Source organism: Chaetodon auriga, chromosome 7 (assembly GCF_051107435.1).
Source record: "Chaetodon auriga isolate fChaAug3 chromosome 7, fChaAug3.hap1, whole genome shotgun sequence".
NCBI lineage: Eukaryota > Metazoa > Chordata > Actinopteri > Chaetodontiformes > Chaetodontidae > Chaetodon > Chaetodon auriga.
Window position 1 is genome coordinate 16516092 of NC_135080.1, and position 144179 is coordinate 16660270.

The following is a 144179-nucleotide window of genomic DNA, read 5'->3' on the forward strand; positions in this document are numbered from 1 at the left end:
TGCACGGCTGAAGGAGACATTGCTTTTCACGGCGGGGAAAGGCTGCTACCCCGACCCGTCCCAAAGCGATTACCTCGAGTTAAGGGCCAAACTTCAAACCAAGCCGGATTACCTCGAAGTCTTGGAAAAATCTTATCGGTTTTAACATCTCTAGCCCATGGAGAAAAAACAAAACAAAACACAAAATCAACACATTCACTTTGCCACCCTCAGAACAAAACCACCCAAAACCAATATCAAAAAAAAATAAACTTGAAAAAGCAGCATGATATAAAATAAAATATTATATTACAATTACAACAAAGTTTCCCCCCAAATCACTTTGGAGGAGAGGCCATTCTCAGATATTTCAATGAAGTGCCTTTTTTTCAGAGTAGCCAGCAATGTCAACAGCCGTTATTTTTATAATATATAAATATCTCTATATGCCCAAGACAGAGCAAAAGAGGAATGAGAGGCGCACCGGGGAATAAAACATACAAAACATCCTGAATACATCTGTCACTAAAACCCCTTTTTATGGAGTTACCATGATGTGCAAGACGCACGGGAGCTGGACGTCTCCCTGACTTGGGGGTTTTCTTTCTGTCTCTTTTACCCTTGACTAGGATGTACAAACACCCGGAGGCCGTGCACATAAAGTTTGTAGGAAATGATTGAAAGAGAGAAAAAATACATATATCAAAATGAACTGCAGTTTGCTGCATGCACTCGCTTCAGTGCAGGAAGCGAGGAGATTTACTCAGAACTATCACGTCACATTATGAACAGAGATACTGCAACGCATTTACAGTTCAGTGTTCTATTTAATTTTTATATCTTATTAATATGGTTATTACTATCACTGAGGACTTCTGTCTATATCAGGGTGCTTCTCGTAAAAAGGATGCGCCGACGTACGGATGGTAAAACATTTGTGAATATTATTATAAGACAACGCTCAAGGTTTTCTGGATATTTCCACGCACTTTGTTGAACCCCCACCCCCCACCCCACCCTCCCCCACCCCTTCCATTGCTTCTGGATTCCCCATTGTCACCCACTAACGGCTTTGTAGGAAGCACTTTTAATGTTTTCTCTCTCACAAAGATTTGAAGAAAAATGTGCATATATTTATTCTGTAATTTCAGTGAAGAATTTAATTGTAAAGGTAATGTTAAATCAATGTATAGTGATTATGCGTCTGGTATAGCCTTCTTAATAAAAACAAACTCTTCAATCAAATGATGAAAGGGTTGATGCCACGGGAACCTGTGTGTGGAGCACTATTGACAGGCCGTGTATGTGGTGTCTTGTTAAAATGGCATGTTGAAGCTGTGGCCAGCCATCATTAATGCTGCTGGAGATGGAGGAATAGCTACTGAACCAATAGAGTGCTAGACAGGAATGTAGTGGAGGGCAATAACATTTTAACTCAGTTCAGCTCCTTATTATTTTCAAATTAGTTCCAAATTCATTTAAGTAAAATATATATTTTTGCCTTTTCTCTCTATAGATACTTTGTCCTACGATCTTCACCTGCTGGACATGATAGTGCACAGTTTTCATTTGCCACTACATTACTGGTCCTAGTTGGATGTAATGTGAAGGTTAAAATACACAGAAAATGCAATGCCAGAACTGGTGAATGCTGCTGCTTTTGAAGTGGATGATGTGACATGATATACCAAATCACTGAGCCACACTGCAATTTCAATTATCTAAACGGGTATTGCTGATGTAGGCTAATAAACAGTAATTGAGAAGGAGTGAAAACATGATTGGAAGTCACTCTTTGAATTTGTGCATCTAATTTCTGACTCCCCCCAAAGTAGCAGTGTGGATTCAGTCCACTGGAGGGCGATAAAAAGGCGTTCAGATCCATTGGGCATTTAGCAAATTGGATGCAGTTGCACAAAATGCTTATCTAAGAGGTCGCACTCAGTATGTATTACTGTCAAAATACCTATATATAAAACCTACAAGTGGCATAAGACAATTTTATTCTTTTCAGCACAGTTTCATCTGTTCCATGTTTTTTTCTTCTCTTTTTTTCTTGCATTATTTCAACCAATTGTCTTGAAAATTGCAGAATAAAGCAGGTCACTCTAGATGTATCAACAAATTATTTTCAAAAAAGAAAATCTTGAAAGAGCTGATCAATGCTTTTACATGATGGTTTTTAATTTTTTTTTTAATGATGATTACTAGCACTAGCTATTTTTTTTTTTTTTTTTTGCTTTGGAAACGGTGGTGGTAAATTAATCCTCAAGAGCAAACATTAGTTAGTACTTTTTTAGCTGTGACATTTTTGAAATTTTGTATTTCCCTGTCCTAGCCTGATTCATTTTTGGGACCAAATAGAACAAGCAGACAAAAATCAAGGTTGATGCAGCCGTGGAGTCAATATGGTCAAGTACAGATCACCATCGCGCTATTTCTTTTCCTCTTTCCTAAAGTGAAATTTTAATTTGGGGAAAAATATAATGCAATCTTGATGTCTTTAAATTTGTGAATATCTATGGAAAGGAGGGTGCATCTCTTGTTTTGTTTTGAAATGGGCATGATATGCAATTTGCTTTGATTTCAATAGGTTTACTAGGAGTGGTGATCCTCAGTTGCAATTGGGTGTTATAGTTTCTCATACGTGTCAATTTACACTAAGTGGAAAATATGTAGCAAACCACATACTTCCTTGTTGAATGGGAAGGCCCTTAGCTAGTCTAGTCTAGTCATCTCCAGTGCTGATCATCAATGATCCAGTCTATAAGCGTACGTAATATGGAGCATTTTACCTTGTGTTGTATTCATTGTTTCATTTCTTTGACAATTACTGTTGCTCAAATGAGTGGAGGTCACCTTCATATAAAGCCTTTGTAAGCATGGTCGTATTACTTCAAGGCTTTTTTTTTTCTACTCGCAGAAAGTTTCACAATGCTGTATTATTCCCATGTTCCGCTGCTCCACCTCATTTGTCTGCTCCTTTTTTTACTTTATAACTTATACTCTTTCTCTCTCTCTTACACACAGACACAGACAAAGACACACACACACACACACACACCTACACACACACCTACACACACACACACACACACACACACACACACACACACACACACACACATCCTTGCTTTCCCTGACCAAGAGGTTAGACTATATGGTCAGCATTTTTGTGTGCACTCAGTTTGATTAAAAACATAATGCATTACTCTGTTAACCCTAACCCTCACCATCACCCCCAACCCCAAATGAATAAATAAAGTTTTGGGATCATTGATGATTTTGCTATCGTCCCATATCTTGGTAACCTTTTATCCTCCACCCCTGTCACCCACCCACCACAATATTTCACAAATGAGTGCTGGGCTTTGTCCCATTATACCATGCTGAGTGGTTTTATCCCAATAAATCCTCTTGTTATCCTGCACTATTATCTCCAAGTGATTTCATACTTTGGTGGAATGTCAGATAGGGGCACCCAGTGGGATTGAAGGTTGGCTAAATGTTTCTTTTTGTGCGTGTAAAATGTAAACATGCATTGCTTGTGTGAATCTTTCTCCATCATGTCGGTGATATTTGAATTCCGCAGGGGAGTTAACCTTTCCTGCAACATCTCTCTTGAGGTTTGTACGCTGGCAAGACTTCAGCATGGTAAATGCAGTGTGTGCCTTTCTTTTGGTCGTTGGCTTTCTCCGTGTCTCTGTCCTTACAACTTCTTCTGTCTACGTATCTCTTTCTTTCTCTGCCCGAGTGCTGAGTTTGCATTGTCATCTATTTTGTTTACCCATTCTTGAACTTGGACTTGGCTGGTGTTGCAGCTTCCCTGTGTGCTTATCTGGGGCCAGTTAAGTTTCTGAAGTCTTGGTTTCAATCATTTTAACCAAAGTTTTTTGGTAGATGTTGCCTGTCTTTGGACTAAGGAAGGTTTTGTTTATCTCCATTTTAAATGCCTCAGACTGTCCTTCTGTTCTGTTCTGTCCTACTTGCATTAATCGAATGAAATCTGCAGACTTTAAATAGCTGAGTCGTGTCTCTTCTGCACCTTGGATTTAAGCTTTACTTACTCCATTATGATATGTTTTGTGCTGGTTTGAAGGTAGTTGATTGTTTGCCAGCACAGTTGCACTGATCAAGTAAGGCAAAATTACAATAACACACATACATCTCAATGCTATAAAGGCTGGAAGGCTTGTCTCATGAGTTGCTTTTGCTCTCTTTGTAGTTAACTTAAATTGTAAGAATGCTTGGCATACTTTCCTTTAGGCATTTATCTACAAGACTTATTAGAACATAATGATGAATATAATGCATGCTTATTAACACACACACACACACACACACACATAATGACTGATTTAAACCTTAACCATGACGCAGTTGTTTCAAATGAGCTCATTTAAGAGATATGAGATACTGTAAGCCTATTAGAAAAGCTTCTGTAGGCTCTCACACCAGCTCTGAATTCACCCTAGCCATTTGCTGTCAGTAAATATAAGTGGGTATTTTTCCTGTTGAGTGGAGGCAGTCATCTGGATGTGAGTGTGTGGATTTACAGGTACACGTTTTAGGGGGTCCCCAGGGATGTGGTTTCATGTGTGCTGTGGTGTTATATTTTCCTCCTCTCCTCTCCTCTCCTCTGGCATTTTGGCTCAGGATATTTTTGGGCCTCTGGCTGGTTTCTGCCTGCACTGCACAGCTGAAGAAGGCTGCTGTCAGTTGTGGGTGCACCTATACGCGTCTGTGTGTGCGCGTTCATGTGTATGTGTGTGTTTGTGCAATGAGTGAGAGGGAAGGAATGCAAGATTCACAGACAGATACATGCGTAAGGCTCATCTGTCATTGTGTGTGGCTACACGTTCGCAGTGTGTTTCCGCTCTCTTGTTTTCCTCTGCTCTATTAGCATGTGTTTGTTGAGGGGTATTTGCGAGCCGTAATTAGCCCAGACATGATTTTGAATGGCAGCACAGAATGAATAGTGAGAGTAATAAAAAAAAAATGGCAGGGAGGGATCAGTTTGAGAGCAGTATTGATGGGAGCGAGAGCACAGACAAGCGGCTTAGGGAAGGGTGAAAGAACATGAAGTTGTCAGTAGAGGATTGTGAAGGATGTGCCACTTAGAGAAAGTAGGGATTCTTTTTGCTCTTTTGTCACTGAAAGAAGCTGTAATTGTCCAATTAACCAAACAGAGTCCTAAGCAGAGAGAGCATGTTATGAAGGGACTGAGAGAGGGTTGCGACCACTTACATTTTGCATCATGTGTGTGTGTGTGTGTGTGTGTGTGTGTGTGTGTGTGTGTGTGTGTGTGGTGTGTGATATGCTTTCTCCATTTGGGAAGCAGGGAATTATCTCCAGTTTGCTGAAAAAGCCAATCTGTCTCCAACCAACATGCTGAAGTTGCAGTATGCTGCAGGTGCGGCATACAGAAAGGCACGTTCCACTTTTTGTGCATGCGTGTTTGTTTGTGTGCAGTAGGAAATGTGGGAAAGGCTTTCTTGTCTGTGGGGGTGCATGTGTCTAGGAGCTTACTTGACTTTTGTGCGATTATGCTGATGGCTCAACTTACTTTTGGTTTTCTTTGTGATTGTGTGTTTGTTAATGCAAAAGACAGAGTCTGGCTATAGCTGCACTTATTTTAAAGCAGAGTGCTGTTTTTTCTGTATACACATGCACTACATTTACTATTGATGCAATACTGTATACAGGACCACGGGTGTCGACTAGGATAATCCTCAGAGGACTACCATTTGACAGCCTAGCTGTTACATTTAACATTTCTAACAGGAACAAATGGTACATTACACAACAACAGAGAAATTAAAGAAAGAAAATCCCCAAACAAGAAAAGAGAGCCACTCCATTTGGTACAGTTTCCTAAGGCCTGAGATCATGAAAAGCCTTTCACACATCACACGACTGTGCTGCAGTGCAGGAGCTTGACTGACCCAGTATGTTGAAAGAGAGAGAGGGGGAGGGAGGGAGAGGAGGAAGAGAGAGAAAAAAGTCAGTGCAGAGGCAGAGCTAGAGTGTGTGTGTGCAAGAGAGAGAAAGAGGGGGTGATCCTCAACCCTCAGCTACTTCTGCTGCTGTCTGTGCTGTAAAACTCTGCATACGTATTGTTTGCCTAGTGAGTTTTGGGTCCCTGGAGATCGTGGCCCTCTCTCCTGTCTGGAAAAAAAAAAAAAACGCTGCAAGTTTGGAAAAAGTTGCAGTCATTTGTGCTGCTCAGCAGTGTGCTACAGTCTTAGCTTCAGTGTATAAGAAAGATTAGCAATCTGTGTCGTTATCACTCATTTCAGGGAGGGGGAGGGGAGAAGGAGAGGCACGATTTCATAAAATAAAATATGGAGCATTGTGTCCCTGGCTGCTGTTCTGAATAGCCCATCCCGTCTTTGTTCCGCAGTGTGGGGCCTACTTTGTGCTTTAGGATGGCCTGTAGTGAATTTCCTAAAGACTCTTTCTTCTTCTTCTTCGTCTTGATTTCTGCATTCAACAGCACTGAGCTTGGTCACGTGGCCATTACAAACGAGGTGGCATTTGCACAAAGTCAATCATCAGCATCCTCCTAGTTTCTTGTGATTTCATAGATTTTTCCTCTATTGCACTTTTGTTTTTTTCTCCTTTTCTTTTTTAAGCCTCCCTCTCTTTACACTCCTCTTTCCAATATTCTGCGCTCCACATCCATGTATCTCTTATTTAGTACACGGACAAACAGCCAACTGTTGACCTGCTGGCCTTGCTGCCAGTCTGTATGTTGTGCTCTGCTGGGTAATATTCCACTGACACTAGTTTAGTTCAGTCATGTATCCTGTGCTTCCCTTAGCTGACACGGTGCAAATGCTTCTGCAGATAGTCTCAGGGATGTGTGTGTGTGTGTCCATCTGTCTGTGTGTGTTAACCAGGTGCATTGGTTTTTACAGAGCTTCATCACTTCTACAAGTGACCCGTGAGAATGGGCCAAACTGGTTGAAATAAGAGTCTGATGACAGGGGAACAGAATAAACCAACTTTCTGTGTTTCTTTTTTTTTTTTACATTCGAGGCATTCAGAGTCTCTGCTGTTAACAGGCTGCTATGTTTTGTGTTGCCAGCAAAGAAAATCACAAAAAAAATCTGAAGATCAGCAGATTGACTAGTTAGACTGATTGCTTCACAAGCCTCTAGAGACAGGCTTAAACATTGAAACTCCTTTTGCACATTTTGATTTCCTCCTTTTATTTCGAAACTGCTTTACAAAGACGCTTTCTTTAGGCTTCTGAAATTAGCCTGAATTCTTTGAGGTTTTATTTAAAGTAAAATTAAGTTGTAGATAATGGAGACTGGTGTCTCTTTTGTGCCTGTGTGTAGTGGTTTGACATTCAGCCACTTTACTCAGATCGTGAATGGTTTAGTTGGCCAAGGCCACCTGCTGGTGGCTGGTGTAGCTGATGTGCCTGGTTGTTTAAGTGTATAATGCCTCTTACATACTATAAAAGCAGCCTTCAGGGGGTTCCATGATGTTGCAGATTCAGGAATGCTTGGTATTCAGAGATTTAGTGAAAGCCAGATCTAGCTGCTGATGCAGAAATAAAAGAATCAAAGCGTGTGTTAAATTTACGCCAATAAAAACAGCCCTGAATAGTGTAATGCAGAGTGCTGTGCCAGCACACTCTACACATTTGAGTGACAGAGGAATTGTGAGGAGGAAAAGAAATCAGCGGGAAGCAGAAGTGATGACTGAAGAAGACACGATAAAGAGAGAAAGAGAGGGGAAGTGAGGATGAAGGGAGAGTGCTGGGTCTCTCTCATTCTGCTCGTTGTCAGTGCAGACTAGTCGATCTTTGTGGCGCACTCGTTGGGCCGTTTGTGCGTCTGTGGAAGGAACAACCCTCACTAATGCTTCAAAAACACAGCACAGACTACAGCAAAGTACATTTGCATGTGAAATAAATGATTCATGTTTTTAGTGGGGTCAACGTGATGCAAAGCTGAATTTATGAGGTCAAGTGAAGTGTAATGTCATATTGTACCTTCAGCTATAGAAATACTGTTTTTATACATGGCTAAGCAAACGAATTAAATACATGACTGTTTGCTCGCACACACACACGCACACAGACACATTTTTCCAGAGGAAAAACATGTTTTCCAGACTGAGTAAAGCTGACTTTTTTTTGTGGAATTGTAGTTGTATTGCTAACAGTGCGTTTCAGCTCTGTGTGTGTGTTGCTGGCCCTGGCTGTTTCCTGACTTCCAGGCTATGGTGGTAGCACGAAGGGAGGGCAAGTGGAGCAGGAGGAAGCAACGGAGAAGAAAAAAGCAGGGAGGATTGATTTAGGACATGTGGCAAAAAAAAAAAAAAAACTGAGAGGACAGTGGCACACTTAACAGGGCTGCGGTCGAGAGGATAAATGATGATGAAGATGATCAATCACAAAGTAATAACCCTGTCTACTGCTTGGAATTTCATTCTGTGTTTTTCAAGTTCCTTATTTATGTAATTTAGTTGAATATTTGTTTTGTTTTCGGGGCATTTTTAGTCGAACAGGTGGAAAGCTGTTTTAGAATTGAAGAACATTTTCATGTCATGACTGCAGCAGTGATTATGCAACAGATCCATCTTTAATGCTAAAAGGTCTTAATTTCTTTGTGGTATGTCATTACAGATAAATTCAGCATGAGATTTGCAAAATTTGCATTTTGTTTAGTTGTTCATAATTGAGATATGTGACTTTTCATTGTTGTATTTACAAATGAGTGTTAGTTTTAGGCTGAGTACCGAGTTTTAAATTGGGTTGGGTTGGTGTGTCAGACAACACTTTGGCCAACATATCTCACTGTACCTTTGAGAAATGCATTTTGTGTGCATGTGTGTCTATATGTGTGTGTGTGTATGTGTGTGTCTGAAGGCATTCATTGCCTTTCAGCCCACCAAGACAGACCACTGGTATGTCCTCGGCCACTGACCTGATGTTAGCCAAACATTTCTGCTCTGTTAGTGAGCTTAATGATGCGTAATGTGTCTCTATGTGTGTATGGCCGTGGCTTTGTGTCTGTGTGTTTGTAGAGTGTGTGTAATGATGTGGATCTGTTGTTGCGCTTGTGAAAGTGTTCTGTAACTACTACTACTACAGCAGAGATGGGGAGAGATTTGTGGAGATTTTTGCCTAATGAGCAGGGATCACTTGCATTGTTAGCGTTAGCTCAACAATACAGGAGTTAGCTCAATTAAGGCCTGACTGCTTTTAGAGGATCAGCACTCACCCACACAAAGACACATGCCTATACAATCCTATAGGTAATGAGTATTTTAATGGTCACAAATCCACAGCTACCAGAGGATTTTTATAGCTAAAACAGTTTAGCCAAGCATTTATGAGACGAGGAATTACTTTAAAATGTATTTGTAATAGCTGTTTGACTGTGTTGTATATACAGTATAGATACAGACATCTTTGAAGTAGTTTGATCTACATCACCACTGCCTTCCCTCTTTCTACCATCTATATCAAGCACCCTGCCCTGGATTTGAATATTCATAAATATCCTTCATTCCCTTCTACTATTCTCTACAGCCCGCCCCCCCAAAAAATGATAAGACCATGACGTAAGCTAGCACCACGCAAAGCACAGAACATGAAGCAGAGAGGAAACCAAAATTGCAGATGTGCTAATTTTTGCAAAGGAAAAGGTTATTATCACGTTTCATGTAGAATTTACAGAGCTCTGCCTGCAAGTGTGAACGTAGGAGGAGCATGTGTTTCTCCTTGTCACGGCTAAGACATTGTATAATTTCTGTGGTGGTGGAAAAAACAGTCTCACCAACAGGGTAAAATTGACGTTAAGCGCTTGTTTTTTGTTATTGAAAAAGGTTTCACTGATGTCTGTTGGTCTACTAGCTGTTGCTGTGTGTGCTTGTGTTTGTTTCTCTGAACAATGTCTAGAGAGTATGTGGGTTGTGGAGAGAATCCATAATGCAGCCCTATAATTCAGGCAGAATGCTGATTCACGGTCAAAGGCAGGACAAAAGCAGTATGTTTGCTCGACAGTAGCACACTGCATGGGTGTATGGTGCTGGTTGTGCAAATCAGCATGTGTGTCGTACATGTCTGCTTTGCTCGCAGGTGCACAGTGTATTTTTGAAGGTATTTTCTGTCAGAGGATATTCCTGTGTTTCCCTGCAGGTTTATCTGAGTAATAGTGTGTAGACAAGCGTGCATGCAATGTAGTCATCCATGCATGTGTGTGTGTGTTTGTGTGTATTTGTGTGTGTGTGTGCGTGCACGTATAGCCGTTGTCAGGCAGTGAGGGCAGCGCCAGGCAGATCTCAGCTGCGTATGAGCGAAGCTGAGAACCCTTAAGGAAACACAACTAGACAGAGAAGAACAGAGATACCTGCAGTGTGTGTGTGTGTGTGTGTGTGTGTGTGTGTGTGTGTGTGTGTGAGAGAGAGAGAGAGAGAGAGAGAGAGAGAGAGAGAGAGAGAGAGAAACTGCAAGGTAGAGACAGACAGACAGAGAGTTGGATAGTGAGATAGAAAGACTGAAAGGGAAAAAAAAAGCCCCCATCCACTTCCCCATAAGCTGCTGTCACTCTTCTCTCTGCTATCTCCTCTTCCACCCTGGTCTTTTTTTCCCTCTCTCTCTCTCCTTCTCTCCATCTTGCCTGGAGAGGAGAGGGCAGGGTGTGATAAGAAACCGGGGGGAGAAGAGGGGAGAAAGATGACATGGAGAGGTGAAGAGAAGAGAGGATGGGGAGATAAACAGTGTAGACACTGCAGACGTGAAGTGAAATTATGGACACCTAAAGAGATAACTAGAAAATGACGTGGGGAGAAGGGGAGACGGTGAGGTAAAGGGTAGGAACTATTTTTAAATGCCTGATGTATGAGCATGCTTAACTGCTGCGACTGAGTAATTTTCTGGGCTCCATGAATAATTTGGTTTTCGAGAATGACTGAGCGGTGAAGAGAAGTGCAGAGCAGGTGATGGACAGGCGGGTGAGGAGGATGAAATGTAAAATGTAAAGCTGTAATACTGTACCTTCTATCAGCGCGGACTCGGGCAGTAATTTAGACTGGCACTTAAGGCAGAAGCCAGGGTGAATTATCATATTTTTTTTGCTGGTCATTACACCAAATTATTTTGTACTTAAAAAAAAAAAGATGTCACAGAGGATTTGCACAGAAAGATTGCTGCTTCATGTAATTGGAGCATTTAGCATTTTTGCTAGCATCAGTTCTCTTTTCTGGGTGTGAAAAGAAATGGGGAGAGACAAGCCACCGGGGAAATGGGAGGAGAAGGATTGGTAATAGTGAGAATGACATGAGCAGAAAAGTACTTGGAGAATGAGAGAGATGCACATGTAGCAGGTGGAGCTCCAGGCCTCCAGAGGTAAAACTAACCCCTGCGTTCACTCAGCCCGGCCACCGTTTAGCTGAGTCTTAGAAGCAGCAGCAGAGGTGGTGTCCCTCTTTCTAACCAGTCTCTCTCCTCTTTTTCCCCTTTCGACTCACATTCGCATCCCTACCTGCATTTCTTGGAGCAGCAGCAGCAGTTGATGGATCATTCAGGTCGGCAGGGTTGACAGGCAGGTTGATGTAAGAGACAGAGACGGAAAGACATGGCATGCATGTGTGTGGGGGTAGAAAGAAAGAAAGAGGGACAGCTACTCTCCTTCGCCTTCTCTTGCTTTTTCCCCCCCCCTCTCTCTCTTTCCTCCGTGCTCCCATCCCTTGCACTTCAAAAACCATCTTCCAATACTTTGACCCCATCTATTTTTCTCATCCCTTTCCCTCTTTCCGTATCATGTCATGGTTTTAAAGGACGGTTTGGCAGTAGACTAGAAGCTCGAGAAGCAGGTCGGTCACCAGGAGATCGCTGACACAAATGTCTGGCCGGGTGGGACAAACATGGGTGGGGAATGTGAATGAGAAACACAGCATCCTCTCACTGATAGGTAACACATTTGTACAGACTGCATTAAATACAAAGCTACATCTAGGACATGGTTAGCCTAGCTTAGCACAAAGACTGGAGACAGAGTAAAAGTGCATGTGTGGCTCTATGGAAAGGTCAAAAATAAAAAATAAAAATCCTCTCCTAAAGCCCATAACTGAACATGTGACGGGCTAGCTGCTTCCCTTGCTTCCAGCCCTCATGCTCACCTAAGCTAACTGTCTGTGGCCTCATAATAAAGAAAAAGGTATGAGAGTGGTGCCAATCATCTCATCTACATTAGGCTAACTATTAGCAACAAAGCAAATAGGTATATTTTGCAGAATGTCAAACTATTTCCTGTAAATGATTGAGGGTGTACATGAAAGAAAACTGTAAAGATACTGTATTTATAGATATTTTTCTATGCTGCATAATCCCTATTCAAAAACATTGTCCCATTTTCTCATATAGTTTGAGTAGCTGGACACTATAGTGTCACCATTATACGTATATTGCCATTTACAACATGCAGTGCCCTTTTTCAACTGTAACCATCTGATACCTCTCTCATTAATTTAAATGCCAGATAGCTATCAGAATATAGGGCCTAACTTTCAATGAATGTTTTCCACCTTTAATTTAACTCTGAAGCTAAAACTTTACACAATTAACTCTTTGACACATCCAGCATAACCTGATCTATTAGATGTAAGTGTAGTGGTCTCAGCAGTGCACAATCTTACAGGCGATCTGAAGAGCTTTTGATAGTGCAAATTATGTTGCAGTGATCTTTGGCGTGTCAAAGCAGAAGTAGAAAATTATTGATTACCTCCAGGGATGCTTAATATAAACCTGAATTTTGTACCTGAGAGATAAAATAAATCCTTAACTTCACAGAACACCTTAACAGCTGTATCCAAGCTTTCATGATCAGTTTTGCCGCAGCATATCTGAGCCCATGTTATCACACAAGAGCAAAATCATCCGGAGTGTTTACACATTGATCATCTTTGTGGAGTGAGGGGCGGGGGGGGGGGGCAAACAAACTCCCTCCATATTTTCTGCATTTTGGACTGTTAACTGGATGAATAAACACTCAAGCGTGCATGAGTAAACAAAGCCCGGGTCTTTAAGAGGTTGGAAAGGACTGACATTGAGGCTGTGGCCAAAAGCTGTAGGCTATCTATCGCAGTCACAGGGAAGCAGTACAAACCATGTGTGTCACAGGATGGGACAGAGGCTCTTCAGAAAAACACACATTTATTTTGTATCTTTATTTTCTGTATCTAAAGGTCTTTCAATCAAATTCAGTTCATTGTCATTATTACGCAATATTTCCAAAGCTTGAGAGAGGACGCTGCATACATATTCCATATATGGAAACCTATACAGTGTGTTTAACATGGTGTCTTTTCTGTCTGCCTGCATGCCTGATGACTGGCATTACGTGTGTGTGAGTTGATTCCCAGTCCTGTTGTGTGGAGGTAATAAGTTCAAACTGTAAAGGGACTGCCTGAGTCTCTCAGTCATGAAAGACTCATATCCTCGCTGATTGGATATGGCTGTTGCTCAGGTTTCAGCAAAGAACTGATTCGGGATCTGCTTGTAGCTTCTGGTTTTACTTGTCAGTATGACAGCACACAAGTCAGCAAGCTTAATTCATCCCTGTGTTCTCAGAGGAAGTATGAAATTGAAGAAGCTCGGTTTTCATTTCTAATCTTTTACCTTTCCCATCATCGCCATTGAAAAAACATCAAATTTAGAGACAGCACCTTTCATATTCCGGTATTATTATCTTGCAAGTTTCAAGTTTATATTCAGTTCAAACACTGCTCCAATAGTCATTGCATTTTTTTTTTTTTTTTATTTGCTCTTGATTCTCAAGTTTCATCTCTGGCCTCATGTTTTGTCAAATAAATTGAAATTTAAGAGATCCTGCCCTGTCTTTTTCAGTAATCCAAAGGTGGCAGTGACAGCATTATTTGGATGATTTGATGGAGTAAATGTCATTTTTTTTTTTTTTTTTTTTTTTTTTGATAGCTGCCTCAACTAAAGAAACAACAAAGTCTCTGCGTGGAAGACAAAAATGATCTCTAATAGCTACATGTGTGAGTGTCCGTGTGTGTGTGTGACCTCTTCACTACGAGGCCTATTTTGTATATGACCTACCCAAAAATAGAGTATATCTTCACAACTACAAGGGCTGTATGAATAATCTTGGTCTCAAAAGAAAGCTAAAACCTGTGAGATTACTACAGAAGTGTCAGAATCAAGATATGTGTTACTGTGTCAAAGTAAATTCATCTTGAACACAGTAGAATTTTTTAATTTTCAGCTCCGCCTAAAAACAAAACATTATTTTGAGTGAAAAACACCTTTAAATCATGTGATAAAGGATAAAGTCTTCTACGAATTAGTAAAGTAATATCTGATGAGTAACTGTGCAAAAGCACACGCCAAAATAATGAACCTGAGCAGTTTTACGGATGTTTTCCCACAGGCGCTCGTCTGAGCGGAGTACCGTTATCTCTCTGAAGGCTCTCTAACAATCTTCTCTGTGTAGCCGTTTTCTGCTCTCTGTTGTTTTTAACCCTCATGAAGGACGAAATACAAACAAAACAGTAAAATAACACCTCGGACTGCTCAGCAGGGCCCTCTGTGAGCCCCTGTGAGCCTCTGTGAGCGCGCTGCCTGTTTACGTGCAAACAACACGGAGAAACGAAACTAACTGCGCACTTTCAGCAGTCTGTAGCCCCCCCAGCATTTGGTCATTCGAGGGGCAGGACCCAAGTTCACCATAGAAACACCAATGACGATACAGAAGGAAGTAAGCCCAAAGATAGTGTATTTCATGTGAGCACTCCCCCCACTCTAGAAACCCCCTCCTCTTTACGTAAACAACCAGGACCCTCGCGCTCCATCTCAAACTAACACAGAGTGATAGGAGCAGATAGTAGCAGCGTTTTTTCGAGCTGGAATATAACTTTTGACCACAAAACAGCAAAGATTATACATACTGTATGTTTTTGAGAATTATTTTTCTGCTACTTTTTGGCTGCTAACTCGCCGAGTTGTCGTCGCACAGTGAGGAGGCAGACATCGCTGTGATCGTCAGACTCTCTGCTTTCATATGGTATCAGGCTTTTGTGGCTTGTATGGAGTGGTGAATACAGCAGACGCTCTAAATTGGACATACACAGTTTTCGTGTTTTCCAAATATGCCCATATAATTTATTGCAGTATAAATTAGGTTTCGTTTTGGTGGCAATGCTTGGTAGAGGCTTTTAGCTGAATTTCTCCCCCTATTCTGGTATGGTAGAAGTTAGGATTGGTGCTTCCTAGTGTGACCATTGATCATCTGAGCGGCACGCATGTCAGGCTCGCCCCCTGTACAGGGGCCGCTCGTACTGAACAGGGAAAGCGTGTGTAGAGTAGACACATGTTGTGGGTCTCAGATGAGATTGGTCTGGTGGGACCTGATTGAACCACTCCCCTGAATTGAACTAGACATAAGTAAAGCCTGACGTGGCAAAGGGCTGCTGCTGAGCTCACACTGCTTTATTTATCACTCCGAAGTGAGTGCCTTTGTGTGTATGTATGTGTTCACATGTTTTGGCCTCTAAAAAGGGTGTCTGCGTTTGAGTGTGCACTTTGGTGTGTGTGTGTGTGTGTGTGTGTGTGTGTGTGTGTGTGTGTGTGTGTGTGTAAGAGAGAGAGAACATGCACACATGTGTTTGGGACTCTGGACTGGGTCCAAATTCTGTGTTTTCTCCTTCTCTTTTTATACATTATATTTATACCACAAGGACAGCGATGAAGTCAGGGACAGAATTTCGATGAAGTGTGTGTTTATTTGCCTCTGTGTGTGTGTGTGTGTGTGTGTGTGTGTGTGTGTGTGTAAGTATTTATAACACAAGGACAGTGATGCAGAGAGGAGCTGCATACTGATTAAGTGAATTCGAAGAGAGGGCCTCTGTGTTGGCAGGCAGAGCCACACAGCAACAACAAGTCATTCACCTAATTTAGGACACGCACACACAAGCACATGCGCGTGCACGCATGCAGGCGCGCACGCATGCACACACACACACACACGCAGATATATTTCACTTGAAAATCTTTCTGATAACTCTGGATGCAGAAGCAGTGCCACAACAACATTTTTGTCTTCAGCTACAGTGCTGTACACTGTTTAACTTTCACTGGGGACTAATAGGTTTTTCTAATTATCGTTACAGTCATACAGAAATAGCGATATGCCATAACTCTTCATGGCCTCTGAATCAGCAGAGAGGTCATTAGAGATGGAGGGAGGAAGATGGAGAAAAGAGCAAAATGAAGAGAGGATAATGGATAGAGGGAGCACAGAGACAGAGAGTGAGAAGGAGGATGGAAAAGATCAATACAGTCTGTACTTTGAGAGCTAAGAATCGGCACATCATGGAACAGGGCGAGGGAGGAAAGTAGGTGTAGAAAAACAGAAAAGTGCACACAGCAAGTTTTCACGTTTTCTTGCCTTGCGTTCAGGAGGGAAAGAGGGAAAGAGACACGTTTGGAGCAGGTGAGAGCAGAGGAGGGAGAGGTGGCACAGGTGAGGAGTGTCTCTTAAGTCATTTTCAGTGATAGGGGAAAGTATGCAACCATGGCGTTTTTCAATGAAAGATAATGGAAGATAAACAGAGAGGAGCTGAGAAGGAAACAGAAAGAGAGAGCAGCGAGAGTGACAGACCGAAGGGGGATTTGCAGTCTTTCTCTAAGATAAGCACACTGTTTTCTTTCTATCCTGCTAACCCTCACCCTCACAGTGGCACCACGTGCAAGAGTGCACACACACGCACACACACGCACACACTCACACACTAACACTCATGCACACATAACCAGCACTATTCTGTTGCAGCGAGCTCTTGGCACCTGACAAAAGTTCACCCGCTCAGAGTTGCCATGGCAACGAAGAGATTCGTTGTTGCTACCCGTACAGCCCGACTCCCAGCCTGATGAGCGAGCGAGTGAGAGAGAGAGCGGAGAGGAAAAAGGAGAGATAAAGCAGCTAATTGAACTTTAAACGAGGATGTTAATTTGATTAGAAAACTGAGAAAATTGGAATCTCATGCTACAGAAAATCCATATTTATTTGTTAAGTGGTTTTTAATTAACGGTTGACCAACATGTTATTTTACAGCATCAAGTATACACTGCAGTTGTTGATTTTTATTTATTTATTTGTTTGTTTGTTTTGGGATTTTTTTGGGGGAAACATTATTTATTGGACTATATTGTGGTTCACAGCAATCAGAGATCACACCACTGCAATTCAGTCACTGCCTTTAAGTCTTTAAACTTGAAATAATAGCACAGTTCATTTCCATCAATCTAATTCTGACAAAAAAGGGATGCAAAATGTTTAATTTGTCTCGGCAGTTTTGTTTGCATTGATGCATTTAGAATTGTTGTACTATATAATATCAATAAACTGGGTCTTTGTTTTATGAGATAATGTTACAACATATAACACATATCCTCTATATCAGCCAGAAATAGGATTCATTTCTAGGTTTAATGATCTGCACAATAATAGAAACAGAATTTTATTTGCTGACATAGCGCACATCAATTAATGTAAGATGATTCTTTTGACGTCAACATAACTTAAACTTAATAATAACATATACTGTTTTTGATGATGACCGTGACACATCCCTGTGTACCAAGAATGAAGTTGAAGTTGATGAATAACTTAAAACATTAATGTCATAGTCCCGATTTCCATGTGCAGATTGTAATCAGTGAGAAGGATTACAGACGCAACACCCAAAAATTGTGTCTCTGCAACTTGTCCAAAAAGGTTCACCTTGTTTTTCTTTTATCTTTACTTCTTTGAGTTTGCTTGACAGGCAGAGAGACGTGAAGGAGTACAGCTGCTGTGGACGTTCTGTAGGGCTGCAGCCGCAAAATATAACAACGCAACAGACCTGTCAAATCCTGGAAAAGATCACACATGTGTAACATTACATGCAGAAATATTCAAATAGAGGACAGCTACATGCAAGAAGACAAAAGGCTGGGTTACACGTAAAGGCCTGCAAAGTCATAACAGCTGCACAACAGCACCTCTGGAGGGAAAGAAGATGTTTGTAAGTGCAGGAAGTGAACCCAGGTTCACCTGGCAACTGCCAATCTGCCGCCCTGTACATCATTAAGTAATCATGTAATAATTATGCCTACTGCACCATCAATCATTGTTAATGATATTTTCCATATCTCTGCGAACCAAGGTCATGTAACCTTTACTAGAAATGTCAGTGCCTGCCATAACAGACCAAGAATATTGTTGCGCAGTTGATTCGTGCTTCTTGTGAAAATCTGTCTGACTGAGTGTTTCAGCGGGGATACAGGGGAAAATCATGTGAATATAATAATAATGAAATAATTATGTATGGATGACAGTGAGTTTTGTTTGTGCAGTGTTTATGCTTTAATGGAAGGCCTATTTTGCTATCATCAGCACATTCAATTTAAGATAATTAGCTGTCAGATTATATTAGCTTTTAAATCTGCTATGCAATCAGAAAGAGCAGCAGGGGTAAAGTAGGGGATCGTCCAAGAACTAAGAATCTTTTATGTGCACATGCACACAGAAAGGGTAAGAAGCACACGCACACACGCACACACACACACACACACACACACACACACACAGAGCACGCTTTCCTCTTTTGCTCAGCAAATAGATATGAAATTATAAAATATTGATACCCCACAGACTGTGAGTAGCTCAGCACCAGTAGTAAATTTGAGACCTCAACACATGAAAGGGGAGCGAGAAGTTTTCCCTTCAATGCTACTTTTCTGCTTCCTGCGTCACATTATACAACTGTACCGAACTCCAGGCCTTCTGGAGTTCACAAGGTCACTGTCGGGTTTCACAACATGGCTGATATAAGACGGCAGACAGATAGTAGCAACTGGTGAGCTTTGGATGGAACGTTAAACGAACACGCTAATACACACACCCTAACAAATAAATTGTGGTTAATGAATAAACTGGATGCAGCACACAGTGCATTTAAAGCAGCTATCAGGGCTTAACATTGACAGTTGTTAGCATACTCATTATTTTATGAGAGAGTGCGCATGCATGTGCCCATGTGAGTGTGTGAGAGTCTATTCCTGTTCAAACATGGAGAGGAACAGCAGGGATGGAAAACATTTCCCTCAGAAATGACGCAGCAGAAGCCTGTGTGTGTGTGTGTGTGTGTGTCGTGCAAATGCATTTTGCTCTTCATTCACTATGCTGTCTGTCCCCCATAGGGGTCTAACATCTGTGCCATGCTTATGGGGAAAACTGCATAATGGGAACACTTAGATAGGCCACCTGCATATTATGGCTTGTGTAGCCATTGGTGATCACACCCGCTCACACACACAGAACAACTGCAACACCACAGAATAATTGCTTCATGACTTTGTCTCCTAGGAGGTTGAGTGACTACATCAACATGGACAGTTCATTGTTATGTTGCCATTTCCATGATGGGCTTGATTTCTGCGAGGCAGAAAGCAAAGATAATCTTTCCAGCACTGAACTTTATCTCGTGGCAACAGTTTAACGCTGCCAGGGAGGGGTGATCCCTATGCCATTACAGGCCCTATTACAAAATAGTGTGGGTAAATGCTGATGCAGTGGGAGACCCAATACCCTTTAATGCAAATCAAATGCCAATAAAAGCACAAATTAGCACCCCTGTTCACCTCACTTATTCGAAAAATCCAGCTGTATGGATATATCGATTTCGACCACACACTCTTCTAGCAGCCTTATGCAACGCTAACAGGCTTTCATTTTCACATACAAAAGCCCAGGACACCAGGTTAATTCATGATGGTGCCTTCTGAGTGTTGCATAGCATGTTTTCATGGACCGTAATGACGATTATGCTACCAATGCAACATAGACGCTTGTTGAGGAGTCTCTTCATCACTGGGGTCAGGTCACAGAAGATGAGAATGTGCTGTATCACAAGGGAGCTTATTGAAAACAGAAAGTTGTGATTAATGTTCCACTGACATTTTGTCTAGGTCGTTAGAGAGACCACCGTGACCTCAGCTGTTTTGATACCTGCAATCAACAGAGCATCTGAGTAATGATGCTATTCACACGCTGTATGTAAGAAAAACTGTATGTACGGGAAACAATCATAGCTAAGAATGCTAATGAAAACGGTCTGGTGTGTAGAACAGCTTCGCATGCACCACACTCTCCAGATGGACTTGTTTGAAGTGGAACCCCCTCGAGATGAGGTGGATCAGCAAAACGGGCTGGTGTGGTGATGGAGCACATAAGGAGCGGCACCGAGATAACAGCTGAGCACTGCAGACCCCATCAGGTAACAGCAGGGTTAAAATTTGTGTGCACAGATCAGCATTGCAGCCTAGACCAAATAAATTGTGTGCATGAAATGAAACTTGCACTCCATCTGTTACATCATAAATAAAGGGTCATCAAAGGGTTAACAGCCAAAACTGCAGCATATCTCAACATCGTCCATGACTGGACAGTTTTCACTGTAAAGCAGCATACCTGTACACGGAACAGAAAAAGCTAGCCAGCAATGAGTGTAGATACAATGTCTAAAAATGTACAAGAAAGAAAGTGCAGAACGGACAAGGTCAAACTGATTGAATGCAATAGTGGAAATGTTATATTATGGATATGAAATCAGGAATTTTAGGGGACCTCTGCACTAAAACACAGCTGCTAGCAAGATGCTACCACTGTGGGTGTTAAAAGCAGCAAAGCAAACCTTTAACTTCACTTTCTGCTGAGACAGTTTGACAGCCTTCATTTGAGGAAAAGAATTAAGTGATTCCTGCAGCTTTATTTAGCAGTTCAGGGGTAAAAATTACAGATTTCTGCAAACAAATTACTACAGAATTTACATATACATGACAGACACATAGAGCGGTTTTGAATTCCAACAACAGCATGGTGATTATTTTGTCATAATATGTAGAGAGCTTAAATGTAAATGTACAGAGTGGGAATGACATGACCAATTTTGTGACAAGAAAAATGTAAATAAGTCACATGTCGCATGCAAATGTCCGATATCTCAGACGAGAAAATGAGTGTGAATTAGAACTCTTCCTGAGTGAACATTCACTGTACCTTCATATGTCAATTATTAATACACCTGACATTTATCACCGGCGAGAATAATTTATTGTGCGTGCATATCAGTCAAAGAGCTGAGCCGAGATATAAATCTGTATTAACGCATTTATTGCAGACCCTGAGTGTTTTATTGTGCTTATAGAGAAGAGTTACAAAATGAGAAAGTAGATGATGAAACACTGCAAAAGTCTTAAAATGAAGAAAAAAGATCCCAAGCAGCAAATGTGCTCCAACTGCAAATGCTACCTCTAAAGAAATAGTTGTGAAGATAATGGTAAGGCATCCCAAAGTAGCTGCAGTAACTTCCTGGAATATGCATATCTGGGATCAGGGAGACAATCAAGGTAGTGGCTCTCACGGGTACTGGGGTTCCTTGTCATACCCACATGCACACAAGCAGAAAACACTCACGCATGAACACACATACATAAACTTGGCTGTTTGGCAGCTCTCACTGTTGAGTGCCTAGTTTTAAAGTGACTGGATCGATACAGGGGAGTGAATTGCCAATTTCAGTTTGTTCTATTGAAATCGGCTGGCGCTACATTCCAGAGGGAGAGCACCTGAAATTGGCAGTGGCAGAGTGGAATTGGATTTGTAAGGAGAGAAAAGAGTGAGGAGAATGATCGGAGAAGGACTTGGCTGCCTAAATCTCCATGCACGTGCACACACACACATACACATGTCATCGCTGCACACGTGGTATCTCAGCCAAGTTATGGAGACGGTTATGAAAGAGCTTCTACAACCCAACTCCCCCACTCTTTCCCCCTTTTCACCTACATGGAGCCACTCGCACGCACTCACCCAGAGCTCATCTTGGCTTCTTCGATCGTATAGTCCATGGCAATCAAGCTCTGTGTTGGAAGAGCAGATGATTGTGTCTCTAGATAGGGGATAGCTCATTCAGTGGATCCTCTCCATTCTGTTTATTGGGATGACATGGACTTGAGCCATCACCAAACTACTGAGCGTATTGGCATGGAAGAATGTCTGGCCATAGAAACTATACACAATTCAAACCATAGCTTTGCAGGCTCTCCTGAGTCCCGCTGGGTCTCCAGTGGGAAACCAGTATTTGGATTCAAACCAAATCTTGTACTCAAGTGAGATTTGCCAAGCCTGATGGGATTTTTTTTTAATATATATCTGTGTTCTTTGTCCTGAGTTCCTTAGCAGACTTTTAGTTTTACATGCAGCCTTTCTTTGTTAAGAACACACATACTTAAGAATTTCTATCTGCTTTCATGCCTCCATCATAGACGAAATGAAGGAATACACATTTTCCTCTACTCCCCACGCCACCCAGACACCAACCCATGCTGGATTACTTGTTTGTTCAAAGAAATACTCCATATAAAATTATGACAGCCTTATTTCCAAAGCGGTACTGATCGTTTCTTCTTGGATATCTACAAACAAATGCCTGTGTCCTGTGTTGTTGGTAGTTGCTGGACTGAAAACTGAATCTTGTTGTATTTGTGATGGTGGTGCAAACAATAATACCGTTTGGAAATGCTAGAAAAACTTTAAAAAAGTGAGATGCAATATTCCCTAAAATATGAGGATAACAGTGCAGACTGGACAGTCACTGTTCAGGTAGGCATGTTTGTCAGACTGTTGGTTTTCAATAGCAACTTACTGTAGTAAGTAATAGTAATTCTTGTATATGGGGGGGTGGGGGGGGATAACAAATGATCTTGTTGCTGCCTGGTGGTGCTGAGTAGATCCTGATGGCTGAGCATTTCACACAGGAAATAGATGCTGAAGCACTAAAGTTCCAAGTCATCAGCATATCATCAAACATGTGATTTAACCATGCCTGATGGCCACATGTAACAGCACGGATTAAAATGATGGATATTTTACAATACAATATTTTACAATCAGAGTTCAAAGTTGTTTGTTTCTACCGCAACCACTCAACTAAATACTGGCAAGTGTGTGTACGCGTGGGTCACTGTCTGAGAGAAGTGGTGATGTGGTCACAGTTGGGTAAAGATTACTCGTGCTGAGTCACAGCTTACATAAAACAACACAAATACACAGTTATCTCTGGATGAATTATACACATACAAGCACGCGCCTACACACACACACACACACACTCAAACGTGATAGGGTTATTTACAAGCTGATATGGGGATTTTAGGCTGCAGTTGTTTCTCAGACTGTGGATGGTTATCTGACATTTATGGCTATGGGTTCTGCATGTTGAGACTGTAAAAGACACACACACCCACACTTAAACATATGCGCTCAAGGCAGAAAAGGTGTGGTGATCCCCTGTGACCACAACACATCCTGTGTATTATAAGGTGCTATCTCACCTGAACTCAGAAGCATTTTCTCCTGAACACTGAACTGAGCTGAGGTAAGATTGTAGCTGCAGGCTGTCTAGCTGGTCAACTTAAAAACTAATTTTATTTTATATTACAGCTGTCATACTCTACAGTAGCTAAACATTCTTAACAATACAGACTATAGAATTAGTTGATGATAAAGCACGCAATTACAATTTGATGTTGGATGATTATTACTGTGATGCAAGTGGGATCAATTTTTAATGACTACAACATCAATGTATGATAATGAATAAATACAATTGATTACATTCAAAAATCCTCCTTGTTATAGACACAGACCTGCATGAAACAGATTACTGTTCAACTCATTGCTCCTCTCCACATGACTGTGGACAGACTGTGATCAAGTTTGTTAATGATAATGTTGGTTATGTGTAGCTCTTTGCCAGTAGAGTAAATAATCCGTTGTAAATTGCAGAGCAGCCCTGATGAGCAGATGTCTGTGGAAGGCTTTGAATACTGATGTGCAGACAGATCGTTTTGTTCAGACGTACACAACACCGATCCAGATATTTTTAATGCCAGTGTTGAATATAATTACAGGTGACAAACCTCTACTTGGGCTGACATTATCTTTTAAGGATATGTCTCAAAGTACCCAGTGGTCTAAAGCTATTAAGTAAAAGTTCAAATGAAATATCAGATATTATCTTAAATTGCCTGTACTCATGGGGACCTCAACAGTGCAGCCATAAAATGCCCCTGTTTGTTTTTAAGTGTGTGTGCATCTGCACGTATCAGAGCATGTCTGTGTTGGGAGAGGTAAAATGAAATGCCGTTATGGGTGAAAGCTATTTTTAGGCACTTAGCTTAATGGGAGGTGGAAGAGGCTACAGGGTTTGTACTGTATGAATGTTTGTGTGTCTTTTTTGTGTGTTTGTCTGTCTGTCTCTGTGTTGCATTGTATGTTTTTAGGAGGTTTTCAGTGCTTCTGTATGATGTGAGGGGGGCATGCACACATTTGGCTCTCTGTCTCTCTCTGTGCCCTCGCCTGTTCTTCACAGCACATTAAACAGGATGGCTATAAGCCTCTCATTCAACCAAATAGACACATACCCACACACACACACACACACACACACACACACACACACACACAGACATTCACCTTGTTTTTGTCTCCAAGAGTACATTGGAGTGAAGCCTAATTGCTTGAGTGATGTCATGGCTTCCTTTGCAAAGACTAAACCCAGCCTGTCTGACAGTTTTGTCAACTCCTTGTTTCTCTTTTTCAAAGTTTTGTTCTCTTTCTCTTCATGCTAGATTTTTTTTTTTCACGCCGTTTCCCAACTTCAGAAAGCTTTCGCAGAATCCAAGGTTAATGCAAGGAAAATATGTGCTTGTCAGATCTGTATTTACTATATTTTAGTTGTTTTGTGTGTGTTTCTTAGTGTGTGTGTGTGTGTGTGTGTGTGTCCTGCCAATGGGCCTCATTAAGCAGGGAAGTTTTTTGAGACCTTCGAGACCTTGCCTTTAGTAAACTTGGTGTCATTATTGGGTGTTAATGATGTTGGCCTTTGTAATCACTCTCTGTGTACGTGTGTGTGTGTTAGATGGGGAAAAAGCGGTTCTCAGGGTTGGAGGTGACCCTGATCGTCCTGTTTACATTGATGTCTGCAGTGGCCATCGCATTCATAGTTCTGTATTTCACAGGTAGGTGAAACACTTAAACATACACATGTATGCATGCATAAACTTAACCACGCCTAAAAGAACATGAGCCTGAAACCTTCACCATGTACGTATTTGTAAAACTGTTAGGCTAGCTAGCCTCTGCAAAAAGGGGAGAAATGTGCCCTCTTGCAATTCCAGAGATATCTTATGTAGGCTAGCTAGCCACCAATATATCCTGGAAACACTTATGTTTAGAGTAAGAATTGTAATAATTATTGCCTGTTTCCGTCAGTTCAAAGTCAATTGATCACATTTTCCAGAAAACTTGGACTGATCATACCTTCTAGCATGGCTACCTAAACTTGTTTTTACTGGAACCCAGTCCGTGGTTTGAGATTATAGCAATCAATCATTAAAAAGACTGCAACAACACATATTGCTACACATTGTGATTAATCATCAACAGACAACTCATAGAATGGGTGACATGTTAGTGTTTAACTGTTACGTGTGCCACTGTGTTAAGAAATAGTAAAAGGTCAGTCAAGATAAAAAGGACAGTTTACTACAGTTGCTGAGATTTCCAAGTTGTCACACAACTTAAACACTGTGAACCGTGCCAGTCATTACAGCTGCCGACCGCAGTGATTGTACTTCAGAGAGCACACAATAAAGTTTTTGTCTTTTTGGTGTTGGCTGCAGCCCACAGTAGCCTGTGGAACTCTTTCAAAAAAAAAAAAAAAAAAAAATGCTAGCGACACCAGCTAATGTTTTGTAGCCTTCATACTGATGGATGTTACAATATTGTTGTAAGATCAGAGATAACAAAACAGGGGCACAACTTTGCATCACTTTGAATGTGTCGAAATATCCGAAGATAACTGCTCTAACAAGTCATCCAAATCAAACTACAGAATCTATTGTGTGTACCTGCCCTTTAAACTACACATAGATATTTTTTAGACGCCGCAGTCCATGGAATGACATCATTTGTCAGTGCCTTGAAATGAAATGAATAGCAGCCTCTTACATTAAGTTTGACATTAGGTTAGCGGACGTTCGCTATCGTGGTTGTGGCTTTGCTCCTGCCCTAACGACCACGGCCACTAGAGGGCTTTCCTGAAAGACTAATTCTATCAGGTTTCTCAGTTCGTCAGGGCTGCATACTAATTTATCATGAATCTTTAAGATTACTGGGATTTGGCTTTGAGGTTTTTTCATGTCATCTCTTACAAGGAGACTCCAGCCCAACTCCAGAAGTATCCAATCCTCAGTGTTCCGTCATTCCTCAGAATGAAAGAATAGACTGTTCCCCTGATGCTGGAGCCTCAAAGGTATGAGTCATATCACTTCCAAGGCCTTGAACAAAACGGGCATTAAGGAGTAAAAGATTCTATAACTACTGCTTTCTTTTTTTTTTCTTTCTTATAACTCATCCAGCTCCATTATTAGTCTTAGTAATGTCACAGTTGAAAAAGTTTTGCCACCCTTGTTGCAATGATTATCAAAACGATGGCGATGATAACAGCATCAACCCTCTTATTTGAACAGCAACGATGTGAGGAGCGTGGATGTTGCTGGGACCCAGTGCATACGACAAATGTTCCCTGGTGTTTCTTCACAACTAACCGCGGGTACACAGTGGAATCAGTGAAAGAGAGAACTTATGGTAAATCCCTTTTCCCCCCTCTCTCCAACTCTCTCTGCGCTCAGTGACTGATCAAAATATTTGGCTTTCTATTTAACTCATTTTCTAATTCTAACTGCACCACGTTCCTTCCATCTGTCTATCTGTTTTCCTCAGATGGTTTTTTTTTCCACTTATTTTGCCTGAGGCATGGTTTTCTGTGAAATATGACATGGATGGCATATCAGAAAACATGATTGACTTTGCAGCATGCAGGTTTTTCCATTTTCTGCTTGATTTCACTGCCTTATGTGAACTCAGTTATTCACAAAGAAGAAACATTGGACATTTGAAGTCTGAACTACAACATTTTCAGTTACATTGTTCAAATAACATAAAAAATGTATTTGTGGGCTTCTTTTGTGTGACAAAGGTGATTAAATTGAAAAATGGCAAATTCACTTACACTGAGAAAAACAATAATTTATCTTGTTATTCAGCAGCAACTTTAACCTACACATACAAATGTAAGCACTCCCTCTTTTATAAGTTTAACAGTCTTCAAATATTTTTACATGCATTCGGCCATGGCATCGCTCAAGGCTGCTATGCAAATTACCCACATGTACCTCAGAGGCAACTGAGGACTCTGTGTGCTCTGTAAGCATATTGCACCCTTTGATCACACTGGTAAATGAACAACCTGGGAATACATCTGTGTGTGAACAGATTCCTATCCTACTTCACCTGATGCATTTCATGTGGAGTACTCAAACTGAGGACTCTTGCAGTTTGTTTGTATTGTTGCAGTTCATTTATTCATCACTGAAGGATAGAGATATTCTTCGTGTTATGATTTAATGACTTGAAACACTTTTTTGTACAGTTTAAGTGGAGCAACTGGACTGTGTAGAAGAAAGAGCAGACAGAACATAATCACCATCTTTGCTGAATTGTTTTGTGTTTTGACTAAAACCATAGCCACAGTACAGTTTTCGTAGTGTAATAGTACTATTTTTGTGGCATTCCATCCTTACTTTGGGGTTAACTAGTTAAACTTCATATGTTCCTTGAAAAAAATAGTTTTTCAGTATTATAACTTCACCTTTCTATTGTCATGTGTTTAATTCTGCAGAAATCACAGCTCGTCTGAGGAGAGTGGATTCTCCTTCTTTATTTGGGGAGGATATACAGGAGCTGTCATTTCTCGCGGAAATGCAGTCAGAGAATCGACTGCACTTTAAGGTGCACAACCTTGTCTCTCTGTTCAACACATTTTCTTGCTTGCACACAAAATTCAGTGAGAGTGAAATAAATCTAGTCCAGTCAAATTCATCTCAAAAGCAGTATTTAATTAAAGCATGTTTAACACCAATGCTGTACGCAACAAAAGGGGATAAAAATAGCGATACACACAACACACGACTGTGAGATATGAGGCCTCACTCAGTCAGTCTGCATGGTTGTTTCCTCTCCTCAGATCTCTGATGTCCCCGCCAAGAGGTTTGAGGTCCCCCAAGAACATGTCAAAAACCTCCAAAGTAACCCCAGCCCCAACCATGACCGGATACTCTCAAGAATGGAGATTAAGCAGGAGCCCTTTGGCCTTGTTGTGCGCAGGCAGGGCAGCAACAGAACCCTGTGAGTACTCACTATGTGTATGTTCATTGTGTAGTTGTTTGTGTTGGACTGGAAGGGGACTGTTTATAAGAACTACAGTAACACGTTGTACTGCCATGTCGACAGTAAACGAAGTACAGTGCACAGCAGATGCACACCATGCGTATTCAACAAAGTAGCATTATGTGCATTCAGGATGAAAGACGCCTTTATACCTACAAGCCTATACCTATACATATAGGTATCAGTATACTTGTAAGCCTCATCTCACTTCTTTCTTACAGTCTTCTCACAGTCACCCTATAGAATTGACAGTTGTCAATAGATTAACATTGATTCTTTGTAGCTAATTTGATGCAATTATGTCAGAAATCCACTCTGGTGATCTGTGTGCTACATAATCTCATTACCATCTATTCATTCTATATGATGACATAAAACACCTACCATTTTATGTTCGTTTCCCGCAGCAACATGTAATTATGTTCTTGTCAATCCAGGCCACTTGGCGAGCCCTTGGTGACATCTCAGTGATCAATTACCTCTCAGAGCTGCATACACACAGCTCACACACTTCCGTCTAAACACCAAAAGGCATTAAACCATTATTATCAGCGATGCTATATAGAATATGGTACCTTGTGACAAATATTGTTCGCATGGATGCAAAACTCCTAACTTTTATCTCGCGCTGATTATAAGAAGGTAAATCAAGCTGTTATTTCATCTTGTCGGGACTACTGGAGCCTGCCTCAGTCAAAAATTAACCTCATGTCTCCAGCTTGTTCGAAATGCTGCAGCTAGACGTTTAACTGGCACTGGCACTAGAGACAGCATTACATCTGCAATGGCAACCAGTAATTAATGATTAATATTAAGAATGTATTAATTACGCTTAAAGTACAGAAAGGTCTAGCCACTGGCTATACTGCAGACCTTTTAACCCTTAATGAGCCGGAACGTAGCCTTAGATCCTCAGGATAGCCCCTTCAATCCAGGCTCAAGACTGTGTGACTGTGCTGTTTCCATTAGGACGCATGTACTTTAGAAGACTCTGCCTGGGGCTAGCAAAATCAGCTTCATCTTTTAAATCCTTTCAAAAAACAAACATTTATAAACAGGCGTTTATGTGAATCGGGGGCAGGGATCAGGGGCAACAAAAGACTAAGTTGTGGAATACTCCAACAATACTTGCTTGGACTCCCGAGCCCTTGTAGTAAATGATATTTCTTCATGGCCTCGGGAACACTTCATAAATCAAATCTCTATTTATGTACGTTTTACATTGAGTCCCAGCTTTTTGGAATCAGGGTTGTATGTAAAGCACTTTGTATGCAAGTGTTATATATATATAAAAAAAAAATAATCATTATTATTTATGTACATTCCACAGCTTTACACAAGTGGCCTTTTGCACATCACTGTGGTCTGTTGTTGTGAATCAGAGCTGACTGCCATTTGTTGCGCATGACAAACTTTCCTGCAAGGCAAATGTTTATCTTTAATCTAGATGACTCATATGTTCCTTTCATGGGAAGGCCAAGTCAAAGCTTCTCTTTGAAAATGTCTGAGATGTCCAGACATGACCAAACATTTAGCAGCGACAATACTTACTTTCTTTCAACACATTCTAATTCTATGAGTTCAGGGGTCGCCTTTACTGTAGAGACAAATATCTACACCATCTTGAGATTTCACACTGAAACACTTTAGCATTGTGAAATATTCTGAGATAACACAACAACCTCTGCCACCAACTGACCACACTTACTGGTACACAGAGTAGCATTGTTGTCTTTCTCAACACTCACCTGACCTTCAACCAGAACCAGTGAGATTGCTTTGAAGATTAGCAGCGAATTACCAATCAAAGTGCTGGAACTTATGATCTCTTAAATGTCTTTATGAGGACACTTAATGTAACGTGTGTATGGTGTATTTATGTAATAGGTCAGACTTTGGGTTTGCAAAGGTTATTGTTAAAAGCAATATTGCATTCACTGATGAATGTTTTTATAATCATTTAATATGAGCAGTATATGAGCACTAAAAAGTGCATACAGTGATAACAAGCTTTATCTACTGACTTTGCCTACCATAAAAATTGCACCAGGTCATCATCAAATGTTCATGGAGGTATCATTTCCCCAGATATCCAAAGTTTAATTGATAGATAAGGAGAGCCAGTGATTGCGTGCACATGGAGAATAATCACTCTGCTCTTTGGCCTGTGGGTGTTCTCTTTTCATAACAAAAGCTATTCAGTATCAATGCATATATACTGCATTTACTTGCACATGTTGTCTCTATACTGTAGCTTTGTTTTTGCAGGTGTGTACAGCTATAGCAGGCTTAGTATTTCAACTACCAGCATATGTCTTCTTTTGAAATGCTACCCAAAAGGCTTATTAGAGCTTGATGGGATGGTCTGTCTTCTCCCTTTTTTTTTTTTTCTTTCCAAAACTCAACTCCTCCACTCGTCCTTGTCTCGCTCCCACTCCCTCCTCTCGCTGCATCTCACTCACACTTTCTTTGTTACTTCTTCTCCCACATTTTCTCTCTCACCTGCACTCTCTTTTTTTCCCACATCAGTCTGTCTTCTCACATTCCAGTGGTGACCCATTGTTTTGTTTTTTTTGGTCTATTTTTTTTTTTTTTTTCTCCACATTCAGGTTTGACACCACAATTGGTCCACTGGTGTTTGAAAACCAGTTCCTACAGCTGTCTGCTAAGCTTCCATCCCATAATATTTATGGCCTGGGAGAGCATGTGCATAAACACTATCGCCATGACACAAACTGGAAAACCTGGCCCATCTTCGCCAGAGATGGCTTCCCTAACGGGGTGAGGTGCACAAACAAACACACACACACACACACACACACACACACACACACACACACACACACAAACAGATGCAGCATGGGACTGGAAAAAGTCATGAAGGACAAGACACACATACATACACATGCACACCTGTAACTCCTGAAATGAGGGCGTGTGCGTTTACGTATGTCTGCGTACATGTCCTGCAACTGCATGAGCATGATTGTGCACATGACTCTTAATAGTCAGGCTTCAGCTGTCCTAACATGAATGACCCCTACCCTAACCCTAACCCTAACCCTAACCCTACATCTAAAACAGAAAATGAGCAACAATACACTAACATTATTCACCTATAAATATCAATAAGCCTATTATTATACTAGTTTCATTGATTGATTGCCTGGAAAAATAGACATGACTAAAAACAAATGGGAGTTGAATCCTGTTTTTTTTTTTTTTGCGCATCAAGTCCTTTCATAATTTCAGAAGCATTTAATGGACAGATCATACAGTTCCATGATGATTTACAGTAGGCATTTATGGTTAGTTAATAGGGAGCCTGTGAACCCTTTGCTGGATTTGGTTGAACTTTAAATGCCATGCCGTTTATCAGAGGAGAAATCAGCCTGTAGACCAGAAAAACACATTAGTTTCTGAGGAAAATGAAAGTTTAGGTGTGAAACGCTCTAAAACGCCAGTGGTACACCTTCACAACAAAGCATGTTGAAATGCTGAGAAGAATTTTAGTTTACGGAAAACTTATCATAGACATAGAGCCCCCCCCCCCCCCCCCCCCCCCCTTTTTTTTGACAAAATCAGCAGACTTACGTTGAAGAGGGAATTATGTCCATATGCAGCATATTATCCACAACGTGAGTAATACATGTTCTCACACACACACACACACACACACATTTACACACAGCACACACACACACACACACACACAGTGGTATAAGATCTTAAACCAGCAACACATCATGGCAGTGACATTTGACTGTGCGCGTGGTTTAAGACATACTTGAGTCTATTCAAACACAGTATATTTGCTTCCATTCCATATGTCAGTCTCTATATGTAATGTATTTTGTTTTTTGTTTTTTTGTTTTTTTTTTTGGTTACTGTGGTACCAAACATATCGTATCGTAAGCCTCAAAGGCTTACACTTGACATGTCTACCTAGGGTGTGTGTGTGTGTGTGTGTGTGTGTGCGTGCACATGTGTTTAAGTGGCATGTTTACATGTGTTCCCAACATGTGTATTCTCTTCCCAAAGGGCTTATAATTGAATACCTTGTAAGCTGATTAAATGTTGAAGTCACCCCCTCAGCTCCAATAAGTCTCCCACATCCCTCCTGCTTCCTCACACCTCTTCCCTTTATGTCCTTTCATCCCTCTGTCTCTCTGTGTCTTCTCTCCCTGCAGGGCGACCATAACCTCTATGGACACTACCCCTTTTTCCTCTGTCTGGAAGACGGGAGTGGAAAGTCATTCGGAGTCTTTCTCATGAACAGCAATGCTATGGGTAAAGATAAAGAAAACATACACACGTGCAAAGACAAATGCTGGCACGTAGAAACGCATGAATACATGTACAGTACACATATGTGTACATATGCATTCAGAACAAAAAAAAAAAAAAAATATCAAGATGGTTCAAGGGCACATGAACCATCAAGTTTGCCTCATTCTCCTAACACAAATGCATATAATGCACTGTTGCCTCAATCAAAAAATGATACTGACAAATCAAAGAGAATACTGCATGCTCTTTTTATTCCATAAAGGAGATGACTGAAAGGAGTGGGAGTGCACGCTGACATGTTCCTCTTGCTCATCATGTCTATAGTCTCCTTATGTAAAAGCTTTTTTCCACCTCTCATGCATAAGCTTTACTGATACACGGATGTTTGTTTAAGTGTGAATCAAAACTCCTCACAATGATGAAAAAGGAGGAGGGAATAAAAATAGAGGTATTGCTGGTTCATAGTTGTTTCAGGGGGCATTTTAGGGTTATGACCTGTAGTACAGAATGGTGTTTTAAGTTTGCAGTGTTTTCATCGCTGGTGTCTCTTTTTCAGAGGTGGTTTTGCAGCCCGCTCCTGCTGTGACCTTCAGGACAATTGGAGGAGTCCTTGACTTCTACATTCTCTTTGGAGACACACCAGAACAAGTGGTGCATGAGTTCCAACTGGTGAGGCACAAATGCTGTATATAACAGCATACGGGGAAGGTTTTCTGGGCAAGTCTGTGGTGCAAAAGTGGTTCGTGAATTGCCTGCAGAGTAATTGCATTAACAGTATGTCCGATTGTGTTGTCCAGCTCGTTGGCATGCCCGTCATCCCTCCCTACTGGTCCCTGGGTTTCCAGCTTTCTCGGTGGGACTATGGCAGCCTGGATGTGGTCAAGGAAACGGTGGAGAGGAACCGTGCTGTGGACCTCCCCTATGTAAGATTCAGGATTACTGCAGTCTGTGAATTTTTATTCATATTCTTGTGACAAAAATGTGAAATGACTGTTTTCGCAGATTTCACAAATACATCACCATCCATGATATATCGTGGATCTCAGGTGCATAAATGTCCTCACATGTTTGGCACCTCCACACTCAATATATCAGGCTCTATGTTGTAAAGCTCAAGTACCAAAATCATGGTCACATTTTGTGTGCACGGGGTTATTATCACAATAAAAAATGACAATAAACTCATATCAGACGAGGTGTAAGGTGGGGCTGCACGTTCTCTGCTCCATTCATACGGCTCTGACGCTGTGACAAACAGGACTAGCAGCCACAAAATCCAGCCCAAGTATCAGAGGCTTGAGATCACTATCAATCGACTACAGTCTGGGAAATGAAAGCATGCAGCGTAGTTTTCTTGGTATTGGCCTGCTTTTTGTATCTCAGCCTTTGGTTTCTTTAAACAAGAAATACAAACTGGGGATAAAACAAAAGCAGGTGTTTGAATTTGACATCAGATGTCAAATTTTAAGGAGGTTGCAGGATTCTCCTCTTATGACAAAATATTTATTTCAAATATCAGTTGTCTGAAACAATGTCGTGACGATGCATAATATGTGCTGCTACTACTGTATAGCTTTTTTGGGGGGAGGTGGAAGAAATCCATACTCCACCTTGTGCACCCCTTGTTAAATCTGAACCACTCATGTACTGCTGTTTGGCTCCAGAGCAAAAGCCTTAACCACTATACTCTCTGTGTAGTGGATGCGTGTGTGTGCGCAAGACGTGGTGTGAGGGTTGAAGCAGGAGCTGGACGGACAGTCAGAGTGATAGTGATGGCCTTTAGCTTGGACGGGGTAATCCAGCTTTCTGTCAAATAATAGAGAGTCTGCTGGGCTCTATAGGTTCAATCCCAGGACAACTATTTTTCAAGCATCACTGAATGTTAACGCTGATCAAAGATCAATCGACCGAGTTCCTTGCATTATCTCATTCATCCTGACGTGAATGTTAAAACTACTCCAGCACCTCTTCCCTTCTGAGACACTTGATAAATACCAGTTCTGGTTGACATTTTCTGGGGAATGAGCCTCGCTGCTTATCTTGGTCTGGGCCCGCGACTAGTAACCATAAGAAATCCCTTTCACACAGAGCACTGATGTTTGACGTACTTTCTGTTCCTTAATTATGAAGGTAAACTCCGAATCCTAATCTTTACATGTCCCCCATAAAACACTTCAGATGAATTACAGCTCAGCAATGGCTGCACCAATCAAGGATGTGGTTTGAATTTGTCTTATTTAAAGATCAAACAAATAAATTTCTAACCCATCTCAATATTTCACTCTGATAATCTCCAATCTCTCTTTCCTATTCAAAGAATTAGGATGCAGCTGCTTCCTCTCCTGCTGTACTCAGGGACATATTTGATAACCATTAGATAGACCACAGAGGGCATTATCACATTCTCCCTAATATGTCTGGAGCTGATTACCATTAGAGCAAGGATCTGGCAGAGCCTTCCAAACCATCTGCTCTATCGATATGAAGTAGATTTTGGCAGACAACAGACAGACAGCGAACGAGCAGAAAGTCACACCCTGACAAAAAAAAAAAAAGAAAAAACAAAGAATGTGTTAACATTCCCATTGTCCTTCCAAGATTTAGCAGCACATTAGGCAAGTTGTTTGTTCTCGCATCAGGGGTCTCCAAAAGTCCAGCAAAGGCGGGTCAACAAGTTAGTTGTTTTTTTGGTGTGTGTGTGTGTGTGTGTGTGTGTGTGTGTGTGTGTGTGTGTGTTTGCTCACAGTGCAAATGATGAAGTTACTGAATATTGAGTAGCTGTGCACAGAGGAAGTATGAGTTCAGTCATTTTCAATGTATTGCATTCATTGTTAGATGCAAACACTGTATGATTGTCAAGCCAAGCCAGCGTCTTAGCCTTTCTAATTGAGCTTAGAACATCGAATAACATCTAGATCTAGTCTAGATCTAATCTATTTGAAGTGAACTCATCAAGTTATTCATATAACATACGATGTCATCCAAAAGATTACCTCAAAGCGAAACAAGGAAACAAAAAAAAAGATTTGATTTGAAGGATTTTTTTTTTTTTTTTTTTTTTTTTTTGGTTTTTTTGCATTGCAGGTATTGCATGTAAATAAAGTGCTCATACAGTAAGCATTTTTCCTCTTCCCATACAGGATGTTCAGTATACTGACATTGACTACATGCACATGAAGAGAGATTTCACTTATGACAAAGTCAATTTCAAGGACCTGCCTAACTTTGCCACCTACCTTCATGAGGGGGGACAGAAATACATCCTCATCCTGGTAAGATTGTACTTTATTGTGAATGAAGCGATGTGGGCATTTGACACATTAACAGAAAGTCTAACCATTAAACATCCCTGTGAGACCAAAAACAACAATTTACCTTGCATTTTTGGATCCTCTTTTATTCTGTGGTAGTATTCTTTTTCTTGAAGCAGCTACACCAACCAAACTGTGAAAATTTCAAATGCAGCAATTTCAAAACTTGTATTATATAAACAATCATGCTATGTATGTAGTTTGTAGTACATGGACCAACACTTCTTTCACAATCTAATGAGTATATTCCTTTCTCCACAGGATCCTGCAATAGCTACAGTTCAGGGGAATACATCATATGAACCCTATGACCATGGGACTGCGAAGGACGCCTGGGTAACTTTAGCAGATGGGAAAACTGCTCTGTTAGGAGAGGTGAGTGGCTTTTGGCCCCATAATTAGGTATCATTCAAGCAAGCATTTCCCTCCTCTCGACAGTAATGCCTCTTTGACACCAAGCCTCCGTCCAGTGTATGTCTGCATCCTGTGTAAATGGCTTATCACAGTGATAGTCAGGTCATCACGTTTTGAAGATGTCTGACGTCTGTAATAAGAAGTGCTAGTCATTATATATTGTTATGTGTTGATATGGTGGAAAGCAAAGGTATAACAACAGAAGTAAAAGCTATACACAAGTTTAAGAGGTTCACTTGCTGTTCCTCTTAGTGCTACCATTGGCAAGAGATATGACTTAAACAACCAAGAGATGGCATGGTCATTGACAGGCGCACCAGAAACTGCCAGGCTGTTGGCAATTTTATACTCTACAGCATTTGGATTTTACTTAGAATAACGTGCTCAACAAAACACGTGCCGTCAGTAACCCAGGCAGTACTCCCTACAACATTTGTGGCAGCTGGTTAATCTAAGATATGATGAAGGTTAGGGTGATTAAGGCCAGAGGAAAATTTATTATTACTGTCCTTGTATAAAAATGGTAGTGGAAGTACTATGCAGATGCTCTAGAGGAAGTGCTTTATGTCACATGTTTGGTCCTAAGCACATGTATTGTACAATGTTCAAAGTCCAGGTTGTGTCAAGTAGTTACTCCAGATGAATCGAGGAAGTTTGGAGCATGCAGGAACGGGGCTTGCGGACAGGCAAGCCAGGCAGTTGCTTGGAGCCGCCGGCCACTAGGGGGGTCCCAGAAATTGTGCAAAAACTAAATTTTTGTGGCGTGCACAGGTGGAGTGGGGGCCCCAGGGATTTCTTGCTTGGAGCCCCAAGAGACCCTAGCAACACCACTGGGAATATGGATAAGCCATCAAAGAATCAGCATGAACTGATGAACTGAGCAACATTGTAATGTTCAGATAGCTCTTGAATGTATTTAGGACCCTGACAATTCTATGACCCCCTGCAATCCACCTGAAGGTGTTTGAGCCTCTGCATTACACAATATCTCATGCAACATAAGCAGAAATATATGCATCTGGTGTGAGTATGCATGTGTATGTGTGAATTGCTTTCCACAGTCTCCATCAAACCATAATATTCCCTAATGGAAGTTCAAGCCTTCAGTGCGTCATTTTTTGATCCTTTTACCCACAGAGCATGTGTTTAAAAAGCTCTCCCCTGCAGAGAGGGCTGAAGGTGGGGGGTAAAAGTCTGTTGCTCCCATGCTTTTATAGTGTTGCTTTTGATTACGCACACGATTAGGCCCAGTCCCTCGGCTAATCGCTTTTTCATGCTGTTTATAACAGGTCAAACATATGCATTGATTCCACATTAGTGTTTAATCTTAAAATGTTCTGCATCACCGCATCACAGATTAGGTGTGCATGTGTGTGTGTTTATGTGGAAGAGACAGAGAAAGAGAAAAAGAGAGAGAGAGAAACAGACTATGTGTATCCATTTCTCTAAATGAGAGGCTATTCTTGGTTGTTTGTGCTTCATGTCTTTGCACGCATGTGTGTGATTATAATTGATTCCAGTTTATTTCCATATGAATGTGTGCGTCCTGGTTATGAAAACAGTGGGGTCCGTGCAAAACGACCTTTGCAGTAGCTGTTGAAGTGATAAAGGAGATACAGCGACAGGCTGGTATTTATTTTGCTTTTAAAACAGCTAATTGCTCACAAAGATAAGGATAAAAGCTTTTCCTGGTGGCCCATATGTTTCAGTGCGCGGGTAAAATCATAGCATGACCTCAGTCAAACAGATGAACATTGCTGTTCAGAGCGCATAGGCAAAAAAAAAGAGAAAAGGATGGGAGTAAACAAAGCAGCGGGGAGAGAAAGGAGTCTATGTGGGTTTAAAGGATGACAGACAGAAACATGGGCAGAGAAAAAGGCAGGTGCAGGCAGACAGACAGTCACAAATAATAGATTAGAGAGTAATGTACAGGGAGACAGACTGGTTGTCTTTCTGAGCAGTAGAGTGACAGGGATGTACACAGAAAGTCAGCCACAGTGAGAGACAAGAGACAAAAAGACAGATTATCAGGTAAACACAAAAAAAGGACAGACAAGAAGGAAGGTAGAAAGACACTTTGGAGCAGAGGCAAGCGAGTGACAAAGAGAGACGGGTGGAAGAAAAGATAGACGGGTAATGACAGATAGCTGACAAACCGGAGAGCATAAAAACAGACAAATAGACATAAAGATAGAGTGAGATGTACGGCTACAAATGCCAGCAGATTTGCTGAGAGTGTGTACTGGGGCGGCGGTATTAGCAAGCAGCTGGAGACGTCAGAAAGACAAAATCTAGAGTTAAAGGTTGGAAGAAATGACTAAAAGGAAAGATGGCGACTGCGGCGGACTATCAATAAGCTCTGACCTTGGAGTTCTGACCACCTGCCAAAAACATCTGCCTATAAATCCATATACGTGTGTGTGTGTGTGTGTGTGTGTGTGAGGGCACGTGAGCGGACATAAGAATGATTCATGTCTTTGCTGCAAACTGGGTTGTAAAGTTATTGGCAGTGGAAGTAAAAAAGTAAAAGATAGCGAGCGCAGAGTAACATTGAGATTTAATATCTACTGTGCTCTACAGAAGGATTCACACACAGAAATGCACACACACACACACACACACACACACACACACACACACACACACACACACAAAATCCCCTCTTTTCTCTGTGGATTAATCATTTTTCTCAATACATGTCATTAAGGACGACTTCTAACACAGTCACGTCTAGAGATTTCTATTGCATTATCGATTTCTCCTCTCCTCTGTTCCCTTCCTCAACTTGTCTGCCTCTCTATCCTTCTCTCCTTTGCCATCTCTCTCTCTCTCCCTCATCACCCCCCCCACACACACACTTCTTTTCTCTTGTTCTCTTTTGTCATTTCCACATCTCTAAGCTGTTCCTCTGACATTTCTATAGGCCTCGCTTTTTTGGCCTATGTGGAGCTCACTACGTCTACACCATCTCAGCTGATCATGCCCCATCATGTTGTTTGCACGTGTTATTGTGCAGGAGTTAAAGACATGTCCCCGATGCTTTGAAACTGAAATAAAACAAGGATTAACACAATAGAAGTCCTGTCAAAAAAGTATAACATGGCATGATGCGGATTCTGCCAGCAGGGTAGCTCATGGCGAATGAATGCTCTCCGAGTTTTATCCCAAAAAGTGCTTGTAAACACATATCAACTCACGTTCTCTCACTCTCAGGTGTGGCCAGGAGAGACTGTATTCCCAGACTACACCAAGGAAGCATGCATCGAGTGGTGGGCTGATGAGTACGAGCTCTTCTACAAGGAGATTAACCACGATGCCCTCTGGATTGTAAGTCAATTTTCAACACACATGATGAACTTGTTCATTCACTCATCAGCTGATGCTTCCTGAAAATTCTGAAAGTGTCATTATTCTGCAGCCAATTACAAGTGCACAGGGCCAGTGAGCTTAAATTTTTTGTAATTTTGCGTGGCAATTAAGTCACTGTGGTTCGAACACTGAAGCCAAGGAAGACCACCAAACACAGGCTGAAGAAAAAGATGAGATTACACATATATCATACTGTTCATGATTCCTCGGCTCTAAATTTGTATTCGGCTCACTCGTTACTCGAGCTGTTTGCTGCAGAACACACAGGTCCACATTTCACTTCAAACACCTTCAATGCAGTTCACTTTATGGATATCTATCAGGGAAAAAAAACGTTAGATGTGAATAAATCTATCATCACTTCAGTGGGATGATCCTGGATTAATAACACTGGCATGTTGTAATAATTGGAATTTTCACTTTAAATGATTAGTTTAAACATATGACAGTGCTTTATCTAACAATGTTCTCTGCCGTACTTGCAGGACATGAATGAGGTGTCTAATTTCAAGCAAGGCTCAGTAAATGGATGTACTAATAACTCACTCAACAACCCTCCCTACGTTCCAAGTAAGACATATTTTTTTCTCAGTCAAACTCATCGTGAATACTTTCTGTTCTTGTGCAGTTTTAATATCCACAATATCTGTGTCCCTTAAGAAACATGGTGGAGTCTCAAAAACACTGCCACGGCAGCGTTGTTGGTTGGCCCTTGCCTACAAAACAGAAATCCACAGTTTATGAGAACAGAGTACTCTGAGGTTGCCGTACTACAAAGAAATACAGGATGTCATGGGCTTGCAGCTTGTAGCCCAAATGCTGTGCACAAGTTGATAAATTTGCCACAATAGCTCATAAAGTAAGTTCAGGTCCAGAGGAAAAACTCATCTAGAATAGTGGGTCCCCGGTGAGGAATTTTGAAAATGACTCTCCTGCCATGTCTTTTATTCCAACTGTGTCCCAGACAGGATGATCATAACTGGAAAAGGCATGCTCCCCTGATGGCACCTTTTTATTGCAACCTCTCCTTAGTCATCCTCCTCCTCCATTGCTCTCTCTGTCATTTCCTCATTGTTCCCACTTCCTATTGCAGTATATATCAATGTCTTTTGTTCTTTCTGTCCCCCTCTTCCTTTCGCCCCCCCCTTGCTGCATCCTATATTTTGTATGAATTCCATGTTACCCACCCAGTCTCTTTACCTCCTTCATCTTTTCTCTCCCGCCAGACATTCTGGACAAGTTGATGTACAGTAAGACGCTGTGTATGGATGCACGGCAGTCCTGGGGGAACCACTATGATGTCCACAGTCTGTATGGCTACTCTATGGTGTTGGCGACTGAAAAGTGAGTGCATTCATCATCAGTAATATAAGCTATGCATTTGAGGAGGAGCAATATTGTCAAAATAGTGCAAAATAGAAAATTCTTTAAAGTCAAGTGTTATGGAATCAGATAGGAAATGGCGCTGGACTGTGTAAAAGTCCAACAGAGAAATCTGTCAGTTCAGTGCAGTGACTGACTCATGTCCTCCCCTAAATCATAGCCTGTGACTCTTGCAGACCATTTGTTTGCTGGATCCCATGTGATAAGTGAAGAAATGTTTTAATGAGCCCAGCTCCCAGGGTGATTGAATGAATTCCTCATCTGGGTCTGGCACTGAAACATTTTAAGGGTCCAAACATAAACATACAGAGAGGCATTGAGGTGAGCATGGGATATAATCATAGAGATATGGAAACTAATGAAGTATAAAGCAAAATAAAATTTATTTAACCTGCTCTCTGCTATGTTTATTGATAATTAGGTGAGATATTCTCACTAGCGGACTGCACACATACATGCCTCAGTACAAACATTTGACCTGTTATACCCATAAACCCTGTCAGTCTTGTTATAATGCCATGTGCATTGGCCATGCAGATGGCACACTGGTGTTTGTATATCCCATATTCAAGTTATGCTAATGGTTGTAAAAGCCCTTTAAGTTGACATAAAATATGCTACATAAAGTTTGCCTTCCCTCTGTGACTGTGTTGGGATACTGCACGAGTGATACAAACAATGATAATGTGATGGGTGCGGTGGGTCTAAAATCCATGCAGCTAATCTCTGTTTCCATCACGAAATTGCAAACAAGCACAGAGCAATTTGAAAAGAGGGTAGCAGAGGAGGCTCACCAGAGCACATCAGATTCATCCTTCGAAGACTATCAAACTAGCATAGTCAAGATGAGTAAATTCATGGAAGCCTGGCACATGAGCAGGTGCTGCACAAAAACACACACCACTTAAATGTGGCAGAGATATAACAGCCGCTGTCACATTTATCTTTGTGTAGGAATTTCTATAGTCTCAAAGCCCTCAGCGAGTCATTTCACACAAGGCTAAAGTTGGCATCAGTTGCAGAATTTTAATATGCACTAATGGTGATGGTATGGGAAACTGCATCAATTAGAAAGCGGCACACACCTGCACTAATGGATTTTTGGCTGATGGAAAGTAGCACTCCATAAAACTAAAGACATGCAATGCACACCCCTCGATGTAGAGATATATTATATGTCAGAAAGTGGCAAAGATTGTGCCTGAACTGTCAAAGTATTGGTAGGATTCAGCTTTCAATAATGGGTTATATATCTCACCTCTGCATTGCTCAGCACGTTGTCTGCAGAGGCAAAGAGATTCATTCACAATGTTAGTATGGCACGGCAGTCCCACTTTCTTTCAATGTTTTTATAGTAAAGTGACATTTTAAAGGTTGCAATGACATTTGGCTGCAAGACATCCTACTGATCAACTTGGATGTATACCTGCAGAAAGGCTTTTCATGTTCATATTTGGCTGTCAGATATATAGACAGCCATTTCACTTCGGCACGACGGAAAATGTGTGCAGTCTCGATAATCAGACTTTACATTGTTGGGGCTTTCTGTTCCTCCTATTCTAGCAATAAAGTGACAGTTTAAAAGTTCCCCAGGTAGATCTGTCACTGAGGCCCATCTAGTAATTGCAGAAAACCTACTGACTACAGAACAAATGCAGCTTGTTTCCCTTATACCATTGCCTGGTACAGTACAAGGAAACTACAAAACAAGGAAGGGTCATTACATCATACTTCCAACTTTCTAATGCTCTGCTTGGTGCCAGACTTTGGTACCAGCTCTATTGAAGCATATGGGAGATGCATGGAGAAGCACACTGAAACCCAACGATTATGAAGCAATCTCTGCCATGATAGAATCAACACGGGGCCAACTGTATGAAACTCTGCGTAGATTTACTTTTATTTTATTTTATTTTATTATTTATCTCGGTGTAGAAATGTGTGGACACACAGAACAGGAAGCATGCATACGCAGTCTTTTCATAAGATGTACAACACCTCACGTATGTCTGTCCCCTGGCTTTTTTTTCTCATATATCTCAATCATTCTGAAATTGTGTGCACGTGCATCAGCCTTCTGACAATCCCCACAATTTACTATAAACGGCTACAAACACACCTCCAATTGCCTGGTTTGCATATAAAGGGCCAGCATTTAGTTTGTTTTGAGAAGAAATGGCAGAAGCATTTAAAAAGCAGTTGAAGAAGAAGAAGCCAATTTTACCGACTGTGAACTTGAAATAATGGATGATCAAACCGACAGATGAAAACGGCCAGTATTTGGAGGCCTCAATAGTAGGACTCCAACGGTTACACACCGAAATACCAGCGCCTCCATCGTCCACATCGATAACCAATGAAACTGAGAGTAGTTTCCTTGATACAATATTACCTATCACAACATCACAGAATACACATGTGTACTGTACACACAAGTGCACAAAGACACACAAAGTCTATGCACAAAGGAAAACACAATACATACAAAAATGCACACATGGACACATACATACAGTACGAACTGGAGACCAGGAAATGCGGCCGCTCTGATAAGTCAACTTGCTGACTCACTCCTTTGCTATTAGAGGCACCCCCCATTCTGTCCACTAATTAAAATGTATTATTGGCAGGAGACGCATTCTGTAAACATCATCAGGGCTTTGTATTGTCATGAAAATCAATGCTGCTTCGATTTCCCTCATCAAACAAAATAATAATGTACATGGGGAAGAGAAAGTACGACCAGTTCTTTGTCCCCTTCTTCCCTGTGAGTTTGTATGCATTTGCGCATGTGTGTGTGATATCTGTTTCTCTCTCTCTGTCCCTGTGTCCTTTTTATCTTAATGACCTCTTTCTCCCCCACCTCCCCATTCTGCTTCTCTCCTTGCTGCCTCCTCTCCATCCCACAGAGCCCTGCAGCGGGTGTTTGGTAAAAAACGTAGCCTGATGTTGACCCGCTCCTCCTTCCCAGGTGTGGGAAAATATTCGGGTCACTGGCTGGGAGACAATGCTGCCAACTGGAATGACATAAAATGGGCCATCCCTGGCATGCTGGAGTTCGGACTCTTTGGAGTTCCCTATGTGAGTAGCAAAGCTTCACAGAAGGGCAAATACTGTTCACTCTATGCTTAATGTAAATGAGTTTGACAGGAAAAATGCTCTACCTGGTTGCCATGACTGGGCTTAACATGACTGCGAGGAGTAATTGTCTCAGTTTTTTTCACTTGGATGCAGATTCACACATCAGAAAATTCAGTGTTAACATTTTAATTTGGACCTCATTTCATGGCTCTTTACCTATGCAGACAAGTGTTATTTGCAGTTTTCATACTGTCATCTGCACACTTGCAGAAGAAAAAGTTCCGTGTTGTGTTCCTATGCGTTTGGGAAAAAGAAAAAATCCAGGCACCCAAGAGCTCCATGCAGTCTGCTTAATTTTTTCATTTGAGGCTCAGAATCCACTCAGATAGCATTAATGAAGAAACAAAAATGCTGTTAGTTATGTGGAATGCTTGTATCATACAAAAAAAAAAAAAAAAACATCAGAAAGTTAGCAGTCACAGCACTTATTATGTGCTTCCGTTTAGTTAACATGAAGTTCTGGCATTCAGAAGTTTCTCTCTTGCCTTTTTAAAAGAGGATTCAGCTGCTAATTGAGATCTATGTTCAGGCGTAGGCATAGAGACAGAGGGGCAGGCAAGAAAAAGTGTGTCTGGAATGAGATCCATTAAAATGTCTGGAAGAACACTGGTTCTCTTTGCAGGAACACCACTCAAAAAACATAAGCTTGAAAAGACACTACAGCTAGTCAGTACCCAAGTGCACTCTGTACTTGCATGCATGTGCAGTGCACTGAGTCCAAACGGGCTAAGAAAACAACAGGGAATCGAATGCGCACACGCGCACACACACACACACACACACACACACACACACACACACACACACACACACACACACACACACACACACACACGCCCCTCCAGCTGTGCACGTCAGGTGGTCGTATAGATGCCAACTACATCCTGGTGGGACTGTGTGAAGCAGATTTTAGGTTCTTCAGTATACAAACACACACACACACACACACACACACACACACACACACACACACGTATGCTCACCAAACAAAGAGAGACAGAAAGAGGGACAGCAGGAGAAATGGGATTTGGATCTATTCCCCCCATTGAGACTGTTTTAAAATGTGGCCAGTGGTAAACCATAGAGAGCAATCAGTCTCCATGGACTGGCCTTTGACTGAAGTCTCTTTCTTGGACTCCATTGTGTAATTAATGTAAATAAAGAGCACTGCCCACATCTACTGTTTGCCAGTAAATCTTGACTGAATTGAGCCGACATCAAGACAAGACATTTTAAAAGACAAATATGAGGCCAGCGATCACATCAGTGCCACTTTTCTTTTACCACTGAAGGAGATTTGTGGACCTCAGATTCATCTGTTTTCTTTCTGGGGGTGCCTGGACTGACATTTGTAATACACTGTACATCGAGCTACATTACTATTTTCAGTTGGAATCTACAGCATCCTCTCTGAGTTTGTCACTGTGGGATTCCAATACACTGAATTTAACATTTAAGATAAGAGAAATATACTGTAGGTTCTTGCTAAATGTCAAGCTGTCGTGCCCTCGTGCCTTTCAGATCGGAGCCGACATCTGTGGATTCTTTGATAACTCCACTGAAGAGTTATGTCGTCGCTGGATGCAGGTGGGAGCTTTCTACCCCTTCAGCCGGAACCACAACGCTCAGGGCTACATGGTACTGTAAAGGCACTTTGTTCCACAATTCTTATATTAGACTGTCACTTTTAGATTTATGTATCACACAGCCATTGTTTGGTCTAAAGTGCTGCAGGGTATACCCTTCATTTCATAACATTGCATAGGTGTTATGAACTGCAAGTGGTTAAAAATAGAAACGTCTTTCAGTATCCATGGAGATTGTCATCATACCAGCACCAGCACATCTGTGTTATCAAACAGGAGCAGTGGGACCTCTGATTTTAGGTTTAGCACTGGGGATGTAAGCTGTTGCAAATCATTATAGCTGCAGTGGGAACTGGAACATCTGAGCCTGAAGTAAAACGCAGCACAGGAGCTTAGTGCCAGACTGATGCTCATCAAACAGGTTGAGATTTTACATTTTAGTAAAAGATAACGTTAATGTTAAATCATGTTAAATTACTATAATATTGTGTGCCATATGGTGGATACATGGCTAACTTTAAATATCAAGGCAATTTCAGCCTCAGTGGCCCCACAGGCATCAGACCCATAACTAACCTTTGAATGGGGAGTGTTATGCCCCTCCGCTCATACACTACACCACCTCTTCCACACCAGCTGTGATGTCTGGGTGTATGTGCAGCATGTGATGTGTTTCCCAGTGTTTACTTTGGGTGACAAATTGTGTGATGATGAGTCAAAGTGTACCCGTTCTACACCTGTCAGATTGGCTCCAAATGCTTCAGTGGCCTCGTCTCAATCAGAGCCTGAAGATATGTACCAAGATGACTGGACCAGTCGTTGACGAGTTATGGCCATTTCCCTGATGAGTCCCACCTCTTGTGAAATTTTTGGTTAATGGTGGCCGTGTTTTTCAACCGATCTAGCTCATTTTTAACACAAATGTGAATCGCAGTTCTACGATGCCATAGAACCCATTTTGGTGCTGATACAGTCAAAATCCAAAAAGTTCCAGGCATTTTTGTAGAGCACACTGAGCTGAGCCTGTGTTGAATTTAAAGTCAGTTGGACTTAAAGTGTGAAGGGCGTGGCCTTTCCAGAATTTAAATTTTGGGCCTTTATTACAGCACCACCATCCGGCCGATTGGGCTCATATTTCTTGGGAAACACTTGCACATGATGTCCAGTTATTGGCCTGAGTTGCGTGTTTCTAGCTCATTGCAGTTCATGGTAATTTGAGCTGCTGTGGCAGAAAAACAACAATAATATTAAACCAGCATAAACACAGTGGGGTTTTGCCCCTTCAAGGCCTGAACCCAAATAACGATAATTTGCACTATAATGAAGATAGAGTGATATTCATGTTTATCTGTAACAAGCACACTATATAATTAAATGTCACATGTCAGATCAGAGCAAATGTCACAGCAATACAAAGGAAAAGCACCCGCTGGGCCTACAACAGTGTTTATATTGATGTTACATACTGAGCTATTATTGTAGATGAACACAAATAACGGGAGAAAAGTCAGTCTCGAGTGTTGAATAGCGTGAAAATTGATGCTCTCCCAACATCCTCCGTGTGACATTTCCATGCTCATCACTGCTGCAAAAATAGCACAGCATTGAGGTATGGAATGGAGGGGGTTGAGGAAGAAATGCTGTGTGTTGGAAGGAGGAAGTTGGGGGGGGGGGGGTATTTGCTGGAGGACAGGGACATGATGATGATGAATTTGAAGTACGATTTCCACTAAACGAGACAGCTAATGTGTGACCTTTGCTTTGCCCTAATCATAGCTCTCATCACATGGCCATGCAGGCCAGTCCAAACACACACACCACACACACACAGACACACACACACACACAGACACACACGCACACACTTCTCATCACACTCTCAGAGGTGCTGAGGGCATAAATGATTAGCCAGATGAGAGGAGCATGGCCTGTTAGCAGCTAATCACCCTCTCACTCTCCACTATCATAGAAATTAAATCATACTTTGGTTTCTTTCTCACACACTTTTTTCCCCCTTTATTTCTTTCTCTCACGTTCTTTTTTGCTCTTTCTCTTTGCAAACTCTAGTCTTAGATTAGTCCTATGTAAAGTCAATTTCCATTTTAATCATTATAAAAAAAGGTTAATGTGCAGTTATAAAACATGAATAAATTAGCAATGTTTAAAAAAATAGCCTCTGTCTTTCTTCCCTCCTCTCTGTCCTCTTCACACCTTTCTTTCCTCTCGCCTCAAGTCTCTCTGTTGCCCTCATTCTCCCTCAAACTTATTCCATCCCTCATTCAAACAAGTTCTCTCTGTCGTCCTCTCATCTTTTCCTCTTTTCTTTCCCTGTGGATAAAAGACAAATCTTGATTTTCTCTCCATCCTTTTTCTCTCTTGTTCATCAACCCCACCCATTTAATCCATCTTTCTGTCTCCAGCCCCAGGATCCAGCTTTTTATGGCAACGACTCATTGCTGGTGAAGAGCTCTAAACACTACCTGAACATACGTTACACACTTCTGCCTTACCTTTACACACTCTTCTACAAAGCCAACACCGCTGGGGAGACTGTTGTGCGTCCTGTCATGCACGAGTAAGTCATTCAAAATTATTTTAAGTAATACCAGTTCAGTCAGAGAGACTTGCATCAAGGAATCAACCCTTCATAGCAACCACTTATGCAGTTACATTTGAGGGAAGGGCTGTTTCCTTGAGGCTCTGTGAGCCCACCCCCCAAAACAGAATGATTGTTTCCCACTGAATAAGTTTTAGGTGAGAGTGCATTAAACCCCCATTACTACAGAGCCACTGTGATCCGCCATCCTGAATCTATGCAAAATGGTTGTTGCAATTTCCACTGAATGCTAGCAAAGCCCTTCTCATCTGTGAAATAGCTCCAACAGTTTGCCTCAGATGAACATTTAGCACAATGCTAATAATTATATTGATACACAGGAAATATCCTACAACTAAAATGTATGTAGAGAAACGCATTTTGCTCTCCTCTGTGCAAAATGAGCATTGAGCAGAACTACTCATACCAAAGTATGAGTAAGGTATTCTCTGGTGATCAGCTGAATAGCATGCATGAGGTAATGGAAACCCCAAAACAAACTACAAACTCAGAGGGAGAAATATTCCCAATATTCAAATGATCCTTTTGGACATTAGCAACAAGGTAAGCACTTGCCTGACAACGCTACAAGAAATTAGCTCAACATCAGGATAGCAAACAGGTATTTACTGACTGAGCAAAGATGGACATGGTGGTTTTACACAATGCATGTAGCCCAAAATTTTGTTAGCCATAGCATAATGAAAAATATATGATCTCTTCTATACTCTTCGCTCCTCAGGTTCTACTCTGATAGCAACACCTGGACAGTGGACCGTCAGTTCCTCTGGGGAAAACACCTGCTCATCACACCTGTACTCGACCCGGTCAGTTAACACAGAAATAAACAAACAACGCATACATATATGAACACGCTTTGGTCCTTCAAATGCATGTGGTCATTCAAAATGTACTTGCATGTACCACATTGTTATATCTGGACACAGAAAGTATCATACAGTACATACTGTATCGGAATGTACATGAAGTACACAGAGAAATGTGTCTTGCAGATGATGTAGATGAGATGATCAGTTCCTCAAACACACACACACACACACACACACACACACACACACACACGCACACACACTGACCTCCACTGGGAAAACATGACATGGGATTTTCTTTGTTGCCCTCCCCTCTTCTCATCCCTCTTTCTTCTCTCTTTCATATCCTCCCTCTTTTCTCTCAGCTCTAATGAGAGCACTGACCTCATTACTAGCAGATTAGAAGTGTAGATAGAAGTGTGTATGTGTGTGTTTGTGCATGTTTGTCTCAGTGTGTGTGTATGTATGTGTGTGTGTATGTATGTGTGTGTGTGTGTGTGTGTGTGTGTGTGTGAGTGTGCCCCTGTGTGTACACGTAAATGTGTGCGCCTGTAAGTGCATGTGTATGTGTGTATATACAGCGATTGCGGTCATGTCAAAGTGGCCTGATTAATAAGCAATTTAGCATGGCCTCTTGTGAATTACAGAATAGTGGAAAGCGAATTGGATTCATAGTGGGGCTGGGGATAAAGTAACTTCAATGAGTGTGAAAAGTTTCCAATAGAAGTAGCGGAGGGTTTATGCTTCTAGTGCCTCAGGGTTCGAGCTGCCCTAAGGGTAGGGAAAATGAAGGGCCATAAGGTGACTATGCAGGTTGTTATTTTTGTGAATCCGAAAGACAAACACAATAAACACAAATAGCTGTCAAAAGTGCACCTCATTTGGGCCCTTTCAAGGCCAGAGGCACAGCTCAACTGTAGTGCAATCGGAAACAGGATAGGATAAAAAGAAATCCATTATCAGAGGGTGTGTTTGGAGTCAATTATGATCAGCCTTTAAAAGCAATGTGCTTTGCATCAAAGTGCCCTGATAATTGAAGAGAGGAAAATGTCCGCAATAGAAATTATGAAGAAGAAGAAATACGGCCTTGCATGTGATGGGCCACAAGTGCCATGAATGAATTGACAGCACATTCAATAAACTTGTTTAGGAGTTTGATCAGATGTGCACTCACCGTGTTGCCTCATATGGGAATTCTTCGAGTGCCAGTGAAAGCAAGGGACAGCTTGGTCATAGTTGGCCATCTAATAGCCAACCCCCGACATGTACAGAGGAAGCATTCAGCCCAACAACTCTCACCTTATGCACCGTGGCACATTCTGACAGCTCAATGTTTAAAACCAGTCATTCACAAAACAGCCACATGTACAGTATATCAGTGGAACGAAAAACACAAGTTGTTTTTGTTTTTTTTTCTCTGCTTGTGGGAGTTCAAATGTAAAATCAATCTGGCCAACATATCACCCGCAAACAGCATTTGTAAGCTTTTGAGCAACATTTGTTCATATGCCCAGAATTTGGGTCAAACCAAACCCGAGCAAAACACCAAAGATGCACCATGCTGATTGATCAATGCTGACAAGACCCCATACTGAACCTCCCCTCCCACTTCTGCAGACTGAGGTTCATGATGGGCAGAGAAATACCAAAAAAGTACAAGTTAGCAAGAAAAGAAATCTGACAAGTTCCCACTGACAACTAGTGTCAAGATGGTTTTGAGCAATGTGAATCATTTACATCGAGTACTGCACACCTCAGGGCGATAATGTAACCTCCATCTATGTGTGGAAGGCTTTGTGAAAGGATTATTTTTTCAAGTTGTGGCTTCATGTCTAACTGAGACTAACTGCAATTTGTGATTTTCACCTCTTCTCCTCTCACATATTATGTTAGAGCTTTTTCCTCCTGGGATGTCTGTAAATAACTCCACACTACGACACATAGTCTGTTACATTTTGATGCGAAAGCCTTAATCTGCCATACAAAAGTAACATAGCAGCGCGCTGCAGCACACTGACACAAGCTTTAGAAGCATTTCGGACCTCTGCTCTGCCACTTGAAAAGGATTCTTTCCAAATGACAGATCCGATGTGGCTGAATATTCATCTTTTGTGGTGACAGGGTGCTGCTGAGCTGTGGTGCTGCGGTTTAAGCCAGGGTAAGGGCAGGCATTAAGAACACAGATCTGTTACAGAAGCATCAGGCTGTGAAGGGCCACATGAAGAGATAGTGTCAGCCACTTGTGTAAGGTCACAGGCTGATCTTTAACAACCCCTCACATCCTACCTTCACTTTCCTTTTTCATTATTCTCATCTCTCTCTCTCTGCCTCTTTCTATTTATTGCTGTCCGCCTGCTTCTCCCTTTCTCTAATGATGCTCTTGCTCTAACATTCAGATCAGTCGATGCGTTAACCTTGATCTCTGTGATAAACTGGGGAGATCTCCTGCACTCTCTCTCTGTCATCCCCTCTGGTCTTCATCCATGCTTCCACTATCCCTCCTCTTGCCCATTACTCCCTTTTCTTTTTAGCTCATCCTTTCATCAAACGTTGGCTCCCTTATCTCATCTGCATTCTCTTAATCAGCTGCTGTCAACTCAAACTTGTGATCCCATTTCATTTCATCCCATCCACCGCCCCCCCACACCACCCCCAGCCCCTCCATCTCTCTCTGTCTCTGTGTCTCTCTCTGCCTCTCTCATCTGCCTCAGCTACCATCTGATCATTCTGCCAGTATGAATCCTTTGCCCACCTGATCAAATCTTACCTTATGGCTAACTGAGCTTCAGTACTCCAAATGAGGATATAGGCCTCACGCCTTGTCCCTCTCAGTCACCGTTAGCAGCCATGCTAAGTCCTGCAGTCCCTTCCCATTTGTCAGCGGGGTGAGTGATAGGCACCGCGAGCAAATCAGACACCAGAAAACGAGGAATAGGGGGAGCATCAATTTCCCCAGGCTGTCATCCCGCAGGCTGTGCAGCAGTTGTGACAGGTGATCTGCCTCAGATTGCAAATGTGGCCCCCAAAGAGGACATTATGTTATCTAATTTAGTTAGCAGGCCATCGTAGCAGTATGTGTCTGTCATATTTTACTCTTTCTTTGTTTCAAATGCACTTTTTGGGTGTTTTGCTTTCCTCTATTTAATAATCTTTTGTCCTCTCTTGCTTGTTCATTTGGTCTTGGCTTCCTGTCACCCCTCTTCAGTGTTCCTAATAAAGGGCCCCAGAGGGCCACAAAATAGGACATGCTGCTGAAGGGACAGAGAGAGAGAAAGGAAGTGCAATGTTGTTGCCATCGGTGCCTTTGACAAAGGGCCCTGCCCTACACAGCTGACATAGTGTGTTTCACAATTGGGTCTGTTCTGAGAAGGACCTGTGGTTCGCTCTTTCACTCCCTGTGTTTATCTTTCTCTCTCCCTCTGTTCTGCCCTGTCAGAAAGAGCAAGGAAGTGACAACGCTATCAAAGGCTTGACGCTTTTCTATTGATTGTTCCTGTCTGTCCACCACCTTAAGCCATCAAAGGGTGTCACCTATCTGTCGTCGCTTGATGCTGTCTTTTCCATCATCTGTTGCACCACAGCACTCTAGTCTGAAAATGTCATAAGGGCTTTGTGGAAACTTTATATCAGATGATAGGCAGTTTTAAAATAACTCTCCTTGATGAAAATGTTTTATCTGCTTCTTATTTATTATTAAGTCACAGTGATTTATAGCAGCAAGACATATCCATGCTTCCTTTGTGGTGTATTGTAGTTTCTCTCCTCATGTTTAGCCTTGTAAGATTAAAGTGTCAGGATTGGTGCAGTGCGCTAAAGCAGGTGTTACTGGCTCCAAACACAAATCAAACACAGGCATGCTTTCACACAAGACAAAAAAGTTGACATCTTTTGATACCTTCTGCACAAATCAGAGACATAAAATGTGTTAAATGCAAACACTAAAACATTTAGAACAATGTTTTAATATGTACATGTATGAAGAAACTATTTGTGTCTGTGTTTTCTGCAGGGTGTGGACACAGTGTCTGCATATATCCCAGATGCTGTGTGGTATGACTATGAGACGGTAAGACTATTCTGCTCTCTTTAAATAGTTTCCTCTTCAGATCTGTCACAACAGACATTATAAATAGTGCAATAATTGTAATTATGATAATCACATCTGTTGTTGTTGTTGTTATACCTTTACAATAATTCACATACTTACAGCAGACATTGCAGACACTTCAGCTTGTCCACTTCAATTGTTGCTTCATTATATTCTTTTAGAGATTAAAAAGGAACAATACAAAGCGATGGTTCCTCCAGGTGAAGCGAATGTAACATGAATAGCATTCTTGTCAATGTTATGATAGCCATAAATTTCTTCCTAATAGGCAATGTGAGAAAACTCAATTTATGTTTGAATTAGACAGCACAGTGTAGGTGTTTCTTATGTTTTTTCCCCCATCCAATTTACATACATGAAGAAGAAGGAATATTAAAAACACCTTCCAAAATAGTTCAATCCGATTCCAAACCGCGAGGCATGAAAATTACCATAGAGTTGAATCAACATCTCTCTGATAGTCTTAAGAAACTGAACATCACAAGTTTCATGAGTATGATAAACAGTAAAAATGGGATGACAGATAGGCTAAACAGGATTAATTGCAGGGTTATTGTATTAGAATGCAATGGATTGTGCAGGTAGACCTAATTAATTGGTAACATAAACATGTGGTGCAAATGGGGGCCATATCAGTTTTATGTTACATTAGTGGAAATACACAAAAAACATGTATCACATCAAAGTCTTTGCCTCGAGTTCTTTGTTTGAGACGTCAGTGATAACAGAGCAAGAGGGAGGACAAAGATAGAGTGAAAGAGGGGACAGGGAAGAGAGGAGAGAGACTATCTCCCTGACAGAGAGATAAAAGAGGTGTTGAGCTCCTCTGGGACCTTATTTGGGCGTCACTGTGGCGATGTAAAGCGCCCACTGATCAGATGAACGATTAGATTGGCTGTCTTGCCGCCGGCCCCTTGTTCTGGTTGGTCCCCTGTGATTATCTGGGTAGGAGGATGGAAGGGTGGGGTGGGGTGGGGGTGTTGATGTAGTGAAAATGACCATGAAAAACAAGTTACAGAAAGAAATAATGGAAACACATGGAGGGAAAACAAACGGAATGAGAGTGGAACAAAGAGAAAGTGGGGAAAAGAAGGACAGAACATGACATGGAGAGAGTCAGGAAATACAGAGATGAGAGAGAAGATGGGGGGGGGGGGAGGACTGGCCAATGAGGAAAGGAGAGGACAAGGGTAGAGAAGACCTCCTTAAGGCAGACAATGAGGGGGTGATAAGATCTGAAATTGCTTGTAGACGCTCCACTAACTCCAGCCCACACACTCGCCCATACTCTACTGTACTGCATAAAATGGTACTCACACACACATAGTTGTGTTTCCATCACTTTTGGGGACATTACATTGACTTACAGGACATGGACTTTCTTGAGACTTAATCCATAATCCTAACACTAACCCTAAGTCTTTGCCCTAAAATGTAATGATTTAAATTATGGGGTCTTGCATTTTGTCCAATAAGGCCCCACAATGCAACTGTGGGGGCCTGAATGTGAGTAATACACACATGCAAAATCTCTGTCATACGCATACCTCCATGAGAACAGAGGAAAATGGGATAAAAAAAGAATTAGAGCACCACAAGAGAGAATAAGAGGACGTGGAGAAGGAAGTAGGTAGAAGGAGAATGAGAGGAGATGGAGAGAGGAGACTTTTAAACTGTTTTAGGCTGGTCTGAGGATTCGGTCCTCAGGGGATCAGAAATTAACTGTGCTCTATCGGGGCCCTCGGAGAAATGAATGGAGGGGCAGAGAAAGACACAGAGACAGAGACAGAGAGAGAGAGAGAGAGAGAGAGAAATTGTCTTCTCATCTTGAATAAGTGCTTCTTAGAATTTCACATTTTATCACTACTATGCCAAAAAAAAATGAAAAATACATGTGGCATTGTGCTCAAGTCACTGCGTTTTCCAAACTTCCATGTGATCAAGCTCATCGCCCAGAATTGGCTAAAGTTTATACAAGGTCATGCAGTGTTTTCCTATTAAACTGATGGTTTATATTTGAAGGGTCAGTCACAACAATATATTTACTCACTTAATGTACCTCCAGTGCCATAGCTGTGTCGATGGGACTGACTTATTTACTTAGATTTACAAATCTCCAAGACTCTCCTTAATTAAGTCACTGTGATCATAGGGACTACTTTTTTCAGGAGAAATACCTCCAATGAAAAGTGTCCACAGTGAGGTCCATGGAGTATCGAGAGTAAACAAATGACTGAAAACCGTCTGCGTGGCTCGATGCCACGGCGGGTGGGCGGGGAAAAAAGCTGTCTTGTAAACCGATCTTTTTGATTACTTTTTGAATTAAACATAAGCACCGGAATCTTCACTCAACAACTGATGCAATCAGGTTCAAGAATCTGTTACTTCTAGGAGTGTAATTTATAGCTGAGGGGGCCAAAAGTCATCATCTGTATCTTTAGGTTTACCAGGCTGCTGTAACTCAAGTCAGTATATTATGCTTAGAAAAAGTCAAGCTGCATTGCTGAGACAACAATTTCATGCAAGCCCAACGCCAGTATTTTCCAGCCTAAGCTCACGCAAAAGTACGGACACTGTTGTAACCTTGCAATAGACAGCGTGGGGATTGTGTTGTACCAAGAGCATCACATGAGGGAATGTAATTCAGTTAATAGATTCTGTTGTCGTACCATTCAGATGGAACGACTCCCAGTCCGCAAACACCTGTATAATATGAAGCTACCAGGTGACAAGCTTGGTTTACACATCAGAGGTGGGGCGGTCCTCCCCACGCAGAAACCTAACGTCACTACCACATACAGGTACACACACACAAACACACACATTCAGTACCACACCACCTCAAATTATGTTGAAAGATTTCCACAAGCTATTAGTAATTACATGTTATGTACATTCATATTCTATGTAATCTATTTCAACCTAAATTTTATACTTTTTTGCTGTGATTTGATGCTTATCCTTATTCTACTCTATTTTTACCAAGATTTTAATACTTTATTGTGTGGTTTTATGCATTGTCTTTATGCATTGCATTTTATTTTCATCTTTATTATTATCATCACATGGGTTTTATTCTCCATTTTCTTTAACATTAATTTTTTTTTAATCTGTTTTTATGTCCATTCTGTCTTTTCTATGTAAAGCACTCACTTGGTGCATGTGAGTTCTATCTCATAAAGCACTTTCAGTTTATTTTTACTATTATTTTTATTATTATTATCACCATCATGCACACATTCACAGAAGCATGTACATAGAACAACAAGTGTTTGTTGCACATAATCAGAAATATATCAAAATGTGTATCCTATTCTATTTGCTGCATGTGCACAGATGTATTTGGTCATGGTTTGATTCATTTAGTTGTACCTGCATGTGTGTATGGTGTTTGTACTATACCGTGTGTTTTTGTGTGTGTCTCCAGTCGTCTTAACCCCATGGGTCTGATTATTGCTCTTGATGAAAGCCAAAGGGCAGCTGGGGAGCTATTTTGGGATGATGGAGAGTCCAGAGGTATAGTGTGCAAATGTGCTGGTGTGTGTGATACAGGATTATCTGTATGATGTTATTCTCACTCATTACGTTGTTTTATGAGCATCAAATTGAAGCTCCTATCTCTTTACAAGTACAAAGCATCACGCCAGTCAGTGGATGGGTCTCCACCCACCTGTTTTTGTAATTGGCTGAGGTGGAAAAGTTGGTGTATCCTTAGATCAAAATATGATAACGTTCAATACAGATAGATTTATCTAAAAAAATCATGACTTATATGAAGCATGTGACTGGAACGTCCACTGAAGACATGGGGAAAAAAAAAAAAAAAAAAGGTAGACGAAAACATAAATGCCATGTTTCTATCCTGTTTTCTACACTGCTCTGCTCACTGTTTGAGTTCTTTAACTGACGCTCATGTACTCGATGGATTTTGCCTATTTTCTCAAAATTCGATTAGAATTTGTTCTGGATTTGGACGGAAGCCAAGCTCGCGTGAATGTTCACACAGTGTCAGAGCTCAGTTCTACTTTACTGTGTAATTGTGCTTCAGTTGTGTCAAACTGCTGTGACAACATCCGCTCATTTTTCTATCCACAGACACAGTTAAAAATGGCACCTACATCCACTACAGTTTCACCGCTGTCCGTGTAAGTTTCCCTCACACACAACTACCATCTTTTAAATCCACATATTCCCTCTGATATGAATTCAAGTTGAAAATTAAAAAAAAAAGCCAGAGATTTTAGACTTTCCCATTCCAGAAAAGTAAGCATGATTGATCCATGTTACGTGGCTGAAGCATTGTTGGATCAAGTACTTCACAGAGCACTGAGGACTGCCTTGCATGTTTAATGTATGATTGTGAATAATTCTTCCTGTATATTAGCATTACACTGAGACATGGGATTTACAGCCAGGGAATCTATTGGAAAATCTGTTTGACTGATGGATGTTTTGAGAGTTTATAAACTGGCTGTTTATGAGAACAGGAAGTAATACGAGCTGTGACTTCAAAAAGACCAGAAATGTTACGTGCTGCAGAAAGTAAATTTAGCAATAATTTTTAAGTTTGACAGCACGCAGTAACTTCAGCAGGTTCAAATTAGGCATGCATTATAATTATGTGTCCTTTGCCTTGTAGGGAAAACTGACAATGCAAGTGACCCATGCTGGCTACAAGGACCCAAACAACGTGACGTTTGACAGCATTACTATCCTCGGTGTCCCTTCTGGACCCTTCTCTGTCTCTTTCAAAGGAGCAAATGCAGATAACACAACTGTGCCTGAAGAAAACATGCAGTACGATATCGACAAGCAGGTAAACACCCATGTTGCGTTACCGAAAACACTGATAACGACAGCAATGTAAAATGTCCTCTTACACTATGTGGATGTGTGAAGGCATTTGACTGCACTAATCATTACTTAATTATAAGCCAGTGTCAAAAGAAGTTGGGACTGTGTCAAACGTGAATAGAAACAAAATGTGATGATGTGCAAAACATTGAAATCCCATGTTTAATTGAAAGTATCACAAAGACGACACGTCAAATGTGGAAACTGAGAAATTTCAGATTTTTTTCGAAAATCATGTCCTCATTTAGAATTTGACACCAGCAACATGTTTCAAAATGTTGGGACAGTGGCAACAAAAGACTGGAAAAGTTGTGAAATGCTAAATGAAACCAGCTGGTGGAACATGTCACAAGTTATTGAGGTTAACTGGCAACAGATTAGCAACATGATTGGGTATAAACAGAGGAAACAGACATGATTCTGTCGTGGACATCAATGCATGGGCTCAGGAACACTTCAGAAAACTATCGCCTGTGTATCCACAAATGCAAGCTGAAAATTTAAGATGAACTGAGGCAATGTGGAAAACTTTCCTGTTATAATGTGATAATATGTTCAGTGCTGTGTTTACAGCTTATTCTGCTGCCTCCAAGTGGCCGAAGAATCATTTAGTCCTGCTTTAAAAAATGCCACAGTTGATTTATTTTTTGTAGTTGTAGTTCAATACGTTTATGGTGTTTAATGCGCATCATTAATCACATTTGAGAATGCCAGATTTCATAATTCAACTACAAAGTCATAATATATGAAAAGCATTTTTTCACGTATTTCCACTTTGTCAGGCGTACAGATGCAGGACAGATGTAGGGTGGATGAGTTCTACAGTGGCTACTCTTATAGGCATCTGCCATTTCTTTCAATACGCAGAGGGGTGAAACCATTACTGTGCATTTCAAGGTTAGCCTCTAAGTGTAAGAAATGATAACAATTTATGCTACGTGAGGGTCATAAAAGCTTTGTGTGTGTGTATGTGTGTGTGTTTGACTGCGTAAGGAAGACAGCGAAAGAGTGAGATGACTAAGAGCAATGATCCCACAGTAAGCCAGCAGGGTTATGAGTTTATAAAGTGTCAAGAGGTTCAGTTAAGTAATACTTTTAGGTTCTGCTTTGTCCACGCATGTATATTTGCATGCGCATGTGTGTTTGTGTGTGTGTGTGTGTGTGCTATGCTTGTGTAGATTGTCAAGGACTCTCTGGTCACACAGGCAAGCATGCATTTATCAAATGACTCTCAGCAGTAATCATTTCCTGGGGGTGAAGGGTAAATGTGCTGTTAAACCTAAACTCCTGCTTGTCACGTCCATCAGTCTTTGTATGCCTAGTCGGACTGGGCCTTGAATATAGCTCACAGCCGCCAAACATCATTAGTTCCATATACACTTAAATAGCACAGTACACTCACATTGGCTCTCTGTTTTTATTTTGCTTTTTGACTTCATTACATTAGGCTTTTATAAAAACCATTTCCTGCAAACTTTATAGCCCTACTGCCTGCTATATTTCAGTGTATGTGTAAAATGCCTCCCTTACAGTCGCCGTGCCTATCATGGCCATCATTGATGCCCAATAGATACAATAGATGCACAATACATTTCACACAATAGAATTGTGAAGCATGGTTCCAACATTAAGTGACACAATCAAAAAGGACTGATGAAGATCGGGGAAGTCTACTCACCAGCTGAGGATATATCAGATGGTGACTGCAGTGACTAAGGTGAAAGGGCCTCCCCAAGATTTGTTGTGAGCGTGACTCATAATTCCCGACAGAGGCTGTTGAAACAGCGAGGGAAATTAACAGCTGTGTCTTAATTGATCGCACACGTAACGTCAAGCTCACATTCTGTCTCAAGGAAGCATGTCTGGGCTTACTTCACTCAGAGACAACTTGGGCAGGATGTTCTCACACTAGCATCCTTGGATTTAATATTCCCTGCTTTCTCCCACCTTTCCTCCTCCCTTTCATTTCACCGTATACACACACAGGTTCTAACCATTCAAGGCCTTTCCCTGACTCTGGGGGAGACCTATATAGTGGAGTGGCAAAAAGTCACGATGGAGACTCTGTACAAGCGCATTGACTGCTATCCAGAGGAGGGTGCAACTGAGGCTGACTGCACGGCCAAAGGCTGCCACTGGCAGGTGACACAGATGAGCTTTATTTAATATTTGTTATTATATTAAACTTTTGTTTTTAAACTGCTGTAACATTCTGATATGCTTTTCTTTCTGTCCCCATTTAGCCAGTGTATCCAAGCAATGTTCCATGGTGCTTCTATCCAAGAGACTATGGATACATTGTTAAGGATGAGAATAAAAATGACTCAGGTATGTCAGTAAAAATCTCTCAGAATAAGAAGAACGGGAACTTTCATCTTCCAGGGTCACCAAACATCGCCAATCTCAGTGTTGAGATTCGTTACCTCAGCAGTGACATGCTGCAGTTCAAGGTGTGTGTTTGTTTGTTCATGGTCGTATTGATGCCTTTCTATGACGTTTCTTCTATTTTAAGTGTCCCTCTATGACTGTTTTTTTCTTTATTTCAATGCATCCATCCTGCTTGCCTGCTCAACATAAAAACACAAACTGACATACTTAACCACGCCTCCCTGTCCAGATCTGGGACCCAGCCACTGATCGTTATGAGGTTCCAGTGCCGCTGTCAGTTCCTGATACTCGTGAGACTAATGAGACCAAAAGGCTTTACAGTGTCACAGTTACAAAGGAGCCATTTGGAATCCAGGTCAAAAGGAAAAGCACAGGAACCACAATGTGAGTGTTTCATATCTTTAGGAATGTGACATGATTTTGTAGTTAAGCCTTCTGTGTTTTTTAGAAGTGTCAGTCGAAATTTTGCTAATTAAAATTTATGAAGAATGTTGAAGGCATGCCTGCAGTTCCTACTGGTTTTTATGCTTATTTGTGTCAAACATATTGTGAATAACTCCCTTTGACAATAATTCCCTCTCCCTCTCTCCCTCCATCTCACACTGATTTAATCCTCTGTCACTTTTCTCAGTTGGGACTCCTCTATGCCAGGTTTTACATTCTCAGACATGTTCATCCAAATAAGTACTCGATTGTCAACCGAGTATGTCTACGGCTTTGGAGAGACAGAGCATCCCACCTATAAACATAACTTTGACTATCACACCTGGGGTATGTTCGCCAAGGACCAGCCGCCTGGTGTAAGTATCACGCTACAGCACATGCTGTAAGTTCGCACAGAAGCTCACACACAGCACTGTGCTTGTCAGGTTCCACTGTTATTTCACACAGCTGCTGATGCGTAGCTTACTAGCATATCATCTGTTTGAAGGAATTTTTGAATTGGTACTAATTTCCATGCATGTAACAGAGCACCCTGTACTGCATGTCTAACATCACACCCTCTAGAGACTACAGAGGTGACTTGTAAACAACCTTCCTGCACAGTATGTAAACTTGTCTCTCTCACATTTGTGTCACTTTGATGTGATGCTGCTGATAAGAACGGCGGTTATAGAGTGTCATCATGTTTTCCCTACCGGTGTCAAGGCCAGACAGGATGAGGTTTCCACCTGCATCAGCATTATCAAGCCTAATTGCTGAGCTGTCAAGAAAACTCCACAGGGTTCAGGCTAATGTTATGGGGCCCTTCAGAGAGCAAGGGAATTAGAGTTAGATAAAAAAAAAAAAAAAAAAAGAAAAAGAATGAGAAGGGAAAGAGGATGAAAATTTGCACACACAATATACATACATACATACATATATGTGTGTGTGTGTGTGTGTGTGTGTGTGTATATATATATATATATATATATATATATATATATATATATATTGCAGATAGGGTGACATGGGCTCTGTATTTACACAGTCTTTGATAAACTAATATTAAACCAGTTAAAACCACACTTTAAGTAGGAGTTTGCCACATAAACACATTTTTTGATTCGCTTCATTAAAATTTGGGTATATTCATAGTCAAATTAACACATAGCACTGATTTTACTCATATAATTTAAAGATTAACTACATTTGAAATGATACATAAACCTTTATTGCACTATTAATTGATCTTATCGTATTCTATAATGTTATTGAAGAAGTTATTTTCCTTTACCCAGATGAAGTCTAGTAATTTAATCTTGAGGCCCCAAACAATCTTTTTGAAATCTACGCCACACTATGGGAACAATATGGAGAGTGTGATTGAGAATGTGCAACTGAGAGTGTTAGATATAGGCATAACCCTAACCCTAACCCTAATCCATGAAAGAAAGATATAGTTTGAGGTTTAATGCTTGCTAATTGAGGGAAACTCAGATGCTGTCATCGACTGTGGAGGAGATATCTCCAGCCATTATCCAGGCTGTGTGCCATAAGAATATAAAAGAGAGACACAGAGGGAAAACTGTCCCCGGATGTCATTCTTTGTTAGTGGACGAGCTAATGACCTTTCTCCGTCTTCAGTCAGGCCATCACAACATGTGGCAGGGCCACAAGGACACACACACACACACACACACACACACACACATCGTAAGAATGCACATATCCCTGCAAATCTGACACAGAGCCAGTCCTTAGAGCCGTTATATTACTGTTTAACAACTTCTTATGTACCAGAAGTGCAGAAGACTGATGGAGTGTGACGTGCCCATGAGTTTTCGTTGCAGGACGGTGACATCTGAAAGTGGCAGATCTCCCATCCCCTGCCACCTTTCTATCTGTTCCTCTTAGCACAGACTGTCTTGTTCCATCCTCATCTAAACACTGAAGATAAGAGTGGGACCCTCACAGTGGTTACAGAAGGACTCATAAAGTCCACTCTGAAACTCAAGTCATTCCCACGACAACAACATATTGTTACATATGCATAACTACTGAAGCACACTACTACAGCACGTGCAGCAGATAATCTGCAAACAGTAGATATTAAGGAAAACAATGATAAATGACTGCCTTCAGCCACACAAGCTGATTTAAGACGGGGTTAAGTAGGTGCTGTCAACTATTTCCAAGAAAAGCACAAAAAGCTCTGTTTTCTTGATAATTTGCCAAGCTGACTGTTTAACCACCAAGCTGCAACTTTGTCGTTAATTTTAATGTTCTGTATGTTACGTTCCAGACTTCCTGATTTTGTTATAGCACCCAGTAGCAACTCAAATCCCAAAAAAACATCCCAATTGATGTCTTTCAACTCAGGCCAGAGAGGAATGGCTGCTATCACTACCACAGAAAGTATATGTTTAAATTTATGCTTTCGTCAGAGCCCATTAAGTGCATGGAGAATAGCTGAGGGAATATTTCCACCCTGTGTTTGGGGAATCTGTTGAATGTTGACAGCACTGGAAGCAAGCCCATTGTAGCAGAATTTTTGTCACACCCATAAATACAATGAGAAATGCCTTGTCAGGCATAAAGAAAAATGCTCAAGGAAAATCAAAGTGGCGCACAAGCAAACATTAGTACAAACCACAGAGCAAGCCGATTTTTTAACCAACGTTCACCCATCTCACACTTTTCTCTTTTATTCTCATTCTCTGCTACAGTACAAGAAGAATTGCTATGGAGTGCATCCCTTCTATATGGCCGTTGAGGACACCGCCGATGCTCATGGTGTGCTGCTCCTAAACAGCAATGCCATGGGTGAGAAACACACACACACACACACACACACACACACACACACACGCACACACACACACACACGCACGCATGCATGCATAAAGGCACACACATGCTTGCACATACTGTAAGCCATTCGCAGATGCAACCTACAGTGTGTCATGTAGTGGTCTGGTCTAATTCAGGTGTCTTCATGAAGAAGTGACAGAAGTATTACTTTTCTTTTTATTTATTTATTTTTTTTCTAAGCACTTTTAGATTTGATATTTTCAGAAAGTAGCAATTTTGTAAGAGGCATAATGTATACTGATGTAGAATAAAATGCTTTACATGTCTCCTCCCTTCCTGCACTGCTTGCTTACTCTTTAAGTACTAAAACATGCATGTGCCACACACAGTAAGTGAACACAGACACATACACACGTACATATACACCACTGAACATAAAATGTTAAAAAGACATACATTTCTCATTTGCTTTGTGTCCAGATGTGACTTTCCAGCCTCTTCCATCTTTAACCTACCGAACTGTGGGAGGCATCCTGGATTTCTACATGTTCCTGGGACCTACACCTGAAATGGTGGTGCAAACGTACACTTCAGTAAGTCTTCTTGGACTTCTGGTCTGTTTGTGTGTGTAACTGTGTGCATTTGTGAGTACTTATGCACCTGTGTGTGTGTGTGTGTGTGTGTGTGTGTGTTGTGTGTGTTGTGTGTGTTGTGTGTCTGGCCCTGGGCCGCTGTTGATGGACTGCAGCAGCTGGGAGTTCCTCGCTTCATTGCGCTCTCTCATTTAGCCTATCTAAACACACAAACACACGCACACACAAACAATCAAACAAACACTTTATGGACGCTGTCCTTATTTCCTGCAAAACAACTTTTTTCTGCGCTGAACTGTTTTGACTTCCTTGTTTGTTTTTCTTCTTAACAGGTGATTGGACGACCTGTTCTACCTGCTTATTGGTCCCTTGGGTTCCAGCTCTGTCGCTATGGTTACAACAATCACACGGAGATAGAAGGTCTATACAATGATATGAAGGAAGCGGGTATACCCTATGTAAGTTCCCGGACTTTCTTTTTTTTTTTTAAGATGTCTTGATTCATGATGAGAACAGCAACATGAGTAATACATAAGTAATATGTTAGAAAACATTTGTTTAAGACACAGGTATTAAAAGAAATCAGGCATCACAACTTCATAAATGTGATTAAATTAACAGAGTATTACAGAACGCAATGCCCGTACGACCTACACATCTTATTTAATGACATTACGGCATGTTGGCCTTTGCAAAAAACTGATTTCACTCAATCAAATCTCAACACAAGCAATCATTTTACTGCCCACATCTGAAGAAATGCGATCTGATAGCTTCTTCTTGTCCGCTGTAGGTTATGATATGATTCACTGTATGCAGACAACAACTACACGAAAGTAAATTAGATAAAAGAAGTTATTGGGATGAAGGAGGACGGAGACATTGACTTTGTGGATTGCATCGGGCATGTCCACTTCAACTTAATGCAATATGACCTCTAATTTCATTTGAGATCCATTGCATTATAGCTTTCACAGCCTCTAGACATTTCCAGCTTGTATCAGAACCAGTAAATCTCTCTGACAGTCACATCAGAGGTTCACATTTGAATAACAGGTTCACCAAACAGTGTTAGGACCCAAGCATGCTCCAGACGAAAAAGCGAAATTAATCTGCGAGAGCTTCCTGTTTGACCACGGCAAGATGCTCAATGTGGAAGCAGGCCAGAATCCCATCTTCTTCACTATGCAGAGCAGAACATAAAAATTTCCATCGATAATCAAGCGATCCCCAGATAATGCTCTCACAAAGCCCTAACCTGCAAGGAGCTGATGTCAGCCAAAAAGAATCCTGCATCATTAACTGGAATGAAAGAAAATGCATCTACTTACAAAGACTACACATCAGCTACCTCTAAAGACTAACCAGCCTTAAACTGCCAGAAACATGCCAGGCAACCAAAGCAGAGGAAGTTGTGTTCTCATTGTAAGAAATAACAGCCAGCGAAACCCTCACTTCTCCCATATCTCAGGTGTTGCACACCATAGGTCAAGACAAACTTTGGAGATTTTCATAACTATTAGTTGGAATCCCAACATTTGTTGCAAAATGTGCAGTTCTTTTCTGATTCCATAAATTATTATTTCTTTTCTTCTTTTTTTTTTTTTAATTTTTCACAGCAGTCATTCATTAATTCAGATTTTAATTAAATTCACATAGTGTACCCGCTCTACACTAGCTATAAAGTTCTGGCAGCTGTATATGCAGCAAACAGTTGCCCAAAGACTAAAGACTCTTACTGTGAATTCCTCATGCTGGTAACACAAAACAGGAGACCTGAATTGAATGCAGGAGGATATTGCTGTTTAAACTGCTGCTATATGTTGTTTTTATTCCTGTCTGGCTGTGACATTTGTAATTAAACAAAGTCAGTGTAACTTCAGTTAATCTGAACTTGACTGGTGTCCTCTGCAGGATGTGCAGTACGCAGACATCGACTACATGGAACGCCAGCTTGACTTTGTCCTGGACCCGGAGTTTAAAGGACTGCCTGAAATGGTTGATAAGATGAGGGCAGAGGGCATGAGGTTCATCTTTATTCTGGTAATGCCTTTATGTCTTAAACTCACATGATTGGGCACTCAAAGATCAGCAATCATAGAGAAGTTGTAAATATTATGTAGAGACATTAAATATGTCTAAAGCTTATATATGTGAAAGCTGAATGTTAAATTAATTAATCACTATCCACTTTCTGCTACTAAATACTAAGAATGCTGTGCATTATAATTGCAGGATCCAGCCATCTCAGGCAATGAGACAGATTATTACCCTGCCTTTGAGAGAGGAAAGGCAGCGGATATCTTCATCAAATGGCCCAAAAACATCAGTGATGAAATTGTGTGGGGGAAGGTAAGAGGGAATGAATGGCAAAACAAAAAGTGGGAAAATACACGAGCATTTATTCATACAGAATGAGGATGTCAGGTTCGGTCCATTTTGCTTTTGCTAGCCCGGCACCCATTAATCGGTAACTAACTGGTTGATTTTGTGCTGAGGAGCACGCTGGACTGCATCTCCTAGTCAGCACTGATTTAGTGACAGGTCACTGTTATGCAGCTTTTGTTTGTGAGAGCTGACCCACAGTCTGTGGTACAGTGTAGTACTACTGCTGCTACTAAACTGAAGAGCACCATCACACAATTTACATTTGACCTTGGTGCCTTTCTGGAGGAAATGTTCCCACACTGAGCTTCATGTCGCATACTAGCACATGTGTAACTGGTTAACCGATTAATGGTGATTGGTTGAGATCCCTAACACAGAGGGATTGAAACCAACAGACAGAACAATGGATTTTGCATCTTGTGTTGCTATGATTATTAATCTTTCTCTTTCTTTTTTTTTTCCAGGTCTGGCCAGATTACCCCAATGTCACAGTAAATGACTCCATGGACTGGGATTACCAAGTAGAGGTACAATATTTTCTGAATTCACCACACTGACACACCACTTCCTAGCTTCCAGCACACCATCTAACAGACCAGATCTGAAATTGCTCCTTGTACCATAATTAAGGAAATATAGAAACAATTAAAATGCATGAGAGTTTTCAGCATTTCATTTCCTGATCATTTGGCCGTCTTATTTCCAGAACTACAGGGCGTATGCAGCATTCCCCGACTTCTTCCGCAATGAAACAGCAACGTGGTGGAAACAACAAATCCAGGACTTCTATGTGAACACCACAAAGTTTGATGGCATCTGGATTGTGAGTAACCTGAAACAAATACAATTTATAGAGTGATGTTATTACCTCATTCTGCCTGACTTTCTTTTCTCTTTCACCTGTAGGACATGAATGAGCCTGCTAGTTTTGTCCACGGAACAGTTGGAGGGAAATGTTTAGGTGAACAAATTCTAGAGAACCCTCCTTATATGCCAAGTAAGAAACACAATCCTATATTTTGTTCTCCTCGTGTTGTAATTGGATTATTAAATTATGATGCTAACATCAGGAGTATGCCTTCAAAGGATTCTATGTGTGTTTGTGCCCTTCCAAAAGAACTGGATTCCAGAGAACTTGGCTTAAACCATAAGACTCTGTGCATGAGCAGCGAGCAGATACTCAGTGATGGAAAGAAAGTCAGACACTACGATGTGCACAACCTCTATGGCTGGTCCCACACCAAGCCAACCTACGAGTAAGTGAATATGTCCATATACAGTATTTGTGTGTTTTACATGTCCGCTTGTGTGCATGCATGTCTTTTTGCATGTCAACTTCTAGATTATTGTTGTGCAAAGATGACAAGTGAACAGGTTTTAATTTATTTTAGTGCTATTTTAAACACAGCAAACAGGACACACTGTCTGCCAGATGTGAATGATTCCAAAGAAATCTGTTTGTGATTTGTGATTGCTTACTGGACCAGACTACATTTGGAAGTAAACAAATTATCATGATAATCTAAATCCTACATAAGACAGGAAAATTACTTGGGTGAAGAGAAAAGAGAGAACAGAGAAGAGAGAAGAGGAAGAGCAGGAACTATCACTGCAAACACATTTAGGAAGAAAATGCAGCCGCAGGAGATGCATAACTGATATCTTCCAGCTATCCACAGAAATACAATCTCATCAAATCTTTATGATAATAATCACCAATTTGAAACTATAGTGGTCCTTGTGGTGACATTTTCACAGGGAGGCCAGATTGCTGCGTTAGCTACAGAGAAGCCCAGGGATGCTCGGCACCAGTGGGCATTGAGCCCAAGTGCTTTAGCTCAGGACTTGTTTTTATTTTAGCACTTAGCTGAATTTAACAATCCCAGTTAATTTTCTAATTCTCTTCTAAAATGAATGTGCTTTAAGGGGGAGTAGACACTTTTGCATTCTACTTGTTGGTAATTTATGTATGTCTTTGTCTTATATTTCCATGTCAAACAAATCTCTAACTCTCCCTTCTCTGTGCAGCGCCCTGCTGGAAGTGACCGGTAAAAGAGGCATAGTGGTGACGAGGTCCACTTACCCCTCCAGTGGACAATGGGCTGGACACTGGCTCGGAGACAACTCTGCCCAATGGGACCAACTATCCAAATCCATTATAGGTACATATAGACATACTGTATGCTGTAAATACTCTTTGGGATAAAACTTGGTTCTCTTATGTAGTCGGACAATAATGGGTCTTGCACACATGTTTGCCAACAGTGCAACATATAAAAGAAAAAGGAATATTTTATTTGGCATAACAGGCTATTTTCTTTTGCTCTACAGGCATGATGGAGTTCAGTCTGTTTGGCATCTCTTACGTAAGTTTCATCATCTGATCTCGGTTTTGACAAGACGTAATCTTATTGATGTGACCTTGTCGTCTCTAAGTAGATTACAGCGGCCTGAGTGATGTTATTTTGTTTGCTAGACCCTTTGATCAAAGGGCATCTTGAGATATAATGTGAAGCATGTTGTTACAAGTCTCACCCCAACCAAGAGACCCAGTGCTAGTCCATCATGACCTATGGAAACTTACTGTTAATCTTTGTCTTTGTGTCTCTTCTCTCCCTCTCATGCTGCCCTTCTGTGGTCTCTCACCTCCTCAGTGCATCTAACAATAACTAGAATTGGACACATTATCAATGCCTGTATGGTAAATCATTTGCATGTCCCCAGCCGAGCCAAAGGGTCAGATACAGAACATCCCTCACTTGTGCAGTGTCTTGCTCAAGGGCACCTCAGAAACATGATACTTGCAACAAAAGCAGTGTGACCCTGGTCCTGTAGTGCCCATCTCTCTGTCCATCTCCTGTCCCCTCACACACACACACACACAGACATTTACGCTGACACTGCTGTCACTGTTTGTCTGTCTCTTTTTCAGACCGGGGCAGACATATGTGGGTTCTTTAATGATGCTGAGTATGAGATGTGTCTTCGCTGGATGCAGCTGGGTGCCTTCTATCCATATTCACGCAACCACAACGGCAAGGGTAATCGGGTGAGTGGAGAAAAGCATTCACATAGACATGCACTGGGCTGCAAACCCAATCAAATTCAGCCTCTTGCTCATTTTTGCTCTTATTTGTGGTTCTTTGTTTCATGCTGATGGCCAACTAGGAGCCATAAGTCAACCACTGTTACATCTGCATTCAAACTAACTTGACTTGAACTCAAAGAAATCATCAAAATGATGTCAAATCTGTGTAACCACCAATGTTGGATAGGGTTTAATGCAATGCTGCAAGTTGAGATGATATTTTTAGGGAATTTATTCACATCTACAAACATCTGCAGTTGCACCGAAAAGTTCCTCAAACTACAGAAACAACATATTGAAATGGCTGCATGCTCAGATGTTTAGAGCCACACCACCGCATAACCTCAGGTCAAAATTAAAATAGCCATACTCCCCCTGTAACTACTCGGACATATTCAAAGAAGTAGTGATGTGAGAATAATCAACTGAAAAACAGAGGATGAGATTACATGGTTATGGATGACTGTATATTGCTGCCATTACCAAGATAGTGGAATCGTTCTACCAATTATCTAATGAACTGGAAAGGATATCACCAGATAACGGTACATGAATGAAGAGTGTTTTCCCAATAATCATTCAAAATTCTGTATTTACAATTTAACTAAATTTTTATGGAAAAAGTGATACATTATATTCTCAGTTGAAGCTCTGCAGAAGGACACTATGAGAGCTGATTTCACTGTTCATAAATGATACCAAGCTAGCAGGTTCTTGTGCTCTGAAAACAGGGAGTCAAGTTGTGTGAATTTATATATATATATATGTTTAACAGCACTTCTTTTGTTTGCAAGAAAATGCTCCTTTCTCTCCCCGTCTCTCTCTTAATCTGCGGCTGACATACACAAACACACAAAAAGATAGACCTGTTTGGTGGTGTAGTGTCAGTGGCATTCATTCTAGCGGTGACCTTTAAGAGCGTTGGAACACATCTGAGAAATCCAATAACACCCGTCCGGAGATCGATCCCACCGGGCGAACTTTCCCTGCACTGGAGTCTGCAATACTAGACAGGACACAGATGTGTGTGTGCTTGTGGGCGTTGTGTGTGTCAGTGTCTGTGCTTTTTAACGGCATGGAATGGGGATATAATTGAATTCTCAAGGTGATCTGGGCACCACTGCACACCACCTAACCTCCACTCCACACACACACACACACACACACACACACACACACACACACACACCCCATGATTCCAATCATTTAATAATGGCTTGCAAATGGGTGTTTAAACATGGAGAAAATTGACAGAAAAAACACACACGGCAGGAGAGGGGGTGGCACAGAATGACAGTCTGAGAGAAAAAGGTATGAGGGATAGAGAGAGAATTAGTGGGAGAACAGTAAATGCATCTACCCAGATAGGAGGAAAAAGAACAGAGGGATCGGGAAGTGAAATACTGACAAGCAAATACAGATAAAGGAACAAGGAGGGCAAGAGAGGTTCATAGGCTATGAGACAGAGAAAGAGGAAGAAATGATGAAGGATCAAATTGGCGGAGAATAAAACAAGATGGCAATTTAGCAAGTTAAATGGTGGTGACACGGGGTAGCGATAAGGATGTGATAACTGGGATGAGGCTGAATAAACAATTTGCCAATTTTGAAACACCTGCGATCAAGTCAGAAAAGGGATGTGAGAGAGGAGGGGTGCTCGCTGAAGGGGGGGGCAGAAACCAGGTCTTGGAGATGGGAAAAAAGGGAATCAAGGTCAGCTATTTATGTAGTCTACTGTAAAAACTGTGTTATTTTTCCAGTCAGCCATATAAAATCCCCAATCATCAGACAGTTAGTGACTGTAACCTCCAGTCTGCTTAACAAGGCGTTTGACAACAAAGTATTAACAGCACACACCAGGCCGGAGGGTACACAAGGTCAGAGACAGTGGAGAGAGAAAGAGAGAGGAGAGTTTTTGCAGAGTCATTCCCAGAGCTCTGTCACGCCTAGTGTCTCTTTGCCCTCAAACAACTTTCAGTTGACCTTGAGATATTTTCACTGCACCAGCAATACACTGCAGTGTCCGCACACATATCAGAACAATGCAAAATTAATTAAACAAGATATATTCTCCGCCAATAGTTGTTTCAGCAGCGTCGTCATATTCGAGTCATGTATATTGTTATTCACCCCAAAGGGACGTATTCTTTGTCTAAATATATTTCCTTTTATGAAGTGAGCTCTGCAATGCAAAACAGAAACTCAAAAGGTTTATGAGATGGGGCGAGGGAGTAGATTCCAGACAGATAAATGAAGAGAAAGACCAAGTAGAGGAGAGGAAAGATGAGAAGGGCTGACACAGCCAGATAACCTCATTTTTCCTTCAGGCGTGCGAGTATGCACGCGCATGCACGCACATACATATCTGTCGACAATCAGTGTGTGTCACAAGGCCTCTTGCTACCTATAAATGTGGCCATAAATTAGGTGAATTCATAAGATGGATTCTTTGTCTGCTTCTCAGTCTTCAGCACTCCCTGCTCTCATCTCTTCATCAATCCCTCTTCAGGATTTCTGCAGATGAAAAGTCTACCTTGAGGGCCCAACAGACAGTGGTATAACTGTCAAGTCAGGCAAGATTTGTGAGACTAAATGTTAAAAAGTATGAAGCAAGTTTTCTGGGACATTATCCTGTTGGTGACTGTCCAGCTTTTCACAAAATTGAGTAGACTGCCTTGATTGAATGCCAGGTGAGGAACACAGTGCTAAACTGAGTGTAAGCTCTTTGTTGGACTTCGTCAGCTGCCTGAACACATTCTCATGTTTTGCTTGTGCACTCGCTGCCAACGAAGGTTCTAAAACTTTGGGGACAGTCTTTTCAGTTCAGTGGTATCTCAGGCATGCCTGAGATAATTGGGATTGCACAGCATTATCTTGATTTAGTGAGACATAATGGGAAAGAATAGCCACATAGCTAGCCTTAGTTGGACTGAAGCCAGGTCTGTGCTAGATACCAAATATGAAACCTGCTAATCACAAACAGAAATCTGTACACTTGTTTGATAGTTGAAATTTTACCATAGCCAGTAGCTGTCAGGATGCTAGCTTGACGACACTTGTCTATCGGTGGTCACCTGCTTCTGATCAAAAACAATCTGGTCTCTGCAGAGATAATGTGTTTTTTCTTGCCATGTCAGAATAGCATTGCAACCTCTGTACTGCATATTTATGAGTTTTCACAAGGTCAGAATGTCTCCATAATGCATTGTCTTTCACCAAATAATTTGGGATTTTAAGAAGCTCCCAGTGAGCAAGTTTCTTTTTTCCACCAAGCACTGATTACTAGCTGGCCAGGCTAATTCAATGCTACATTCTGTCTCTCGTCCTACTTCCCACCAGGCACAGCGTATGTACTTAAAAGAAATGGCACACATAATTGGAATTGAGATCAGAAAAGGATAATAGATGTCTTCATAAATTACATTTAAAAAAACCTGGAGCTTTATGCAACAAAACCACCTAAAACTTGCACCCAAAACCTGAACCTTTAAATGGACTCTTGTGGTTCAGGTTGGGTCATCTTATGCTCTCTAGTTCAGATCCATTTGATCAGTCTCTCTCTTTCTATCTCTTTCTTATGCACACCTACTTGCAACTTACCATGGTAATTACTTCCCGGTGAACACATCGGATTGTAATGCATGAGGGTGCAAAAGGACAGTTACCAAAAAGGGAGGCAGGTAGAACTCCTGGGTTTCCAGATAATTACAATCTTGTAAATTTCCTCAGAAAATTAAATGATAATCTGGTAAACTCCTTAGGTCATAAGCTAATGGAAATATTCTGTATTCAATCATGTGCTGTTAGGCCTGTACTTAGTAACCACTGGGCTACAGTTAATAACTATTATCAAATCTGACCCAGCTAAATTGCAGCTGAAGAAAATGTCTGTCATTTTATTGGTCTCTGTGGTGAATTTTATGATACTATCTAGTGATTTTCCTTTCTTAAATTGAAAGATAGGAGACATACAGTACACACAGATTCACACTTCACTGTGTAACAAACTAAAGGAAGGGCCCAAGCACATGCACACACGCACACACAATCATTTGCAAATGCAGCACGCACCAAGACACACACATGGGATCATAGGGAAGAGCATATGGTGATGACACGCTTCAGATGAAAATCTTCATGATCCTCAGTATGTGAGGGTATAGGTTTGAGTGTGTGTGTGTGTGTCTGTGTGTCTGTGTACCTGACCAGGCTGATTATTGCCCTCAATACAGTTCCAGAAAATGAGCTAATACATGTAGATTGGCCCATATTTACAGAATGACAGTACACTGTGTCCTCTTTTTCTGTCCTTGTCTTTTAAGGGGACACTTGTTGCCAATTACAATGAAGTAAATGTCAGTACAGTGTGGGACAGAATAGTTTGGGCACCATTTATCAGCATGAATGCACACAGGCCATTGGAATTTAGCTTACTATAAACTAGCTAGTGTTGTAGTCAGTCAGTCACTCTTCATGAAGCTATTCATTTACAGTAGTGTGTATGGGGCATTTAAAGAGTTTTAAACCCAAGAGCAAAACTGTGGATGGATAAAGCAGGTTACAGCTTGTTTAAATAGCAGAGACAGCATTTTTAGCCAGCTAGCAGGAGCTAACAGTCACTTAATTAGCTTGCGAGGTAAAGCTGATCAAATCTGGCAGCGACAAATGTCATTCCAGACAGAAAAATCGATGGTCGCTATCATTGTTACGTGCGAGAACAGAAATCTCGTAGCAAGAGTAACCAGGGGGTGGAGCTCAGCAAATGGTCAATCATGGGCAAAAATGTAAGCAACAAGTTCCCAATGGCAAAAACCAAAAACTCTCTTTCAACACACATCTATTAGAATTTTTCATTCCTCTTATTTTTTTCCATTAACTTGTCATTAATTATTACTTTTACATTCTTTTTCCATCAGAGACAAGATCCTGTTTCTTGGAATTCCACCTTCTCTGAAGCATCCCGGAAAGTCCTGAACATTCGTTACACCCTCCTGCCCTACCTGTACACACTGATGTATGAGGCTCACGCCAAAGGAAGCACAGTTGTCAGACCCCTCTTGCACGAGTAAGCACAGACCACACAAGCCACACGGGTCTTATCTTTTCTGCCAATGTCATGGCTAAAGCATTACACGCAATCACATAATCACATCATTTAGTTGGTACCAAGATGGATCATTTCTCCTCATTTGTTGCCAAGATACCCTGATTCTCTGCTACATTGCTTGTCATTGGTATGCAGAATAGCGCCTGTGGTGGTGGCTAGACTAAAAAACTATTTAGGTAGAGCTTTTATTTAAGTGCTCCACCACATTTTTATCCTTGGTCTGTTTCAGTACCCAACTAATTTTCAACCAGTTGTCAAAAAAAAAAACCCTCAAAAGCCTCCCTTGTTAGCTATTGCTCATTTGAATAACTTGACAGGCTGAGAAAAATTAGAAGTGTCTTACCTGCCACAACCGCTGCCATTCAGAATGCCTTGAGCAAGGCACGTTCTGCTTTGATTCCAGTGAGACTGTTTCGAGGCCTGTGTCCATACCTGGCAACGCCCATATGTGAATGTGTGGAACTGTATGCAAAAAAAAAAACAAAAAAAAAACATATTTATTCATTTTAAGAGACTCTTCGAATGTCACAGATGACATTTCAGGAGCTGGCAGGGTCATTTGGCTTGCGTCTTCAAACCACTGGATTCTGAATGAGTGTGTGAACGGTCGTCTGGGTTGAGGACAAAGGAGGGAGTGTTAGGAAAGTTTTTTTTTCAGTCAGGCTTAATGACATCTGTGCTGGTTTGTCCCAGGTTTGTGGAAGACAAAAGAACATGGAACATCTACAAGCAATTCCTCTGGGGACCTGCTCTACTCATCACCCCAGCTCTTGAACCGGTATGTTTTTGTTTTAATCTGTGTCATTATGCAATAATAAGCACATCACGGATGCAGCTTTTCAGTCACCTCAGGTATACTTGTCTCCTTTGCCATTATTTCTGTATGATTTGGTTGTACTTGTTCTTTTAATTAACTGACTTTGTAATTGACAGGGAGTCAAGCATGTGCAGGGCTATTTCCCTAATGCACGCTGGTACAACTACTACACGGTAAGTCTGTAACAACCAGAAAACAATTGAAAAGACTGAATCCAAAGCCTCCCCTATTTTGTCTAATGCGTCACAGAAATGCTGCCAATGAAAATGTACCTACACAGTCAAGCACGACTCTGGTGCAACAACGGAGCGCATAATGCCAAAAAACAATTACAGTGTCTATTATTGAAAGAGGTAACCACATCTGACTGGCTGATTAGTGAATGCATAATGTGGAAGCATTTTGATAATATTCCTCACATCTGTGTATCATATCTTATGCTGAAGACGCAAAGTACTGCCTCTATGAGATGCAAATTAGTTTTCACAAAAGCAAATATGTAGTCAGACAAAGACAAAAAAGAGAGACTGAAACCGCAACTACAACAGAAACCCAAATGACAGTATTAACAACAGACATCTTTGACAACATCATTAAGGAGTTGCAGCTCAACAACTGCAGAAGGCGCCTTGATGACAAAAACAAACATCCTATCGCTCTGTCTCCTTCTAGCTAGGGGACTCCCCATCTGTTAGACAGCATCATAAAGCCAAATAAAATATGAGAACTAACAGCATAAATTTGGGCATGAGATGGTGAAGAGGAGTGGTTACCTTCATTAAACTTATTCTCTCAACAACCAGAGAGGGGCAAGCTGTTAGAGAATGGACTAAGGACAAAGTGGAAAATGCTGTAGAAAAAAAAGTTGTTGTTGTTTTTTTTTTTTTTTTGGCTTGTAATAAATTACCGAATAGTTTCAGATGAAACCTTTATAGATGTCACATATTTAACTGCATGCTTTGTGATTTAATGGCGCGCAAATACCAATTTCCCACAAAGGAATTATTGAATAAAATGAATCAAAGTTTAACTACCCATAGTATTTCCAGTTATTTAATAGTATGGAATTATTGCGTTTTCATTAGGCTGAAGATATTGGATTGCATGGCGTAACTCGTAGGATAGTCACACCCCTGGACCATATCAACCTTCATGTCAGAGGGGGATATATCTTACCCTGGCAGAAACCAGAGAACAACACAATGCACAGGTAAGTGCACACACATTGTGACTGACACACCATGGCAGCTCACAGCTTCAGGTCAGCACTGCGTGTGTTCATTGTGAAGTGTCTGAGTGTTTCAAAGACTCTGCCATATATGACCGACACTCAAAAAAGGCATGGCATCTATGATTGTTGGTGTGTTCAAGAAAGAAGCAGCGAGAATGAAAGAGACACTTGGAGGGTGATATGTGTTCCACCAGCAGTGAGATCAGGTGGATGCCCCCAGCAGGAATGTTAATGTATTTATCCTCAGCAGCAGGTATAAATAGAGGTTGTCCTTTAGCAATATGCTATAACCCTCTCTACACTTTCTGTTTCAGTCGGAAGAATCCTTTAGGACTGATCGTTGCCCTGAGCGACAAGGGCACGGCTCAAGGATCGCTCTTCTGGGACGATGGAGAAGGAATAGGTAAGTCAAAGGATCACCCTTGAACACTCATAGGCCCACACACACACACAATAGTGCATCATTTAATGTTTTTACATTTGTTTTTATGGACTGATTCTTCCTGTCAGTTAGTGCAGGTAATTTCCTTTAGCTGCTAAAAGGTCATATATTAATGATAAGAAATGAAACTATCAGGGAGGATAGATGGGTGAAAATCATAGATGGCAGACAGAATGTCATGGGCACCAATTTCAATGCATATTTGGTTATCAGCCACACTAGCAGCATATCTCTATGGAGGACAACATCCGTCTGTCTTGGCACTTCAGTCCAAACTGGTTTATGTCAAAAACTACTGGATGGATTGCACTGGCATTTAGTGCTCACCCTCAATAAATGAGGGATAATAATTGTAATGACTTTGTTAACCTTCATGTAGTGCCATCATCAGGTCAACATTTAGTCACACTTTATATTAAGGTGCACATATTCACCATTAAATAGTCACTTATTAACATACATATTAGTAGCATATTGGTTTTTATTATTAATGCCTTATTCGGGGGCTAATGACATCCTGATAACCCCCGACTGTGCTTTGTGTTTATTGCTAATCAGCAAACGTTAGCATACCTGCTTAATATGAGCATGATAGCGTTGTCATTGTGAGCATGTAAACATGCTTATGTTCGCATTTAGCTCCACCAGACGAAAAAGATGTCACATGAGGCGATTTAGTGATGGAAATTCCAGCATTGAAGCTTAAATGGCATCAGGCAGAATTTTTAAAGTGAGGAAATGCCGATCCAGAGGAGCGCCTTCACCCCAGCATGTCTGAAATCCATGTACAGTACGAGAAAGCATATGGAGTTATTTTTACTGAATATGAATTTCTTTGTAGATTTTATCAGACAGACGCACACAACTACAATATGGTCTCTCTACACTTTCTCACTCGTTCACACACACACACACACACACACACACACACACACACACACACACACACACACACACAAACAGAATCAATCTCTGAAGTGCTTTTGTGAGAAGATGCACTCCTCTGCGAAAGGCATGTTTGTGTTGGGACAAAGAAGAGAGGGGGAGATAAAGAGAGAACGAGGGATGACAGAGAAGGGGAGTGACAGAAACTATTACAGTAATTCCCCGTGTCGCTGCCTGGAGATATGCTCTCCATCACTCCTCTTTTATCTGCTCGCTCGCTCCTCTCTTCTGCGTCTCCCCGTCTGTCTGCAGCGTAGCCTCCCTATGTCTTTCTTGTTTGCTTTGCCTCTCGCTATGGCGCCTGCTTACCTGTACTATCTGCTTTTCTCGAGTTCTGCATGTTTGAGTTTCACTTCAGAGAGTTTAGCTGCTCACTCCGCTGTCAGTCAGACTGACTCATCAGTTATTGCCTCATGCATTCAACCAGTCCGATGTTCAGCTCTATTATTTTCTGCTTTAATCAACCAGTGAAAAGTTGAGGTAATAGTGTGTGAGGAGTCAATGTGTTGATCAATCTATCAATCAGTAATGTACGATATTAACCTGTGGTGGAATGCCGCTGGTACATTTACTCAAGTACAAATTTGAGTTCCTTGTACTCTACTTGAGTATGCCGTCCTCTGCGTTCTCAACATTTGGACAACTTTAGTTTCTAGTTATTTTGCAAATCAAGATTTCTGCACACAAAACACATGAAGATGTACAAGTACAGCTGAAATAATTAGTCGACTACTTAATTGAAAGTGATTTTTCATGAAAAAATTATTAATGTCTTGAGCTTCACAAATGTGACAGTTTTTCCTTCTAGTTACTTTAATAATTTACACTTATCTTTGATAATTTTGAGGTTTGGACTGCTTGTTGGACAAAACAAGCATTGTGAAGGTGTCGCTTTGGGCTCTGGGCAATTGTGATTAGCATTTCTCACTAGAACAAATTAACGATGAATTTAATCAGCAGATTAATCCATAATGAAAATAATCATTGTTTGTAGTAAAATATAAAACATAGTTCAAAATGAGCTCCACCTCAACCAACTACAACAACAAAACCCTGCTTTTACACAGATTCATGAGTAATAATGATCTAATGATAATGGTATAACAGTTGCAGTGGACATTTGTCTTCATTGAGTACTCTGACATTTAATACTTTTATAACATAATATTTTCAATGCAGGACTCGTGCCAGAATATTTTTTCAGTGTTGTATTAGTATTTTAGGTTACATAATGATCTGAACACTTCCTCGATCACTGATACTAACAAGTCACTTAGCTTTTCAGTTTTTAATCTATTCTTGCAGCTACTCGGTGTTTCATTCACTCATTAAAGCAACCCTCCACTCCATGACTCATTTACCCACTTCATCAGGTGTTTATTTAGTTGTTCATCCAGTCCGTCACATGAATATGAACTCCTGTGGTCATTTTTGAATGCTCACTTATCCATACAGACCCTCATTTATTCACTTCTCTCTGTCATTCATTCAGCTGGTCACACACTTATTTTCTCTGTCTCTCCACCGTCTCCATGTCTCGCTCTGTGTGAAATTCACTCTTATTTTCTCTCCTCAGACACAGTTGGGAATGGAGAATATCTGCTGACCTCCTTTACAGCAGAATCGGTGAGTTCAAGGGCCAACTACATGTCACATCTCTTTTTTTACTTTATCGTCATTATTGTTATTAATGCAGCGAGACTGGAGAATAAGCCCATACTTTGACATGCAATGGGGCTGTGGTAGGCGAATGTCAAAGGCTAACTGTTGGAAACCATTAGCACAGAGTTCATGTCTGACTCTGGGGTGGTGATTTGAATGTAGCTTTTACCCCTTTTTGCTGGTTCGAAGTTCTTGCTTTAAAAACTCTCTTTTGACACCGGTATCAAAGTAATGACATACAAATGCTTCCATTTTTGAGTCACTTGATAGTAGCACTATCAGAATAATCTAACAGTAGACACCAGTCATGTGCATGTCATGGTTACATCTTTTTTACAATTTTAAGAAGGTGGAATAAGAAAGTAGATACTGTTGGATAGATAGTAACCAAGTCCATGCGTAGACCTAAATCAGATGCTCCAAGAGTAAAAGTGAGAGTCGAGAGCCTTTAGTTTGATGCCAACACCAAGCCAACAGCCCTAATGAAGTCACAATGTCATTTTCATCAGGTGCAAGGCTTTTGTTGTGCACACACCTGTTTAGTATTTTCACAGCTCCAAAAGAATGTGGAGCAGCTGTGTTTGTGTTTATGCAGATTACAGTGCATTTGTGGGACTACTTTTGGCCCAAAATTGCACTTATATTTCTGCCTGCTCAGACAACCTCTTATCACAAACACAAGCACAAAGAGCAATTTTGTTGGCATAAAGCACAAACACTGATTCCAGAATGACAAAAGAAAAAACAATGTATGTTGCACTTGCCCGTTTCACCTCATACAGATTTGAATGTGAATCAAACTACAGCTTCCGGTGTGATTAAAGCAGACTCTGTCCTGATCAGGTCTGTGAATGATCACCAATAATGTAATCCACAGATGTCTCCTTCACAGTACACTGAAGATTCATCCAGAATGCATGAATGATATGCGCTCCATCTCCAATCTCGAATTTGATGAATACCCTAAGTTTAAAACACCTCACCTTAATTGAATAACATTTAATTAATTGACATAAGGACACTGCAAGGTGCCCAACAAAATAAATACATACTTCTGTACATTAAAAGGTCTACCAAATAAAGCCACAAATGTTCTGTGTGCTTGCATTTGTCTGAGCAGCAGAAATTAGGGTGCAATTTAATGCCAAAATGGGTAGCAAAATTGTGCTGTTGACCCGCATCAACACAACCGCAGCTGCATCACCTCAACGACCTGGGCACATGTGCTTTTATGTGGAGCCGTGACATTGCCAATGTTTTAAAAAGAATGAATATATAAAGAAGGACAGCAGATATGAAATTGTGCCTTCGTTTGCACCTCTGCTGACATTGTGGATGTGCAAAAATAGTCCCCTAAGAGTTTGTGTTGCATGTGCATAAGTCTTCTGGCCAAGTTCAGTGAGAAGTGAGTGTTTACCAGGCCACAGCTTGATCACATTTCGAGTCCGACATGACAGACACTCCCTAATCACTGGGACTAATGGGACTAACCGAGCCCTATTTGCTCCTTTGCCAAGCAAAGGCACACAATCACACACAGACACACGTTTAATCGCAAACATACACACATACACATTCATATATGCACACATCTACAGTACACGCATACACGCATACACACATACAGCGACCATGGCCAAACATCTGTGGCTGTCCTCTGCCTACCATCAGGCTCATTCCAAAGCAATTTCACACAGCGATAAAACAGGCACACTGTCTGACAGCCAAGGGGGGAGAGAGCAAGAAAGAGAGCGCAAGTGTGTGTGTTTTTTTGCGTTTGAATGCACTTGTGTGTGTGGGTCTGTATGTGGATGCATGTGTGAACGGGCAGATGTGAGAAGATGAGGATAAGTTCGGCAATGGGGCCAGTGCTGCCTGGCAGATTAGCAGATCGTATGCCATTTTGGATAGCTATCCAAATGTAGATGTGTGTGTGTGTGTGTGTGTGTGTGTGTGTTCTTGTACCTCCATATGAGTGAGACCATTACTTCAAAGTCAGGACATTTTAGTCTTCCTCAGTTTTTAGGGGCTGCTAAAAGCACTAAAAGCAAAGCAAAATTATTCTACGGTGGATACAAAATTAATTCTAATAACCTTCTTCATTTCTTTGTTTCACCTTCTCGTCTCCAACCCTTTCACTTCCAGAACAAACTGTCCAACAAGGTTGACCACAGTGGCCTGGACCTTGCTGACTCGTTGACCCTGGGTGAGGTGAAGGTTTGGGGTGCAGGCAAAGTTACTGTCACAAATGCGACCCTGACAGACGAGACTGGAACACCGCATAACCTGGCCCTGACGCAGAACACGAAAACTCAGGTCAGAATGTTGGATGTTCTCCATTTAGTTACCATAGAGATTTTAGTGATGTTATAATCAATGCAGCTGCCTAAATATGCATCTATATGACAGCAACATTATGCAAGTTCTTTATCTTAAAATAAGTCGGCCAACAGGAAAACAATGACAATCCAACAACAGACTTTACATCCCTGCCAATGCTATTCACGAAAGACTTGTAGGCTGTAACTGCATCGTTATCATCCCCTAAGATCATAAATACAGAAGGAGGCATCTGCTCGCAGGGATGGGAAACTTCAGTGGTAATGGAACAATATTAGCTAAAGTGTACACAAGCACACATATTCCGCTGCAACCCACAAAGACAGCTAAATTTCTGCTCTAATACCCTCAAAATAAACATATTAATCACTGTCTAACATGCATACAATCAGTGTCATTGCATTTAATAGTTCACTTTGTGCATTCATATCATAGCTCAGTGAGCCTCTCTCATCACTGCACGCACACATTTCATAAACACACCCCAGCTTTCAAGTTGACTGAGCAATTCCCTGCCAGTCAAAAACTGTCACTACAGCTACAACAACAATAACAAAAAACACAGGTTCACAACCCAGCCCCTGCTGTGCCACACTTTGTCATCTAATAGCTGTAATCAACTCTGCATCCCCCCCCCCCAACACTGTTCTTTTGTAATGAACACAGCGCTGAAGACTTGACTCAGGACAGCAATTTTAAAGCTGCTGATATAAAATGATTGTCACTTCTTCCTCTCCCTCCCTCTATCATCTGCTCCAGTGGTTGAGCAGAAAGAAATGTGATGGAGAATCAGGAGGAATTGTGTACACATAGCCAAAAGATACGGCCTGTTGCAACATTTGATACATGGCGATTCATTTGTCCAAAGTGCCTTTGCAGTACCACAGTTACTTTCATTCACAGTGGCCACTGTAAAATCTGAACACTGGCAAACTGTCACTCGGAAAGTCTGACAGTATGTGTAATTGAATCTCCTCTGTAGTCTTCTGGAGAGGGTCAAGCTCAACTATGATGGCGATTACAAAAAAATCTGGGATGCTGTGTAAAACAGAATGTGATAATTTGCTCATCCTTTTTGACATCTACCCAATCACACAGACAGGAGGTATCAGAAATGTAAAAATGCAAATGAGAGTAAGGATGCAGAGCTCAGGTCATATAAGGAGAAACTGGAAAAGAGAAGGATATAGATCATGTGGAAGAAGAGGGTAGGGAGGGTATACAGCTGTCTTACAGTGAAGCATATACGTTTGTGGTGGAGGTTGGTGATATGGAGGCTTACAACTACCGGAGTGTGAAGCAGAGGAAAAAGTAAAGACGAGGCCAAGTTTAAGAGTGCATGTGTTGATCCCCTCTCCTCATTTAGCCTGTGATAAAATATTCCTGTCGAGGTTGTGTACTGTACTCAGTGCACTTATCGGGAGCATGAAAATGATAGCTACAGCAGCTCCATAAATAATCGGAGGTGAAAAAGCCCAGAAGGCTTTGATTTATACTGTTCTTGGAGAAGACGGACAGGGAGAAGCAAGAAGAGGCAGCAAGAATTGCAGATGAAGAAAGTCAGAATGACAGAGGGATTTTTGAAAGTGTGTGTGTGTGTGTGTGTGTGTGTGTGTGTGTGTGTGTGCGTGTGTGTGTGTGTGCGTGTGTGTGTGTGTGTGTGTGTGTGTGTGTTTGTGTTGAGGATGCAAGGATGGGTAGAGAATAATGAAAAGACAGAAAGACAGTCCATCTTTGGAAGGGAGGGAAGGAAGGACAGAGCGCGGAGGAGAGAGAGCATGCATCACAGAAAACAGATGGAGAGAAGGAAAGAGAGGTGAAAGAGATAAAACGGGAAGAATGAAAGATGGGAGGGAAGGAAGAAGGGCAGAGAGGAAGGAGAGAGAGGGAATGAGGATGACACAGTATGCGCATGGTAATAAGTGGTTTTTCAGTTCAAGACAATCCATTCATCTCCTTAAGTATTGTCTGATAGGGTAACAACTTGAAAGAGGCAGTAAGCAGCTGGCACTGTGTCATTTAAATACAGTGTGGTGGGATGAGCTACTTCTGTCTCTTTATTATGAACCTACACAGGCCTCTCCATACTGTCACATTATCTCAACACATGTATAAGTCCAGGCTGCTTTAACTTTTACTTGGGGACCCATGTCGTTTCCATGAATAAAATGGGGATCATACAGGAGCAGGAGGAATGGACTATACATTTTCAGACATTTCTCACATAATGTCTGAAGGTTAAAAAGTTACACAGCGTGTGGGTTCGGCTGAGTATGATGGACATGCCACAGTAGGCACATCAAACCAGAAACGCAAATTACCTAAACTCTTTATGTTAACCTGCATCTCTTGCACATTTAAATTTTCTACAAACATTATCTGAGATCAAGAAGCGGTAACTTGAAATATGTATAAACTAATTTATAAAACATAAAGTGGAAAACTATAAAACAATGAAGAAAGGGATCCGGGAACCCATCAGATAACAATAATCATACTCATTTGATTAACTAAATGCTGATTAACTGTGGTTAACTAAAGGGAAAATATATATAAGAAGAAGAAAAGAAAGAAGCAATTAGACATCACAAAGAATTCATTAGACATCATGAATTAATTGTAACCATGATTTCAAAGAAATTATAGCAAGCTCTGGGTAATGTTTCGGGTGGAATTCCATGTCTGTACACGACGATATTTAAAGAAATATATGTCTGGTTTTACAACAGGCAAGGTGCACACTTACAGAAACTAATATTTCTCTCTTGTGTCTACAGGAGCTGATCATCGATGCTTCTTCTTTGTCCATTCCTGTGAATCAGCTTTTTAGTATAACATGGGCGACCAGCGTCTGATCAACACAGCACAGTTTTTGTGTTTTTCCGGTAAATAATAAATAATCTACAGTACCTGTACATAATGGACCATTGCCATAAATTATAATGTAAAATAAAAGCAATGTTTTTTGCACATGAAATCACCTGAATGTACTCCTACACTCATAGATGAGCCTACCTATTAATGTATTTATCGTTGAAACAGTTTCTTTTTTTTCCCTGTATTGCTGTACTATTAAACCTGCAGCAACATTACATCACATTGAGTGTAGGCAGAAATCATTTTCTAACAATTAACATAAGAATGTATTCACAATAAATGACTTTGGATGGTAACTATTGTGTTTCAGTACCTTCAATACAGAACAACAAATCATTAAAGTGCTCTATAAAAACCATGTTTACAGTTGGGGTCTTTATTTATGAGTGGGTCCTTGTTTTATTTGTCTCATACATGCACATGAGGACTCCCGTGAACGTGGATGTAGATGATATGGTACACATACCTAAAGGAGTGAATAGGACTGACCTTATTTATCTTTAAAATATTCAACACCGTAAAATAATTCAAATATTAAAAAATAAATGTAGGCACTAATTAATTTATGAACTGCCTCAGCTCCCAGTGATTCGTTTCCTGATGGGCAGACAGCTTTATGAACCGCTAAACGCTGCTAACTGTGGCTAACTGTCGTCAATTTATGTCACATTTTTTGAATTGATTAATGCCTGCATGTATTTTCAATGTTTTTGGTTCATTTAATGGTATGTTAATTTTATGTATTGGGTCATATTTTTATTTATTTTTGGCACTTTCAGTCCTCCGTAGAATCGTCACTGAAAGTTTGACTTGTCTGTTTGACCCATCCATCCACCCCATCTTTCTTGCTCTTGATACTAAATCACCTCACCTCCTCCTTTGCTCCAGTCATAATTACTATGGCCACGTCACCACCTGACAATACACATAATATCTTAGTTGCACAGAAAACCTATGTGGCCCTTTTTATGGCGAGGCCGGCTGGGTACACAGCCTGCATGTTGCACTTAATAGATTTTAATACATTCTCATATTTTTTCATTCCCAATTTCAGTTATTGTCACATTATCCACTTAATAATGGAGGAAAGAAGTGTTTACCTAATTTTTTGTGCACAACATATTACCTGCAGAGAGAGCAATTGTGTGAAACTGTTCTGGCCCTTATTTCACCACACAAGAGCATCAGTAGACAACCAACTGCTGTGCAGAATGAGTTAACAGGTGTCTCTAATAAAATAACAAACAGCAAGAACTAATGACCAGTGGAGGAAACACATGCAACATCTCAAGAAGTCTGCTTTTGATAATTGGAAATGCTTTGATTCAAGAGATGCACGATGCTGTGATTAATGCCCTGCAGCACACTCGTCACCAACAGAGGAACGACGACTGAAGTGGAATTATAAAGTTAACATTTTTAAACACCTTTTGAGTCATTGCCATGCTTCAGTATGAGTGGGCACCTTTGTAATGCCACAGTTGCACGTATGCATGCATCAGTATGGGTGTGGGTGTGTATGGAGGTGTGCCAGGAACGAGACACTAATTATAGTTCTTACCTGCAGCAAGCTGTCTACCTGTGCTTCGTCTCATCCCATTACTTCCCCATATAATGATGCAGTCATCCATTATTCAACCTGCAGTAAACGTAATGATATCAATTTAGCTATGGGCACCTCAAATTGATTTCCACTGTAATCGCCACACCACGGGTAGCAGTGTAAAAGGGGGTTTATTGCTGAATGGTGGATTAGGGTATGTGTCTCTGTGTGTTTCCATTATTGTGTTTAGATTTTAGATTTATGATGCTTCATTTCAGGCCCTGTCTTCAGGTAATATGTGATTTTGAAGAGAAAAGTTCTCAGTTTTGAAAACAAAGCCAGCGACTTTGGAACAGCTCATTATGCATACGTGATGGGGGTGAGGAGGGGGATCACTTGAGAATCCAGTCTGGGTCAGGCTACAGCTGACATCCACAGTGTCCAAAGAGCTGGCGTACAGCCTCCCTCCAAGCATGATCTTCACACATTTTCAGAGTTCTTCTAATATGTTTGTAAAGAAAGATGTTCCCCTCTTTGCACACAGTGAAATAATGTGGCCCAGAAGTTTTGACAGAGACTCTCATTTCTATCTCATTGTCCTCAGATCAATGTGTTTTTCTCTGATTTTCTGAAAGGGAACCCGTCTTACCAGACAACATGCTTTTAAATGAGCTGCAGTAACAATGTGTCTTTGTTGCTGTGGTGACTGACAGACACAAGTGTGTCACAGATGAAGGGGGAAACAAAAAGATAAAACATCATGAGAGAGCGGGAAAACACTTTGACAACTTCAAAGACTGTCAGATGTGACGGGTGTGTGTGTGATATTGTGTGTGCGCGTGTGTTACTTAATGCGTTGTTGATGTACTGTCGTATGCTTGTGCATTGGTTACAAATATTAACAAATATAATAAAAGCATTGAGCGATTATTGGTTCAGTGCATCTGTGTGCAGGCTTATGTAACAGCCGTATAGTAAAAACGTCTATTGTGCGTTAGCTGCCGCTTGCATAAATTCCACAATCCAAGATTCTTGTTCTGACAATATCAGTCATAAGAGAGATAAAAAAAAAAAAGAAATCTTCCAAATCAGATATCTTTCTTCACTCATGTATTCCTAACAGCTCCATTTCACTCTCATATATACAGGTGGGAAATAAATCATGCATATATAGAATATAAAAGTGTCCTTGTCACACTCTTCTCCATTTCTTTGCACTCTTGCATACTGTCTCTCTCTCTAAGACACACACACACACACACACACACCATTTTTTTCCGTCATCCTGTCATTTTGTGAGCACAGCTTCTGTGTCGACAGCCCAATAGCACCCTACCTGACCAGATCCCCACAGCCACTTTCACCATTTGACACACACCCACACTCTCACTGACACATACACACAGTATAAAAATCCCACCTGTTTGTCATGAGCCATTTCACGTGTTTGACACGGTGCTTCAGCCATGCAATTTTCCCTTCACCTTCACTAATCTGCCACTCATTTAGGGCAGTCGTGCACACCGGCAGGTCATGCATTTCTGCCCACTGAGGGCCTACTATGCTAATTAGTGTTTCCGCTGAGCAATGAAGGAATATCCGTTGTTCTCGACCTTGACCAACAACAAAATGAAAATCTTGGTGATGATGAAAGAAAAAAATAAATAAGTAGAAACCTCAGGAGAGGAAATTCACAGAGAAACTCTTCCTCCTCCACTAGCTGAAGGTGTAAAAGGAGCCCTAGGCAAAAAAATAAAAATAAAAATCTATTCTCAGAAATTTTCTATGAAATTGTTAACTTCTTTTGTATCGTGCATCCATTTGGCTGATTCACATCTGCCATTTCTTGGTATTACCATCCTGTACTTTTATTTGTCAGTGTGCCCTTGAAGTAAACAGGATGTTTTTTTTGCCTACACTTCCTTCAAAATTACACAAAAGTATCTGGCTGAAATGCCATTTTTCTTTGGTGAAAGTTTTGCACTTGGACAGAAATGTTGTGTGATTTAAAGCTAGTTAAATCACATTGAGATTAATGATATTACACATGGGCATGCCGCTAGCAGGTTGTGATCGGATTATTATCCATAGATTACTGACATTAACAACCCAACACAACGCTGCAGTTGTGGAGGAAGCACTCATATATTTTACTTAAGTAAAGTAGCAACACCACCAAGTAAGAGTCTTACATTCAGTATTCTCAACAAAATGCACTTAAAGCATTAAAAGTATCATCAAAAGTAACTGTTGGCCATTATGGCATCTTTCAGAGTGGTACAAGATCATATATAGTAAATAATTTCAACATTAACCCACAGGCAGCATTTCAATGTTACAGGTGGTGGAGCAAATTGCAATTATTTTATATGCCATCGTAGTGGACATATGAAGTAGTTTAATCTGCAACTATCATATTACATAAATTGATACATGTTTTATTTGTGAAATCTTAATCTGGAAAGTAACTGCAGCTATCAGACTAATGTACAATATTACTCAATGATGTATAATGTAAAATGAAAAACACTAATACGATGTACAAGTACCTCAAATTTGCACTTAAGTAAATTATTTGAGAAAATGTACTTACTCACTTTCCACCACTGCAACACTGACAGTAGGACTGACTGCACAAAGAGCAACAAAGATGAACCAATGTGCATCAGATATTGTTAATTAAAAACATGACAGTGAATCATCTGAGAGGATCTTTTAAGACAAAAGTGTAAAGCTGTGACAGTAATACCGATGACAACTGCTTTTCATGCAGAGGCAAAAAAAAAGGGAAAGAAACGACACAAATGTGCAGAGAGCACCTGACAGCCATTTTATTTTAGACTGAATGACTGTAATTAATAAATGCCATTAAAACACATCTGTCGGCACTTGCGCTACCCCTTCAGGTGGCGTGGCAACCATAACTGCGACAATCATCATCACCATGATCATCACTGTCATCACTCTTAAAATGTCCCATTGGGATTGGAAACAAAATTTCCCTCAAATGACTCTCAAAGCAAAGGAAAATGAACATTCCTTAACAAAAGCTGTACATTCTGATCAGCACTGGGGATGAAAATCTGGTCTGAAACTGACACATTAACATCAGCACATTGCATTTCCTGTGACTTTACCTTGTTTTATCCAGCAGTCTATGAAAAACATCCTTTTTCCCTGACTGACCTGCTGAAAGTTAATTATTTAAAAGAAGAAAGTTCACGATTATCGTTCACCTTGCAACTCTGGCTGGTGCCTGAACAAGAGGCCGACTGTTTGCTTTAAAATTGCTTTGCAACCAGTTACACACAAAGCTGACAACTTCTTTCCTATCAAGGGCCATTTCAATTTGTAGAACATCCTTCGACATCCTTCGCCTTCAATAACAGCAACAATAAGAGATAGTTTGTCCATTTCTCTTGGAAAGCACAACACTCCGCATCTATGTACAGTTTGTTGATCGGCATCATGATGGATCAACACAATATCAGCCGCTATGTGTGTTGCGTTCAGGCATGGCTCGGAAAAATGTGTTCTACTATCTACTATGTTATTTTCTTTATTGCTTGTATTTATGAATGACCTCACAGACCAGATCAAATGGGCTGTTTCCGGTCCAGAGGCCGGAGGTTCCCTCCCCCTGCCGCAGGTGAAGTCAAATGACCAAAATGATGGATCAGACATTTCCATGTTAGGCCCTGCTGCAAAGAAGGTTGAAAATGCAAGGCTACTTATGAGTCAGTGCAAAGTGAGAAAGATAATTTTTTTCTAGACAGAGCACTGATGGAAAAAAAGACATTTCTTTCTGGCAGACGGCAGATTGTGGATTAAGCACCAAAGGATGGCCACACGCACACATCTTCACAAATCACATCAAATGGCACAACTGCACACCCACGCACTTACACACTCACACAAACATTCCTTACAAATCAAATCAAAAACAGGGCACGCACGGAGGAAAAGCGATTTGCCAATTGGCCAGACCATCCACGCAGAAAAGGATTTAAATATCACTGGAAATGGGGCCAGTGTGATTGCATCACTTCCGGTTCAGCAGAGCTAGTCAAATGCCTCTGGTGGCCAAGTAATTCAATACTCCGAATCGTATGCATAATGCCACAAATCACCCTGCACACGCGGGATCATCAGCAAATTGAAGATTCAAATCAAGCTTTCCCAGCTGAGGGTATGTGCAGTTATGCTAAATACATTCTGCCCTTCAGTGCTAAAACAGGATAATCATCAGCCTAATTACATAGGAAATGTATCAATGGTCAAACTTACTGCCCTTAACTCTTGATTTACAATTTTGCGACTGAGCCTGCCTCATCTGAATATGACAGAGAACATGTGACAGCTGCTCCCTGTAGCTGTCAGCTGATAAAAAGGGGGCGAAAAAAGAAGACGACCAATAAACGGATGAGTAATCCCCGCTCATTCTGCACACACAGAGGGAGGTGAGATTTGGGTTTACCTCCCCTCTTTTTTTCTTTCATAGTGGGACTGAGGCACATTGGTCCAGTTCCGCTATAGATTACAACCACAGGCAGAAAATGATGCACACATGATTCATTCGCACGCTTGCGTGGACTCAGGCTAATGAATGTTTGTGGAAAATACATGTTACATTTTCAGCACAAGTCGGAGAACGCCGCAAAGGCTGACAGTCATGATGTATGGTAGTAATTGAAGAGCTAAAACTGGAAACTGTTTCATTTAGTTTGTGCATAAACGTTGCCATGACAACACACATTGCGCCTGACATTTTAAAAAGACACTCTGGGATTGTTCTTCTCAGTCCACACATACAACGTACACACACATATAAATACCAATTGTGCATAGTGCAGTGACAGGCTCAGTATGTAAGTGTGGGCACTGATCGGGAACGTCTTACTCTACCGCACACAACAACATCAGCAAGTTAAGCACCTGATAAGTACACCTGTGACAATGTACTACAGTATTAATGTATCTCTTACCAGCTCCCAAGACCGAGCGAACCAGCATCAAATTCAGTACAATTCAGATTTTTTAGGTCATGGTGGGTTACAGCAAAATAACCAACCTATAATTACCTGTAAACTAAAAGAGCTAATTGCTACCTATGGCTGCTGCTATACATCACTGCCTGCTACTATTTACAATACAATTGCGAGAAGACATCAGCACACTGACTGGAAAAACGGAGGTGGACGAAGGTGAGCTCGCAGCAGACCTTCTAACTCTGAAGTAAGATAAGACAAGATAAGACAAGATAAAACTTTATTCATCCCACTCAAGACAAAAAGCATACAGGATATAAAATAACAACTTTAAGTAACCCAGAAAAGAGCAAAAAGCAAACCACTAGTCTCACCAGTTGTACATCCATAAGTACACACGATCGACCACAGAAACACAATAAGACAAAGAAAAATGGCCGGAGCTGCTCTCACTAGCTGCCACTCGTGCGGGGTCATCTTGGATCAACACAAAGTACAACCAATCACGTCAGTTAGCTAAGTTTAGGAGCAAATAGACAACAACTCTGAAGGATTTCCAGTGTCGTGCAACACCTTTCGACCATTAACTGTAAGAAAGTGTAAAAGTAATCTTACAACGCTGATGGAAGCATATGTTAAGCCCTGCTTGTCCACAGGGAGTAATGTTATTATTGTAGCTGCAACAGCACTGTTGTCTGACTCCCTGAGCTCCTCCTGGAACAGCTTTGAATGGCGGGAGAAGTATGGCATTTTAGTTCGCCCAGTTGCTGAGCTAACAGACAACAATTTGTTGTGGATTTCCAGTATTGTTTGATATCCATCCACCATATCATGCCAGACTTTAATGACACTAAAGTACATTCTCTATCTATACAGGAGGCACCACACACCTGCAACTCCATCACGTTAAACAGAACCAGAGCACACTTTCTTGTACACTGTATGAGCCTCATCTTGTACTTTGTCACTTAAACAAGTGGAAGACAATCCAGAACTTTGAACAGCAAACATTTCCTAAAAAGTTGACTTTTTTTTTTTTGTAAATATAAGGTTTCTTCCACAAAGCTGATGATAGCAAATTTGAGAGTTCCCCAGAAGAACAGATTACCATCACAGAACAATACAGTCGATGATGACAAATTGAGAGTGATCACTGAGAGTGGATGGGGGAAGATGAGAAATGAGAGTAGAAAGCACGAGAGGAAAGATGAGAGATGGGGAGCACTGACATGGCGAGGGAGCAGGTCAGGGAGAATAAAGGATGGTGGATGAGAGTCAGGAATATACTGAGTAGGAGGGATGGATGGAGGGAAACAGAGAGGAGGGGAACGTCCTCTTGGTAGAATAGTTCTGATTGAGGTCAGTTTTCCCACCAGATGAGACTCCACTTTAATCACCCTCTGTCAGTCTCATCACCATGGAGGGGCTGGCCTCATCAGGGAGAGAGGAGAGACAGTGCTTGGAGAGCGAGCGAGAGAGAGAGAGAGAGAGAGACATATCAACGAGAGAAAGAAAAATTACACATACAGACACATACAAAATGTGAGTGGGATGCGCTGAATAAGTGAGCAGGGGAGGCAGATCTACAAGGCAAGAAATGGAAAGCGAAGGACAAAGTGTGAGACTGCAAGGGAAAAGAAATTCATATGCTGCATGTGATACAATGTTGGACCAAGACAGAGAAAGGAAGTGGTGCACAGATTATAAAAGAGAGTAGAAAGAGAGAGGAAAATGTTTTTACATAACTGGCAAAGACATATTTAACATTATAAAATAACAGTAGAAGGTAAAGATTCAAAGTTTGTATATCCAAGAGAAAGAGGATTAAGAGAAAGAGGCGAAGGGAGGGAAGTTCGACAGTCTGCTATCTCCCTAACCCTGCCAGGCTGAGGTATTTTATACGACCTTATACTTACACCTTTGTCTCCACCACATTTCCATACCAAATGTATGACCAGCTAATCAAGTTTTATAGATTAGACCACCCAACAGTTAACTGTAGGTCCATGTAGGTGGCATTTTAGCGTCTTTCAGCTCTATGTTTTTGTTTCACAGCTGCAACTTCTCTGGTTCGGTTCATTTTCACTGCTCTCATCAACCTTGCTTCAAGCCGGAGGAGGAAGCTGTTTTCATGGAAACAGCTCTGATGAACCCATTGACCACTACTATACCTGCCCAGCAGATCAGCAGACGCAGTGAGATATGAACTAGTGAGCACAGTGGAGTATTCAGGAGCTGAAGACCAAGGTATTTCCCTCAGGACTTAGTGGAGAAGAGTGAATATTGCTGCCTACTGGATGCTCAAAAATAATGGACTTTTTTTACAGTGTGGTACACCTTACTTTTTTTAGGTCGAGAATCTATTGTTTTACTTCTGCCATGTGAGCAAAGCTGGAGTGTGTTATGTTATTGATCAGCAGTGAAGCACTGTGAGGAAAGCAAAGCAACATGTACTCATATTCATGTAGAGTGGATTCAGTATGTTTTGCTAAAATGTTTATATACATGTAAATTTTATGTCTCCTCTTTATGTGCTCAGCCTCAGGACTTGCTATGATACTTACTGTACGTGGAAGCACAAATTGTGTTTTTAATGTGCATAAACTGCCCTACAGTGCGACTGCAACCAACTTCTCGATTGCTTTTGCGTGGATGAAAAGTATTCATACCATTATACTAAAATTTTGTGCATTTAAGGTTTAGGGAAACCCCACCGGACTGATATGAAATTGTCAATGTAAAAGCCCCCCTGAGGGAAAAGCCAGGCTGTACTGATGCAAGGATGAAAATGGAGACAGAGGCAAACAGAGAGAGATCAGAGAGACATAGATGAGAAGATAGGATTCTGGTTTCAGCATGAGGTCTCCCATCTGTCTGTAGCCAGAGTGACACCTGCTTACCTTTGATTCAAAAATTGCACACTGAGCTTTAACAGGAGGCACACATGGCAAATGAAAAGAGCACAGGCACTGTGCACACATATGCTCAATCTCACACATGTCAACATAAAAAGCGAAAAACGGAATTGTTCACTCACACAAACACAATTACACACATGATTGTGTGTGAATGGATGTACACTGTATAAAAAGGACTGAGCAAGCACAAACAATTTTAGATACTGTTCAGTCTGCAGGAGGAGGACATCGTGTTCCAGAAAGTTCTGGTGCGAAAACTCCAAGAAAGATCATTTATTTGTATTAAATGAACACTGAGTAACTTGAAACCAATGACCGATTTCCTTGCTTAAATTCAAAAGATGCAGTGATCCATATTTTAAGATATTCTGCCCTGACCGTCTAAAGCACTGTGGAGGAGTCAAAACTGAGGAAATTTCCAGTGTTCAAAATTACAATAGCCTCTCTTACACAATCAGTCCCAAAAACGAAAAGTAAAAGTGAAATAAAGTAAAAAAAAAAAAAAAAAGTAAAATAACGAATTTGGTCAGTAAATAAGAGCCGATGGAAAAGCTCCGCTGGATGCAGCCATTCCCCTCGTCCATCGCTGGTTTGGAATCAGGGTTCCTTTGCGCTGAAGAGGGTGATTAGTCCATGCTCCTGAAAAGCCTCTCAAGGCCTCTTAAAGTCCAGGGAGGGAAAACCCATTGACAACAAGAGAGGTCAATAAGTCCCTCATCTTTCAGTTTACCCAATATGTCATAAACAGTGCTACACACACTAACCCCCAAGTGCTTCAAAACACGTTACTTGAATCTGACTGATCGGAGGTTGAAGTATTTTTATTTTTTGTCTGCAAATTCCAAATACCAAAATAACAATGCCTGAGTCTGACTGTCAGTATGACCACCCTAACCTATATATTGAGTATATATATATCTCACTTTCAATTGAAGGCTAAATAATTTTAAGAAGTAGTTGAACACACTGCACTTTTAAGTGAAATGCAACAAAGTGTGCTCGTGTGTACTTACAGCAGAAGAATGGTCTATGTGGGATCGCCTCCAAATGTATTACAGTGCCCAGTGCTCATTACAATAAAGGGACATATCACAGAGTGCAATTGTGTGGCTCTTTAATGTGTTTTTAATAGTTTTTGGACAACAACAGAGGTGTGTGCAACAGACGAATAAGCTTCATCAGGACTTTTGCTGCATATATAATGTTGTTAGAAAGATCAACTCATCATTGGTTGCGGTCTTTTCATGGGATTTGTTGCCAATAAGAAAAATATAGAATAAAGTCAGCTTTTTGGTGAAAGGATCAGAGTGTAAATGGAATACAATATTCATAAGTATGTTTTCATTAGTGTATAATCACCTGAAAATATGAATTGCTGTGTTTTCACAACCTCACAATGAGCTTTTTATATCTACAAAGGGAGCGGGTCCTCCTCTTTGGTGTCTGCTATGTTGCACCAACATGTTTCTATAAGTAGCCTGGAACAGATAAAATAAACAGTGGCTCTAGAGAGCACCGTTAGTGTTTTTCACAAGTTTTGCGGGTGCCTTAGGTTCTCCTACATACTTGGAAAGGGAGGGGTGAGGCAAGGGGTATTTAGACGGTTGCTATCTGCAACTTCACAGCCAGATGCCTCTAAATCCTACACACTGGTCCTTTAAATATATGCGGCCTTCACTCAAAGGAAACAAAATGGTTAACAGATTTGTCATTTTATTTTCAGATAATCCACAACATGCAGTGTGAATCTGACACTTGATCTACAGTGTGGTGTACCAACTGCAGCCTGATAGATGAAAACGTATTAGGAAAAGGGTGGTAAAGTTTTCATCCACCACTGCAGAAACACAGGGTTCCATGTGGTGTGTTCATGGGTTAGAAGCCATCAAGGGTTTTCATCCTTGTAATTATAACAGTGACTTGGCAGGGGCACCTACACAGTGGGGGTTGCAACATGGGGAAAAAAAAATGAACTGGAACCGTCTGCATCATGCCCTCCCTGTGAAGCTCATTGCTGGCTCGAAGCGGATGGTGACGTGCCATGAGTCATGGAAGTAATACAGTATGTGGCTCTCTGCTGCTCTTAGCAACAGCAGAACAGCAGCGACAAGAGGACTCTCACATCGTACCAATCATCAGTGCTAGCAAGCTTGTGGTAGCCTTTCCACTCTTTATGGCCTGTGTGTGTACATTACATAAGACAGCTTTGCCTTCAGTGCTATTCTTGGAATTGAACCCCTGCAGGGTCTGCTATCCTACACCTCCACTCCCTCCAACAGGCTGTCTAATAACATCCTCATCACATAAACCCCCTCTGTCTCAAGTCCTGATGAAAGTAATAGCCGCACTAACTATGATGGGGATGATGGGCAAATCCTACCTAAATGCGGCCATGACGTCACAGGACAGCAAAGTGGCTGGTTGGAAATTTAGAACAAAAACTTTGCGAACCTTGTTTTAGAGGTCATGAATTCATCAGATCAATCTACTTTTCATTTTGTTTCTGCTGACCTTGAATTACTAACCTTGAGCTTCAATATGCTACTGTTTATTAGCTTGCTCTTATCATTATTACAGTTATAAGACCAAGCTAATTACAATCTGAAAAACAATGTAACAAAGGAAGTGAATAATCCTACAACACAGGTCCAGTGATGATGAGTGACAGACTGCTCAAACATTGCATGGAGTTTATTGAGTTGCATGGATTTGACTTAATGACAAAGGACATTTTTATATATTTACAGTTGGCTGATTGCTTATGTCTGTTTATGTGATTTCATGCATGATTTGTAACACAAGTGGCACATGGCTATGTTTCTATATGTGGCTGTGTGTGTGTGTGTGGGTCACTGTTTATTGAGTTTTCAATTAAACACTATGTTAGTGTTTGTAGGAAAATACACAACTCAGAAATCAGAGTTAAACACCTTTTCTTTGCTTGATGATATCAACTCACAAAAATGCTGGAAATGTGCTTTTTATGTGTGCGCAGAGGTGTTTAGTGTGTGTGTACGCTCCTGCATGTAAATGTGAGTGTGTGCGTGCGGCCTGTGTGTGTCCGTGGTTTAACCTTGGGGCTGGTGTCATCCCAGAGATAGATCGGTTTGGGGGGAATCGCAGGCCCTGCAGATACATTAAGGGAGTGCAGCTTCACTGACGGATTACTCTGCACAGCAGGAACCTGTCTTTAAATGTGTTAGCATAATGCTGGAGACAGCCAGGGAGGGAGAAAGGAGGCAAAAGAAGACGTGAGAAACAGAGAGAACGAAACAGAGCGAGACGGACGGAGGGAGCGAGAGACAGTTTCTGTGAAAAGGGACAGAAAAACAGAAAGGAACAATCCTGAATTAAAAGAAATGAAGACTTTGATTTAAAAGGTCCACAAGACGCACTGGTACAAAACATATAATCTTGTCCATATGGGGACAAGATTATACATCTCACCATATTACACAAAGTAATTTCGGTGAGAGTCGTATGAGCCTTCTTCAGCTCCTGTCTAAACAATAAAGCTTTAGCATATAATTCTCTCACAATTACCTTAAGAAGAAAATTACATGGTACTTTTTATTCTTGCTCACATTTAACTCCTCCTCATGCTCTTTATAGAATAATACTCTGTCTCCAAGGGTCCCTGTGATAATCTGTTCAAACAAGTATTCATGCCTTCATGACAAAACAGTTTTTTTCAGTGTTAACAGCAAGAGCCAATTAGGTGGTTAAGGATAGGGGGAAACAGACGGACGGACAGACAGACAGACAGACAGACAGACAGACAGACAGACAGACAGATAGATAGATAGATAGATAGATAGATAGATAGATAGATAGATAGACATGTCAAAGCAGTCCAAAAACTACTCATGGTTTGTTCCACATGCGCTGCTGCTATGCTAACAGCAAGCAGTGCTTCAACTTCAAATATAATACTTCTCAAAAATTGTTTTTAAAAAATGGAAACTGGACGACCATAAGCAATTTGGCAACTTCCTTCTGTCACCTTCTTATGTCCTTGTGTGTGCAAACAACATGGCACAGTGTTACAATGGAAGTGTAATGGGTATTTGTGTCTTTGGCACACAATTTGGCAGGTCTGTCGTATCTAAAACATCAAAACCTATTTTCCTTTGTTTACAAGTCTGGTGTTAATATTACTGGTCATGTTTCTACCATCTGCCCAGCGTTCTTGATGTTTGTAAGTGCAAACGAAGCGTGGGAATCCAGTGAACTCAGTTCATATCATTTACCCTGAGTGAATGGTGTTTTGTTTCTTTATGGAGCATTCACTGCACAGTAGGGTAGAAAAATTGGTGGCGAAGGGATGTGTATCAGGACTGATGTGACAAGAAGTATGAGCCCATGTCAGTGCACTTATGAGTGAGACAGGCTTGTGCTTTGTGTGCGTGTGTCGGTGTGTGAATATGTTTGCTCTTTGGACTTAACCAAGTGGTGTGTTGGTAGGGAACACTTTGCCATCCGGTGGCAAACTGATCATGTGCATAAAGTGTGGGGAATCTCTCTATGTGACACAAGCTATCTTGTTTAAAAATTAGCCATGCATGCAAATGTGGCTGCAAATGTGCAAGGGGAAAAGCTCATGTATGAGTGCAGCTGCATTGTGGGAGTGGAGGTGAATAGCTTCAGGAAACGTGTGTGTGAGTGTGATAGTGTGACACTTTTAGCGTGGATATGTTGTCAGTAAATTTTAAACAGCTCAATTAATTATTTGCTTCTTGAAAATGTAACTACACTTCAAGGCCATGAGACACCACGTGTAGACTGTTTCTGATGACTGATGATGACCCTGATTGTTAATGGTGAAAGAAAGAGTTGAAATCCTTAAGATTTCACTCCTGGTTGATTTGGTGATACCTAAAGTTTTCATCATAACAGCAAGTGCAGTTTAACTCGACAGCAAACACTCAATGAGCTGCCGCTTCATCAGAAATACAAAAGGAGAGCAAAAGGTGGATCTGTTTACAGTTTAACCAAATAAACTGTTAATTGAGAGACAGGTCAAAAATAATAACAACCACAATCTCATCTAATGGCTCAAACTGGCTGCTCCTTCTCTTTCTGCTTCATGGAAATGATTCGCTAATGAAAAACTGCAGAAAATGACCATTGTTTTGTTTGGTGCTGCTTCACAGTGGTTTTGCCATTTGAATGCTTTTAAAGTGAAGCAGCAGCATTTAACAAGGCTCTGCTATGTAAAGAGAGCAAAGAGTAAACAGCGAGGCTGATATTAATGAGATGAAATTGTGCTGAATTACATGCGTCTTCATTTTCCTGCGAATCACTTGTGCTTAGATAAGCAATCCCAATCCAGCGCAGGAAAGGCGCACTCTGCCACTTCCAATTGAAACCACTACATAGAGTGACACGCTGTGTGTTCCAATATCCATACCATACCATAATAAGATTTAGTATGTCCCAATACACAGCATGTCAAATGCCTGATACCAAAAATACCAGGATGTCCTCCAGCCAGTTGCAGGATGCAAACCAGCATGCTTTTCTGGCTATTCTGACCCACAATTGTCAAGGCAGCGGAAGATATGTCAACTGAGCTGCCAAGAGAAGGGTTCATACAAACACCCGTTCCAAATGAATACCTTTTATTTTCACTTCCAGTTGCATGCTACAGACTGTGATACATGTATGAGCAAGAGGGTCAGAGCTCAAGGCACAATATCATGACAAAGTAGTATGTTTCAATTGTATGCATACGTAGCTCACTGTCACTCTATGTTACAGTTGTACAAGGTAAATAAACACATTTAAACAGATTATTTCAGGTCACATAATTACAGCATGGTACAGCACGATATATGTACAATACATCTGTCTTGTGTTGCAGTGGTGCTACACACGCTGAACTAAAAATAACTGAAAATCAATGCTCTGCTGTATATGTGACTGGACCACCATTAACACCTCGCATCAAGAGTAAACCCGGCTTAAGATAGAACAAGGAGTTCATTTTACATATAATAAATGAATTTCGATATCAATAAGCTGTAGATTTTATGGAAAAAAAAAAAAGGAGGCCTCTGCTGGTTTATGATTGTTCACATCCTATATGTGAACATTCAAAATGTCTTTTCACAGCGGGCAGCAGCCTCACACAGCGAGAACGAGTGCACTAGCAGAGTTGCATGTATTATTATTGTGGAGGAAACCCTTTTTTCCTGAAACATGCCTGTCACAGCAGCTTATAGGAAAATGGCTCGGTCTCTCTCTCTCTCTCTCTCTCTCTCACACACACACACACACACACGCACACACACACACACACACACACACACACACACACACAGAAACATGCCCTTGCCCTGTAAGCTTTTGAGTGAGTGCTGTCCAAGGTGCTGAGAGTTAAGCTCCTCTCCTGGCATTGGCTGTATCACTGCGGCTGCCACTGGCCATGGTGCTGAAGTGGCAAGGTATGCTCGTGCACCAGTGTGTGTGTGTATGTGTGTTTGTGTGTGTGTATTGCAGTTTTTGTAACAGGTATATGCCATTCCGGTAAGGTGAGGATTTCAGGTCACAACTGCCCTTTTTCAACTCTGCCAATCCCAAACAGTTTTTCACTCCAAGAAAAGAATAAGATCTCAGAGACTAAGACTTTTCCAACCTTTTCATAAAGCGACCCAATGATGGCGAAATATATACATATACATATATATATGCTCACTCGAAGATGCTCTGGAAATGCAAAAGTTTTCCTCACACTCTTCATTGAAAATAGTCCCAGCGTCAAGGCGTTTCTGGCGGACTTGAAAAAGGCTGATGATGTGGAGGAGTAATATTGGGCCTAGCTAACGCCTTTGAATGCTGGTGAAGTTGTAAACTTGAAATTCTCTGAGTGTCAGTCTCTGTCTAAGTCTGAAACTGTAGCTTAAGCGTATAAAACATCCCTGAATCCAGCTGCTGAAAAAAATCTCACAGAATATATTCATAGCTGTAGCGATCTCACATTTCTGGTGGATTTTTTAGGGTTTTCTCCTTCAGACAATATTCTGGTACACATCAGCACTCGTGTATATATACATGAGAATCACGCAACTATGATAATATATAGGAAGTGACAGAAATATTCAACTTAAAGCTAGCACAGACACACTTCAGTATAACAGTTCATTTTTAGTTGTTGGTCCAGCAGTAAGGTTGAATTCTTTTCCTTTAAATCCATTTTGAGAAATGTTCCATTTTCCTATATGAGATAGATTTGAGCCACATTTTAAGGGGTGAAATACCAGGCACAACAGGGGTGCAACACTGGCTGTGAGAGGGGGCCTGAGTAATCTCAAACATGGCTCTCTGGGGTTATTAACAGTCAGTTACTAATCCATCCTGCCCTCTTTCTCCTCCAGGAGAGATTTGATCTACTTAAATGTAGATCCTGGTCTTTGTTTCGGTGAATGGTCAGAGCTGAGTCTTTAACAGCTGTAAGACAGGAAGTAGCATCCTTGGAAAGTGGAGGGAGGTTAGCCTCTTTGGGGATGGCTGGGAAAGGTCTCAAGGAGGAATATCCTACACAAATTTCAAGTCTTCAAGTCTTCAAATTGAGTATCAGAATAAAATGTTAGATGATGATCAAAAGACCACGCTGACTTAGATCAGTCAATATGAAACTTCAGATTTTGATACATGTCCCTAAAGCATGTACACCAAAATTGGTTAAGTCCTGCTAACTGGGTTTTGAGTCTCTGTAACAAATTTAATGTTGATACAGTTGAAATTCAAAAACCAGAAGTCATATTACAGTTTTACAGATTATGCAAATTATCAAAAAATATGCAAATTAACCCCCCCAACACTAAATATTGGCCCCCAAATACCCACATCCCCTCCTGCACACACACACACACACACACACACACACACACACACGCACACACACAGGCAGTGCAATTTGCCTCTTTAAAAGGCACACAAGCTAAAAGACAGGCATCTGGTCGAGAGAGATAAAGACAAGATGTCCTCTGACTTCCTGACCCTCCACATCTCTTTTCTTTCATCTGCCCTTCCCAATCCCATCAACCCCACTCCATCATCCTGAATAGGCATCACTCACATGTTTGACAACAAATCAGGATAAATGGCAGACTTAGACTGTCCATTTACTTTCCGATGGACTCCTATAGAAATCATAAGCTGGCCATGGAAGGGAAAAGGAATGGATGATGCACATCTGAATAATGCAACAGGCTAGAGGGAATGGAGGAGAAACAGTAGGGAGGAAAAGGAGAGACAGACATGATTGACAGATGGAAGGGAATGATGGAGGCAGAGTGAGTTGAAAACAGGGTTAGAGTGGGAGAAACAAATGTAAGGAAGAACACAGAGGCAAGCAGAGAAAGAAAGGAGGATGGAAATAGAGATAAGAGGGAAAGGAGGATATGGAGAGGAGGCATGGCAGGTAGAGGCAAGGCAGGATCACAGAGCTGAAAATGTGTAAAAAAGCAAGATGAATGAAAGCAGTAAGGGCTTGCACTAATAGTGGAAGTGGAAGAGGGAAGCAGAAAGGGGTGGAGGCAGAGAATCTGGGAGGCAACAACTCCACTGTTCCACTTTTGGCAACGAGCAGAGGACAGCATTGATATTCCTTTCTTCTCTCTGCCATGTTCTCTTCTTTTCTCATTGTAGCTTGTTGTCATTCTTGATGTGTTGTGCTTTTTGGTGGCTTTCAATTGTTTGTGGCTTTTCAATCACGCCTATTTCAATATGCCGCTTTCATTTTTTCACTCCTTATTTGGCACGGCGTCTTTGGCCCTCGCTGACTCGCTCTCCTCTGTGTCCGAGTGCCTCCTCCCTGTCGTCATCCTGCAGTGCGTTCCTACTCCTCACCTGCACTGTTTTTGCTTGGCAACTACAATTATGAACCTCTATTGATTTAGTGTGTCTACAGACAGTTTAAGTGCTGTTTTGATAGATCCTGTGAGTGTCAGACAGGGACAGAAAATAAGAGAGCCTGACAGTGTTTGAGTTACTTTACACCTGTGTGCATGTATGTGCTCTGCTATGGAAATATAACAAATTGATCGAATATGTCAACTGCATGTAAAGATGGACGACAAGACAGCTCCCAAAAAGTGACGCAAGTGGCTGGCTGCAGTAAAGGTCATAAATCCTGTCCACAAAAAAAATAATAATAACAACAAAATAATTATTTTTCCCAAAGATGGTTTCTGTGTGTACAGGTCATAAAAGCATAAAAGCTCGTGTTTTGGTTGCAAATAGGATTGTAAATTTGAATTTACATGTGGCTGGGATATGTGTAGGCTATGTGCTGGAAGCATTAGCAATTATGCAACAATTTGCAGTCGAGTTTTGCAGGTTAATTTAAGTTTTGGTGATTAGCATACGTGATTAGCATTAGTGACAAGCATATGCAGTTCACAGGCTAACAAAAGTGCTTAAGGCTAATGTCCATTTAAGGACAGTAAAGTCTGGTAAAATGTCTTGCTAATGTAGGCCAACCCCAGTCGTGAGAGCTGATGCATGTTTACTGAACGTCAAATAATGATGTGAACACTCCTCCAGACTGTTGTCATGAATATGCGTTTCACAAGTGACCCCTGTGGCTGAATGTGCTGCACCAGTCTGGACCAAGTGTTTAACTCTGAGCCTTTGATACTACTGGAATCCTTCTTTTTTGTATTGTATTGTTTAGATTAAGTGTCTTCTGGAGAAGACGTTCTGAACGTCTGATGCATCTCCTTTTTCTCTCTGTCCCGGTTCATATTATCACACCTTTCTCTAAATTAAGAGTTAAAATCTTTGATGTCTCGGTTTTTATGCTAAAATATGAGAAAATAGAGACAGAGAAGTACTGGGGAGTTGGGGGGGGGGGGCGTGGATTGAGGGGACATCACGTTGAATAATGCAATAACAGACGCCATGGGCTACTTGTTGTCATTTATTTATTTTCCTGGAAGAATAGTGCATCCATTCCTCTTCCCAGGCAATTACTTTTAATTGGATAACCTTTTCGTTTGCTGAAGAGCACTATTTTTAACTTAGAAAGCGCAAGGTGTTGAAGCGCCATGCAATTCCCTCAGGAATAACTCACTGCACAGATAGGTAGAATGAAGGAAAGAGCCTCTGTTAATATGGAAAGGAGATGCAAGAAGTGGGAGGGAGACGGAGAGAAACACACACATCAAACAGATGGAAATTCCTTGTTTAGGGTGATTTCATATGGAAAAAAAGAGAGCTGAATAAAGTTTTGGAGGAAAGAGATGACAAAAACATTCACTCTTAATTCATATGGAGCAAATCCACCTCAATGAATAAAAGTACGAGTTTCTAACTCCACCAAGTTTTATGCTTCACAATAAGCATTGATATTATCAGCCAGTGTCTGAGGAATTCCTGACCTGGCAGGACCGACAGCGATAAGAGACTCAAGTCTTCTTTTCAGGGGTTTTGGGATGAATTTGATTACCTGCTTCTGAAAAGAAAAAAGATAATACAGTATGTAAACTGCTGGGTAACAGCCCCAAAATGTTTACAAAAAATAAAAAATAAAAATATTTCGACTTTATTTCACCTTTGTTACCATATATCTCTCTAATTTTAAAGAAGCAGAGACTGTATGCTAAGGCTACAAAAACATTAGCCTATATGTCCAGCAGACAAAACTTTTGACATTTGATGTAATGGATAGCCAAGCGCTATGGTGTACATGTAGAGTATGTGGCTCTGAGAAAAATAAAAGGAGACATAAAGAGGGAGCCTGAGCCAAGAAGATGTTCACCACTCAGTAAAACAGATCAGTGGGTGTCATTTGGGATTCACCATACATCAGCTGAACTGGACGGTTTAGTCAATTTGTATGCTCTATGTGTCAGTTCACATTGTTTGGTGCAACCTGTGTCTGCTTCCACTGGTTGGTTGCACCTAAACGTTAATTTTTGAAGATTATTTTAATTTTTGCTTCTTATTACTACTATATTACTGCTTTCGAAGAAAATCAGCCATCAGAGGTTGCTGATTTGTTGTACATAAATTATTCTTAAAGCCATTAAGTGGGGAAGACGGTAGCAATGTGTACAAGAGTAGTCCCTCAGATTACAACATGCATTTGTTTAAGATTTAAGATACATTGCAGGTAAAATAGCCTTATTTTCAAGGCTTATGTCAACTGGAAGTGTGCCATTAAGTAGGAAACAGGCCAAGTGTAAACAAAATACAGATTTTGTTATGTTTTGGGCAACCCCACGAGTAGTTGACAAGGCATGAAATCAGAGGGAAAGGGCTACAAATAAACTAAGCTGTTGTGATCTTGTTCTCTGGACTGCCTTCAGTGTGTTTTTGGGATTATACTATCTCTTCTGCAGCACTCTCCAAACTGTTTTTTCCTTTTTTTGACACAGCAACAGATACCATTAAATGGACACATTTAATAGTGGCCAACATTTTATTTTTCAAGCAAAAATAACGATAATATAGATACAGAATAAAGATGATAGCTGCTCATCTCTGATTGAGCCTTATGAGAGGAAACGCTGGAAATGATCTGTGGCCAGGAGGAAAACCTGAAGCAACCATCACGTTATCTGTGTAAGGAAAATTATGTTGACCTGGAACAGAGCCCATCGGAGGCATGTACATATAAACCTATTCTTATAATAATCACAGCTTATTATATAAATAGAATAGATTTACAATTGTTATACTGATAGATTATACATGTTTTGTATTACGTGTTTAGCTCAACATGTAATATGTTGAGGTCAAAAGCTCACGTTTCCAGATCTGCACTGCCACTGCCAATGTATTGTAATAATAGGTGATGATGACAGTCAAATGTAAATATTCCACTATATTTTCCCTTCATGAAATGTATGTCTTTATGCTTGTTGACAGTTTCCTATAAGTAGCTCTTTTCAAGCATTTTCAATATGTTTGTGTTTCATTTCTCTGTGTATCATTGTGTGTGTGTTTGCATCTGTGCGGCCTGCCCAAGATTGCAATTGTTCAAAACATTGCATTGATCTGCTGTAATTGCATGCAGGTTTATTTAATGTGAAATCAATGGTAAAGAAAACAGACAGTCAAATTCAGTGGTAACTAAAGTATATCTGAAATACCACTATATTGATCAGCGTTTCCCACAGTCTGTGTTCCTATATTTGACAGGAAGCATTGCAAATAAAGAATGCGTTGTTGGGTGATCCGTGAAATTATTTGATGTTTTTCTTCAGCTTATTTCCCATTTTCTGAGACATTTTCCATTCATGAGCCAAGTTGGGTTTGAGTGCATTTATTGCCAACCTGTTGAATGACTTTTATTCAAACTATCCTTACATTGCAAACATCCTTACGTTGCAGTGGCAGATCAGTTCTATCAATCTTCACAAATTAGTTTAACCATCAACCCCTTGTTTTAATAAAGAGAGGTCTTATGAGAGGTATATGCTTACATCCAGCTCAAACGATTATTATTATTATAACTTGCAACACTGTAACAGTCGGATAAGAAAGTGCACCCAGCCATGAGGTGAAAAAGCCACAAGAGCCACAACAGACTCATCTTGGAGAGCACAGACAGTAGATGAGCAATGCTAACGTTAGCAGCCATGGAAACGAACAAGCAATTGTTATTATATTTCTAAAGGGCAAAGAGTCAATGTTATTTTTATTGTTCTGTATGTAACAAGACTGCAACAGTGATTCTAAACGAGTTCCATTCGTCATCCATCACCATGACTGCAAGTGGACTTTTAGGATGAAATCATGAGTGGATTAGCCATGCTAATCAGTGACAGAGGAGAAACAGGAAAACTGAATGTGTTTCACCAACCTTTGTGGCAAGGGCGATGGATGATGGTTGAAAGACCTGATCAGAGGAATATGTTGCACATATATGATACCAGTGTAGTACTGTGTATGGGTTGGGGGGCAGACTTGTGTTTGTGATTGGTCTGTGTGCTATGTGGAATGGTTTTTGTCCTTTGTTCCTTTTGCATGTGTGACCTGAATGCAGGTGCTTGTGTGATAGCCCAGTCCTGTGCACACACAGCACTTGAAAAGCCACTCTTTCAGCGCAGCCTTTGATCATAATCTGACTGCTGCTTTCATGATAGTGTGACGCTGAATGCAGATGTTTGTTTTACCTGAGCACTGCTCAGTGCTGTGCCTTTGGCACACTACTGTAGCCACATTTTATTGTGTGTGAAATCGTGTGAATTGATTATTAAGAGTGTACACAGTGAATGACTGTGCTTTGGAGTAAAGACAAGAATCGCAATACATAAGTGGCAGTGATGGCACGTTCCTTTCATTTGAAAGGCATTACAAACAATATCCTTTTTCTGTCTACTTAATGGACAAGTTGACAGATTCTACAAATTGGTGTCTCTCAGCCTCTCTTGCTCTATTTCACACAGCCCAGTCCCTCTAACAGCACTTTTTTAGGCTTGACCTCTATCGATCATGAAAATCTATATGTATGTGACCAGCAAATCAGAGCCTATTCAATCCTGTGGGCGCTGCCCATATAAGATGGCAAAGATCAACCCATTACTCATCCACTTTTCTTCAATAACAGCAGATGACAATATTACTGAAAAGGGGATTGGATTGTCTGATGTGTATGTATCTGTTCTTGCATGAGCCTCAGTGCTGAGCAATCTGGTTTCTTGGGACTGGCCAGACTGTACTTGTTGGCAGCAGTGGGCCTTTTACCAGCAATCTCCTCTAACTGCCGTGTGCATGACACTGCATCAGACCCACCACTTACTGCTCTGGAATGTGATGGTGGATCATCACATTAAAATTCCAACGTCTCTGTGTCCCCACATCTTGTTCATGTGAGGACTTTGCTGATGACCTTGTAACCAAATAAGCACATTCCTACTGCATTACCGAGCACGGGAGCCCTGAACAAGGTTAAAATGAAGGCCGGAAGCCAGTCCGTACCTGTGTTTTAATATTAAACCCAACTGAATTGCTCCTCGAGGTCCTTGAGCTGCTTGAGGCTGGCTCCAAAAGCGAATCAGTCCCCATAGACCTCCATATTAAAATGCCCAACTTTACAGCAGAAATAAACATGTTAAGAGCCTGGTACAAAAAAAAAAAAAAGAAACAAAAAAAAGAAAAACACTAGTTAATTCTCCCTGTTTATGACAACTGTACAGGGGGTAAATTCCTTAAATTGTATTAAGGCTTGAACTTTTCATAATTAAGGGCATGGATGCTTTCAGTGACAGCTAGCTGCTATGTTTCACCAGCCAAGCTTCATACAGCCCATCTCGGTTCCACCCATGCTCAAACTCTTTGCGTATTTTTGGATTAGCAGAAGAATCAAGCGCTGCCAAGATGGCAACAGCCTGAGTGATGTTCACTGACCTTCACAATGGCTCTTCAGGAAACTATGGTGATGGAGACTATCCATCTTTTATATAGTCTATGGCAAAAAAACCACACTTTTTCTAACCCTGTTTCTCAGTTTTTTCCACATCGTCTTCCCCTCCTGTAGTATGCAGTTAAAGGTTGTTAGTCATGTGTATCACCACATGAGGAGATCCATAACTACAATTAGCCTTATCCCTGAATTCCTACACGTTGATGACAGAAATAAATATTGTGATTTCTAAACTAAACTGCTGCAGGGAATACCCCTCACCTGACTCATATCTCTCCGCCACACTGTTAATCTAAATTTACATTAATGAAATTCAATTAAAAAATTATGCCTGTGTCTGTCGCAACAACCTTGAGTCAATATCTGTGAGCAATGAAGTGATGTAGTGTATCCTCTGTCTCCAACTCTTTATTTGTCTTGTTGTCATCCAGGCATGTAGATAAACTCCAGAACCAATTTTAAAGATGTTTGTCAATTAAACCTTAGAACTTAAGAAAATGTAGGAGTTTTGGGGGGAGGCTTTGTTTTAGCAGTTCTTTATGGGGGACCGTGGCTTACAGGAACACTGATTCGATTAACTCTCATCACGGCACCACATAAATTATTGTTTTAAACAGCAGTTAAAGGCTACACTAAGATCTCATTTTCACTGCATTAAACCACTGTGTATGTTTGCGATCAATATGTGTGTATATGATTATTTGTCTCTGTCGTCATCTACTGTACAAATGTGCCCTTTACTAAGCCCAGCAATCCACAAATCAAGTTTAGTTCTCTGTTTAATGACACATGACTATTAATGGTGACAGCCAGGACTTGTGCCATGTTCATAATGGATGAGTTTGCTGAGATGACTTAAAAACCAGCCAACCACGAACATTAAAGCAAGTTCTAAGTTTTCTTGTTCTTTACTATTACCATCAAAGGAGTACATCGCGTTTTAAATCTTTTATCTTTTTTGTACTTTCTTTTGGTCTTACATCGCTTTTGTCTCCTGTTTCATGCTTGCATTTTACTTACTGCCCTGCAACTGTGAAATCTATTGGTTCTCTCAAGATCAAGGTTAGCGTGTGCATGTGTGTGTGTGTGTGTGTGTGTGTTTCACTGCAAGCGTATGCATGTGTGGCAAAAATATCCCTCTGTTTTTGTCCATTTTGTTAATGAACTTACAATAACGATATGTATGCATGAACATGTCGGCACAGTCTTTACATGATCTGCCTGGCTATGTGAATGCATAGATGTGTTTAATTAGATTCCTCAGTAATGTGAGAGAAATGTATGTATTTTGTAAGAGCTGGAATTTGCAGCAGCTGAACGCTTAAAAATGCATTATGTCCCGCTGAAGCTGTGAGACAGGTCACAGTGACATGCCTCACAGAGTTTTCCTCATAACGTTCAATTTCACTATGAAAGGTCAGGGCAAACACTTACACAAAGCATCGCTAATTGATGTGAACTGCAAAGGGAGTGCATTAGAGACACTAAACTGCATAGAGATTGTGTGTGAGCAACACAGTGTGCGTATATGTGTGCGTGTATGTGTCATTGGGTAGGGGGTTATTTCTGGGTGAGTGCACGGGTGCGCAACTCTGTGAGCGTCAATGTGTGTGTCCATGTGTGTGCCCATGCCGGTGTGTTTGTGTGTCAGTGTGTGTAATTGGCCTGACGTGGTTTGTGTATTTCAGCCCAGGGGAGGCAAGTTATTGGACTGACCTCTGTAGTGTGACAACAGTAGAAGCTGAGGCAATCTAAAGGCCCAAACATCAGCCGCCACCAGCAACCAAAACACATTAAAGATTAAAGCAGTCGCTCAGAACAAAGCCACTGGTGTGTGGTTTGTTAAAAGCGGACTCTGTGTGTATCGTCAGTTCCGTTGGGGCTGGTGGGGGCGCTGTACAGGGTTTTTATACGTGTATGCTTCAGTGTGTGTGCATTTAGGAATTTGAGTCACTGCTAAGTGGATTGCGAGTGTTTGCTGAGTCCATGGCGGCGACTTTGAAAGCCACTTATGAAAATACGGGTGTGTGGTGTTGTTTTTTTTTGTTGGTGTGTGTGTGTGTGTGTTTTGCTACATGGGGACATTTAGTGATCTAGGCAGGGTGACATGCTTTGAAAATTAGGTCTGATTTCCCAGCAAGGTTTGGCAAAAGGGTTTTGTTCCATTCTTGGGCACTAAAAATGTTTTTTGAAGATGAAAGGTTTACGTGTTAAAGCAGCAGGCATGCATCTCCGCTTCAGCTCATGGAAACAGGGACTGATGAGGGCTGTGCACATGTGAATGTGGATCATGAATGAGAAGATTTTGGCAGAGTTGAAGGCAGATAACACCTCCTTGTTAACTTGGAATCTGTCCCCTTGTTAACAATGTCTTCAGAGGAAGGGTGACTGAAAACAACCTTGTTGCCTCCCTTGTTAAAATGGAATCCAATAGCTCATTTTGTGTGCAGGTTGAGTGTGTGTGTGTTTTGGTCATGATGTGTGAGGGCATATGTCTGTATTGTTGCTGCATGGTGTGACAGAAGTGAAAAAAGACGACAAAGTCAAACTGGAAGAGGAAGTACGACGAGGAAGGACAAACTATGCTGTGAGTGACAGTGGAAGGAAAGGAAGGAAACACTAGAAGAAATACGGTAGAACTAAAGACAAGTAACAGTGAGAATGTCAAAAATACTGCAAGGGGAATCAAAGAGAGATAAAGGAAGAAAACTGGAAAGAAGCAACAGTGACTGAAGATATGAGAAGCACATGGAAGAATACTGAATGAGACAAAATTAAACATATTCAAGCTTATACAAGAAGCTCAATTCCTTTTTAAGACTGGCTTTACATTTAACGACAATAGCAGGAGCCTTTAAGGGAAAGACCTCACTTTATCACAGGTAACTGTGTATGACACCCAACATGAACAAGGACAATGAGGATTCACGTCTCCTTTAATGAATGTGATCCAGACCATGACTGTGCAGCAGTGAAAGGTGCACGGTGACCTCCCAAGTAGACACAGACAAACTTTACTGTCATTCAGTAAACAGCAGGTGTACACTGAATGAAATTTCTATAGCAGCAGGTTCAGCACAGGGTAGAAAATAGTTGAGAAGTATGTATATATATGTACAGTATATATATATATATATATATATATATATATATATATATATATATATATATATATATATATATATATATATATATATATATATGAGGTGAAAATATTTACAGTTATCTTAAAGAATGTTAAAATAAACAGCAGAATAATTTGGTATATACAGTGTATAAATAAACAGTATGTAAAATAAACAGTAGAATATACATTGAGTTAAAAAATAGCAGCAGGGATGTGCGGTAAGTGAAAAAACAGTGAAAAAACAAGCAGCACAAATATACAATTAAGTAATTTTAGGAGTGCATTTGAGGAGAATGGCCTGAGGTGACAACAGTGGTGCAAAAGATGCTCATCACGAGTTCCGCAGTCTGATGGCCTGAGGGAAGAAGCTGTTGCAGAACCTGGTGGTCCTGCACCGAATTCTGCAGAACCTCTTTCCAGAGGCCAGCAGGGAGAACAGACCATGGTGGGGATGTGAAGAGTCCCTGATGATATTAACAGCAGGTGACATGCAGCGTTTAGGTGCAATGTCCTGAATGGAGGGGAGAGATGTCCTGATGATTTTCTCTGCTGTCCTCACCACTCTCTTCACGTTCTTCCAGTCAGCAGCACTGCAGCCTCCACACCACACAGAGATGCAGCTGGTCAAGATGCTCTCTACGGTGCTTCTGTAGATTGTCGTGAGGATGGCGGGGGCAGGTGGGCTCTCCTCATCCTGCCCAGAAAGTGCAGGCGTTGCTGTGCCCTTTTGACCAGTGACACGGTGTTCACAGACCAGGTGAGGTCGTCCGTGATGTGCCCCCCCAGGAACTTGGTGCTGCTGACCACCTCCACAGCCGTGTTGTTGAGGAGATGTGGTCCCTGATGAGGCCCACCACTGTTATGTTGTCTGCGAACTTCACAAAGTGGATTACCTCACGTCACACGACTGCTTTCCTAAGGTAATGTGTCACTAATGTCGCAGTGTCATATAAAAATAGGCAAAACATGAAAAGAAAAGAGAAAATTGTTTGGAGGTTTGCCACAAATATGAGATACTGCAGCAAGTTTAAAACAGACAATAAAGAAAGTGGAATATTAGCAGATCTACTGGGAAAGCACCAAAGAACAGCCATTGCTGTTTCAGCACAATCTTCTCTATTACCCCAAACATCACAACCAGCAATTTAACATGGTAGAAAAAATGTTCCTGTGTGTGCATATGTGATTTTGCAGGTGTGTGTGCACGTGCGTGCGTGTGTGTCTGTCTGTCTATGCCTAAGGGCTGCTGAAAGGGGTTTCATCCCTGCACGAGGCAAATGTTCTGTTTTTACTTTTGTCTCAACCGATAAACCACAGTTGAACACACACACACACACACACACACACACACACACACACACACACACTTTTTTTTATCACATGTGTACTAAAGTTTTACCACTTTTACATAAGGACCTGAAATACTTCCACCACAGTTGAGTGAATAGTATGAACAAAGACACACACACACACATACAGCTAGAAAGAAACACACACACACACACACACACACACACACACACACACAGTACATGGTTATTGATCTTGTAGCTTTGTCAGAGTAGTGATGGTTCTGAGGGATGGGGATGCTGTACTGACCTGGCAGCCACTCGCCATCTATCACCTCAATAGTTTCACTAACACGCACAAGCATGCACACAGTCTGCATCTGTTCATCTGAAGCACACACACATGCACACACACAGTCATATTTCCATCATTTTTGGGGACATTACACAGACTTACATTCATTTCCTGGAGGCTTACCCACACCATAACCATAAACATAACCTGGAAGATAAACGAAACCTGACCTTAACCAAAGTCTTGACCCCCAAATTTGGTGATATACATTATAGAGACTCATGATTTGTCCCCACAAGGAAAGCAAATCCCTTTTCAGCGTCCCCTGGAAACACTTTCGGTTGTCATCTGTGTTACTTGCGGCTTTTCTATATTTGCAGCATGTCTTTCTAAATGTTGCATATATGTTGTCAAATTGATGAAGATTTTTTCTGCATTAGGTTGTGTTTTGTCGATTTGCATGTGTTTTCTTAAGCTGCGGTGCATTGAGCTCTCAGGCCACTGCACAAGTGGTTTTTCTTCTCAACTTGTCCTCTACAGACCAACTTCTATTCTGAAAAGGAACCAAATTATCCTGGAAGGTCAGACAGCTACAAGATAAATCTCTGCAGATGGAAGTTTTTGTACATTTTTGTACAATCTTCCAAATCTTTGCCAACACCTCTCATTCCTTTCCTCTGTCCAACCTCCCATCTTTCCCCTCAGCTGTATTTAGGTGTAACTGATGCTAACATCACAGTAATGGGGCTTTGGATGGAAGCGGGGGTAAAGGGGAAGAGACGGGTTACAGATAGATATGGGGTTAGGTGGGAGGCAAAGGAGGCAATAGATAAGAATGAAGGCAGGGAGATGACAAGAAGGATACAGAGAGGTGAAGGTAGGGCAGCGCAGGAATGAATCACAGGAAGTCATCGCCTTTAGCAACCTGACTCATGCTGATCAATACAAATAATATTTCCGCAAGTCTATTAATCTATCTGCTCCATTTATCTTCATTTGTTCCCGTGACCTCTCTCCAGTTTCTGTCTCCCTTGTAACCTCTTTGTTTATTTACTCATTTCACTACTACTCAATCTTCTCGTGTGTGTGTGTGTGTATGAGGATGTGCGCTACACTACCTATGGGTTTGAAAAAGCTTATTATAAAAGATTGTAGTTGAAGTCCATTAAAAAAAAAACAAAGAAAAAATCCACAAGGATTGTAAGTTATTGTAGGATAAAGGTCAACTTGTATCAGGATTTAACTGAAGCGTCATTTCTGCCAGGGGGAAATCTTTTTTGGGGGGTTTAAATTTGCTTCTTAATTGTCCTCACTGTCACTTTCACCCTATCGCTTCGTGCCTGTTGTTCAACACATCACATTTTAGCAGTGCAAATGCTCTCACCAATGTCATACCCTAGAAGATCTTTGAAAATAAAATAAATCCCTTTATTAGCTGATATAGGCAGGCAACTTTTGTTTGGAAAACCTTGCACCATATTGACTCTTCACGCTTGGTTGCTGTTAGGCGTCATGGCTACTTCTACCATCCCTACCGGGACTTAAGACAGGTGTGTGTGTGTGTGTGTGTGTGTGTGTGTGTGTGTGTGTGTGAGAGAGAGAGAGGGAGGAAGAAAAGGCAGGAGGAGAGACTCTGAGGATTGATTTTGATATGAATGTGGCCGATTGATTTGTGTCTGTGTTTAAAAAGCCTCTGTGTGAAAAGTGTCTTCAAACCCTATCAGAGACCCACATATTCTGTACGAACTGCGAGATGTGTGGCGGTGTGTTTGAGGCGCTCGTGTGTTCAGATGCTGGACTGTGGGCTTGAGTGTCCCTTGGTCTCATTAGCCTGCTAGTCGATTCATTCTCTGCCATACTTCCCCTCTCTCTCTCTGTGTGTCTCTCTCTCCCTTTCCTGTTCTCTCTTAGTCCCACGTTGCATGATTTCTGCACACACAGACACACACACACACACACACACATGCAAATGCACGCAAAACAACTGATCACACACACAAAGTCTCCAGAGCTCTGTGCCAACAGACCGTCGGCAACTGCTCTTGTTTACGCTGGAGATGAATGAGACAGATCGTTGCTCAACTTCCCTAAATAGTTCCCCAAACACCCAGACAGGTGGTGTGTATGTGTCTGTTGTTGTGTGTGTGCGTGTGTGTTCAAGGACTCTGCGCATATGTGTGTGTATGTGTGTAATGGGTGGTTGCAGAGAGTGTGTGGTTGCAATGTATGTTTCAAAGATCTAGTGGCAGGTGGCACCATTTCGTTGTTTGTTTTTGCTCCCATCCCTCTCGACTTCCCTCCCCTCCCTCACCCTCGTCTCCTCTCCTCTTCCTTTCTTCTTTCTTACCTTCTCAGCTCCCTCTTTATTCTCTCTGAAGAAACACAAATCTCAATTTGAGAACAAAACTGAGGCATACCATACCCAATTTTTCTGAAGGAGCAGGTCAAGCGTTAATTCTGAGTTAAACTGTAAAAGCTGGCTCCAGTCCAATCACATTCACTGCAAACAGTTTCTTAAAAGGAAGGTGCAGATCCACAGGAGATGCTACTCCTCATTTGGAGGCTTGTGAGGAAAGCTGAGCTAATTTTTTATTTCCGCAAGTATATAAAATATTAATTAAGGAGGCAAGCAAACATGAAAACACGGACACTCTCCCTGTCGCTAAAATAAATGTGGTGTGGGAAAACATAGCTAAGAAAACCAGAACAAGCTAAAAACAAGAGATCTGTGGAGGATCCGAAAACAGAGAGCATGATGTGAAATGAAGGCCAAAAAAAAATGAAAGCACTTAACAACACATCAATATGGTTGACTGGGGAAGGACAACCAGAGACGTAACCCCAATAAAAGGGAAAAGTTAAAGAATAATTTTCTGAGTCACAGCTAATAGATCTGCCAGGAATCAATACACTTGATTTGGAAAACTAAGCCTGTTCATATTTGTACACAGTGTTGGGCAAGTTACTTTTAAAATGTTATATATTGCATATTACTAGTTACTCTCATTTACAGTATTCCTCTCTGCATGGACTACCTTTGAGCTATGTTCTCCAAAATGACCACAGAAGTACAACTAGCATCATATATTACAGTTATATAACAGTTTGTAATAATAATGCTCTTTCCACTATAGCCTCAGCATCACCTGGTCTGAATGACAGCTTCCCTTATGATTGGTTTTCACAGAAATTTTGACAAGCTTTACAAGCTGGTTTTGACTTGCTTGTCTCACAAAACAGATACGCTCTCAATTTAATGTATGCAGTGCATAAATGCTGCAGTCGTGGCTGTGCTGGACTGAGTCATAACAGCATATTCTGTGTTACATTCCAAGATCAAATGTCACCTTGTAACATGAGTGTTTACACATCAGTGTTTGTAATGTGTGTGTGCATTGAGAAGATGGAGGTTGATGTTAGTAATTGTCATTTCTGGTTTATAGTGTCAACTGTTACTGAGATGGTTGGTAGGTTTCTTGATCCCAGCTGTATTTTCCCATTGCTATTTATTGTGTCATGTATTGATTAGTATTAACAGAATCATTGATAACTGCCAGGAGTAAAAGTGCCAAAAGTAATGTGTCACAGTAAAACATTACATTCGTAATACCCAATACTGTTTGTACGCACCTCACTGTGGCAATTCAATGCCTCCACAACCCACCTGTTGAGCCTTTTGTCAGGTTCAATGTTGTGGACTGCATCATATTTTAAGGTGGTCATATATTTTTGCTTCTCATATATTTAAATGAAGTGGATACATATTGGGAACACCTCTCAATATTATATCACCACGTTATGTTCTGATTAAAAATGACCATAGAATTGAATCAAAAACTCCTTGGCAGACAACTGAACATAGCGGGTTTTATAAAGGTAGGATTAGTGCAAAGCTGATGCATTGACTGCGTCAGTGTGCGCATATACTAACTAAATGGTAACTCAGTGTAAACACCAAACTATTAGACTAAATTCTGAAAAGCTGAATAGGAGCCAGTGCATGCCAGAGCAAGATTGTCACCTTACTTAGAAACCTTGCAACAGTTGGTGTACCAACTGTTGGTGAGATACGCCGAAGTGAGAGCGGTCCGGCAATGATGATGAATACTCATGAGGTTAAACAGGACCTGAAAGTTTAGACAATTAGAAGATTAGATGGGAAATCCGATTTGACAGATAAATAGGATAAATCAAGGGTAACCTGGTAACTTGGATGCTTCAAGTTGGAATTAACCTGCAAACAGGTTGGTAAGATAATTATCCTAAGCAGCCAATTGTTACCCCGTCATTCCTTGGGCCAATTTCTTTAATATGTTTCTAGCAGGAACATTTGTCTGGGCAACCCTAATTTACAGGGCAGTTGGTCTTTATCTCTAAATAGGGGATAGTGGAAATCCTCAGGGTTTAATATTCTCTAAAAAGACATATCAGTTAATATGGTTTAACCTCTTCATTATCAATGAGGGAAGGCTGGAAGATAACAGAGTTGCCTGCATGTTTGTGGTATTGGTCAATTCACTGAATCACTGAATAGTACTGCACACATACATATGTTTCCAATGGTAAAGCATTTCGGTGTTGTGTAACTGCCCTAGCATAAGCTTATTAATGACTGCACAATATTAAGTGTGTCTGTGAGAGGTTTCGAAGCCAAGACCACGGATGGATACAGTATAATTTTATACAATCAACTATCAATAAAGAACACAAATAAGGGTCAGTCTTATTAAATTTCTCATGCAGCTCTGATGTGTGATGTGCCACAGCTTTGCCTTTCAAAACCTATGGAGCAGATATGTAAGTGGACACCGAGATATCCCTTCTGTCCTTGCTGCTTCATGCTGAAATTAACCATTAGCTGGAGGGAAGGTGTTTGCAAGCCTGGGGCTGCGAACAGTGTGGCATTCCAGTTCATGCACTGCTGTGCTCTTCCTTTGATAGTTGTCAGATGACTTGATGGACATATACACCACACACACACACACACACACACACACACACACACACACACACACATACACACACACACTGACCAGCACATCAGACACATGATTCTGTTTATCTTCGATGCACTTTACAAAATGTCTTCTCTCGGCAAACACAAGCCTAAATAAATCAACAAAAGAAAGTAAACACTTACTCCATTGATTGGCATTTGAAACACACTAGGAGGAAATCAATGGACATCTAGCCTTTGTTTGTAATTGTATGACCCTGGGGACCAAAGTTACTTGTTGATGTACTTCGACATGTTTTATGCATTCTAAAGTTTTTGTTCAAGAGTTCCATATGATAAAAGCCTGGTTGTAAAAGTGTATTTTAAAGTTATAAGGGCTAAAACATGTTGTTTACGTCTTCCAGGGACCCATAAGAGCCTCAAAACATCTGGTTCACAAATCTGTAAGATATGATTTGATCATAAACACACACAAAATGAGAACCCTGAATACAATTAACTAAAAAAAAACCTCTCATTATTCTTAATCCAGATCTGTATAACCCTCCTTATAGCAGCAGTGCTCAACTCCCACGACACATTACTAACATAGCACAATACTATTCCAAAAACTAATTTAATAGACTGCAATTTAGAGCACATCCTTGAGGTAAACGCATACGTGTGCATCTCTGTGTATATGCAGTTGTATGTGGGTGAATATCATTACTGTGCCCAATTCGTGTGACTAAGAGCAAGTTTGTGTGTGTCTGTGTGTGCGTGTGTGACCATGACCCTGGAAGGAGCAGAAAGCAGGTCGTGTTCCTGGCTGTCAGTCCTTGTTTTTCTGCATCTTCCCTATCCATGAAATATTTACACCAATTACAATGAGACCTCATCAACTATTTAGAACAAACCTTCACACACCTCAGTACTGACATGTGATGTTAAATGAATAATTGTAGGAAGACTTGGTAATTTTTTTTTTTTTTTCAGACCATCAATAATGTAGTCATTTACATTTTGTATTAAACAAAGCTGGAACGATGTAGAATAAAGCCCTAATAAGGATTTCCATTCTGAATATGTGAGGGTTGGCTCGTCTTTTTGTTTGACTCCCTGCTGCTCATGTGTGTTTCAAAGCTGTGTGTTGTGTGCTTACTCTGTTGAATGTCATATTTAGGTTGTACAGAAATGAATGTGAGACTATTGCTCCATCCTTACCTTCTACAACTAGAGGACATAGAACTCAAGCAGCTGTGACAGAGAGTATCCTCCCTGCTTCAGTGCTCTTGAGCAAGACTCTGCTGAGCTGCTGAGAGGCTGTTCTACAGCTGAATCATTTGTTTGAACTCAGTTTGTGATCAGTCTAAAAACAAACTAGAGTGACAGTTTCGCCAGGGTGTGCCTCACCTCTCACCCCACGCTGATTAAGATACGTGAATGTATAAAGTGGCTGGATAAAATATAACATAAGTGAAGATCACCAAGTTGATGTACAGCATTACAAAGAGTCCAATGAGAAAGAAAATGTGGTAGTATTGGGAAATACTACCACAGACATTTTTTTTTTTTTTCAGTTCTCATTTTGTGGTTAGATTGAGGGGAAAAAAAAAAAAAAACACTCAAGTCGTTTTGAGCTCCTTCCAGTACTTTCAGAGCTCTGTGCTCCTTTCCAAAGAGTCAGGGAGTTTTATATGCTCCTTCTGGCAAAATGATACAAATTATTTGACAACTTCAGCAGTGGTGTCTTTTTAAGCTGCAATGAAAACTAGGCCGTAGGCAGAAACAGACAGACGTATAAGGACTGAAATGAAGAGGGTAATCATGTGGAGCGGCAGGCAGACAGACAGACAGACAGACGGACAGACAGACAGAGGGGAGTGGGAAAAGCAAGAGAGACCGAGACAGAAAAAATGACAAAGTTGAGGGAAGACAGCGGGAAAGCGGGAAAGAAGTGTGCGACAGAAAAGACTGGCACAACTATAGAAGAGAGAGCAGTGTAAGTGAAAACAGCGCTATAGAGCCGTTACTTGAGCTGAACTGTAGAGCAAGGTGACGATGGCATTATGCACTTCTTGTTTTTGATTACTTCCTATTGCAGTAAATGCTGTAAGTGCATGCTCACACTCACATACACATGCGCAGACAAATGCCCAATCCACGTCTTATATAAAGGTGCCATACAAAAAGAACTACTACAGCACTCACATGCTAATACACACCATGATGTAGCACGCATTTCGATCCAAATAATCTTATTTTGCTACAGATATTCACAGTCCCACCTGGACAAACACACACAACCCAACACGTGCGCACACACTATGGCAGACAAACATATTCATCCACACGCTCAAACGCTGCCTCGATCTTTGACACACAGCTGCACCCCAGCCAGGCAGAGAGCTGTTGTCTGTGTCCATCTGCAGTGAACATTTATGACAGATGGGAGACACTTTGAAGAGCCATCGGCCATTACGTTTCCCAAAGGAGCAACTACCTGGAACGACAAATCACTCCTCTGTTAATTTCTCCTCCTCCCCTTTTTCGTTCCTTCTCCACAGGCTCCTGTCACAGCAGGGGAGAGATTTAACATGACACGCCGCTGTAAATGACAAAACCGTCAGCCACAGGAGAAGAGAAAAAAAAAAAAAAAAAGGGCAGATGGGAAACATGAACTACAGAGGGGATTTGGATATATTGGCAGAGCAGAGCGAGTAAGACATCCAGCCAAAGATATGTATGTACAGTGGATATGCATTATCCCTGATCTGAGAAGATTGGGCTCAGCTTGTGGAAAAATTGTGAATAAGAACTCTGAAGAAAGGAAAATGGAAAAAGGAGGTAAAAAAGCCATTATTTTCATGCTTGAAACTGGGCCTAAATAAATATTCTGACACTTTGTTTTCAATTTTTCTTTTTTATTATATACTGTAGCAAAGTGTGAGTGTGAACAGGGTCTTCCAGCATTGGTCTCAGCAAAGCTTCCCTTTCTAAATAAAATGTTACAATAACAAAAAAAAGTGTCAAATCCATTGGCATTAACACACTGCACCAAAGGGGTGTTGGTGGCAGAAATTACTGTACCTGAGCTGCCAGTGCACTTTATGTGCCTTTCAATGTCATAGTGGTGAGGGAGAGTGGCAACAGGGGAAGGACCCAAATGTGGGCAGTAGAGCCAGCAGGATGAGTTCAGTGGTTTGTTGATACATCACAACTTACAGGTTGGCAGGTCAAGGTTAAGTAAAGTCACAGAAACTCAAATACAAAAGCTATAAGCAACTACAACAAACTGACTGACTGACTGCGTGAGTGGGAATGGGCCAGTTAATGGACAACTTAAATATGATGCAGGTGAGGATGTGGGTGGGGCAGTCAGGTGATGTGGACAGGAGGAAAGGTTTGAGGGCATTGTGGGATACAGGGATAGAGAAACAGTGCACACAAAACATTCAGTCGGCCTTTCTAATCCTGACTTTGGGATGTGAAATAGATCACAGGTCACAGCTTTGAGTTGAGTTTCTCATGTGATCAAAATGCTAAAATATTCTTCAAAAACAAAACTGTGTCATATTTACAAGTTCAGCGTAAAGAACATTAATACTTTATGAGTTTTGCTTGATTAATGATGTATGTTGCATTATTAAAAGGTCATGGTAATCATTTCAGGGGGTGAACTTAAGTGATAGGCAATTGGATTACCGGTCAGAATTAGAATGAAGTTGTGTGTGTGTGTGTGTGTGTGTGTGTGTTAACAATAAGCAAATCAATGCAAAGCCTTCACAAGCCAGGTGATTGCTAAATGGTTTGCATGTGTGAGTATCATGATGTGAGGGCATGCGACAGAGAGAAAGCAATGGTTGAGAGGTGAAGATGGCCAAAGTGACAGAGACAGATAGAGATTTCAAAAGGCCCCCGTCTCTTATCAGCAAAGGTCACTCAAGCAATTACGTGACACATTGATTTATATCCCCTGAGGCAAACGCACCGACAAAAGCAAGCACAACACACAAACACACACCCGCACACACTCAAATACACACACAGAGTCCCGGTATCAATCTGTTTCCCACCCCTAATTATTATTGTTTTCTGTGGAAGTCTTGTGGCTGGCTGAGATCATTAAGGTCTTGGCCACTGGGATGGGGCTGTTTTTAGTATCTGCACTAGTTCTTTCCCACATCCTGACAGGCCAGTCCATTCATTACATAAAACATCTGTCGCTCCTGCCTCACAGCCAGCAGCTCTCCCGTGCCCCTTTGTTCATCCAATGTGTATGTTTAACAGAAAAGGAAAGACTACCTTTGACTCTGACTCAGCAAATGCATACATGTGTCTGAGAAATCTTGTAACAGCTGTTTATGGTGTGTATGTGGAAGCATTAGCTGAATTGGATTGGTGGGAATTTTCTCTTACGTTAGACTTGCACTGGAATGCATTATTCCTGCTAATGAAAGAAGGCCAACACAACATCAAGAGCCCTTGATGCTCTCTGTGATGCCAATTCATGCAGTGTAGTATGACTTGTGAACTTCTACTCTCAAGTTTGCAATATAATAATGTTTTGAGTCAGAATGCTGTAATTACAGAGCTTTGGTACATGTTTTTTTTTTTTTGGTCACAAGCTCACTATTAGATGGATGAAAGGCAAAAACAAGATTAAGACCATACTGAGACTGACTTTAGCCCTGCTTGGGAAAAAAAAGCCCTCTCATTCTTTTGAATGAGGCCTGTGTATGGGCACAGGAAATGATAACTTGATATGATATGACAGCTATCTATAGATCGGAAGTCCTATTTCATGCATTGTTTTGACATAAACTCATCGATCTGTTACCCAAACTGGACTTTCTGGATCATCTTTCACATCTCACCAGTACCTGAAGCAACGCTCCCACACCAAACTATATCGTGTTGTGTGTTGTAGAATCTAGAGCCAGTGGAACTGAGAGGCTCTACATAAGCACATCATTAGAGTCAGTATGCTAATATAATAATAGTAATAATAATAATGCATTTTATTTAAAGGCACCTTTCATGACACTCAAGGTCACCTTGCAACATATAAAACCAAATACAGACAAAAATAACAGGCAGTACCCAGCAAGCAGCAACATAAGACATGCATTTACCGTTGACAATAGGCAAGTGAGTAAAAGTTAACATGTAGTCAGCAAAAATGGGGTGCAGTTGTAGTAATTACAGTGAATAAGCTATTCTAAATAGATGGGTTGTGAGAGCAGTTTTTGAATTGGGGGGTGGATTATGTAGTGCTTTGAATATTAGTAAGAGCATTTTATAGTTGATCCGCTGTGATACAGGGAGCCAGTGAAGTCGCATTAGTAAAGGGGTGACACGTTCAGTGGATTTTGTGCATGTGATGATCTGTGCTGCAGAGTTCTGAATGAGGTGAAGTCTATGAGCGAGTTTGTGACAGAAAATGTATCATAATACACCAAAATTTCTGTCAGTCTTACAGTGGATGTCTGTATCAATTCATCCAAATGTGGTTGAGATATTTCATTCTGGGTTGAAGTGATGGACATCGCCATTCCCAGAGACACATGGCTGACATGGCTAAAAATCACACAGGCACTGTGCAGACCCAGAAACACCAACAGCAGTGTAATTTTATGTATGTCTCCTTCTGTCACACTGTTGCTGAATGTTTTTGTGTAAGCTAACTAGCTGCAATTGATTTGCAATTTTGGAAAATAAATATTAGTTTATGCTTAATATATCACTAATCAGCAGACAACACCAACAAAAGACTTGATGTCTGCCTTAAGATCAGGGCCTGAATTTATCAAGCATCTCAGAGTGAAGAAAAACAAAAGTTTACCATTTCATTCAGTCAGGAAGTTTCAGACAAATCCGAAACAGGCTCTGAGGTTGTTACTCCAAAATGCCAGACCTTGTCCTCCTCGACCATTAGCTCCATATGGCACCACGGCGCAAAACTCCAAGTACCTTCTCCCTGATTCAATCAAGCCATTTTCAGCCACATTTGTCTGCCACCCTCCCAAGGGCAAAACGTGTGTATTCACACCAGGAGGTAGAGAAATTCTACTCTGCCACCAAGCCAAAACTAGCATCCTGGATGAACGTGCACATACGCACACACCCTAATACACACACTAAACAGTATGTGTGCGTGCTTGTGTGCATATACACGCCAGCCGCATGGTTTATTAAACATCCCTGTCTCCTGCAGTGAGCCCTGGTTTCCCTGGGCGTCTGTTCTTCTTGGCACTCAATGCACATCTAGCACACAGGAGACTTTAGAAAAACACACATACAGTCACTTTACATTGGAGACCATGCAAGCACACAAACACACAATGGGAGCACACTGATAAATAAATGTACACATTCCATAAACACACAACAGCACACCTGCAAGCGACCATGCCCTCAAAAGCAGGTTCTGATCACAAACACACACACAGAGAAATACACACACACACACACACACACACACACACTGTCACTTCAGGTGACAGTGACAGTATTTTATATGACATAAATCACCAGAGGCAGTGTTAAACAATTACTGAACCTTTGAATGGATTTAATTGACTTCAACTGATTCATTAGTTGAAAACAATGGACGACTAATTGAATTTAAGCTCCAAATGCAAATAGGTGAAAAACCAATAAGTGTCCATACTAAGCCCCTCCTCGATGCACACACTAACAAAAGCGCACACTGACTGCAATGTAATAGGTGGCTACATTCACAGTGAAAGAGAGGCTGTTTCTAACCAAATACAGCACGTTCAAATATTTAGAGTACTTCAGTAATGATGGAGAGTTGCCATCAGCCATAATTAAGAGGAAGCAATACCAGTATACACAGCATAACATGCTGATTGCCACATTTATGTACAGGAAAGCACAAGTCAAATGCATGCGGCCAGTTTTATTGAATTTGCCCTCGCAATCTGCATGTACTAAAACTGCTGACTGAGGTACTTTGGCATGCAAGCAACACTTGGGAACTCCTTTCAGGCATATTCTGAAAAAGGAGAGCCCAGTATGTGCAGTTCAGTGGGTGGTGGGATTTGTTTGAGATCACCAAGCACAGAAAATAATGAATAATGCCCAATGCTGCACAGAAATACTCATTAATGAAAACAACAAGACTCCCAAACAACACAAAGGCCTTTCAGCTCCACCTGAGAAAAACTGTCTAAATTTAATTTACTCCTGGTAATACTGCAGCAGCAGCAGTAATTAAAGCAACGTAAAGGGAAAAGAAAAAAAGACATGTAATGACATAATAAGATGCATAAAACAACTGCATACAAATCACCTGAGAGCTGTGACAGAGTCAGACCAAGCTGACCAAGACAGAGCGGTTGGTCCTGCAGAAGCTTGTAAATGGTACAGATGGTGTTGATGCAGCCGATGTGCCTCATAATACAGAGGCAATTCAGCCAAACACACAATGTAAATGTCTTAACAAAAAAAAGGTGCGAGTGGTAGCCTAAAGTGATTTCACAGTTCATTGAACACCAAGTTTAAGTTAAATAAACACAAAACCACGACTCTCCTTCCCCTCCTTGTTGCCCGTGTTCATTTCACATCTCACTGCTTTTTTTCGTCCCTATAATCTGTTTTTAGTTATTTATTGATTTTTAATTTATTTATTCTATCTTAACTAATTCAATGCAGCCCTCATATGTCTTCATGTAAGGAGACAGGAAAAGTAATATTTTCTGCCATAGTATACTGGGGATTTCTCCAAACATGGTTACTTGACTTGCTCTGCAGTGGAAGAACTACATAGACCAGGTCAACGGTGCACGCCAACATACCTCAGGTATCTGTACTTCCCTCAGTGGCACAAACCTCTCCAAAATCACACAAACACAAAATTATCAGTATGCACGCTTAAACTATTAGATGTATGCACAGAAAAAAAGTTTTAGTTTGAATTAGTTTGAGGTCATCAGTAGTTGATATTGCCTTCTCCTCTCAAGCCCCTCTTTTTGGAATCGTCTTCCTTCACATATTTTAGAGGCTAACTCAGATGAATCATTCAAAAGTAAAATCGAAACATGTCTTTTTGCATCAGTCTTCAACCTCACTGAGTCTGCCCTAAACACTAGACTATGGATATCCAACTTACACTCTGCGTACGTGCACATGGTTGTATAGATGTACTGTATGCTTACAGTGTGTAGTATATATACTGTGTGTTTTGCTAATGCTGCACATTATTGTTTCAATTGTATTAATTGTATGTGTCAAATATTCCCTTTGTAAAGCTTTGTATGTTGTTTATCTCACTATTTTTGTGTGTTTTGTTAATCATTTGTACAGCTCTTTGTGGCATGCTTTGTGATGCTGAACTACATTAAACTTTGACTTGGCAGCTTCTTACCTGATGTAATGCACATCAGTCTGAATGTTGGAGATGTTGGAATCCGGGGAACATGTGAGAATCAGTTGGAGTTGCTCAGGCTGCATCTCCCTGCAATGCATTGACAATTTGGTGAAAGTTAAAAATAAAATAACGTTGTTGTTTTGGTTTTTTTTGTTTTCTTTTTTCAATGTTTCTAGACAGGTTGCCCAGGTAAAGATTATCATGTACTGCAAAGATTGGAATCTGATTGTGACACATGGACCAAGATTAATATTCCATAGCAAAACGCAATATATAGCGCACGCACACACAGCATGCACAAATGCAACACATACACACAGTACAATTTGTATAAATCAAGCATACCAAGACTTTATATCAAATATGGAATACACAAGGAACACAGACAATATGTTCACTATACAACCAATCTGTGTGACGCTCTGCAAATACTGCTTACGATACTTTGTGTTTCCTCATTTGCAAAGCTGCTGTCTTCTAGTTAATTTCAACAGCAGGTCTGAGAAACATCAAATCTCTCCATGGAATTGGATTCTAAGTTCAATTTGCTCTGCAGAATTACTGTTTGCCATCTCAGCTTGGTGGGATTCCTTCCATTTCTGTAACCCCCACCCCAATTGTGTTGTAATGGAGTTGTCAGAGGGGAGAGAGGGGTTTCGTGATAAAGGCCTAGGTACACACTGCACTACTGTCTGGTAAACTTGAGGGGGAAATGTACATAAATCTGTGGTGATACTTTTGAACATTTCCTCCGCCTTGCCAGAGCAGAACAAAAGATAAATCTGGATATACAGTAACAAATATTGGTGAACTGTAATGAATCCCTCAGAGATTTAAATATTCCTTCCTTTTTGCATAATTCTTTTGCAGTTGCATAACCATAAAGATTTGTTCAAACCATTATGGGTTTTTATATGTTTTCATGTGATTATTAAAATGTCTGTCAGAAATATCACAAAAATAAATTCAACCTGGACTGAAAAGGAGAAACAAGGAAGCAGATTAAATTATGATAGTAGTCTTAATAGGATTACAAAGAAAGTGATGTGTAGAATATCATGAAATATTTTAAGTGGATTGATTAACTCTAAAAATTCATTGACAGTTAACTGGGATGACATATAAAAAGCTTTTCAAAGAAAATCTAAATACAGCCGAGTTACATTTCATATTTTATGCTTTATGTAACTGGGCACATTCTGTACATGTGTGTCTGTTTTATAATGTGTCAAAGTTAGTAGAAATATATATGTACATTTGTTAGTATATATGATCCGTGGAGTGGAATAATTGATATTACAAGATTAACTGATGTAATTGGCCTGCCGGTCGTTGATTGCTGCACAAGGAGACAACTGAGTTTGATTGGCCTCCCAGTGTGAGAAACATCCTCTTGCTATGTGCTACATGTGTGTATGTATTACAATCTCCAAGCAGGAATAACCAATAACATCACTTTGCAGTATTATATATTCAGATACAATGTGAAATATGAGAGGGAAATAAATCATATTAGATATATCCATCATAACTAGGAATTGACTAAATAAGGGAGAAGGAGGGCAGTGTGATGCACGGATGACTGAGGCCTTTTTTCATCTTATTTTCCCCGCTGTAATTCTCATTGCTCTACTTCTTTATGGACATTTCACTGATGGCTCAAGCCATCGTGAGGCCACACATCAAATAAGGGATCCACTTTTCAATAAAAACGAATCAATGTTCACTTGAGTATGAATTCGAAAAAGTGAGTTTATTGAAAGGCACTGGCGTGTATAGTAAAGTTCTTACACATAATGCAAAAGAAAATGGGCCAATAATGAACTAAAATGGACAAAGCACACACTTTACTCTTCGGATCATTTATACTTTTGAGATTTTATGGACGTACTTAGCAGCTTAGTCCGGCCATAAACAAAAATAATTCATGTTAGCCTTCCAAAACGTTCTCTACAAGTCAGCAAATCAGCCCTGTATTAATTTCTGGATTGTTATTTGGAAAGTAGAATTGAACTCACTGGAACTCATGTGATGCACATATAAACCAAACTAGTGCTACTTCTAAATTTACAAATTACTTAATTACAGATGATTAATAAAACAGATGGTCATAAAACATTCAGTTCTGTATCCCTGAGAATTCTATTCATTATGGATGACTCAGGAATGTACAATATGGATCCAATGCCAATGCTCAGCCTTCGGGAAGTAGTGCTCTTTCCATGTAGTGAAGCAGAAAATACCGTTGTGGGGGCTGAGGTTATGAGAGCTATGTAATGGCAGTGAAAGCACTGTTTCACTCAGGCCAGAGGACTGTAACAACGATTAAGCCACAGCTGAAGCTCAGCCAGAGATTGGGATCAGGTTTTTTGGAGGGATGCAGTGCCATGTTAACTTAGCTCAAGCTTATTTAAACCTGCTGAGGTTTTTGGAAGGGAGCGGGGATTTACTGAAATAAGCCTGTCTTAGTCGGGTAATCATGCTTTGAGGAACAACTCTCCGAGCATTTCAGAGTGTCCGGCTGGTCACTCTCATCTGACAGCCTGGTTGTCATTTTGCATTTGTCATCATGTTGTTAAATTATCAAGGACACTTCAGAGTGTTTGTGTCGAGAAACATTGAGCATATCATTAAAGAAAACCTTTACATGGGAATTGAGAGTGAAGAAAATACTTCCGGGCGGTGTGTTCTCAGTTCTGGGACTGATGCACACAGCGTATTGTGGTGCCATGATCAGGGTAAAATTGGAGCGAGTGGATGACTGGAGAAGTTGCTCTGAGCGTCTAATATTGCTGTGGAATTGGTTTTATATTGAAGTTAGTTAGAAGGCTGGTGTGTCTTATACAGACGCTCACGGGCAACTTGTGCATCTGTATGAGGCACTGAGGGGTGTGACAAAGCGACCTGGGACGTGGGAATGAGACCAGGTTGCTACTACACCTAACAGGCTTGAACCTTGAGCACAGCACAGTGAGCATTAGGCCACTGTCAGGAAGCACCAACCTGTTCAGAATCAGTGAGGAAATGGAGGGAGGTGATCTGAATAAAAGCTGATACAGATTATATGTATGATATTAAACAATGTTCCTACAGCATTTTTCATGTCACTTAAATAGTACAAGTCTAGAATTAAATAAAATATGTTGTGATATTTAGCCTGCTTCCGAGCTCTTTCCATTTTTCCATTTTTTTTTCTTGATTTCTGGCAGCCTAGGGCAACAGAATACGGTAGGTGTAGCAGCGATTCTGTTTATTACAGCTGTCAGTCATCACTGTAATTATCAGCAGCAATAGGGAACTGCCTACACACACCATGACACACACATGCATAATCAATCATGTGTAATTATGTTGAATAGAAGAAAATATCTTTGCAGTCAGTAACGTTTCTGCATAGTGAGAGTCACAGTATGACAGAATAATAACCATCATTAAGGTATAAAGACAGAGGTTTGTAGTTCTAACAAATCTTGCTTCCTGTACCCATCATTACCTCAATGGTGTGTGCATGTAAATGTGCACGTTCCTCTGTGTCTGCTCGCTGGTTTGAGCGCATATAAGCCTGAATATGATTTTCCACGATGTATGATGCCAGATCATGTAGATTTCACTGGGAAGAAGCAGAAGCATATTTTCAGTTGCTTCCTACTGTATGTGTACGTGTGTGTGTGTGTGTGTGTGTGTGTGTGTGTGTGTGTGGGTGTGGGTGTGTCCTGTGTCTGTTTCTACTTTTTATAATGATCTGAATCATAATGGGTGGGTAGACGGCATTAGAACTCAAGCCTGGACAACACCCTCTGATTCTAAATCACGTAGTAGACAAAAAAGTTCATAGTTCAAAATGTTTACAAAGACAAACTGATCTGATCAGAATGAATTATAATTCTTATAAAGATTAAAGGCATCTGTGTAGGTGTGGGATTGTGTGCTTGGTCACACTTTATTTTTCTGTGTATATCTCCAGCATTTGTGTGTGTGTGTGTGCGCATGTGGGTGCACTGTGCATTTGCTGAAGTGTGAGTTTCCCTTTGTTGGACATGAAGGGTAATTGCAGCTTTTGTTGACTGTTGGCGGCAGGTGGTGAGCCATCTGTCGACGGCAGGTAAAAGAGAAGGATGGAGAGGCTTTGGGGACAGACGAGTGCTGAGTGGCGGAGGAAGGGATGGATGCACCCCTCCATCAAATCACACATGGATGAACAGCAGGCACAGGGGCAATGGGAGGGATTGGAGGATGGGGTGAGGACAGAGGAGAAAATGAGAGATAGAGATAAAAGAGGTGCTGAGTTACTTTGAGAGTTGTCTGATCAATGTGTGTGGACATATGTGCGTGTGACTACTTACGTGCTTGTGTGACAACCGAGGAATAATGAGATAGACAGAAACAAAGGGAGAAACATAAGGGAAAGAGACAGCAAAAGGGAGCAGTCATAAATACGGGTTATACAAAAGGTTAGATATTGCAAATCCAGTTCTATAAGCAGGTAAAGCACTGTTGTATGCCTGCCGCACACCCTGGATAGGCAATCAGGTTTGCTGGTTAGACACTGACATATTTACAGTTTTGATCTACATGACCCTCTAATGGGTGTCACAGGCTTGAGGAGCATAGACCAATTGCTCCACCACCATCCTGTGACACATACACAACACCCCAAGGTAAAACTTGCAAGCCAAATTTCACACCCTGACTAATGACAATGAAAAAGGAAATCAGGCCAGAAACATTCCCGAGTGCCCAACCACAATGCAGATGAGATGAGTTTCTATTCCTGCTGGGGTCCAACTGGTGACTAGTCCATGCAAAACAAACACCAAAGACTAACGAAACTAATCAAGTATTTGCACACAAAATCATCAATATATGTCAAAAGGAAAAGTTAAATCTAAGCTGTTAGGAGATCTTTAATCTGAATTTTACTGATATGCTGGCATGTCCCTAAAACAATAGCTGTGGAACAGCATTGGTTCCTTTTATTACCAGAATAGTGGATCATTGTGGCATATTCCTACAATGGCTATCTAGATGTGAGAGAAAGGACATTTCAAAACAGAAACAATTAAGCCAGTGTGCATGGATTTGCATGTAATAATGGGCAATATCTATTCAAATACAGTATGTGCCTGTGCATATCTGTATTTGTGCGTGAATGTGCTGTACAGTCAGACTATCATGTTACCGGCGTGAAACCCTCTGGGATAAGGGTTGCATTTCTAGATACAGTCACCCCAGTTAAATAAATCTAATTGCGTGATAGAATAGTGCAAAACTGCCATAAAAATCTGCAACAGCGAGGAGATGTGAGATCAAATGAAGTTAGAGTTTAAATAGCTCGATTAGCCATTGTACTCTGACTGGAGAGAACAGTAGAGCGTCGCTCTAACGGTGTGAAGTACATTTTTGAATGCGAATTATTTCAGAAACAAATACAGGAACCTGCACAATTACTACAACTAGAAATAAACAATCAATGAAGCTGTGTGTCTACATGAGACAGCAATTGGCAAAAAGAGGATATCTGTTTGTCAAAATTCTGAGCATGAATTGTCACTTTTCTGAGAAGTTGACCACCATCCCATAAAGTATGTAATGTTTATTGTGTTATCATAGGCTTTGACATACACTGTATATATTTAATAAGTCAATACAGCCTCACACTGTCTGCACTCCTAAAATGTAGTAATCCTAGCTGGATTGAAAGTATGTGCACTGTTTCCGGTGAGAGCCTTTGAAGTCCTACATGAAAATGAATGTCATTTCCCAAATTGAGTGAGGTGTCACCAATCAGGCGTGTGTTGACACCAGAGATTATTTCTGGCTTTGTGGAAATGCAGCCTAGAGATGTTTGGATATTAGCGGTATTTCACTCTTGCTGAACTTTGCATTGGCAGGTCTTTGATTGGCAGGGCAGTTATGAATAAATATGCATAAAAATTGTGTGTTGGGACAGGTGGGCAGGTGAGGAAAGAGGAAGGAATGGGTAGGTGGCTGAAAGCAGGGAAGGAAATAAAGAAAGGGGAGGGGGGGAATGCGGGTTGTTTACTGTAAGACACTTACTGTGTGATTATGTGTTATTTAGCTGATGCTTTTATCCAAAGTGACTTAGGCAGAGCCAAGGAACTTGGCGTCAAGAGAAAAACAGGAGGTGACCCAAATTAGAACCCTGAGGGACCCCGGTACTGAGGCAGCAAGGTTCAGACAGATTCTCTCCAAGTTACCTTGTAAGTGTGGTCCTTGAGGTTGGATGTGAGTTGTCTGTTCAGCATTTGCCAAGTTTAACAGCTGATCTGTATACACTACTTTAAAGTTACAGGCCAGCCAGGGTCTCATGTGGTGCAGGTCATTAGTCTTTGCATGTGAAGGTTCCCAACCAACGTTGAAAAGTCAATTTTGTTCAGTCCTAAACTTGGATTCCTATCTGCAGTATTGTAATTGAATAAATATACTATATATTTGTGCTCATTTGAAGTAAAAATCCTGCTCATGTGCCTCCATATGCATTTTCAATACCATCGTATTTTATCCATAGTGTACATCCACATATGCATCCACCAGTACATCAAGGAAACTTATTCAAGTCTTTACTCGTCCTCTTTGCCGCTTCAGCAGTGTAAAGATGATTCAGTAGTTTCTGTAGCTTTGATGTGCCAAGGGGTATCCAGAGCAGACAGCTCCCATACGTATAGCCTGATAGTTATGTATTCCCAGCTTCCATACAGCTGTCCCATGGTACAGATAAGAGAGACAAGACAAGCCATATGGGAAAAGTTATGACACAAGCCATCATCAAACAACTGACTGGCTGTATGAATGCCTCTCTCTATATCTGTCACAGTTTTTCTATCCTTCTTTGTCTTCCTCTCACTCTCAGTCATTTAGTTCAGCTGTCTGTTTGCACTGTATGTACAGTATGTCTGTATTGTGACAGTGATGCCTTGTACCGCACAGTGCAGCATTAATATCCCTGCATTACAACTGCACTCAAACCGAGAAGCTTGTTGCACACAAGGGAAACAAGGAGCTGACATATGGACCATGACTAGCAGCTCATCAGGTCACACCGCTGACAGCAATCCCTTGTCAGAGCTATAACAGACGACCACCTACTACATCGACAGGGGAGTCATGACTACAAATTCACAACAAAAAACCAGGCTTGCCCTTGCACACTGTTTAGCTACTCTGTAAATAAATGAGTGATAGGGCCCTGGACTGTCATCACTTCCAAACTTGCCGACCTCCAACCAGTTTACCAACTTTCCTTCTGCTGATTCATAACCACAGTAAATTATGATGTTTTCCAATGGAATTTCCTGCCTGCTGTTTGTCCATCTGATCCTCATGAATATTACTACAGGATGTATATAGTTATTATCGTAAGTGCTTAGCTTCCTCTTCGCTAACCTAGCTAACTGAAATTGCATGTTTCCTGATACAACAGCCTTGCAGTCCTTGTTAGCTTTATGTTCAGGTTTTGTTGACACTATTTCAGAAGGATGTGGAATTGATTGGTCATTGCAGAGGCTGTTTTAAATTATATTTAAAGGTGTTTATAATGTTTTGTTTACCACCATTTCTATTAATGGAAATGGGAAAATATTTGAAATGCCTATCGATATAAGGTAGTGAACACCAATATAAGCCTATCTAATTTGGTTTCTGAGCAGCTGTTCACATTGGGGGCTTCGTACTCTGTCCAGCCTACAGTTGTTCGATGGGAGGGGTCTCGTGAACACAGTGAATAGCAGGTTGCCTCTCGCCTGAGGCTCTCCTGCAAGCTATCTGAGAGTTCACAACATTCATGTTGTAGAAATAAAGTGTCTCTTTAGTGACCAGAGAGAAACTCCTGTTTGGTCCCTTACCTTTTGATATTCATCTCACTGTTTGTCACGCAGTTTCAAAACTCTGCCTAAAAAGTGTAAAATGATAACAGTGTCCATATTTTGCATGCTGTTATAATCTCAGATCCTTATTTCCCCTTAAGCTACAGTTGTCGTTTTTCATCAGTGAGCTTCAGAACAAGCTGAAAACATCCATCATGTGAAGTTGTACTTGCTAAAAAGTTAGCAAACAATTGCATTTACCAGTTTAGCACAAACAGAGCAACATTAGCATTTATTTGGAGTTGTGTTTCTAACCAGCTGATGATAAGTAAGTCAAGTAGTGACTCTTGTTGCCTCTGCATCTTTAACTTCGTGCTTCATAAAGGTCACCAGCTACTTTGTAACTTGAGTCATCTGTTGATGTTCAGATAGTGTACCTTAGCTTTATTAACCTATTGCAAGTAATGGCTGCCTGCTGGGGTTGATGAGACTGGCCCTGTCACTCACTTTCCTGTGATTCTGTGACATAACAGACAAGGGGTGAAGGTGTTACTATTATATTACTGAGAAGTACACATCTTCAGTGTATTCATTTTAGTGGTGAATGCAGGAATGACAAGTTAGAAAAGTGTCAAATGACTTGACAACTCAGGTTTAAGACTCACGATGAAACGACAAATTTAAATGACTTGGTGTGATATACTTTTTTGCAAGGTGCAAACACACATGCACACGCACACACAAACTCATACCCACACTCAGGCCAAGGGAGTTAATGAATAGAGTTGGGGTTGATGGTGGCAGTCAGTGTATATGTAGCTGTCACACAGCGTTAGTGTTAGCACCGGGGTCAAGCGCAGCCAGAATGAGCTCTGACTTCCTCTGAGTTAACACCAGCTCATTAGTCAAGTAGAGCAGGGCAGTCACACCTCAACACACACACTAATTCCTTCTGTCTCTTTCTCTGCCCCTCGCTCCCTGTCTGTCTTCTTATGTCTGCTTGTTGGACCATCTCCCCCCATGAAGGCTCTCACACTTTCTAAACCGATAAAGTTTGTTTACCAAGCATAAGTAATGCAATGCAAGCATTTAGTATTAGTTAAATGAGATGGAAAGTGAAAGAGTTGGATTTATGCAAGCACTCATACAGTACTTAATATTCAATTAACCCATTCTATCTCTTTCAATAGGGGCCTTGTGCAGTGCATTGCCTCAAATTATTCCTCTCTGGCACTTGAGCCATAGTTTAATGCACATGCACTCTGATTATTCTCTATCAACATTATGCACTTCTCTATGGTTTCTCTGGATACTCTTGAACATTTTGTCTGATTAGCACAGTTTGTCTTTGTCATAGGGTTTCTCCCATTATTTAACCCATGTTAATTCTCTCTCTTTTCACAAGGCTCCATCCACATACATCATAGCAGTCCTGACATAAACTGTATATAGATGTGCTCTTTATGATTATTACAATATTGCCTTTCATTATGCATCAGTGTTCCTCCATTCCTCCATGCATCATCACCAGCATCAAGGAGGAGGCACTGCCTGTCTTCAAGTCCATTATCTCAGCTCCATGAACTCACTAGCAGCATTACTTAAATATCAGAGCGAATGTTATATTGCATAATAGAAAATAAACAAATAAGTAAGAAATCTTTATCGGCTTGTTGGTCTCTCATCCACACACAGACATTAGCATTAGACAGTATGAGCATTACCTTAGTTGATCTGCTGGCTTGTTCATGTTATCTAATTTTTGCACTCGGTGAATACAAAAACCAGAATTCAGACTCTCACTTTCACTTATTCATCTATTTCTATTGCTCTTCCTGTCTTCTGTCTCTCCTACATCTCTCCTACATCTCACCATGCTCTCCCCTTTTTATCTGTGCTGTCTCTCTCTTATGCACTCTCTTTTTTCTTTCTATCCCTTTCCTCTCCCAGTGACTTTAAACATGCTAATCCAAATAGGTAGTTAATTATAGACTGCAGGTCTAATGGCATGAAGTAATTATAGAACTCCAATGAGAATTCACTGGTCACCCCCACCTTCTCTCTCTTCAATAGTTCTACTCTTTTTCTTTTCTTTACACCACTCTCTCCTTCCCTCCTCATCTTTTCCACCTCCATTTCATGCATAAATGTCAGTATCAGCAACATTCAACCAATATGCTACAGTCTACAGTACCTTTTCTCTGGGGGGTGGGGGGGGTGGGGGTATTGCATAAATGTTGGACACCACAGGATTGGATTTGAAAAATGTCATTTTCTTTGTCTATTCCATTCAAAGTAACCAGATACTGACATTTAATGCCAGCTCAGTAATGCCCCAGGGTGTCTAAAATGAAAAGGATTCACCTTTGGGAAGCATCAATGTGTTCAATAACCATTTAATTTCACAGGAATCTACAAGATTTTGAAGATTTTGTCTTTTTCTAGCATTTAACAGGAAAGGTCATGTGGCCTACAAAAACATTAGTACTATATTTCCTCAAATAAAATCCAGCAGACAAATAAGAGCCAGGGGCATGGTTGACATAATAATAATAATAATAATAATAAGAAGAAGAAGAAGAAGAAGAAGAAGAAGAAGAAGAAGAAGAAGAAAACAGTGGTTATACTCCTGGTGGATGTCATATTACATGCATGCCAAATAAGCAACATGTATATTTCCGTCCAAAGCTATGATAAATAAAAGCCTGCCCCTAATACAAGTCTGCTTTGAATAAAGTTCTGTTATCTCCTGTAGTTGAGCTAATTAAAGGCCCTGGTCACTGTTTGAAGACACACAGTATCTTCCTCTGGGGTGATTATTTGCAGAAAACTTCATTGTAGTTTGGCGAACAGATGAAGAGATATTAAGCTCTGGACCAGAGTAATGGATGAACGTACCAGCCCACTGAAATGAATCTCTGCCTTAGGACAGTAACATATATTTTCACACAATCTGCTTGCACTAGCACACAGGCTGAGCTCCATTAGGAATGTAAAGGATTGTAAATATGGAAAATACTAGATCACAATATTTTACTCTGTACGCAGACAAACAGACATATAAAGTCCAAGCAAAGTACTCAAAACCACTGATGTGGTAGTTCCGCCAACAAAGGGTGTTTCCAGGACCACATTTTACTATTATGACAGACAAATGACCACACATGAGTAAAACACTTCCATATGAGGAATACATGGCCACAGACACACAAACTTAAGGTGAAAACAATAACGATTCATTCGAATAATACTTAATTATTGCAGAACAACAATCATAAAAAGATTGGAAAGAAAAACATTTAATAATAAATAAAAAGCCTGATGTTTCTGCCTTGCAACCATATGTAAGATACAAGCCTTTTCTCTGTACTTTATCTTTAATTTGAAATAACACTTAATATAGTTCTTCTTTTTATTCCACCTGCAGTTTTTTGCAGTGATTATCATGTGTTCCTTCATAAGTATTCAGTTAATTTGTAGCACCAAAAAAATACTTGTCAAAATCACTCACTGGAGAAGTGTATCAGTTTCTTGAAGCTGCTGACATCATCTCAAGTGTAATCGCTTGATTGTGATTTGGAAAGACTTCACTCCCGATGTGAGACCTACCCTGGGTTAAGTGTTGTGCCTCCTTCTTTCCCCTGTGGGGAGAAGTTCAATAAATGATGTGCATGCATACACAGAATGTATTCAGCTGGAAATGACTTGAATTAGATCTGACACAGCACACTTTTTGAGATTTGGCTATGTGGTTTGTTTGACTACAGGACATTATCATGCACACCTAGCTGCCTCCTTACACTGCTAAAGCTGCAGTACTATAGAGGAGTAGTCACAGCAGTTCTTGTACAATTCCATGTTAAACCTGCATAATGTTCTTAATTATCAGATGTTTCTGGTGGCTCATTACTGTGGCTGAGGTCTACATCTGCAGGTAAGAAACAATACTCTTAAATGTCACTTTTTCAAAGAGTTTCCATCAGTTAATCACCCTCAGGAGTTTAATTTCACTGACCTTTACAGTTAAGGCCAATTAAAATGATTAAGGCATGATATGTATGCCTGTACCTCATACAGCAGCACGCTGATCGATCATTTATCTTTCCTTGACACTTCCCGTTGAAACAGATGTGCAAATTGGCTACTTCAGCATGCTGAGCTTTCATTACATGACAGATATGTCTGTCTGCATACACTCTACATCCTGTACCATCTTGTACACCATGTTTCACTTCATCTCAAACATACTCTATTGGCTCGGGCTGTGAAGACAGCATAGGAGAATGTTCTATTGGAAAAAACAGCTACAGAACAGTCATGTTCCTGGCAAGAGATTATTTGTACTTAACGTCATGTCTTATGATCCTTCTGGAAATATCAATTTAAGCTGAGTGAGGGCAGCAAGGTAACGAGTCAGCAACAATTTTATATTCACTGTGACATTGAAATGAACTAGTCCTACAGCATCAAAAGTGTAACAGGATATCATGACACACAACATTACAACACTGCACTAGAAACAAGCAATGATGATCACCCATGGCAGGATGATATTTAATCCTCTTGTTGTAGTCGACAAGAGTGGAGCCATTTCATTCTTTGATCATGTCCACTGAGTGTGGGCTGTCTGTGTACAGATATAGTTAATTGCATTTTACAGGTACTTTTTACAATTACAAGTACAGCTAATTAATTTTTAGAGCCACCTTTTCAGCCCTTTAGCACCTGCTGTACCAACGCTTCAGATTTGTAAGCCAACCAAATGTGCTGATAAACATCAGTGTTTTACTGCCTCTTAGAAGCCACTGTCTCTAAAACACACAATGAATGCAACCGCACACACTAATGCATTCACACACTATGTCTTCATTCACAAATATAACCGCACAGTAAATTTGCTCAGAGGGCTTGAGGTTCAGCATGCAGAGTCCAGGGGTTAACAGAAAGACAGTACGTAAAGGAAATATCTCTGTCAGAAGTGCGAAATCACACGTCAGTAGCATTTAGATTAACACACTGTATTTCCCTTTTAACACAGAATTGATTTCACCTACAGACATACAGTATATTGTGTTTCTACACACAAATACCAACATGTTACATCCTCCATCCCTCTTAGCCCCCTTCCTCCTCCCTACAGCCCAGATTTGTGTGGTATCCCTCTATAATTCCCATTATGGTGGTGTCAGGTTTGGTGCTGAAGCATCTGAATGGCTTAGCTGTCTTAGCGGCAGCCTTCCCAACCAGCTTTACTGTTTCCCTCCCAGGGCATTCTCGTTTCAGACTGAGACTCTGGCTTTTATACCACTGGTAGTACCACCGCACTCCAACATCAGCCTGTCAGCTACCATAACTGAAGAAGTTTAGCTGGAAAGGCACTGGCATGCGACCAATTGACATGGGAAACACTTTTCATTTGAAAAATTTGGCTTTGGTATCATTAGATCTTAGTGCTACATTTGACAGATGCTTACTTGACAGACTAGAAAAGTGGATGGGACTTTGTGGCACAATGCTAAGCTGGTTTAAATCCTGTTTAGAGGACGGGGACGACTTTGTGTCCATTGGTAATTACACATCTGAGTGCACAAAAAGCAAAGTTTGGAGTTCCATAAGGCTCCATTTTCAGGCCTCTTCTGTTCAATATCTACATGCTCCCACCAGCTCAGATTATGAAAAACAACAAAATGTTTTTGCATAGTTATGCAAATGACACACAGATTTATATAACAACAGAAGATAAAACTCAAATAATTGTTTCTGGAGCCAAAGGAAAAAACATTAAAAGTCAGTCCTCAGCTTCAGTCGCGAATATTGAAAATCAAAAAACCAAGATGGAAATTGACTCAGACCTAAACTTTCTAATAGTAACATTAATCATCGGAAGCTCCAGAGCACCTACTGAGCGGACCTTGTGGTGAGACTGTTTTGTCAACATTTTCAAGGATGACTTTGTTGACTCATGCTCTCATTAGTTACTCCTCCTTCCTGCCCTTCCATGATAACCACTGACCCTCACTAGCTCTGCTTCCTTACCCTGGTGCACAGCATGGTATGATTGAGGTATGGTGTGATTGATTATTGGTCATATTGAAAAGACGAAAAGGCTTTGCCCATCGCTCTGGAAAACACCTCCTTCCAGGGTCACCCTAAACAGAGCTCCAGATTGTGAGGATAATGCTTTGCTGTGTGGTGTAACCAAAAATTATGTTTTCTCCCCTTTTCCTGCAGAGGCATCATTGCGTACCTCAGTCACCCAAACGGCTGTGTTAGGGAGGCAACATGAGTGGAGTGAAAGAAAGATGTTGCACTTTACTCCAGTTTCTGTGTGAACATTGGTAACCACAGTGTGCAGAAAGGCTAGGCTGCTGTCAGGAACTTATCTTATCCTTTGGCCTTTCACACTGCAGAGTGCAGTGCCGGGTGGTCTGGGAGTATTGGCACATAACTCCAGCTGACCTGTTTGGAAATGTGGTCCTCCTCTGGGTCTGCACTCAGTGCCAAGTGAAAAGAAATGGGTGAATAAGACTCACTGTGTGGGATGCACTGCTACTGTTCCTTCTCAGCTGCCTTCTTATATGAAAATTTAGGTTTGAGGGGATGTGGTGATGACTACCCTTTGATTAATCTTTACATGACACACCTCTATCAATCTAAAAGTAAAGTTATAACCTGTTAATACTGCTACGAACATCACACTTTATACAAAACATGGGCTAATTATAGCAGCAGTGGAAAAAATGTGTTACATTACCAAATGAATTGTTTTAAATCTTTTAAAATCACTTCAAGTCATTTCACATTTTAACTGATTGTGTGCAAACTGTTGCAGTTTGCATGCATCTCTGAAGTGTGACAATGCAGCCACACATCCGGTTCCTCATGCAGTGAAAAATCTCTTCATAACTGTTAGCATTGCACTGCAAAAAGAGAGCAATGACAGTGCACGGCTGGACAAGACAGAGCAGCACAGTGTGTCTCTCCTCTCTCACCACAGGCCGAAGTGACAAAGAGTTACCATGGTTACGGGACACATAGTGCGTCTCGATGCTGACATCTTGTAATATAACACACTTTTACATTTTTGGCTAACATGTTAGGATTGCCTCCACGCTCTCACGCTGCAGGAACAAATCTCACGCCAAATAAGACTAAGCCTCAGAGCCACTCCTTCATGACTCCTCATGCTTTCTCTGCACAGAGGACAAAGTCTGAACATCAGGCTTTTCTCCAGAGTCCAAAGCACACACGTTGTGTGGCTTCAGTGGAGGTGCACACACATACCGCTTTAAAATCACCATCCATGTAGGCCAGGTAGAGTTTTGCCATACTTTGCTCTTCACTTTCACATCTATTACAAATCAATAAAAAATCTAAGATTTCATGTGATTAAAACAGGTGACGTTAGATCACCAACAATGTCTCCTCCCCAGGATTTGGTAAAACGTGTTTTGTACTGAAGTGGTGTTGTAGTGAACTTTACTATATTAAGAGTTGTTTCTAATGTTTTGCTCAACCTGTTTCGCCTGCCTGGCTCAGTCTGCTCTGTGCAGCTTGATGAGGTTTACGTCAAAAAATGGACTTGTTGCAGATTCTCTTGTGTAACACAGAGGAGAGCCACTTCGGCGACCTGTCTGACACGCTGCGGCATTTCTGGTGGAATCACAACATTGTCTAGAATGGCCACGATCAGCTGTGACACCGACTTCATAAGACAACACAGCCATGCTGGGTGGAATTTAGGGGCTGAATGCTGTCCACCACTGACTATGGCCTCAATAATAAACACAGAGTTGCATTAATGTCTCTGTAACAATGTCAACAAAAATTCTAAGACTACAATCTTCCAAAACGTATACTTTCTGGCAGATGCATTGGATTGCTTTACATTGTACTGTAATATTTATCAATTGACATGTGACCCCAGACTCATTCAGAGATTTCCAGGCCTAGAACCTCCCCTGCTGACATCTAAATGACAGCAGACAGGTGAGAAAAGTAATCGTTCAGAGAATGAATCATGCTGCAATAGTGCATAATTCACTGGTATTTATCTGAGCTTGTATCTATCAGACAGTACCATTGTTTAATAGCTTAATTTAGCTGCCAAAGTGTCAGAAGATGAATTGCTTTTGTATTATCAGTAAATATGTGTGCAAGCACATCTGATTTCATCAAAAAGAAAAATATGATGAATCCAAACACAATAGGTTAGAAACCATTTCCCACTCATCTATTTGTTTCTAGTTTAATGAAATCTAGGTTGTTTGTTTTTTGTTTGTACATTTCATACAGTTATACTGTTTGCAGATGAAGCAAAGATGCCTCCTGATACTCGTGAGATTCACATTTTTCAATGCCCCCTTCCCCCGACCTCCTGACTCCATATTTCAACAACAAAATTAATCCATAAATCCACAAGTATGGAGGAAAATTGCCTCTGAAATGAACCATTTTGTGAGGAAAAAAATTTGTAATGCTTGCTTTTCATCTATAAATACTTTCAAATTGTGAATTTAGCAGCTGAAGTTATTAGAAAAAATTCCTTAGTTAAGAAGTTAGTTAAGAAGTAATGCCCTGACCCCTGTGGTGGGTCCCAGCCAGCTTACTCATAAAATGCACCGACTTCGACGATACCTAATCTCAGTCAAAAATAAATTGAAAAGTTGGCAACCCTGATAAAAGACAATTTGAGTCTTGTGTGTGTGTGTGTGCGCGTGTGTGTGTGTGTGTGTGTGTGTGTGTGTGTGTGTGTAAATGTCTCTGGGTTTGTGGTTTTTTGTGTGTGTGTGTGTGTGTGTGTGTGTGTGTGTGTGTGTGTGTGTGTGTGACTGCGAGACAGAGATGGATGGAGTTCTGGTATAAAAACTAAAGTTAAATGTCACACCTGTCTGTCACAACACACCTGCTCTCACTGATGCGTCTGCTCTGACAGGCTGACATTTTCACACCTCAACACCCCAACACACACGTGTATCCACGCACGCACGCACACACACACACACACACACACACACACGTAAATATATATATATATGCATGTATTATTCACAATGACGTCACATCCTAAAAGGTGAAATCTAAGCACAGTGCTCATGACTCATTTCCACCAGGTAAAATTTCTTTAATGTTC

At 40.9% G+C, this 144179-nt stretch overlaps 2 protein-coding genes across 2 annotated transcripts in view; both read left to right on the forward strand.

Annotated features, from left to right (window-relative positions):
* The window catches only part of slitrk3a (SLIT and NTRK-like family, member 3a), a 9807-nt gene extending 6398 nt beyond the window's left edge, over positions 1–3409 (forward strand). The window contains exon 3 of the mRNA XM_076734567.1: positions 1–3409. This exon is cut by the window's left edge and continues 2628 nt beyond it. Within this exon, the coding sequence (XP_076590682.1) occupies positions 1–145 (145 nt within the window). The 3' untranslated portion in view covers positions 146–3409.
* A 21581-nt stretch (positions 3410–24990) lies between these two features.
* Positions 24991–85669, forward strand: si (sucrase-isomaltase). The gene is made up of 47 exons (XM_076735047.1): positions 24991–25094; positions 26298–26385; positions 26603–26720; positions 27814–27923; positions 28159–28319; positions 30971–31142; positions 32552–32651; positions 33208–33320; positions 33449–33574; positions 35792–35923; positions 36224–36337; positions 39590–39703; positions 40231–40315; positions 40972–41089; positions 44038–44209; positions 45791–45907; positions 48276–48430; positions 49194–49278; positions 53291–53347; positions 56066–56190; positions 56817–56905; positions 57485–57534; positions 58029–58205; positions 60230–60385; positions 60487–60693; positions 60861–61015; positions 61263–61431; positions 63781–63877; positions 64346–64458; positions 64791–64916; positions 66373–66501; positions 66694–66810; positions 67311–67373; positions 67553–67669; positions 67753–67843; positions 67964–68102; positions 68875–69008; positions 69178–69212; positions 69779–69895; positions 74851–74999; positions 75735–75819; positions 75975–76031; positions 76944–77068; positions 77404–77492; positions 80053–80102; positions 82284–82454; positions 85256–85669. The coding sequence occupies exons 1-47, from the start codon at positions 24991–24993 to the stop codon at positions 85331–85333; spliced, it is 5451 nt and encodes a 1816-aa protein (XP_076591162.1). The 3' UTR covers positions 85334–85669.
* Positions 85670–144179: the final 58510 nt, after the last annotated feature.

What these genes read in the sequence shown, in the direction of transcription:
- si (XM_076735047.1), top strand. Translation starts at nt 24,991, where the DNA reads ATGGGGAAAAAGCGGTTCTCAGGGTTGGAGGTGACCCTGATCGTCCTG. An exon ending in CAGGGCAGCAACAGAACCCT is followed by an intron (nt 28,320 to 30,970) that starts GTGAGTACTCAC and finishes CTCCACATTCAG; the next exon opens with GTTTGACACCACAATTGGTC. An exon ending in ATGGTGTTGGCGACTGAAAA is followed by an intron (nt 41,090 to 44,037) that starts GTGAGTGCATTC and finishes TCCATCCCACAG; the next exon opens with AGCCCTGCAGCGGGTGTTTG.